Below are 144,179 nucleotides of genomic sequence, written 5' to 3'. Positions count from 1 at the left end.
GAAGGCGGACCAATGTTAGTTTGAAGTTCCCCTTTCCAACTGGAGGAGAGGAGCATTTTATTTTACTTTTCTCCCCGTCCTTTAGGCAAGTAGATTTTTTTTTTTTTTTTTTTTTTTTACTGTGCCCGTAAAGGCGCAGCTATGACTAATATCTAGTAAAGATGAAATTGTGTGCTTCTAACCGGATTTAATGAAGAATTTAGAGCCACCTCCCTTCCCTTTTTTTTTTTTTTTTTTAAGAGATTCCAACTCCCTCTGGCAACTTGAAAACTCTGGAAGATCTTGCAAGAAAGTTGACATGGCCTAGTAACTCAAGTCTGCAGTGTTTTCGCTCTGTCCTGCTTTTTTTTTTGGGGGGGGGGTGCAAGCTCTCTTCTGGCCTCTTCCTGTTCTTTAGGGGACGGCGTGGCTGTGGTTGCTCTAGGCTTCCCAAGCCTCGCTGCATCTCGGGAATGCTTCTTCCCACTCAGGTAGGGTGGGATGCAGAGTGGAGAGGGCGTTCCCTCCGAAAGCAGAGGACAGCCTCCTCTCCCTCTGTGCTTTTGACAGCACAGAGCTTCCTTCCGGTGCCCTCTGTGGAAAGCTAGCCAGGAGGCAGGCCATGCTCACCAGGAAGGGCCAGGGGAACACTGAGAGGGTTTGTGTACACAGGAGGTTTCAGTCGGAGCCAGAGCTAACTGTGAGCTACATCGTGGGAGTGACAGGGGCTTGAAGGGGGCACTGGGGTGAGCTTCTTGGACGTGCGGGCCAAGTGCTAGGACTCCGCACAGATGACAAAGTTATGCTGGGTCGCCATAGCCCACACACCATCTAAAATGCGTGATATGAATCGAATGTAACGGTGGAAAGCTGCATCGCTGGGGAAGGACGTGCTCACGGGGTGGCTGATCCTTTCCAGGATCCTGCCTTTATTGACAGAGTCTTTCAGTGGTTCCCGCAGGAACCCTGCATATTTTCCAATGAGTCAAAATATATGAACTGGAGGATGAAAGTTTTTTCATTAGTCATCAATCCTTCAAAATATGAGGAAACGTTCAGTTTCTATTGGATCTTCTCCGTCACGGATGTCAAATCTGTAGCATGTCCGGATTAGAAATACTGATGTAATTAGTTTTTCAGCATAGGTCCTGGGTGGCTATTAGTGTGTGCTTTTAGAGTTGCATCCAGGAAAGACGGTGTGGGCTTCCACAGTAGGTACAGCACTGGCCTAGGGCTTGGGACCCATGATGGACATGCATTTAGTAACGAAGCATGGACTTAGAACAGACAACGCGAGCACGGAGTCCCCCCTGAAGAGTAACACAGTTCGAGGTGGTCACAGGTGGGAGGGCCTCCGTAATGAGCAGCTAGAAGCCTGTTGGTGAGGTGTTACCTCAGAATATCAGGGTTTTGAGCAGCTAGAAGCCTGTTGGTGGGGTGTTACCTCAGAATATCAGGGTTTTTCCCCACCCCAAAGAAAAGCCAACTATCACACTATGCCTTGTTACATAGAATAACATTTTGCCAGAAAAGAGTCTGAGGGGAACATTGCAAGAAGAGAGCTGTCTGGGAGGGAGCAGGAAGAGGCCCCAGAACCCCGCAGTGGGGATGGATGGAGAGGCTGGCATTCATGAGCAGCGATGAAGGAAATGATGGAAACACCCACCCCGTGTTGAGTTACCAAGGTGAGAGCGAGATACCCTGGTCCTACAGCCACTTCGTAGAGGAGGGACAGCAGGCTGCAGCTAGCTGTCCCCCAGGGCCTCGGAGCCTGGGACGCTTGGACTTCAGTGGCTGCTCCTGCCCGTTAGGTGAGCTGAGGAGTGAAGGGAACGGCTGGGCAGGACCTGGGGAGGGTGACAGCTAACACACGGGAGAAAATGGTGCGGGGTGGGGGTTGCTGGTCTGGATTCGCCCTTGTGCACACACCGATCTGAAAAGGGGCTGTTGATGCTCCGAGAAAGACGGGTGCTTGAGAGTAGCCCTTCCTTAAACATGAGCCCTCTGAGGAGGGCTTTCTGCTTGTTTTCTCCGGTAATAGCGTCCGGGCCTAGGTTTCGCTTTCTTTGCTAGAAGTCTTCCAAGTTGCAGACCTGTAAGTGCAGTTGTTCATCCTCAGAAAGTTAGGAGAGTTGGCGTATCCCCTACTGCAGACCCAGTGTCAACGCTTCCCGCTAGGCCCTCATTCACCTACTGCGACAAGAGAATCTTACTTTTGTTATTTTTAAATTATGTGTGAAGGTGTCTGTCCGTGTCAGTGTGTACATGCGATTGCAAATGCTCTCAGAGGCCAGAGAGGGCATAGGAACCCCCGAAGCTGGGCTTCCAGGCACTTGTGAGCCACCTGCGGTGGGTGCTGGGCCACACTGCGGTCTTCTGCAAGGCAGCGGCAGCTCTGACCTGCTTCGCCCTCCCTGTGTTGGCTCCTCACATTTCTAGTACTTGGTGAACCCATGTGAGGTGCTGTAAGCTTTTGCAGTCACAGTTTGCACTAGTGTTCCTTGTTGATCTGGTCAGATGTATGATGCCTTGTATCACAGTACCAAATGTATGATGCCTTGTGTCATAGCATTAAATGTATAATGCCTTGTGTCATAGCATCAAATGGGATAGTCCCACTGGCTTAACCCCCTCCCCCATGCACTAGAGTTTTTAAATGCTTCCATGGATCTGCCTTTCCCAGAATCCCATGCAGTTGCTACAATACAGGGTGCAAGTCTTCTTTTCAGGCTGGCTCACTGTACCTAGCCATCTGCATTTAAGTAATTTCCATCCATCTCTTTTCACAGCTCAACAGCCAATTTCTTTTTAGCAGCAATAATATTCTATTGTCCGGACAAGAAAGTGTTTTAAATGAAATCGCAGTAAATAATGTTTGCAGTAATAAAACGTGACATTTATCTAATACCATGTGCCAGGTATCCCTGTGACTTCACTTCATCTTCTGGAGGCCCTGTAAAAAAAAAAAAAAAAAAAAAAAAAAAAGAAAAGAAAAGAAAGAAAGAAAGAAATTTATGGTTTCCAGCAGCCGGAGGTTTCTGACTCACGGGGGTTCAAGGTGCTCACAGCTGCTTGGCAGAAGACAGTGCGAGAGAAAAGCTTCAGCTTGACGGCAATGTGTATCTAAGCTTCTCCCACCCAGCCCACCTGCCAGCTGATGCGTGGAGACATTCGTCTCCCTCTGGCGTGAAGGCTCGCTGGTTGACTCAGGGGCATGGAGCGCCGCCACGTGACCACAGACTTCTCTTCCGCCTTCTGCGCCATTTGCATTGGGCATGGATGTCTTCATCACATTCATTTCCTTTAGGCTTGTCTTAAAATGTCTAGTTGTGTGTGTGCGCATGTGCAGTGTGTCTTTGCGTGTACAGGCCATATGTGTGCAGGTGCCTGTGGCAGCCAGAAGAGGGCGCCAGCTGGCATTACAGGCATTTGTGAGTGGCCTTATGTGGAACTGGGACCTGAACGCTAGTCTCCTGGATTAACAAGCACTTTTAACTACTGAGCCATCCAGCCAGAGCCAAACCAATATGTCTTGGGTTTGGTTTTGGTTTGACACAGGGCCTCACTCTGTAGCCCTCCTGGCTGGCCTGAGCCTTGCTGGATAGACCAGGCTCACCTTGAATTCACAGAGATCCAGCTGTCTGTGTGCCTGACTTCTGTCTTCTATATTCCGCTTCTAAAGCAGCTACATTCCAAGCGCCTGAAGCAGGGCTATAGGACAGAGGACTGGGGTTTCTGAAAGAGCAACCACCTGATCCAGCTGATAGTTTTTTGAAAGAAAGTCCATGGCATGTTTGAAATAAATACGGGAATGCTGGCAGCTCAGCAGGGCACTGTTTGGTTTGGCAATAGCCTGGAAGAGAGGGTAGGTTTGCAAATACAAGAAGTCTTCAAGCCAACCCAGGTCTTGGGCTGGGAACGGATACAAGCTCCTCTCTGTAGGGTCCCTGAGTGCAGCTCAGGCTCTCTTCTCTTTCTTCCAAAATAAGGGACCAAAATAGGCCAGTCCAAGGAAGATACTCGGATCATGCTGCTGGCTAACGTACTGGCCAGGGATGCATACTTTCTCACTGGCAAGACAGAAACTGAGTGCCCCAGTGGGCCTTTAATCCCTCCCACCCACAGTGTAAACTAGCTGCCATTGTCGTGGACCTGTGGAATGTGGGCAGGGCATTCGGTGAGTGTGAGAAGAAGAAGGAAAGAAAGTGTTTGTGCCCAGGGTGCCCAGGGTCCCTGAGAGGCAGGTGGCGAGAGTGTGGGTGTGCTGAGAGGGAGCCAGAAGGATGGGAGGTGGTGTTAGTGCCCGTAATTAGCTGGGAGGATTGCGGAAGACTCCAAACTCAATCAAGCACAACCGATGGAGGAGAAATCACCCCAGCTCCGGGAGGGTTCTGCTCTTGGCCGGCATTGGTGGAGGCCAGGCAAACTGTCACACACTAACACGGGGCTTCTCTACCACACCTGGAACACCCTTCAGGAACAGCTGTGCTGTCTCTCAAGCTGTCACTGTCTTAGCTGTTCCTGCCCCATGTTCCATTTACCTCAAGCGTAAGGTGATGCTGATGGTTTTCCACACAGGTGCTTGGAAGAGGAGTAAGTGAGTGTATTCTAGTAGGGTTTGCAAGCCTGCCTCATTTTCAGATCCACTGACTTCGGCGCAACGCTGTGTGAACAGTTAAGTTACTGCAGAACCCCCCGTGCACTTGGTTCAGGAAGAACACCTAGGGATAGGAAATTCATTACACATAGTTCACTTGAAGTGGAAGGCTAATTATAGAAAAATGTTCTCCAAGGAGCTATTTATAGCTGCCCCTCCCCCCAGCAGGCAGCAGACAATGTATTTCCTGTGTGGGCATGCATTATTTGGTCAGCATGCTTTGCTGTCCTGTGTGGGCATGCATTATTTGTTTAGCATGTTTTGTTGAAGATTTTGTTGAAGCTTTTCTCCATGGCTCCAGTGGAGCACCTGTGTTGACAGTGAACTTGAGCCTGTGACGTCGCTGGCTGTTTTGCACTATGCACAGCGCCTTCGATTTCTTCCTGTCGGGATCCATGGTGGCTTCACAGATGCTTCAAGCAACAAGTCTCCACTTTCCTTTTTACCTGGGTGCAGCATCCCGGGGTTGGGACTGTTTGCTGGGACTTTATTTAAACACTTAGCCCTTAGAAACATGATGTCAGCAGGCAGCACTCGGTGTCTTGACCAGAAGTATAGTTCTGCCTTGAACTATCCAAAGCACTGACTGGAAATTTGTTAGAAATATAAATTTACAAGCCTGGAGGTCCCTGAAGGTCCCTGACGGCCCCCACCCCACCCCACCCCAGGGCCTGGACACAGTGTGTCAATCAGCCTCCCAATGCATGCGAAGGCTGAGATTCATCACTTTATGTAGTCGGCTATTCTGCTCTTAGGCTTTGAGCTGACTGGATTTCTTGTGTAAGGCCATAGGTTCACAGAGCCACATACCTTTGTCTAATTAATTTTTACAACTGCTTTCTGAAGGCAGTTTTGGTTTTGGTTTAGACAGAGTCTCACCATGTACCCTGGCTGGCCTGGAGCTCACTATGTATACCAGGCTGGCCTCAACCCGAAGATCCTCCTATCTCTGCTTTCTGGGTGCCGGAATCACAGGCCACACCACTACACCTATTTCTCCCTTTAAAAAATGTTTCTACAGGATAGGTATTAGAGTGGAGGTTCAGAGAGGTTCAGTTCCTTACACTCTGAGAACCCTGGCTTAGGGACACATAGTCAGGAGATTGATGAGAATTTTAACCTGCCACCTTGTCCAGTCTTCTCTCCCAAGCTCCCCATTCTGTTGGTTTCCCCCTACTCTTCATATGTGGTACCCATGTCTTTATTGCTGTCACTCACACCCCTACCCATGGAAATGAATTGTTCTAGCACATTATCCCATCTCTTATTTCTCTAGCACTCCATCCTGTCATTAGGCCAAGCATACATCACTGGACACAAGGCTTGGCATCTTCAGGCTGTAGTTTTTCTATGGCCTTAGGATGAGAAAAAAACTGGCAGAGAGGGACCTCATACAAAGACAGGGATGTAGCTCGGTGTCACTATAGAGGAGTTTTAATTCAGAACATGTCTGCTCTGGCAAGATGTTGCATCCAAAGACCTTCAAGGCTTTGGATATAGCCTTGGAATAGAGACATGCCTTTAATCCAGGAGGTAGGGGCAAGCAGTTCTCTGAGCTCAAGGCCAGCCTGGTATAAAGTTTCAGGTAAAGAAAAGCTTAGGTCCAATGGTGATACATGCCTTTAAGCCCAGCACTCAGCAAACAGAGGCATGGAGACCTAAGTGCTAGCCAGTGTTGTCCAGGCAGTTCGGTTGAGTGAGGGAGTTGAGAAGCAGTACAGTGGAGCTGGGTTTGCAGCAGTTCCATGTGTAAAACTCAGAGGCAGGTCTTACCAAGAGAGTTTTACAGACAGAGGTTGAATGAGAGAACAGGCTTGACACAGGTGAAGATAGAATAAGCCAGAAGATTACAACAGATTACTACAGTTAGTTTTAGGCTAAGCAGAACAGTTCAGTGAGAAGCTGAGAGAAGACAGTTTGAATCAGTCAGCTAGGAGAGGCGTTTGAACCAGAACAGCTGAGTTGAACCCTCCAGCCAGAGTTCAGAAAGAACTGGAAAGGGTGAACCTATTAAGTAGTAAGTCTCAACGGTGGGAAAACATTCTAGACAGGTTGTATGGAGGCTAGAAGCTTCCAGGACTAGGCCTAGGATAGCAGATGGAGGCAGCAAACTTCCAAGAGCACAATTACAGCTGGAGAATAAAAGATACTTTTACATATCAGCGCTTGCCTAGTTTGGCTCCGCCTTGGCTTTGATTGCCATAACCATGAAACAGTGTTAAGGGGGCAATCAGCCACAGCAATGGCAACAACCACCCAAGGCACATACAGTGTGTCCTGTCTGGGAGATCACCTTGGCTATCAAGTCAGGAAAGAGACGTCTGTATCTAAATTAACGCAACAAGATTAGCACACTGTATCAGTGTGTGACAGGTGTAAGGCACCAAGCAAATATAACGAGAGCCCAGAGATAAATGCTCACAGTTATAGTCAATTGAGTTTTGACCCTGGCATTTCAACAAGAAAATTATTATTGTTATTTCTTTTTAACAAAATGCTGGGGAAACTGTACATGAACACACAAAAGGATGAAGAGAAGCCCTACCCCACACCATTTAAACAAACCCAAAATTCTGGATGACAGAATCCATTCATGTAGGTGATAAAACTCTGAAAAGTGCAAACAAACAAACAAAAAATCATACAGTAAATGTATCACCAAAACCTTGCACTTGGCAAAGGATTTTTAGATATGAGATCCCCACGGGGTGGGGGGGAAGAGGACTAGACCTTTTCAGATATGAAGCCTGTGAATATGCTATCGCAAAATATTGAAAGGCAAACACAGACTGGGAAAGAACATTTTCAGCCAATCGAGACCAATCACCCTTAGTTACAGAGAAACCACCTGATCCCCCGCAGGGTGCCTGGAACCCTGAAGGCATCACACCTTACCTATGTACTTACAATAAAGTTTACGGGTTATATTAAGTTTTGATTTGTATTTCCCTGATGACTAAGGATGTTGAGCATTTCTCTAAGTGCTTCTCTGCCATTCGATATTCCCCTGTTGAGAATTCCCTGTTTAGCTCTGTATCCCACCTTTTAATTGGATTATTTGGTTTGTTGGTGTCTAATTTTTGGAGTTCTTTATATATTTTGGATATTAGCCCTTTGTCGGATGGGTGGATGAAGATCTTTTCTCAATCTGTAGGCTACTGTTTTGTTCTATTGACAGTGTCCTTTACCTTACAGAAGCTTTTCAGTTTCATGAGGTCCCATTTATTTATTATTAATTGTTGATCCTAGAGCCTGAGCTGTTGGTGTTATGTTCAGGAAATTGTCTCCTATACTAATTCATTCAAGGCTCTTCCCCATTTTTCTTCTATTAGATTAAGTGCATCCAATTTTATGTTGAGGCTTTGATCCACTTCAGTTTTGTGTAGGGTGATAAATATGAATCTATTTGCACTCTTCTATATGTAGATATCCAGTTAGACCAGCACCATTTGTCGAAGATGCTTTCTTTTTTTCATTGTCTGGTTTTGGCTTCTTTGTCAAAAATCAAGTTTCTGTAGGTGTATGGATTTATTTCTGGGTCTTTGATTCTATTCCATTTTATCAACCATCTGTTTTTATGTCAAAACCAAAGTCATTGGGCAAATGCAAATCAAAACAACTCTGAGATTCCATATTATATCCACAGAATGACTAAGATCAAAAACTCAAGTGACAGCACATGCTGGTGAGGATGTGGAGAAAGGGGAACCCTCCTCCATTGCTGGTGGGAGTGCAAACTTGTCTAACCACTTTGAAAATCAATTTGGTGGTCTTTTATAACATTGGGAATAGCTCTACCTCAAGACCCAGCTATAGCACTCCTGGGAATATACCCAAAAGATGCTCCACAATATCACAAGGACACTTGCTCAGTTACGTTCAGAGTGGCTTTATTTGTAATAGCCAGAAACAACCTAAATGCCCCTCAACTGAAGAATGAGTAAAGAAAATGTGGTACATTTTTCAGTACACAACGGAATACTGCTCAGCTATTAAAAACAAGAACATCGTGCAATTAGCAGTCAAATGGGTGGAATCAGAAAACATCAGCCTAAGTGAGGTAACCCATACTCAGAAAACACTCTTGGTATGGACTCATGTATAAGCGGATTTTAGCCATAACGTACAGGATGACCATGCTACAATCACAGACCCAAAGAAGCTAAGTAGCAAGAAGGCCCCAAGGGAGCATGCTTGAATCTCACTCAGAAGGGGAAAGAGAATAGACATCTGTCGTGAAGGGAGAGTGGGAGGAGAGAGTGGGTTGGAGAGGAGGTGGGGAGAGGAACAGTGTGGTGAGGATGGAGGGAGAGAGGACTAACTGGAAAAGAGAATGGAACTCGGTGGGGACATCTCTGGAAGAGCCTGGGGTGGGGGAGTGGGAGATATGGAGCCTGACTCGACCCTCTCTTGTAGCCATGTGGAACTTCCCAGTGGAGGAAGGAGGACAAAACCTCCAACCCCAAATAGGTCTTGCCTACAAAGGAATGGCCTGCTAGTCACAAGCCCAACCTGAGATCCAGCCCACCGGGAAGAGCCAGCTCCCAACACTGTTAGCCACACCCTGCTGTGCTTGCAACCAGCGTAAGGCCCGCCTGCCGGTCTGGGAGGTTTCATCCGGGAGCTGACAGAAACAGATGCAGAGACCCGCAGGCAGGCGATAGGCAGAGCGCGAGGAGTTTTGTGGAAGAGTGGGAAGAAGGATTGAGGGAGCCTGAGGGATCAAGGACACCACAAGAAGACCTGCAGCAACTAACCTGGGCCCGTGGGGCTCACATGACGGCCAAGCTGCACACAGGCTATTTCCACTTGGACAACTCCACCTCAGCCTTTCTGACGTTGACCTGATTCGTCTTTTTCTCCTTTCTGCCCCATCTCACTCTTCCAACGTCCACAGCCCTGTCAGTGGTGCTTAAAAAAAAAATCCTAGTAATACAAGCTTGAAAAATGCACTGTGCCTTTGAATATTGTCTCTTCTCTCACCCCCATCATAGCCTAACACTCAGTTCAGTAATTGTGTCCTGGAGGGTCTTGTTCACTCATTTCACTATACCGTATGTGTGCTGGGAACCAAACTGGGATCCTCTGACAGCATTAAGCAGACTTGGTGACAGCATTAAGCAGACTTGGTGCTGAGCCATCTCTCTAGCCCTTCAGTTATTTTTGTTTTTGTAGAAAGAAACTAAATCTGCTCCCAGGACACGGCCTTAAGCAAGCTCCAGCTACTTTATCTGGCTAGTCCATACAGCTACAACTGTAGTTCTGTATAATGGGTCAGGGGCTACCTCTAGCCCTACAGAGTCCATGGTCTGAGTGTGGAAGGAGACTTCCCGCGGCCTGACCTGGGCAGGTGGAGCGTGCTATGTACCCCAGGGTCAATGATCTGAGCCTGCTAATCCCTACACCAACTGCCGTCACTTGCAAGAGCCCTCGTGAGCTGTAAGCTGTGAGGTCTGTCTAGTGCTCGCAGAAAGCTCTTGAGGTTGGCGTTTTCCAGGTCGGCTGCTGAGGCCATCCCATACCTGGCGTGGGCCCAGGATGGACATGAACCATAGGTGATTTACGGCGTACGCAGCCCTTCCCAGTTCCTGTTTGGTTCCTGTGGAGATAACTTCCCGTGTCCTGTTCCCACGGCCGCCTTTTCTTTCTCTTTCCTGAGGCCCCGAATGCGGAGTCCTTGGTTGACTCAGCCCAGCGGCTCCTCCTGGCCTGTGGTGCCACCCGCAGCCCCTGCCCCCTCGCTGTTGGTGAGCCAGCCCAGCCTTCGTGTGGTCAGCTCAGACTTGGTCTTGCTGGGATTTTGACAGAGGTAAGCTTTGACTTTTAGAGACTCTGTAGATGGCAAATACATGAACTGAGAAATTCCTGAAGAAGTGCTCAAACCCCGCTTTTATTACTGAGAGAAAGAAAGGTGACGTGGAGCAGGGAAGGGGCAAAGCAGGTCAAGAGGTCATTCAGGGACTGCCACGTGGGATCTAAAGCCTGGTACCTATGCTAGATGGCTGATGCCCACAGTGACGTCACTCATTTCAGCCCTCCATCACACCTCCTGCTGACTCTTGTCTCCAGGCTCGCCTGCCTGATGTCCTCCCTTTCCCCCAGAGCAGAATGTGTGGTGAAAAGTTACCTGTGGTCAAGGAATCCTATCGCCCTCTTGATAAGCCACTGTGCTATCTTCAGTAACTAAAAGCAGTGACTGGGGCTCCGGACTGGCCTGCGGGAATGAGACAGATGACTGCTGATCCAGCAAAAGTCATTCAGAAGCCCCTTGAAGATGAAGGGTGTGGAGAAGGGTGGTGTGGCATTGCAGGGTGACCTAACAGAGGGCGCTCCATTTTATTTGAGGCGAGCATAGCTGAAGATCTTCTCTGTTTGCACAACCCTCCTCCACAGGCTTTCTTATGCCCTTGTTACCCAGAAGTCCCAAACCGCTTTTCCTCATAGCTGCATGTGTAGCCCTGAGAAGACCAGGGACAGTTTGCCCACCTTATTTGAGGAGAAATGGCACGTGGCTCAGTAGCATTTTTTCGCTAGCTATGAGGGAGCTAAGAGCGTGGGTAGGAGCTATCTGCAGCGTGCTAGGACTGTAGAGCGGAAACGAGGACAGGGCAATTTTTTAAAATAAACTTTGGGCTCAGGTGATAGCTCAGCATGTAAGAATGCTTGCTGCAAGCCAGGGGTGGTGGTGCAGGCCTTCAATCTCAGCACTCAGGCAGACAGAGGCAGGAGGATCACTGTGACTTCGAGGAGGCCAGCCTGGTCCACAAAGTGAGTCCAGGGCAGCCATAGCTATGCAGAAGGGAAAACAGAATAGACACCGGAAGCAGTTGAAGAGAGGGAACAGGATGGGAGCCTACCACAGATGTCCTCTGAAAGACTCCACTCAGTAGAGGCTGGATGCTGAGACTCACAGCCAAACTTTGGGCAGAGCGCAGGGAGTCTTATGGAAGAAAGGGGTGGATAGAAGGACACAAAGCAGACAGGACCTCCATGAGAAGACCAACAGAGCCAATAAATCTGGGCCCAGGGGGCCTGCAGAGACTGATGCATTAACCAAGAACCATGCACGAAGAGGACCTAGACCCCCTGCTCAAATGAGCCAGTAGACAGCTCAGTAGCCATGTAGGTTCCCTTGTAAGGGGAGCAGGGGCTGTCTCTGACATGGACTCTGTTGTCTGTTTTTTGATCACTTCCCCCTGGTGTTTGGAGGGGAGGACTTGGCAGGCCACAGAGGAAGAGGATGCAGGCAGTCCTGAGGAGACTTGATAGGCTGGGGTGAGATGGTAGGAGAGGAGGGCTCCCCATTTCTGAGGACGAGGGGAAGAAGAAGGGAGGGAGGGTGGAACCAGGAGGAGATGAGGGAGGTGGCTACAATCAGGATGTAAAGTGAATCAATTATAAGGTGATAATAACAGTAATAATGCTTACTGCACAGGCATGAGGACATAGTAGGAACCCCAGCTCCCATGTGAGCAGTTGGCCTGGCTGGGCACATGCCTGGAACCCTGGCGCTGTGCAGGCCGAGAGAGCAGGAGCACTGGGCCTTCCTGGCTGCCTCCCAGCTCCCTGAGAGAGGCTGTGTCAGGCATCGAGGAGGAGACCGATGAGAACACCGGACAGCCTCCTTTTACTTCTATGCGCCCGCGTGCGGTACACTCGCCAGTGGGGATGCATTTGTGTGTGTGAGTGTACACTCGCGAACACACACAGTCACACACATACACACGCACACGCCAAAACAAAACCCAGCTCTGTCTCGAAGCCCGGCTCACACACTCAGGGCTGCCCGTGCCTCCTCCTCCTCCTGAGCAGTCTATTCCAGGAGGTTTAGGCAGCCCTCGGGGAAGTAGTAGCTACCACGCTCAGTGGCAGGGCGTGACTCCTGCCAGCTTCAGAGAAAAGGAGCTGTTGCTGTTTCTCCCCGAGCAGGGGCCCCTGTGAGCCACCGGAGATGTGCGAGCCAGCCTGGGCCCTCGGCCTGATTCACATCTTTGTCAGCCACCAGCCTTCAGGCTTTCTGAATGTATGAATGTCTCCCTTCTTCATTAATGGGAGGGCTGTCCTCACCCCTGTGGGGGGAAAATCGCCCAGAAATGTGTGTCATGTTTTTTTTTTTGTTTTTTTTTTTGGATACTTGAAACCATTGCAATGATTTTCTGCTTCCCAAACAGACTTTCCATATGGTAGTTTTCTGTGGTGATTGTTAGGGGCTTGGCAATTTTTAATATTGAATTCTTAGCGGTAAGCAGAATCCACATCCAGTTTTAAATGCCGAAGACCAGTCCAGCCTTCACAGACACTATTTATTCGCATTGTAAAAGTATTTGCCGCCACGTGGCTAGAGTTTGTCTCTCCTGAAACACTTAATTTTTTTTTTTTTTTTAAATAAGATGTAATGGCCAAAGCTGGGTGTGGGGAGTATGTGGGAGGCAGAAGCAGGAGAATCACGGCTTTAAGACCAGCCACAGAAGACACTGTCTCCCGAAAGCCAAACCCGAAGTAAAAGATGTGCAAAGCTACACGTATGACTCCTGCACCGCGTGGATGTGAGTGTACCTTCAGGCCAGGCCTTTCGGGGTGGTTTGGTCTGGGGTGCGGCGCCTGTGTGAGGCCTCAGAGCAACAGGACCTAAGTGTGACGGAGGGAAGCCTTGTCCTTCCCACCATGAACCCGTACACGGAAGGGGCTGCGTGTGGACGTGGGTGAGGGTCCGCACTGGGAACCTCGCCGGCACCCTCCTCCTGGACGCTTGGCCTCGTCCCTCTCCAGGAACTTTCCGTTGTGAACAAGCCAGCCCCTGGCTTTCTGTTATAGCAGCAGGAAGAAGGCCCCGAAGGCCCCGAAGGCCCCGAGCTGCTGCCGTCTGTCTTCGCCCACGAGGCCTGAAGCCCATAGGAGACCTGGGGGGTGTACTCAGGGTCGCCCCAACAGGCATCCTGCTTGTGGTTCAGAGCCTCGGGCTGCACATTTCCCCAAGTTGCCTCTTCCAAATCCAATAACATTCTGTGCGTCAGCGTTGCCAGGGCAGATGCAGCCAGGCCCAGGATAGAAACCTTTCCTCCGCGCAGAAATGACTCTCAGGCAAGCAGGCCCGACAACAGGCTGTCTCACACAACTGAACATTTCAAAATGCCTTTTCCTAAAAATACCAAAGGCGCTTGCGAAACCGGCTCCGTATCGCTTCCCTCTGCCCCGGTGGGTGGTATTTGCGGTAGCAGAGCTCACATTTATGCACGAAGCAGGAATGGAGGCGACGATCCCAGGAACGGCGTGAGTCCTGGAGACGGCCCAAGTGCGCGAGCGAGATGTCTGCCGCTTGGCTGGCGGCAGCCAGAGCTCCAGGACGTCCCTGCGGAAGCCGTGGCTGCTTCTCATCGGGAACTTACCAAGGTCAAACCCGCACCACCCCAGCGCCCCTGCGAAGCTGAATGAGAAGCAGCCTTGGGCTGCAGGGCTCCCACAGGCCTCCTCCTCGGTGGCCTTCTCTCTCCGCTTGCCTCTGAAGGAACTGATCCTTTCCAATGCAGGGAGGTCGTATGAGCTCCAGGCTGTCGCTTCTGTGGCCAAACGTCTGACAGGGCAGTTGAAGGCAGAACTTGCTTCTCTGGGGCATGGCTTTAGAGGACTCGGCCCGTCTTTTGGGGGTGGGGTGTCTTGTGGAGCAGCTCCGCTCATAGCAGTGAGGAAGAGGGAGAGTGTCACAGCTCAGCTGGGGGTCCCCTTTCTCCCTTTTTATTCTGTCTAGGCCCCCAGCCTGTTGGGGACGATGCCACCACATTCAGATGGCCGCTCCTTGAAGCACTGGTTCTGTTTCTTTGCACTGGGTATCAGGCATGCCATAATCTACCTACCCGCAGATGCTGAGTCATGCTTTGTGGAGACGCACTCCACAGGAACCTTCCTAGACTGGTTCTCTGGAAAAAGGGGCGCTTTTACCTCCTGGCTGTGCCCCATGCCGACTGTGCAGCGGGCTGGGTGTTCGGCTGCGCAGCACCGAATCCGCCATCACTGCAGAGGCAGAGATCTGTGAGGGATGGGCCGCACCTCAGCATTACCGGGAATGGTGAGAAAGGACACTGCTAAGCGCACAGGAGCAGCGTCTGAAGCCGTCCGCTGGTCGCCTGGCGAAGGAAGCTGCTGCCGTGCTTCTGGTGTGGGACCGTGCTGCCTTTGACAACATAGACGGCGCAACGCCTGGGGTGTGTGCCCTCTCGCCACGTCAGAATCCTGGTCACCTGTGATTGTGTGTGACCTGTCTTCTCTAGTCTTGGCCCGAACCCTCGTTGCCAAGAACCCGCAAAGTTCAAGCTTGGGTTTCCCAGCTCATCCTCCATTCAAGGAGGCACTTTAGGACAAGATGGAAGTGGAGCTCAAAAAGTCAACCCCCAGCAGGTACCACATACGGAACAGACCCAGGTCGGCACCAGGCACGGGGGCGAGTGGAAAGGACTGAGGACAACATGCTCTGGGGACATGGAAGGCCATCTTTCGTGCGAGTTTGGAAGTCCAGAGGCGGCCCCTGAAGTCCAGTGCGAGGCAGCTGGCGCCAGGGTGGGGACTGGGCTTCTGGACCCAGCAGGAGGGGTCTAACCAGCACACCTCCTCGCTGGCTACCGGGAAGCCTTCCATGCCTGCCACAGCCAACGCTCCCGGACAGACAGGGATGCCACCTGGTAAAGACACCGTCAGGGTCTTTACCGCTCGCTCCGTCAGCACTTCCTCCCAAACTGCTCTTCCTCCTCCTCATGCTGGGTGCTTCCCTGGGCAACCCCGGCTCTGAGACCCGGGGAGGTGCTTCCATTCCCAGTCGGAGAGCTGCCCACAGCTCTCGTCTACAACAGTCATCTTGTAGGTCTGGCTCTTCTTTGCCTGTTTTCTTTGTCTCCTTAGCTGGCTTTTGAAGAGATCACCAGGTTCTGAAAGCACATGGAAGCATTATAAGGAGGTAAGCGATAACCGAGAGGCGGCTCTGCTCTCTGCTTGACTGCCTGTGTATCGTCATCCTGGAGGCCAAGTGTAATTATTCTCGCTGCGTAGGGAAAAAAACGTGGTGGTTTGAATGAAAATGGCCCCTATAGGCTCACACACTTGAATGTTTAGTTCCCAGTTAGTGGAACTGTTTGGGAAGGATTAGGATGTGCGGTCCTGTTGGAGAAGGTGTGTCGCTTTGAGGTTTCAAAAGCCCATGCTGCGTCCAGTCTCACTCTCTGCCCACTGTGCGTGGAGCAGGATGCAAAGCCATTGCTCCAGCGCCATGCCCGTCCACTATCATGGACCAACTCTGAAACTGTAAGCAAGCCCCAGTTAATCGTGCTCGAGAGAAGGGGCTCTTTGGTCACGGTGTCTCTTGGCAGCAATAGACCAGTAAGAGAGAAATATGTACATGGAGAGGAAGCCAGGGACTTAAACGGCGTCTGTGGAAATGCACAGCAGCTCCAGAGCCCAGCCCTGGTCTATGACCTTAACACAGGAAATTCTCTCTCATACCTCATTCTGCTGGCACAACAGGGTCTCGAGAGGTGGCTCAGCAGGGAACAGCGGGGAAGAGCCCTTGCTCCATCCTGAGGCCCCCAGTTTAGACCCAGCACTCATGTCCAGGGACTCACAAATGCCAATAATTGTAGCCCCAAGGTATCTGCCTCCTGGTCTCCAAGATTACCAGCACACACACATATATACTCACACAGACACACATACATATAGCTATTTTTTAAAATTAAAGATATAGACAACAATAGAAGCAGCTGAGGGGTTTGGTACTGGGTGATGGACTTGTCTGTGGGTGTGAAGGAGTGAAGGGTCCATGCAGATTTAGTTCATTTTAGATTATGTACATACGTATACATATATGGTGCTTTAAATGCAGTACATGGCAAGGGGATGCTACATTTTATCTTTTAAAACTTTGCTATTGTTATTACTATTGAGTGTACGTGGTGTGTGTGCATGCGTATGTGCCGTGGTGTGAGCGTGGCGGTCAGATGAGAACTTTGTAAAGCTGGTTCTTTCTTTCCATCGTTATTGTAGGTTCTGGGAGTCGGCTTTCCAGGCTTGTTTGGCAAGTTCCTCTACCCACTGAGCCATCTCATGGCCCTAGATCCTGCATTTTTAGTTGAGGATCTACAAACTGGCAACTTACCGTATCACCATCCTGTTGTTTACCGTAAGCAAGCAGGGGCAGTGGGAGTGCACACTCTTTTTGCACGCCACGCATGCCATGTGGGATCAAATTGGCAAGATGTCTATAGTGGGAGGATGCTTCAGGGACCAGCACACGACATCAGATAATATGAGGTGAACGCTACCTGGATTTGCCAGATACCCCTCACCCTAGACTGTCGTTTCCATTTGTCACTGCTATGACCAACAGAAAGAGCAGTCAGGCGGCCTGAGGTCCCTTAGGAAGTTCTCCGGGATCCAGCGGCTGTGTCCAGAGCCTCCAGTCAGGGGAGGAGGATCCAGGAGAGGAGTTGAGAGATGGAAGGGATGTGTGAGCAGGCCTGGGGAGAGCCTGCGGATGTGGGGGAGCAGACATGGAGGGGTTCAGCCTTCCCATTCATGCAGCAGCCTGAAAGTGTACTTTACAAACAGCTCCCGCCACAGTTGGGGGCTTTTCCTAACTGACATGGATGTGAACCATCATTACCTAACGTCCTGCCACTTAAGAGCATCTTTCAACTTCTGCACATGCTGCCAGCATCTGCAGGCAGACGCAGGGGGGCTGGTTCCCATCAATTTCAAGCTCAGAGAGAGGGCACGGAAACCTTCCGCTCCACATTGCATGCCTGCTTAGTTATGTGACAGAGATGGATTCAAACTAGATCACGTTAGTGAGAGGGAGAGAAAATCAGTGCAAACGGTGAGCTGCATGTGCTCTTGCCCAGCACCCACCCACTACCATTAACCAAGAACCCATCCCCTCTTAAGTCTCCAGCCCGATGGCCCTCTCAAATCTCCGTAACCAGAGGTGGGCTTCCCTGTGTCGCCATCCTCTCCACCTGCCGGTGTGGATTCCTCACCGGCTTTGCTCTCCGTGTGTGGCCTTGTGAGACCAGGAAGTGAGCAGTACCGGCACCAGGATTTGCCAGCTCCTTCAGTGCAGTTGGGACAGTGGGCAGGAAGGGAGGTCACAATCAAGCCCTGAGCTCTGTGTGAAATGTTTCCAGGCCTCTAGGCACTGACCTTCCCCCAAACCTCCCCACTTCAAGGCTGAGACCACCATTCTTTTCTGGGCTTCAGGAAGCTTCGGGATCATCGCAGGCTTGTTACTCACAGAGGCTCCTGGGTATGAGGCGAGACAGAAGTGTTGTCGGAGAAACAGTGGGCGTTGCGGGGAGGGTCAGGTCCTCTGGAGGTGCCAGGCGGGGTCACATGAGGCGTTGAAAACACTGCCTATTCTGTGGCAGACTCTGACCACACCTCCTGAGTTGGCCTTCCAGGGCTGGAGGGACAATGACCACAAATGGGCTGGCCTGCAGCCATGACAGTCCAGTCCCTTGCGGTTCTGGGAGCTGGCAGTCCCAAGTCCAGGTGTCAGAGAGAGGTCGCTCAGGAGACGCTAGCAGACTTGGGCACTGGGCCTGAATGAGGGCTGGAAGCTTGAGAGCTGGAAATGCAGGGCTCTACGCCCTGCTTGGAGGATGTGAACCATGTGTGGCCCTGGTGTGACGTCCTGGAAGGTCATGGATTGATGACTCTCTGTACATGGCTTCAGGAGCTTCAGTTCCTACAAGATTAACACAAAACAGGAGGCTTTCCGATAAAGATCAAACAAACATATGCTGCCTCCTCCTGTAAAGACTGATCCAAAAGAGGCCTGTCAATCACTTGAACAGGAGAGGTCCCTCAGGAAAAGCTGCTTACAACTGAGAACTTAGAAATAGCATGAAATCTGCCTAAAATACAGACCAGCACAGTGATGCCCACAGACATTGCTCTCTCTCTCTCTTCTTTACCCTGTCTTGTGCATCTCATCTGATTCTTTTGATGAACACAAGACCAGAAAGCTAACCAGGAGCTAGAAAGCAATTCCAGTGACACCAGAATTCACTCTGCCTCTTAGTACTTGGAAACTATTGTCCTGGAAATCTGTGGTGTTCTTTCGGTTTGTAGATACAACCTCCAGTCTCTTTTTCTGTGGTCATTGGCCCTTATCTCTGTGAGTGACTCCATGCCATCTTTCTCTCCTTTCTCTCGAAAGGAAGCCAGTCCTGGTACTGGAGAAACAGCTCAGCAGCGAAGAGCACAGGCCATTCTTGCAGAGGACCCAGGTTTGGGTCCTAGCACCCGCATAGTAGCTCACAACCACCTGTAACTTCACTGCCAGAGGATCCAATGCTTCCTTGTGGCCTCCATGGCCACCAGGAATGCACACACATGCACGCAGGACAAATAATCAAACACATAAAATCAAAGAAACAGACTTTAAAAACAAAGGACAGCACGCCCTGAGAACCCCAACTCAGAAGGGGCTCAGGCAATCTGAGTGCATCTGCAAAGATGCTGTTTCCAAACAAAGTCATCTTCAGTGGTCCCGGGCCCAGGACTGAAGCATATTTTTCTAGGGAGAAACACCCACGCCAGAAACAGTGAAAACCCTTTATTACTGTGAAGACACTAATAGTAGAAGGAAATAATGGTGGAGTTTTTGAGTGAGTAAAAGAAAACCAAAAGCTATACAGTGAATCCATGTGAAGTTTTGGTTGTGAAAGGGGAGATGGTTGGAGAAATTGGAAAACTGGTACATTTTGCTTTGTGACCTGTATGCAAAGCTCACCTCTGGAAGCACGACCTCCACAGCACCAGGCTTGTTCACGCAGGGAAGCAAATAGGTCTTGTGAAAAGGAGCTTGCTAGCAAAACAGTCCTTCTGACCTGACCTTGAATAGAAAAACAAAACAGCAGCAAGAAATCTGCCACTGACATTGGTGACCCTCAGGTCTTACACCTAAAATTGATTGCTGTGCTGAAGGATGCCTCCCCTCCCGTTCCTGGGTTGCCTGTTCAGCTTCCTCAAGAGTTGGATGAATAAGCTGTAAAGCATGTCAGACTCACACATAAACCATTCGGTTTAAGGGATTTATGTCATGATTTCTCCTTAGGGAACTAATTTCTAATTTCATTCTTTGATGGAAATTTGTATCTCTGATTTCATATCTTTTGTATGAGAGGGAGTAAAATTTTAAGTGTGTGTACGTGCATGCGCTCTTGTGTGTATGTGTGAATAGGGTGCCCTCAGAGGCCAGAAGCGGACACCAGATCCTCTGGAGCTGGAATTACGAGACAAGAAAAAAGGGTGCTGGGAAACGAGCTTGGAGCCCCTAGAATAGCAGCATGTGCTCTTCTCTGCTAAGCGCTCTCCTAAGACAGCATTCTTTGTCCACTTTAAAAGGGGGCCATCAAAACCTACACGATATATGCTGAAACCCAGCGGCTAGACCCAATAGTATCTGCCACAAGCTGGCAACAGCAAACAAGAGAGGGGGTGGAAATGAGCCAGGCTTTGGGTTCATGGAAAGTGGGTGTTTCATAGACGCTAGACGGATGAGTAAACAGTAATGAGGACACCAACAGGAGTGGTGTCCTGTTGGAAAACAGAGGAAAGAGAGCACTTGCGGCTCTCACACAGGGCAGAGCTCAGTTCCCAGAACCCACTCTGGCTCACAATCCCCTGTAACTACAGCTCTGGGAGATAGGATGACTCTTCTTGCCTCCGCTGGCTACCTACACACACAGGCACATACACACAAGAATAAAAAAATTTAAAATTCTTTTCTTTTTGAGATTATAATATAATTAGACCAGCTTTGCCTTCCCTTTCCTCCTTTTTGCTCATTTGTCCTCTTCCCCTGCCCTCTATCAAAGCCATGGTCTCAGACAATGAAGGAATACTGAAGGTAAGAGAAACAGTCTTCCCCAGGGAAGAGCACACCAGTTGGCTACCCGATATCACATGAGCAGCCCTGAAAACACATGTACAGGTAGTACTATACAGACAGCTTGCTCTATCTGCGCCTCTCAGCATACTTACGTCAGAGACAGCTAGCATCAGCCTATGGTGCTCCACGCCTACAATCCCAGCGCCCACGAGGTCTGGAACCACCTAGGCTTCATAGGAAGACCTTATCCCTAAAGAGAGAAAAAGAAAGGGAGAAAGAAAAGAAGACCAAAAGAAAAGGTTAAGATGGTAAATTCCACGTTGGATGTATTTTACTATGATTTCAAGAAAAACGGAAACATACAAAACTATTTTTTAAGTTAGAGTGTGCGTGTTCCTCCCCAGCCCTGGATTTCTATAACAAACGAAGGCATTTTTTTTTAAAGACATTTTTGAGCATTGCAAACAGCCCAAGAACTCCATCTCCAGTGGAGATTGGGGAAATGGTAGACCAGTCGTGTCTGGTACAGAAGAGGAAGGCACGCTACGAATCCACCGGACGAAGGCTGCGAGAGTGAGTTAATAGCAGCCAGCATCTCTTTAGTCAGTTCCCAGTTTCCACAGTGTTGGAAGTTGCTAAGTTCACAGCTGCTGTGACATGTGCAGTTTTCATATTACTGCATGGCCCGGGTATAGTCTCAAGTGGTGGTGTTGGCTTGAGCAGCTCATGGGGTCTCTTTGGGGGCTGGATGAGCTTGGATACGAGAGCACTCCCTTGGGAAGGTTTGGGTCTTATCTCACAGTCAGTCCCTCAAGGGTCTTGACAAAACTGTCTGTGAGGGTAGAAACTGTCTCCAGTCTTACTCCTCAGTATGGTAGCAAGTGAGACCAAATAATTTAATTTGGAATTTAACTTAAAGTTCAGCTGGAACAGCCACATGACTAATGGCTACCGTTGTGGACAGAGCCTAGGCCCAGAGAGGGTGTGCCAGTATGGTTCCTGCCTTCTGGTTAGGCCTAGAAATCTCCACATGCCTGTCATTTGCTTCTTCTCTTGCAGGGAGTCCTGGCTTCCGTTTAGATACAATGCATGGTTGTCAATGAGGGGTAGAGGCTGGACAGGGACAGCAGACTGGGACAGTCCCTAGAAAGCAGGTTCCCCAAGAGGACCGAGCCCTGCAGAACACAAAAGGAGAGAGTTCTCAGTCGACACCCCCACCTCAGCGGGGATGCCCTGCCTGTGAGGGGACTGGTTCATCATGGTCTTTGGACGTCTCCAGACCCCAGAGGCAGCACTTCTCCTGGAACTGAGCTTGGGAAGGCAATGACCTAAAGCGTTAACTCCAGCTTCTCTTCCTTCCAAGGGCATTTCTCTCATGCCTGTGAAAATACAGAAGATACCAGACTTGGAGTGCCAAGTCCACTAACAGGGACCTCACCTGCCTTAGCCTCCCTTCTTCCCCCCACCTCCTGCCCCCCACACGCTGCTTCTAGAACATGAGGAGGGATCTGATTTCCTGGCCAGCCATCCCAGGTCTCATATGAATTGCTTAGCACAAACATAGCCCTTAAAGAGCTTACAAGTATAGACAGAGACACAGCATGCAGGCCTCGCTTGGCACAGGAATCCGATCCTTAGAATGCACGTATAAATCATCTTGTGTCCTCAGGAATCCATGGCTTATATTTTAAATAGAACACAGAAGAGGATACGGGTTTAAAAAGAAGCCTGTGTATGTGTACATATGTTGCATGTACATATATACATATTTTGACTTACATATTTTATAAAGCACACATGTGTGAGCCAGACAATATAGAAATAGAAATTCAATATAGCCAAGTGAAAGATTCAAGACTTTGCCATTTTTCCTCTACATAAAGTAACTTCATGTTGTGTTTTCTTGGTTCCGTTTGTAAAACTGTAACCCCAGCTATTTGAGAGGTAGGGCAGGTAGGTAACAGATCCTAGGCCTGTCTGGGCTACAGAGTGAGTGCCGGGCCAATCTGGACAATTCAGTGAGGGTTTGTCTAAGGATGAAAAGTGAAATGAGGGCTGGGAATAGCTCAGGTGTTTTCTTATCATGTGGAAGGTTCTAGGTTTAATTTCCACGGGGAGGGGGATAAAAAGAGAAAAAACAATTAAAAGAAAAAAGAAACACTTATCTAAATTGAACGGTTTGTTGACATGTATCATTTACAGTGATAAAAACACACGGGCAGTAAGACCGGCTTTTTCAGGAAGTGTGCTTGGAGATTTTTACCTTCAGCACGTGCAAACAGGCCTGCTCTCCGTCCTAAATTCATTGTAGTCATCCCGAGAAGTGGCGCGCTGGGGTGTGTCCCCTTTAAACATGGCATGGCTCTACTACCTCAGACTCTATTTGGAGGTGACTTATTGACACAGTTAAGTGAAGCCAGGGTGAAGGACCTTTATCCCAAAAGATGGCCTCATATGAAACAGAGTTTGGGTGGCGTGAGAGACACGCCAGGGAGGAAGCTAAGAGCCTGGGGCAGAAGAGAAGCATCTACAGGCCAAGGGGAGCCGTCAAAAGAAACCAGTCTCCATGGTACCCTGAGCTTGATCTTCCAGACTTCGTAACTGTGACACAATGGGTCTCTTGCTTCTCCCACTCAGCCCAAAGCCCTTTGTTCTGACAGCCGGAGCAGACCACGGCAGACGGCACACTGTAATTTACTTTACCAGTCCCTTTGAGTTCAGAGTATTGTGGTGCATTAAAATAACTCAGCTAAAATAACTCCTTCTACTGAGTTGTTTTCCGGACGGTTAAGGTTTTCTACATAGTTTCCAGACCAGATTATCTCTGTTTTGTCACCTCAGGCTTCTGAAGTGACCCATCTGTAAGCAAGGTGGCTGGCGGGCAGATAGCAAGGATCACCTACATTTCCCTCAGAGTGAGACGGGGTGTCAAGACGGTCAGCTCGAATCATTGGTAATCTTCTGATTGCTAGTTGGCTTGACGCAAACTAGCTTCACAGAGAGGTGTCACAGGGTTTGAATAGAGGGGTGATCCCAGAGCACCTGGACAAGGGACCCAGGCACCACTGGGCAGCTCTGCCTCCGATCCAGGCCTGCCCCTCCAGGAATATTTGATCAGTTCTTCTCTTTCAGAGGCCAGCTTCCTCTCACGATAGAAGGCCCCTGACTAGCGCAGTCTGGGTTCTGTGCTCACATCAGGACCTACTGTATCACACTCTGATTGCTGCCTCTTGGCAGCTTTGAGAATCATTTGGATGGTGGAAATGGGCTAGTGTTGAGATTCAGGAGGGGGCCTGTCATTGTAAGAAGTGGTGGCCGGCAGATGGTCTACCCGAGGCTCCTGACTGCTCATGATGAGAATGTCCTGGGAGAGGTGGAAAATGAGTGCTGGGTCACTTGAAACTAAGGTTTCCTGATGCTCACAGCTCATGCATTTTCTCTGGACCTCAGAGAAGACCGAATGCCCAAGCAGAGATGCTTTCAACAGGAGAAGGCCACCAACAGAAGGCTGCAGCCAGGAACAGCGAGAGCACTGTCAAAGCAAGGCTGGCTTCCATCTGCTTGAAAGGTGGTGCAGCAGCAGCAGGAGCAGCAGCAACAAGGAGTTTGCCAAGAGACACACCAGTTAGGAGACGTTGCTGGCACATAACTTAGGAAACAACCCAACCAGCACTTAAGGTTATTGAGAAAAATCCCTTTGGTCACGTGCATTCCGGGATGTTATGTACTTGAAATTAATCATCCTTGCCCAGCCCAGAGCCTGTTTAATTATGGTCTCCTCCCATGTTGCTTCTTAGACTTGACCTCTTTTTTTTTTTTTTAATTAAAATGCAGCAATATATGAACTTGGTTTTATTATTTGGAGGAAATCTTTCTAGAGATGAACAGTTTGGGCAGGAACAAGGAGCTTATGTGGAGAGGCCTCAGAATACCTTTGAAGCCTGGAGAAATGCCCTTCCTCTGCGAGGCTAGTAAGGTCATCCGTCCCAACTGCTGTGCTCAGGTGAGATCATGACAGCCAAGGACCCAAGATGCATGTGTCTGGAGCTAAGTGTTGGTGTTGATATTTGGTTCTGAGGTCCTAGCAGGGAGGTGCCTGGAGCACACTTTGGTTTTCCTGAGCCTTAGTGTCCTTGCTGGCCTGATATTGTATCAGGAAAGTCAACAGTAGTGGGAGATACAGCCTTTGGGGAACTACATTCAGGTGAAACTTGAATCTTCACTTGAGCCATGGAAATGGATTTCAGAATGAGCCAATATGAAGTAAAATTATGTTTATTAGGAGAGACATAATATGTGCATGCTTTCAAATTAAGTGTAGGCATTGACACATATGCCTACATGTCAGAGAGAGAGAGAGAGAGAGAGAGAGAGAGAGAAGACACACACATACACATACACAGAGACAGAGACACAGAGAGGACAGAAACAGATATACAGAAAGAGAGGACAGAAACAGACAGACAGACAGACACACACAGAGATCTTTTAGTGTCCCCAGATCTTTTAGTGTCCTATGTGTCACAGCATTCAAAGGTCATAAATTATAATCAGGTTTAAATATTAAGCAAAGTTTAAAAGTTAAGTAAAACATTAGAAAAATTTAAACAGAACTGATTTACTTATTCTCTGAAGGCATTTTCTTCAGTGAATGAAATTGTAATGTGGTTTATTGTGAGGTGAATCCTTTAGACTTAGGATGAGGTAGGAGGGCAGGAAGGGTTGAACGCAGGGTTTGCTTAGGTCTTTACAGTTCTTGATTGCTTTTGCTTGTGTGTCACATGCCTGAGGCCAGAGAGGAACATTGCATGTCCTCTATTGCTTTCTGCCTTCTGTTTTTTGAGAACGTTTTCACACTGGACATGGAGCTTGCTGATTTGGCTACAGTGGAGGGCCAGGGAACCCTGGTCTACTTCTGTCTCTCCTCCCCAGAGCTGGGCTTGCAGCTTCTCACTGTGTGTCCAGCTTTCTCACATTGGCTCCGGGAAATTGAACTCAGATCTTCATGCTTGCCTGGCCATTCCCCAGACCCCTATTTTTTTTTTTTAAGCAGGAGAAATAGATAGTCCAGGGGCAATTTGGCCGAAATCTGTAAATTCTATCACTTCAGTGGGCAGGGCAGGGGATCAGGGGAGCAAGACAATGGAGAACTGAAGGCTATCCTGGGCTACAGAGCAGAGACTCTGTCTCAAAACCAAAACCCCAAACCACAGTGAAGGTACATGTGCTTGCATGGGGGCTGTTTTCAAGAGTAGGACCTAAATTTGTCTTCGTTAGGGATTTGAAATAATCCCAATGGGGCAACTCACTGAACCACAAGTCAGCTCAACAAGTCAGAGAAACACCAGCCTCTGCTCTGCTGAAAGTAATCTTCAGAGCCATGGCCATGGTTGAGAAACCACAAGTCACACAGACCTTGGGGCCGCCCCCAACTCCCTTTCAGTTCTTCCTTCCTCTCCCCTCCTTGATGCGGGTCACTCTCTTCTATTTCCACCTTTCAGGCCGTTTACAGTGTTGGCTTTCTCTACTTCCAAGATCCTTTAATTATGCCATTTATAGTATACAAGTGACTGTTGTAAAGAAAAAAAAATCCCAAATGTTCAGTGTTACCAATAAAGACTCAGGAGCCAGATGCAGGGTGAAAGCCTGCTACCTCAGAGAGGCAGAGGAAGCTCCCAGCTGACCTTCCTACTCAGCGGAAGTCCCAGAAAAAAAAGGGTGCCCTTTCTCCTTCTCTAGGCTGTCTTAAACCCCTCGAACTCAATGTCTCTCCTCTCTGTTTACTTATGTCCAGTCCCTTTAACTGGTTGCTTGTTCTGCCTCTTGACCTATGGTTGACTTTATTTAGCTCTTGGATTAAAGGTGTGTGCTTGGACAGAGCCGCACCACAACGAGAGGCAGATTTTTTTTTCAGTTCACAATCTCAGGGCTCACAATGGGATCAAAGATTCTGCAGCAAGTGACTGAACATTTTACTGACATTGGACGGAGAAGAGAACGCCTTTGTGGTAGGGAGATGAGGAAAGGTCACTTTGCAGACAGACCAAGAGCTGTAACAGGACAGTCACAGGAAGATGGGGGTCAGGGGCACCAGGAAGGGGACAAAAGGATGATGGTGGGAAACAGCAGCGAGGTCAAAGTAAGCGAGGTTGGTGAGAGCTAGCTCAGAGAGTAGGCAAGGCTATCACTATAGGCTCTGCAGTTCTTGGCTTTACTCATGTATTTTATTCCAAAATATGATGAATGGACTTTGCAGGGTTTTTAAATTGTGATAACATATGTGTATCAAATATTTTAATGGCCTAACCAATTTCAGATGCATAGTTTAGTGGCATTAAGCACATCTACATTGACACTTAGCCATCACCATGGTCTCACTCTACAATAATTTTGCTCTTTCCAAACCAAAACTTTGTCCCCATTAAACCCCGGCTTCCTGTTCTCTCTTCCCTCAGTCCCTGGAACCACCTTTCTGCTTACTGTCTCTGCAAAGTAGATTATTCTAGATAGTGCATTTAAGTATCGTACATCTTTTTGAGATTGGCTTCTTTCACTTAACCCCACGTCTTCCAGGCTCATCCATGCTGTAAAGTGTGTTTGAATATCCTTCTATACCTATGCTGTTTCCTATGCTGTAATGTGTGTTTGCCATTCACCCATGGGTGACTCATACAACCGTGCACAGATGCCAAATTGGCTGCTGCTGTTGTTTTTGAGACAGGATCACACCACACACCTCGAGCTAGCCTGAAACTTGCTATGTAGCCTAAGACGGTATCAAACTCTCTTCTTCCTGGAGATTCTAGGCCTGTGGCACCTTGCCCAGACCATTCCTTCACCTACAGATGGACTGTTGGCTTGTCCCTTCCTTTGAGCTGTGGTTACCATGATGTTTATAAATGTTTGAGACCTTGATTTTTTTGGGGGGGGTATTTTAGAAATGTAACTGCTAGATCTTATAACCAGTCTAGTTTTAGGTGTTTGAGAAAACGCCAAACTGTTCCCATAGTGACTTGTCACCATCTATTTATACAGCTGTGCACAGGGATCCAGATTCCCTGTGTCCTCCAAATATCGGATGCTTTATTTTTTGTAAAGACTTATTTATTTTTTATTTATGTGTCTGCAAATGTGACTGCGCTCCTCCATGGCTTCTGTTTCAGTTCCTGCTTTTAGGTTCCTGCCTTTAGTTCCTGTCTTGTTTCCCTCAATGGACTGTGACCTGGGGTATGTAAGCTAAGTGATCCCGTTCCTTCCCAGGTTGCTTTTGGTCGTGGTGTCTTATCAGAGCACTAGAAAGCTTACGAGTTTCTGTGCACCACATGCGTGAGATGTCCTTGGACGTCAGAAGAAGGCATCCCTGGAACTGTAGATACAGGAAGTCCTGCGGGGCTAGATGTCAGTGCAGGAAGTCAACCCAAACCCCAGCCATCTCTCCGGCCCCTGGTTCTCTTCTTTCTTTCTCTTCTGTGATACTAGCCATCCTGGAGGATCCTTTTTGGAGAATAACTAGCTCTCTCTGTTGTATCCTTTGGAAAATTTCCTCCAGCTGCAGTACGGAGAATGACATGCAGGGTAGGATGCTCAGCGTCCACACTCCAGCCCGGAAACACTGGCCTTAGAACCATGCATTCTGCAGGACACAGCTGCCTGCATAAAGATGAGCAATAAGAGCCACAGTGGAGGGTCCGGGGCTGGCTCAGCTCTCACAGTGGGAGGCCTGGGGAGGCAGATGGAACCAACAGACTGGCGGTAGAAGCGGGTGTGCAGGACACAGAAGAGTCAGGAGGGAGGGCAGAAATCCCTGTGAGCCCAGCTGCATCCGCACAGCCCTCAGGAGGGAGGCTGGGTAGGGGGCAGAACTGTCACCTCCATGGAGAACAGGAGAGCATTCTGTTATCTACTGCTGCTTCCAGACAAGGAGAAAGAGGTGGTGTCAGAAAGCCCAAGCTTGCAGCATGTTGCGTTGAGGCTGGGATGGGCGAGGCCTGGCTTGGGTATTTTATAGCGCCCTTGGTCCTCCTCTTTCCCCTATTTTTCCTATTGGATCCCACTCCAGTGCCTTCGCCACCTTCTCACAATGTCTTCCACAAACAAGATGTAGTTACTTCATGGAGCCTGCTTTTACTTCCTTTGTCTACCTGTGTTCCTCTAACTCCCCTTCAGCATACAGTAATCCAATTACCCATTCGTTTTGTGCAGGTTTCTGATGTTTTATTGAACAACAAATAATAGAAAGAAAAGGAAAATAGGGGAGGGGGAGAAATTTATTGACTGTTTGAAATTTATGAAAATCGTGTGTGTGTGTGTGTGTGTGTGTGTGTGTGTTTGTGTGTGTGTCCATCCCTTATGTAGGCCAGGCTAGTATGGAATTTCTTTTCTCCTGCCTCAGCTTCCAGAGAGGTAGGACTGGCCAGTGCCACCATACCCCCACAGTAAGTACGCCTTACTACTTCTTAAGAATAAAATGTTTTGGCCTCACATTTAAAGCGGAAGTTCTCGGTGTGTCCTGATGTAGATGTTTGGGACTCACACAGAGGAAGACCCCTTCACTGAATAAGCCTTAGCGTTGTTTCCTTGCCTTCCCTGCTGGACCTTAAGCTGCCTTACTTCGAAATCTCGTCTGGAGAAAGGCTTACTGCTGGACCATTTCTTTCTTTCCATCTACTCACTTACGAATTCTTCTACTTAGGACAATGCCATTGACACTTGAGAAACATGAAGCTCCCAAGATATGTCTTGGCTAGAGGGTGGGGACCCATAGGTCCTCTGATGATCTATTAGTACCCCGTGATCCTCGTCTTGAAGGAAGCATGTCGTTGATGACTTTCGTAAGTACACCTGGTCACAGAACTGCTGCTGGGTGCGCTAAAGCATGCTCTAAACTTTACCCCACAGGTAGAGCCTATAAACACTTCTTCCTTCATTGATTGGGTTATGAACACCCCTAGTTCTTATCAGTGGCTTTAATATTGTACAACCAAAAGGGAAAAAACCCAAGGCATTTAAACCTTCACACTCATTTTCCTCTCCTGGCTCTGTGGACAAGGGCCAGCTTATATCAAGAGGGGCCTAGAGAGGGGCATGGGACCCTTTGCCTGGGGATCCATCTGGACACTGGAGGCCTGTGTGGAGACTAAGCAATGACTGTGCCAGGTGTGCAAGTTTTGTGACACACAGATATTCACAAGAGGTGGCAGCATAAGATGGGAGAAAGGAGGTACCCAGAGGAGGAGAGGAAGGCAGCAAGCCAGGCTGAATCAACCTGAGAGCAGCTGACCCAGGGTGAGAACCTAAGTGGAAAGCCAGAAGACAAGACCAGGGCAGGGATAAGGGGTAAAGAAGGATGGGAAGATGGAGGGGGGTGGTCACAGGAGAGAGTCTAGGGCATCTCACGTCACCCTGGGTGGAATATGGACTCTGTTCCCAAGTAAGCAGGTGCCAGTCTTCTGAGTTTCAGACATTGTTTATTGATCAGTTGGTTGTCTCTCCCCTCAAAGTTCATGTTTTGGAGACAGTGTAATGAGTTTGTCTGAGGAGGTCACTCAGTGGGCAAAGGGGAGCTAGATGCCCAGAATAAACGCCCAAGGCCAGGTCTGACAGCAGGTGCCTCTAACCCCAGTGCCAGGAGGTAGAGTGAGAGAAGGCCCCTAGGAGACTCGCCCAGCCAGCAGCCTAGACAAACTGGCAAACTCCAGGTTCAATGAGATGCTGTGTCTCCAAAAATAAGGTGGAGTGTGCCTGTGAAAGAGAGTTAACTTCAACATTTGGGCTTCGTACACATGCACAGGCATGCTCACTTGTACACACTCGCATGCACAACAGAGGTGAGAGAGCAAGGGTGAGAGAGAGCATGAGTGGCTTGGGCCATGATGTAAGACCCCTTCCCTGCTCTGGAAATGAGTTGGTTTTAAAAGTCACTGAAACCCCATTTGAGCTCCCATTCTCTCCCTTGTCCTTCTGCCATGCAAGAAGATCCTTGCCAGATCACACGGGGCCCTCAACCTTAGACTTCCTAGCACCTGGAACGGTAAGAAAGAAGGATTTGTCTGGCCCGCCTGGCTCACAAGGCTGCAGCCACCATGCAGAACTGTACACAGGTCTTGCGCTGTCCTTGGCCTTGCGCTTTCTCTGTTCAGAGCAGGCTCCTCCTGCCCTGTGCCCCATTGCGAGCACTTCCTGTCTGCTGTCCAGAGCCCCTGAGGGACTCCTGTGTCACTTGTGCTTTTCCCTCATGCTGTGCATCATGGCATATGGGTCTGTTCCCCAAACCACGCCCACATTTGGAGTCCTGCTAGAAGGACTCACAGAACTTGGTGTATAGTTGTAGTCAAAGCTGAGATTCATGGTAGAGACACAGGGAAGAAACGAAGACACAGCTGCAGGCATGATTCTTCTCCCCAAAAGCCCGTTAGAGACTCAGTGTTCAACACTTTTATTATGGATTGGCGGCATTAACCTCACTGTCTGCATGCAGTGTGGACACCCAGAACTGTTGATTGAGTCCCTACATGCCGAAGGGGCAGACAAACAGCAGGCCTGCCTGGCTGAACCCTGGGCTACTCCTGTTGAGCTGTGTTATTTGGACAAACTCCATTACCTTTATCGGCCTCATTTTTATATCTCTAATAAGCGGGTTCATGATGTTGACTTGAAAGGATCCAGGATCTCCTAGGAAACATGAGGGATTATCTAGATTGGATTAATCGGGGCGAAACAGCCACCTCAGCTGTGTGGCACTGCTCCATTTCGTAGGTCAGGCTAGATAACAAGAAACTAAGCACTGTGCCAGCACCCGTCTCTCTGCTTTCCAGATGTGGATGTCATAGGTCCAGCCAAATCCATTCTCCTACCATGACTTCCCTTGTCATGATGGCTAGCACCCTTGAGCTATAAGCCAAAATAAATCCTTCCTTCCCTAACTTGCTTTATCAGGGGGTTTTGTCACATCAATAGACAAGCCGTTAATACAGTGTGCTAACAAAGGGTCATTGTACTTTGCTGTATGTGTTATTTGTTCAGTTAATGCAACCTGGGATAATTACCTGGGCCCAGATTAGTGGATAGCTAAAGAGGGATGCCAACTCTAGAGCCATTGGTTATGGAGAATGGAAAAACAGAGTGATTATTCTTAGTGCATGAGGAAAGAAAAGAAGGACAACATTGGAAGTCTTTGGTCTGAGTGGCTGGGAGCAAAGGCACTCTTGGAAACACAGACTGCTGGGTCCCAGAAAACAGTGCCATTGGTGAAGGTGGACCAGTCTTCCACAGGTCTTGTTGATGACCCTTGGCCATCTAGCCATCCCGTCAACCATGAGATTCTTGAAAAGAGTCTTGAAAAGAGTGTGGGAGCAGGCACATCCTACCTCCCTCAAGTGTGTGCAAGAGACCTTGATTTTTGCCTGCTCTGTGGACCCACCTGCCACCTTCCAGTCTACCCAACCCAGGCCTTGCTACTCAAGAGACTCTGCTCAGCTCCGTGATCCCCAACCTTGCCTTTGCTGGTGGGATTGTATCAGTTAACTCCAGAGCAGGTTAGTATTAGACAGAGGACTCTGGGTGGAAGAGATGAGCTAGACTTTGAAGATAATTTTCATAGACATTTAATATTAGGTCCTGTATACTTTATCATAGGTAATTAAAGCATGTTATCTGAGGCTGTGACATTTGTAAAGAAAAGGGTTCTCTCAGTTCACTGCTCTGCAGGGTTGGGAATATGATGCTGGCAGTAAGTTGGCGATGGTGAGGACCCATGAAAATGGCCTCACAATGACAGGAGTGCATTTAAAAGAGGTCACATGGTGAGTGGGAAAGAAGTGATCAAGGAGAGGCTATCTTTCTCTTTTTATAGCAATTACCTCCCACCAAGAACAAGTGCACATTAAGAGACCAGCATTCATCCCTTATGAGGATTCACCCGATGGCCTACTTTCTTTCTATTAGCCCCATTTGTTAGGGGTTCTACCATCTCTCCCACAGTGGGATGAAAGCCTCCAACAATGAACCTGGGGGGACAAGGCAGATCTTAGCAGGCTGTGGAATTAGGGGTATGTAAGCTGAATGACTCCAACCAGGAATGCTGGGTGTCCGTGAGGGTGGTGGGCATTACCTGCAGACAGAAGGAAGCTTTTGGAAGTCACAGTTATCAGAGACAAGAAATTCTGGTACGCAGGATGGGAAGGGCACAGAGGGCTGCAAAGGCCAAGGAGCAGCATGCATTCCACAGTTGAGGGGTATCCAATCCAGTCATTTCGTTTGGGCTCAGATCGCCAGCCCTTGGACTCCTCACACTAGCTTTGTGGGGATGTCACGCTAAGTTCCTTAGCCTCCGTGGAGTTGAGTTTTTCTCTGTTGTCTGATAGGAGGCAGCAGTGGTTTGAGTGAGAAATGTCCCCACGGGCTCTGGTATTTGAACACTCGGTCTCCAGTTGGTGGTGCTGTTCGGAGGTTGTGGACCCTTTAGGAAGCAAAAAGCCTTGCTGGAGGAAGTGCATCACGGGGGCGAGCTTTGAGTGATCATTGTCTCGTCCCGTTTCCTGTTTTCCCCTCTGCTTCTAGCTTGAGGTTGAAGATACAGTCTCTCAGCTGCCTGATCCCGCTGCTCTGCCTGTCCGCTGCCACACACCAGAGTGGTTCACCTCTCTGGAGTATAAGTTAATTCTCTCCCACGAGCTGCTTTTATTAATGGTGTTTTCTTGCAACATTGGGAACATAATTAACACAAGAACTAATATTGCCAACCTCTGCCGGGTTTTGTGGGAAAGATCTGAATGCAACCCGGGCTTGGGCAGTTCATGATGCGTGTACATGCCTGAGAATGTTGGCTAGTGTTGAATATCCTCGGAACTATTTACTGTGTCATCCAGATGGTTCTCCTCTGACCACATAAATCAAAGAGCCCCATGGCAGACAATTTTCGCTCAAGAAGGATTCTTCCAGGAAGATTACAGTTGCCAGCCCCAGATTTCAGAGTTCTGCAGAACAAGGCAGCCATGCAGCTATATTTTCCTGCTATCTGATATCCTCTCTTTGAAAGCATTCAGAATTGTTTCCATGCTTACCCTGCAGCAATGTGGTGAGGACAGAAGTCTTAATTTTCACAAAGCTCTTTAAATGTGTGTGACAAGTGTCCATCATGTATCTGGCCCTTCCCTTAGAGAAATAAAAGCATTAAGGAACAAATGTACTCACCAAGAAAAGCTCAGGCCCAATTCTTCTCAAACACTGGGCCTGCAAAAGCTCCCACCCTCACCCTGCTGTCCCCTGCTGAGAGAGACATACCAAGCCATCTCTATCCATCTGTGTCCCTGTCTCCTGTCTCTGAGATGAATCTCTCCATTATGGAGATGATGAAAGTGACATTTCTTCCTATCAGAGTTTGAGCTTATTTTAACAATAGAACTTACAAATGTATCCAGGGAAATAAGACTTGAGGGATTTGGAGAAGTTTGCTTTCCCTGGGCTTATTATATTCTCAGTACAGTTTCCACTCGAAGGCTTTTATCAGAAGAGAACTGAACACCAACTTTTCACAGGCAGAAACACTGTCTTCAAGCTGTAGGCGAATGCCAGTGTTCAGAGATTGGTCCTCCTGCACTGCTTTCTGGCTAGAAAACACCATCTGCCCTGAATTTTCTTTGATGCTGCATCTGCTTCCTCCGAGTCTAGCTTAGCTTCTTCTTACCTGGCCGCTACACTTTAACATCTTCTCTGACACTAAGAGCTTTCACAAGCTGGACTTATGGGGAGAGTGGGAGAAATAGTTTTCTCCAGGTGAGAGCACCGATTGGCTATCCAGTTCCAAGTGGTCAGCCCTGAAAACACGCATATTAATTACAAGGAACCCTATATAGCCTAAAGAGGTTACATTTAGAAATATGTGTGCATATGTATATATATGTAACAACAATTAGTGAAAAAAGAAGACATGAATTTGAAAGAGAGAGGAGGGTGTATGGGAGGGTTTGGAGGGAGGAAACTGAAGTGAGAAATGATGTAATTGCATTATAATCTCAAAAACAAGAGAAAATGAGGGGGGGTTGGGGTTGGAGATGCTGCTGCAGTGTTTGCCTGGCATGTGAGGAACCCTAGGCTTGATCCACAGAACCATGTAAAACTGGGTGTGGTAGCATACGCCTGTAATCTTGGCACTCCAGAGGTGGGAGACAGGATCAGTAGTTCAAAGCCATTTTCAGCTACACGACCATCTGAGGGCAACTCGGGATACACAAAATCGTATCTGAACAAACAGAGCAAACAAACAGACAAAAGCTAGATCTGATGTTTCCGTGGGGAGCTATTGCTGGCTCCGCCTGTGGTAGCATGGCTTAGTTTGAGGCCTTTGGGAGCCCCTACCTCCTTGACACCCTTCCTGCTCATAGCCATGTACCCACCCTTTCGGCCTCTCTCACCTCAACCCTCTTTTCTCCCAGCTGCTGCCATTCTTCACGTAAAGTCTTGAACACAGTTTGTTCCAGATGTAATGGTGTAGAAGGCTGGGAGGGGAGCCCTCTAAGAGGGGCTGGGGTCTGGAGGGATGACCCTCATGAATGGATTCATGGGGTTTTTTTTCATAGAATGGTTAGTTCTCATAGAAGCTCTTTCATACCAACCTTAGACCTTTACATACTTAATAAGACCTAAAAGCCTCTTTGCAACACACCTACTTCCAAGTGAGAATTAAGGTAGCAGGAAAGTGACACATTCAGAATCGCACAGTCTAGTTTAGAGCCAAAGGTTCATGCCCTTTAGCTTAGACCTCTTCCCTAATTTCCCTTAACGCAGGAAATGTGCGAGGGCCCAATATGTGACTTTTCAGTTCCAGGACAAAGCCAACGATAGAGGGGAACAAGGCTCTAGGCTCGGGGCTGGAAGATAAACATTTAAGTTAGAGTCTCCCAACAGTTATGATGTGATTTGTTCAAATAATATCACTTTGCCAGCTTCAGGTAGTTTAAATCTGAAGACTCTGGAGAGGGAATAAATGCCAGGGCGGAGAGAGAGGAGAAGAAGGCTGCTGGTGCTTCCCCACTGCTGCTCCTGGTTGCTGCTGATGCAGATGGTTGAGAAGTTAGAGACCTCCTGAAATGAAGATTGGATTTGCCCCAAGGAGAAAGAAAATTTTTCCTGCCCTTTTCTTCTGTTGACCTGGCTAGTATTATGTCAACTTGACACAAGAGTTATCTGAAAGGAGGGAACCTCAATTGAGAAAATGCCTTCATAAGATTCAGCTATAAGCCATTTTCTTAATTAGTGATTGATGGGAGTGGGACCAGCCATATTGTGGGTGGAGCCAGCCCTGGGCTGGTGGTCCTGGGTGCTGTAAGAAAGCAGGCCAGGCAAGCCGTGGGGAGCAAGCCAGTAAGCAGCAGTTGTCCATGGCCTCTGTGTCAGCTCCTGCCTCCAGGTTCCTGCCCTGTTTGAGTTCCTGTCCTGACTTCCTTCAGTGGTGAACAGTGATGTGGAAGTGTAAGCCAAACAAACCCTTTCCTTCCCAAGCTTCTTTGGTCATGGTGTTTCATCACAACAGTAGTAACCCTAACTAAGACATCTATTAAGCCCTCAAAGGCTTTGATGATGCCTACATGTGAGAGCAGATATGCTTTGCTTATCAAGTCAGATACTATTTTCTTTTGGAAACCCTCACGGATGCACCAGAAATAATCAATTATCTGAGCATCAATTAACTTGGCACAAGAAATCTGTCATCACAGTATCAAAGTGCTGCAAGCTCTAAAAATAAGATTTGATTGCTCGAGTCTTATTGCACCCAAGCCCATGTGGCTCTCTGAAGCACGCATCTGGTTCTCTGCTCATCTCTCAAGGAAAACCTGGGTCTTTGTGCAGCAGGTTTCTGGCCACCACACTAAACCCTGCGGTGTGAGGCAGGATCTGAAGCAAGGTGCTAAGCTGGAAAAACTGCACGTTGTAAGACTGAGGGAAAGAGTGAAGACTGCACAACTTCCATCTAGTGTGATTCTCATACAAGAACAAAAGTTATAAATCCTGTGTATGGAAAAAAGACTTGAAAGAAGCGCATTGCACTATTTTTGTTAGTTGGTTTGGAAGCTTTGTGCTGCTTTTCTTTGTCTTCTATATTGTCTTCTCTGGGTTTCCCACATTTTCTGTAGCATCTATATTTACTAGAAAATCAGCAAGCTGTGATTTTTTTTTTTAAATAAAGATCTCAGAATTGACTTCTTTCTGGAATGCGTGCCTGTTCTGCCTCTGCTTCAGAGCCTTTTCTCATTGGAAAAATGGGAGCCTGAGACACCGTCATTATTCACACCGGGGTGATGGTTCTTCAGACTCTATGGAGAGAAACACTTTATAAAGCACATTTGTCCCAATCCAGTTCAATTAATAGTCTATTGTTAAAAAATAAATAAAATTGGATGGAATGCGAAAATGTGGTCCATTATACACAATGGGATTTTATTTGTCTGGAGAGAAAAATGAAGGTATATGATTTGCAGGAAAATATTTTACCTAGTGAGGCAACACAGGCTCAGAAAGACAAGTGTGCCAATGCTTCTCTCATGTGTGGCTCCCTTCTTCAACCTGTTGGATTTGTGTGTTCAAGTTGGAGTAGATGTCTGTAGAGTCCCAGAACCAAAAAGGGACCATGTTGAGCGGAGATGTTAAGGGAAGAGCAGGAGTAGAATATAGGGTGCAACATGGACAGAGGTGGAAGACATGCTGTGGATGGAAAAGGTTAACTGGGGCTGGGAATCAGGATGGGAGAAAAGGGTGGAGGGAAGGGCTAACCAAAATTATGAATGCACGAGAAAACAAACAAACATGGAAACCTACCACTTTGTAGTTCGATTATGAAGATGTAATTAAAAGAGAGCAGAAGCTCACTGCTGCCCCCAGAAGCCAGAGCTTATTAAAAAACTCACTGTAAGGTGTGAGACACCTCCTTATGAGGCCCTGAGACCTTCCAGAACAATACAGGACATCACCTTTGCCCTTGGGTGCTCTGATGGTTCAGTGTTGTCAACCTGACAATCACGAGTCACCCAGGAGATAGGCCTGGAGGCACCTGAGGTATTACTTAGATTAAGTTAGCTCTTGGTATGCCTGGGAGAGTATCTTGATTAAGCTAATCAATGTGGAGAGACCGACCCTAAAGGAAGGTGGCATCATTCCCTTGCCTTGATTCTTGGGCCGGGTAAGGAAGCTCGCTGAGCCGTGCATGTGTTCACCGGTCTCCGCTTCTTGACTGTAGCCATAGTGTAACCAACTCCTGACACCGGAGAGCGCCCTCCCATGACAGACTGTAGCTTCAAACTGTGAACAGAAATAAACCTTCTCCTTTAGGTTGTTTTCGTCAGTTTTTTTTTTTTTTAAATCAGCAACAGAAAAAGTAATTAAAACAGTTACCTATAAGAACCAGATAGTTAAGACCTTGTTCATGGGAATACCACATGCTTCCGTTGTGGGACATAGAGAAATTAAGTTGGAGGCGATCTGACAGCTTCTTCTCTGCTGGCCAGCTCTCCTAGGGCCTGGCAGTGCTGTGTAGGCTCCTCAGTGAGGAAAATCACCAACAGTCTTACCTAGCCATGGACCCGTGTGCGGCACTACTGAGCTCCCAGGCAAGATGCGCCCACGGGTGCAGCAGCGGCAGGATGGCTATGGGGGAAACAGTTACTTCCTGACCGCATTGGAGGCAGAAAATCGTGCCCGGAACTGTAAACCCAGCCAAAAGCTCCTGGTGAGGGAGCACATAGGCCCCAGGGTGAACTTACCACTGACATATTGCTGACTGTGGACATTGATAATGGACATGTGATCAAACTGTCTTCTGAATATTTATCTCTACAGGACAGCGCGGCTACCAGCTTTGATCAGAAAAGCTTCTTTTGCCGTGGGTGGCAGTGAACCCAGAGACTCCTTACAGGTCCAAGTGTTTAGAATATGACTTGAATCCTCAGTTCTAAGTGGAATGTGGAATCCATATCGCTGCCTTCGGGGCTCAGGGAGGAGAATGAATGCTACCATGCGGGAAATGTGAGAGTTGGATATTGGGGACGATACTGTGAAATGTTGTCCTTCGCACAGGACATGGTTGTTGCATCCACGGACTTGGTGCTGGTTGCTGGCACAGCACCCGAACAGGCCCAGGCCCATCTAAGTTCAAGGTGAAAGAGGTGCTTATGGACTCCCTGAAGAACTGGAGGCAGTTGCTGGCTGCCAGAGGAGGAGAGGGTTACACTTCATAATAGTGCAGCCACTGGTAAGTTGTTCTCGCCCAGGGAAATAATCCCTCATGCATGCTCATGAAAGCAGCCCTAATTAACCGGAAGGATCGCACGGAAGCTATGAAAGTGCAGGAGGGACTTGTTTGAATGATGAAAATGGAATGAAAATGAAAAGAAAGAATAAAATAAAAATTGTTCCCAAAGGCAGTAACCTTTTTTTTTTGCTCATGGCGGTTGTGTTCCAAGACTGACCTCCCTCCTCCCAGTGTGTCCTAATGGATTCTAGAACTCACCAGAACCTAAATGTGCTATGTTTTGTGGGGTTTTCCTCCTGTGTACCAGACCTTTGGTAAAGTGTTGTGCAAATGAGACACTGTGCGCTGACAGCAGTAACTCCCAAGGAAGTAGAACGATTATGGCGATAGACTATAGTAAAAGTTTTGATTGTAGTCTTCACCGCTCAGCACCGCTTAACAAAGCTTCCTCATCGTGTATGTTCACCGTATGTGGCACTGGGCCATGAAGTCTTTCTCGTGCAAGTGTGTAACGCACATTCAACATATTCTACCTCATACCCCATCTCTCCTTTCTTGCCCATCCCATCCCTGTTAGGTCCTTGTGTCCCCCACGTAGTTTCAGTTCCACTTTTGTGTCATATACACATTCCTGATTTTATGTATCCATAGACAATCTAGGAACCAAAAAAATGAGAGAATGCACACACTGCTTCTCTTTCCAAGACACCTTCAACTAACCATCCCAGTTGCTTCAATTTTTCGCAGCCAACAACTTTGTTCTTCGTAACTGACAAAATTCCATTGTGCATATGTACCATATTTCCTTTTCTTCTTTCCTTCTTTGCTCGCTCTGTCTCTGTCTCACTCTTGATAGGGATAGAATGTAGGCCTCGCACAGACCCTACTACTATATCCTCAGCCCTATATACCACACCTTGTTTACCATCTGCTGCTGACGCGGTTGGTCTTATAGATCTGCTATTGTGAACAACACCGCGTCAGACAGCGACGTTCGAGTGACCCTGTATTGTCTCTATTTAGAGTCCTTCAGGCAAGTGCCCAAGAGTGCTGTATCTGGGTCATGATGTAGCTTGTTTTTAGTCTGTCAAGGGACTGTTTTCTAGAGTGTCTAGACTAGTCATTTGCCGATCCTCAGCTCTGTATAAGAGTTCCTTTTTATCCACATTCTTGTTAGCATTTGCTGTTTTGTTTTCTTGATGACTGCCATTCTGACTGGGTGAGACAGATTCTCAATGTAGTTTTAAGATTTGTTTATTATATTTTTTAAAAGATTTATTTATTTTGTAGGTGAGTGCTCTACCTGCATGTACTCCTGCATGCCAGAAGAGGGCATCAGATTACAGTATAGATGGCTGTGAGCCACCATGTGGTTGCTGGGAATTGAACTAAGGACCTCTGGAAGAGCAGTCAGTGCTCTTAACCACTGAGCCATCTCTCCAGCCCCAGATTTGCTTATTCTTATTTTCTTAATTATGTGCATTTGAGTATGCCATTTGTGCTTCAGTTTTCTTACCATTTCTGTGAGCCCAATAGTTAAAAACTACCTAATTGGATTGTTCTGAAAAGTAAATGCTTTATAATTTATATGTGTGTGTGCGTGTGTGTGTGTGTGTGTGTGTGTGTGTGTGTCAATGTCCAAACAGGCTGGAAATATCAGATTCCCTGGGGAACTAGAGTTGCAGGCACTTGTTCAGCAGACACGGATTCTGGGATCCGAACTGAGGTCCTCTGGGGTACCTGCACATGGTCTGACCTGATGAGCCACCTTAGCATCCTCCTTAACAGGTTTCATTTGCATTTTGCTAAAGTCTTCTGAGGTTGAACATTTTTTGCTATATTAATTGGCCATTTGTAGACATTTCATCTTTTGAAATGTCTCTTCATTTAGCTGATTGTATTACATGGTTTCCTGTTTGGATTTTGAATTTTTTGTATTATCTAGATATTAATTCTCCAGCAGATTTATAGCTAACAAATATTTCTCTCCCATCCAGTAAGCTCTTTCTTCAATCAATTAACTATCTCTTTAGCTATCTATATGAATTGTCTTTTTACATTCACAAAATCCCATTTGTGAATTGTCTGCATTATTTCCCATCTCTCACTGTCTTATATGTTCTACATTCACCTTTCTTGTGGTTTGCTGGGAAGACAATGTCTACATGATAAAATGAAGCAGGTAATAGATTGAAATGGAGTATTAAGCTACTTCACAAGGTTTACTGGAACACAAAGTTTACTGATACTCTTAACAGTTGATCTGATGATTAGTCTCTGATCTCTGCTCTGTAGCTAATGGGAAGGCAGAGTGTACACACTGGTCAAAGGGTCACTGTGCCAAGTGAGATGGAATACGATTTCATCATGCTACTCAAGCTGGTGTGCAATTTAAAACTTATAAATTGTTTGTGTCTGGGGCTTCCCACTGAATATTTTTAGACTATGATTGACCATAGGTAACTGAAAGCATGGAAATGAAAACCATGAATAAAGCAGGCAGCTGTGTGTACTCACTCTACTGGCTGTCTTGATCGTTTTTTGTTTTTTGTTTTTGTTTTTCAACATAGGGTTTCTTTGTGTAGCTCTGGCTATCCTGAAACTTGCTCTGTAGAGCAGGCTGGCATCAAACCCACAGAGATCCACCTGCCTCTGCCTCCTGAGTGCTGCGACTAAAGGTATGCACCACCTGGCTATGTCTTGGTCATTTAAAAATTACTGTTACGACACTATGAACAAGGCAGGTTACAAAACAAAGAGTTTATTGGGGGCCTTCTGTTTCAGAAGGTGAGTCCATGACCATCCTGGTGAGGAGCATGGCAGCAGGATGTAGGAATGACACTGGAGCTGTAGTTGAGAGCTCACAGCAGATCCACAGAGAGAGAGGGAGAGGAGAGAGAATAAGAGGGAGAGACAGAGAGAGAAGAGAGAGAGAGAGCTCACCAGAAATGGCATAGGCTTTTGAACCTCATGCCTCCTCCAACAAGGTCACCTTCTAATCCTTCCCAAACAGTTCTGCCAGCTGGAGACCAAGAAGTCAAACGGATGAGCCTATGGGGGCCATTCTCATTCAAACCACAATACAGATACTGTTCCATAAAGTACAGCTCCTCCTATATTAAGTCAAGTTTTTCCAACAACAGTTCATGGAGAAGATCAAGTTCTTTTTCTGTGGAGGAAACCGAGGAGCAGTGAGGTTGACCAGGAATTTGAGCCCTGCCAGTCTGGCTTCTGAGATTCCACATTCCACAGTGCGGGAGCCTAGAACTAGCTGCTCAGCGTTCTTATGAAATGGAGTGCCAGTGGGGCTTGGGGCTGATCCAGCCGGGACACGTCTTTCTCCTCCTCTCAGGCATTAGTGATCTTTGCACTCTGCCTGACGGAGGTGTGGCAGGGTGAAATGATGGCTGATGGCTTATAGCCAAAGACTGCAAAGACTTAGCATCAGTGGTGTGATGTGCTGCATCTTAATTTCTCGTTTGTTGGGATTTCCAGAGCTCTGGGGGGATTCTGTTAAGAAACCTTGATCAATTAAAGTGAACTCTGATTCATACATGCCTCTCGTTCCTCTTCATTTCCTGACAGCTTCCTTAGCTTACAGATGCCCAATTTAACAGAGAATAAATTAGTGGCCCCGAATAAATCTTAGCAAAGTGCAGAGAAAACACTCCCTTGCTACATTTGCTAAATCGAATGTACAAATGAGCCCAAGTTCTTAGAAGAAACCCAGTTCTTAGAGATTGTCCCAATCACGCATCTGTGAGGACAATTGCCAATTAATTAATTTAAGTGAATTGGAGAACATAAACACAAGAGAACATTTTCTCAAGATGGCTTTGTTGGTGTTTTAAACAGAAACCGTGGATGGAGATCTATTTAAGCGGCCAGTCCATTGAGCAGGCATCTTATTTGTATGCATGGGAAGCCCGAGCAACTCATCCCTGATGCCGGCCAGGGTGCTGCTGATGGAAGATGCTCATCACTGTCCCCCTGCTTCCCCCCCGCCCCCCGCTTAGCAGAAGACAAAGATAAGACCAGTGGCTACTTACAGAGAAGCTGGTTGCTGTGCAGAGGCCCTGGTGATGTTAGTCTGGAAGGCTGGCATACAGCTGACTCCTCCCTCCAGTCTTAGGTGGTCATGTCTGGGGCAGGATGGATAGGGCATCAAGGTTGCCCCTGAACCTGATAATAAGTGGTTTCATAGAGCTGACATTCTTCATGTGCTCTACACCAAGCTTGGGTTTTGTGCAACAGATAATGAAGATAAACCAGGTTGTGTGTGTGGGAGGAAAGAATTATAGTCTGTCTTTTGTGATATCATGGATGCTGCTCCAAGGAAAGTAGAGGAGGGATTATGGGAGGGCCTAGAGCTGATGGCACAGAAGTCTATTAGGATAAGGTTTTCATTGTCTAGGTGAGAAATAGTGAAGATGGAAGAAGCCAGAATTTTAAGGGTCTATCATGTACCAGTCTGAGCACTGTGCTGAGGCCCTCGATGTGGTGATCTGAATAAGAATAATCTGAATAAGAATGATCTGAATAAGAATGCCCTACCCCTTGAGCCTCAGATATTTGAAAGCTTAGGGAGTAGCATTAGGAGGTATGACCTTGTTAGAGCAGGTGTGGCCTGGTTGGAGGAAGTGTGTAGTGAGAATTCTGGAATTTTGGGTTCTTTAAAAAACACAGAAATACTATAAAAAGGTGTTTTCATTTTAACCCCAGGTGTGGGACATGGGGCTGCTTCAAAGCAGCTGGCTGTGATTTGCCTCATGCTCTGGCAAGGGCATGGTTTTGCTAGGTACAGCTTGTTTCTGCAACTCTGTGACATTCACAATTCTGGGAACTTCTCAGAGGGTATGTAAATACTAGGGCCTCTATAGGCGATTGTGGGTCATGGGGGGTGTTGTGGTTTGTTAGTAGTAATGCTCAAAGAAGAAGAAAGAAATTAGATCCAAGGATCGATATTTCTCTCTTCCCTTTATCTTTTTTTCTTTCCTATCTAGTGATAGGGGTAAAACTGGGGGATAAAGGGTGGGAACAAAAAGAACCCAAAAGTAGCAAAGACAAGCTACAGAAGTATGTCACTGGGGTGGGCTTTTGGGTTCTAAATGTTCAAGGCAGGCCCAGTGGCTTTTTCTCTTGCTGCTTTGTGCAGATCTGGATGTAGAACTCTCAGCTACCTCTCCAGAACCTCATGTTTGTTTGCATGCCGCCATGCTTCCTGCCATGATGACAATGGACTGAACCTCTGAACTGTACGTTTTCCTTTATAAGAGTTGCCCTGGCCATGGTGTCTCTTCATAGCAATAGAAACCCAAACTAAGACCCTTGACTTAAATTTCCATTAAGTCCCATGAAATTCCTGTGAAATCCTTCATTGTTGCCACTCTACCTGTGAGGACTGAGAGCTATCACTGGGGAATAAATCTGCTACAAGGAATGATCACCCTGCCTCTGAGCAGGCCACTGGCTGGATCCTGTGGGCAGAGGCATGATGAGGGCTGGCTGTGTGACATACTGGAGGATGGAAGCAAGGTGATTAAGTGAGGGGACCAAGCTTGATGCATGGTGGGGCATAGCCAGGAAAAGGGACATGGGGTCATTTAATATGTTTCAAGTCCAACCAGCAAGAGCTTGTGTTTGTCAACCCTTGTTATTAACAGGAGGCTCAGCACACCAGGATCGGTGGGATGGGCACAGAGGGGACACTCCTGGAATTGGCAGCTAACACATCCTGCGACTTTTGGGGGTTCAGATGAAAAGGAGGGGCGGATGTTCAACCCTGTAAAAGCCTGCTGTTAACACAGCGCTGGGTGCTGAAGCCTGCCTGCAAGCTGGCCGAGGGCCGAGGAAGAAGCCAAGGAGAGACCTTTTTTTTTTTTTTTCTTCAGATTAGCTGAGATGAGTGAGTCCGGACATCTGACGGATGGAGGCCAATGTACTTGAAGACTTTCTAAAACAGCAGTGAGAGGAACCCCTGAGGGTGGTAGCTCCTGAGGGGAAGCAATCAAGGCTCTGTGGCAGGTTGCATGCTGGGTGCCTCACTTGGCCTCATTAAGCACCATTGCAAGAGCAGAAAGTAGATATTTGCATCAGCCCCTGCTACAGGAGACCCGATAGGCATTCCTCTCCTCTTCCTACTTGCTACTCAGTTTTGCTCAGGGAAGCCATGGGTCCAGCTGCAATAGCCACCTTGTCATAGACCTGAGCTCCCAAAGGTGCCACACGCCCTACCTGTAGCCAGTATGTCCCATACTGACCTCCATAGGGTGGACTGAGCTAGTTTATCCCACTCTAAAACCCAAACGGCCCACAACCCTACTTTTATAAAAGCTGGCGTCAGCTGCCACTTGCCTTCCATCCATGGCTCCTCCAGGCTTGAAGAGGACAAAGCACAGTCTTTGGTGGCGGCCCTGGGGGCACATATCTCTTTTCAGGAGGTGGGAGAGCAGGAAGAGTCAGGGAACTTGGCCGCCTGAGGAGCCACAGCAGCCTTGGTCTCTCCTCAACGGAGAAAGAACACACTGCACAGGGCCTTCAGCCACAGAGCTCAGCGCAAACTCGATTTCTCATTCCGAAATATCCTAGTTAGCCCCCGTGGAGAGAATGGCTCAATTTAAACAGCTTCACCAGGATCACAGACAACTTGGGACTCCCCCACCATACCAGGGTCATGCATAGGCCAGCTGTGTCAGCAGGAGCTTGCTGCGCCTTCCCCTTGAGCCCCTCCGCATCTCTGCTGCACTAGCCTCTGACTGATGCACACAGAAAAGTCTGAGAAGGCCAGTCTGCATGACAAACCGTTCTCTGTGTGTGAGCACAAGTTCCACACTCTTGATCTGAATCAAAAAGGAACAAGGCAACCATACCTTTGCTGTGTGGGTATGGATGCCATGTCAGTCAAGTCTCTGGTACCGAAACAAGTACCTAGGGCAAACAGCTACTCTACAGCGCTATCCTCCAACCAACACAAATGCAGCTGTATCTCCCTACACAGGACACCACAGCTGGGCCTTTATACTGTTGACATTCCTCATTGCAAGATGGAGCTTGGAGGGTCTTTGGACCATCGCCTGAGTATCGGGCCCCTCTGCCCAGGCACCTATATGCTCTTTTGCCCTACTTGCCTGTGGCCTCGGGGTCTCAGGAGGGAGAGCATACAGGCTGCGGAGGACTGAGGGAGCAGTCTCCATCCACACAGCTGTGGTGAAGCCACCACCCAGTACTGGATCCTGGCTTTCCAGTGCAGGTCCTTTGAGGTCCCCCAAGTTCCTGACAGTCACCCCCACCCATGCTCCAGGATTTACCCCTGCAGAGGGACCTTCGGTGATGGCAACTTGGCTTTGTCACTGGAACCTTAGAAGTGGGGGGGGGTCTGCTCCCCCGCCCAACTTGCTTGTTTTAGCTCACAGTTTGGGGGTGTCAGACCCTGATCAGCTGGGCCTGTTGCTTTCAGACCTGGAATTAGGCAGCATATCATGGCAGGGGATGTGCCATGGAGCAAAGCCGTTCACCTCAAGGCAAAAGAAGAGAAGTGAAAGAAAAGAAGACAGGGGTCTCCATAGCCCCTCAGGAGCATTCTCCCAGAGACCGGAAGACCTCCACCAGGCCCCATCCAGATTTCTCTCACCTCCTGTTAGAGCTTTCAAGTCACAGGCCTTGGGGAATAGTCTAGATCCAAATTCCAGCAGGCTCCTTCTAAGGTCTAAGGGACAGAGGCCAAGGAGTCTGCGACAGAGGCTCTGACTTGGAGGAAGGGGTTCTGGAGCATTCATTCACCAAGCAGAAAACCATTCATCTTGGCTGACAAAATGGCTTCCCTACACTGACAGGCTGCATCTCTTCTTGATCAAAATAATCCTTTATATTCTTAAGGTGCTCTTGTCACAGAAACAAGAAAAAAGTAGCAAATATGCTACTCACTCACCCAACGTTCTCATTATGTCCTCACAATACGCTGTGCGTGGCTTATTATCTAGCAGAGAAAATAGGTGTCATATTTGTAATTAATTCTAATTTGGGTGACTTTGATCTCAGTGTTTGCATAGCCCTGGTTTATCTCTGCAAGCTGGTAGATTTATAGAGATCATTTTTCATTCTTAAATATCTGGTTTGAAATAGAAGGCTGCAGTGGTCTGAATATTGCTCTTTCCAAACGCATCTGTTCAAACTGGATCACCAGTGGGATAGCATTGATTGGTGGGTAGTACTGATTGGTGGTAGTATTGATTGGTGGATAGCATTGATTGGTATGAGTATTGATTGGTGGGAGTGCTAACTGGTGGGAGTATTGATTTTTATGGGTATTGATTGGTGGGAGTGCTGACTGGTGGGAGTGCTGATTGGTGGTGGAAGGACTGATTGGTGGAACCTTGAGGGATGGCTAGGACTTAAGGACTCTGGTCTTAGATGTTGGATTCGTGGCTGTGGTGGTTATGTTGGCTATCAGTCTGACAGGATCTAGAATCAGCCAGAAAAACAGGCAGGCCTGTGAGCAGTTATCTACTTTAGTCTAGAAGGTTAGCCCCTGGCATGCCTGTGGGGAGCTGGTTACGGAAGACTCATACTCATTGATTTCAGATCCATTCTGTGTGCTGGGGACCTGAACTTAATACAGGGGAGAAAACAAGCTGAGAACCAGCATCCATTGCTCTCAGCTTCCCAGCCGCAGGTGCTGTGTGGCCCGCTGCCTCCAGCGCCTGCCGCCACGGCTGCTCTCAGCTCCCAGCCGCAGGTGCTGTGTGGCCCGCTGCCTCCAGCGCCTGCCACCACGGCTTCTTTGTCAAAACCCTTCCTTCCTCAACTTGGTGTTTTGGGGGGTATTTTTACCACAACAGTGAAAAAAAAATTAACTAACACAGAGCCCTTGTAAACGAGGAGAAAGGAAGCTACTGCCCTCTCCCATCGTCCATCGTGCAAGGACACAGAGAATGGGCCATCTACAAGCACAGGCCTTCCCCAGACACCGAATTTGCTTTCATATTGGCCTCTAAACAGTGAGAGGTAAGTTTCCATTGCTTATAAATTAACTTAATTACGATATTTTGCCATCACATCAGGAATGGGCTAAGATAATGGTCTCTGCTGCTTCAACATCATCAAAGTGTTACCTCATTAGTGAAGTCTGACAAGTCCTTGGTTATCTCTGAAACACACATTTCGGTGCTCGCTCGTAGCCCATTCATTTCTTCGTGCGCACTCTGAGCGAACACTGTATTTATTGCACACTGGGTGATCCAGGCTACTTGGGAAGGTGGTTCTGGATAAAGGCTGAGAATACTGATGAGGAAGTAACCATACAAAGTCGAAGAGGCAGCTGGGAAGAAGAAATCAGTAAGCGGAACGGCTCTGATACTCAAGGGAGCAGGGACAGGGTCAGTAATGTGGAAGATGGTGATTGGGGTTTGGGAAAAAGCAGCTAAAGAAGAAACCAGAGCAGAACGGCCAAGGCCCATCTAACCATCTAACAAGGTTTGGAGGTTACTGTAGAGCTTCACAAGGCTCTCCTGCTACTGTGTGGGAAAACGGTCACAGAAGCCTGAGAGGAGCTGAGGGGGAGCTGTGGGGGAGCTGTAGGGGGCTGTGGGGGGGCTGAGGGGGAGCTGTGGGGAGCTGTGGGGGGAGCTGTGGGGAAGCTGAGGGGGAGGGCCCTGTGACTATGCCAGAGGCAGGTGATCACAGTGACGTTGCTTCCCCTCTGTTGAAACAGTAGCTCCCCAGCTCCCAAACTCACCTTTTGCTTCTCAGACACTTCGCCAAGAGCTCCACTTTCTGCTGTCACACGGAGTCTACCTCACTGAGGTGTGGCAGGAAAGTCCAACAGATGCCACTGGTTAGGATGCTGTAGGGCTAAGACATCAAAGCTTCCCTACCCCACCAAAGTGCAAGACTCTTGTTTCTGTGCCAGAAACTTTTTTTTTAAATGACCTAATCTCGATTTAGTGATTAAGAATAGAAATGTGCTCCAACCTTTAGATAAGACTGGGTAGATTATTTGAATTCTCGGGCTTATTTTCGTGTGTATAAACTGAGAACATTAGCTTTTGGTAAGACTGCTGTGGAGAATAAATGAGGTGAGTGTGTATCAGTCCATTCTGAATATCCACGTCTACCCATCCCTCCTCCGCGCTTTAGCACTGATGAGCTGCACGTGCTCAGGACCATCCCCAGGCTGTTATCTAGGCCTACTCCTGTGTTGATGGTGGGTTCAGGCCTGGGGTGAACTGTGAAAGATGCAATAGGAGAAACTACTCGCTTTGGGGTGTGCGTGAAGAGGTCTATTCACAGACGAGACACAGACATTCCATTAAACACTGCTGTCTAAAAAATGATGGCAGCCATATTGTGACTGAGAGTAGTGCCCAGAAGGAGCAAGGACGGAGGGTTTGATGGTGCCTGAGTGGCTGGGTTAGACAACTAGGCATCACCCTACTTTGGCACTGCTATGGGAGTAGTGAGCCTTACCTATTGCTTGTGCTGTCCTGAGTTTTCCGTTGGACTGGAGAGGTGGCTGAGTCATTAAGAGTTTCCTGTCAGCCCTACTGAAAGCATGACCATTGCTGCCATGTGCTGCACAGAGCAGGAGTCAAAGGTTGTCTTCCCAGTTAATTCAAACTCTTCCAGAACCACTTCACATTTGTACCAGGGGTTATAAACATCTTTGTTCTTAATTAAGTCAGGTGTTCAACAGAGACAGAATACAAGGTAGTTGGGAAGGGCCTTTGATGTCTCAGCCCCACAGCTTTTATGCGAGTGGTAGCCATCCCTGCTCTGTGAGGCAGAAAACAGAGCTTCCAGGCAAAGCAAAATAACCAGGATATGATATAATGCTATCTCCAAGGCTCAGGCTAGTAGAGAGAATTCACTGCTAGGATAGAACAGCCAAGCTAAGTAATTTACAGTAAAAATATTAACATTTCATAGTTCTGTGTGTTGGAAAGTCCTATGTCAAGTGTCCAGCAGCTAAAGAGGCCAACCAGATGGCCATGGCAGAAGGTGGGAAGGCTAGCTAGAAGAGAGAGCATTGAGTTGTGTTCCATTGGTCTTCTCATACAATCCCTGGAGGTGGCAGGGTGATGCTTAATGAAAATAAAACAACCTTGAATAAAATAGCTGTTGCAACCCAAACAGTTCTTTCTGTTTTTTTTTCTTAATAAATCACCTCCATGAGTTTTTAAAAGATTCATTTTCACATGTGTCTGTCTGTGTCTGTATGAATATATGGCACAGGGGGTGTTGAGGTCAGAAAGGGGTGTTGCATTGCCTGGAGCTGGAGTTGCAGGTCATGAGCTACCTGAGGTGGATGTAGGAACTGAACTCAGGTCCTATGCAAAGAGCATCTAAGCCTTCCAGCTCTGAACCTTGATGATTATCAAATAAAAAAAATCATCAAAGGACAGAAGAGGTGATAAACACAGCCATATGGTTCTTGAAAACGTCTTAGAAGTATTGAGAAAAAAATAAAAAATAACCATGGAGTTCATCTTTACACCAGTGTTATCTACCAGAATGATTTCTTGTTAAAACTGCAACATGTCCTATTTGTATAAGGCATGGTGAAAATAGAAAAGTTATAAAACGGAACAGAAAATAAATGAAGGCTGCTCTTGAGAGTAAAGCCAGTAGATTACTGAATGTTAACTCTCTCTCTATCTCTCTCTCAGTCTTTCTTTCTCTGTGTGTGTTCTGTTTTGTTTGTGGTAAAATCAACAGACAGCCTTGAGTAAATAAAGCTGTCAAAAAACTTCTGAACAAATCTCTAGGGTCAGCAGAAAAGACGTTGTCCTTGGTGTGAACAAGGAGCTTAACCTGTGCAGGGGTCAATCTGAAGGGACTTGTCCTGTGCGAACACTACTCCAAGGTCTTTGAGGCTGGCTTTCGATTGCATGAGGCTCTGAAATTTGCTTCCATGCCAGACATAAGTGGTCCTCTTCAGGACAAACTCCTTCTGTGTCAGCCTTAACTATGAGTCTTCCAGCTGCTGTTTTTTGGGTCATTTAAGACTTGCACATTAAAACTCACTCATCTGTCCCTTGAAAAATAGAACTCCATGGGCCACATGGCTGCCAGCTCTGGGGAAATGGTTACCCAGTTTTGATTCTTTGGCTAAACATTAGCAAGTAAAGTAGTGGGCAAGAAAACTTAAGAGGCCCAGGGCAGCCAACTTCATTTTAAGCAAGCTTTGGCTGAAGCCGGAGAGCTGTGTGGGGAGCAGAGGAAATCCACACTGGCTGGACCTGAGGCAGCTGCTGAAATGGCCTCGGACAAGATTTCATTGGCTGCAAAATAAGAACCAACCCTGCCCTGGGAGGCTCACTGCATGCACTCTGCTCCTTGAAGTTGCCTGGGAGTACGTGAAAAATGGATTGATCTTTTGGGCTCTCAATTTTAGTTTCCTGGAGGCCTGAGTTCCTCTCTGCACTCTTCGGCTGAAGGTTGCTTCTGCTGCAAGTAAGTCACTTCACACAGTCCACGAGCCAATGACTCAGAGCTCACCAGCAACCTGACTTCCAGTTCTCACTTTCGCTTCCAGAATGTGTCCAAGTGTCTTTCTGTGAGACCAGTAAGGGGTGATGACCTTCCCACGACCCTCTCTGGATGCTGAGATGAGCTTACCATTATTTCCCTTGGAATTGCAGTGTTCAGGGAAGATGTATGATGCTCAGAGCTTGGCAGAAGACAAACCTTTTTGTGTTGCTTTCCTGTAGGAATACAACATGCTGTGATAACGGTCACCTGACCTTTCCCATCTCTTATCCACCCTTGTATGCCCTTCCAACTTCCAGGTCTTTGTTTTGGGGAGGTAGTCATGGCTGTGACGTGTTTATGGTTACAATGGTTGGGCGTAGGCAGAAGACAGCATTTCTTGGCTCTCCTCCCCATCCTCTAGAGTTTACAGTCTTTCTGCCCTCTGTTCTGTGGCATCCCTTCAGCTTTGGAAGGAGTCATATAGATTTGCTGTTAAGAGCTGCGTTCTAAACAACCACCTTTTCTCAGCACTTTGACTAGTTATGTGTCTCTGCATTGAATAGTTCTGCAAATGAAGCTTCTCTGATCAGGTCTGAGAGCTGCTCTAATCCACTAATACATACACACACACACACACACATATATATATTTTTATTTATAAATATATATTTAAATACATTTCTAAATACACAAATGTGATACACACACACACACATATTAAGAAAGCAGTTTGATAACACAACCATTTGGCAAAACACCAGTCACAAATATCCCTATGCTATCGATAAACTTTTGGCAAGGCTTAGAGCCTAGGAACTAATCATAGTATAGTTGGTTGCCCCTAAACAGCTGTGCCACTATTGCCTCAGTGGACCCATTTTGCCTGACACGTGAGTATGGTGCCATGCAGGGTCCACAGCTGGGTACAACTACTGACGGATTTTCTCCTCTAGCAGATGGCATAGTACCCTCTAACACGGTGAGCGCACAGCAGCAGGGAAGAGTCTTCTGGGTCGGCTTCCAGCTTGATTTTTCCGTGTCCTGTACCCAAAGTGTACGGTGTCTTCAGCAGTGGGGTCTCAGCAAGCGTCGATGTCCTGTCTGCTCTCGCTCTCCTCACTCCTGGCTGACACGACTGGATCTGGGGTTGAATATGGCGGCCCCTGGTACTTCTCAGAGGACTGGGTGCTGCTGAGCTCCACTGTGACAGCATGGCTGCCTGTAGCTAGTGTGAGGGAGGAGTGTTCTGATGAGCCCTTCTGAAACCCACAGAAAACCCTCTATGCTCTAGCCATGGCTCCTCATGTCCATGTCACTCACCTTGTGGTTTGGATGTGGTTTGTGGCGTTGTAGAGTTGTGGGACCTTTAAAAGGCAGAACCTAGGAGAGAGCAGTTAGGTCATGGGAAGTGCTACCTGCAAAAGAATGAACAGAGCTTCTGCAGGATCCTGACTAGTTGAGACAAGAGAGCATCGCCATACAAAAATCATACCTTGGGCATGTTCAGAACATGTTCTGTGAATGAGCTAAAAACCTAGCCTCTACTTTATTCTTTAAAGCCTCTTCTTGATGAGATTATAGTTTATGCATTGCCAAAGAGTCTAATTGTGGTGGCATACTTGGTGGCTTGGTGTACTCTGAAATTCTTGCCAGATAATTCCAACATCTGATACATCTCATGTTAGCATCTGCTGATTGTCTTTACTCCGTCAGGATGAGCTTTTTCTGGCATGCAGCATGATGAGTAATATTTAGAGTCCAGGACATTTTGTCTATTATGTTAGGAGACTCAGGTTCCTATTTAAATCATCACCCTGTTTTGATTTGGTTTGTAGGTTCTGGCTACTTCCAAAGATGGGGCTTCCAACAATAGTTGAGAGTTCTGAGCATCTGTGGTAAGATTTTGGCTGTTTGGGTTGACTGGTATTGATGGAGCTTGTGTGGGTCCTGCTGGGGCCCTGAAGGGTGGAGTGTCTCTATGTGGATGTCTTAGTTATGTGTTTGTTGCTTCAGTCCTAGAAGAGAGGGTTTATTTTGGATCATGTCTGGAGGGTACAGTCATCACAGTGGGAAAATTAAGGCAGCCGGAACTCAAGGCTTCAGCTGGTCGGTCACATTGTGTAGCCAACTAAGACGTGCATGGTGAATGCTTGCACTAAGCTTGCTTTCTTCTTCTGTATACGGTCCAGAATTGTGCCCCTCAAAGGGGACAGGTCTTCCTGCTTCAACCTAACCCAGAGCATCCCCCATAGACATGCTGCAGGCTTTGTCCCCCAGGTATTCTAGGCTGAGTTACATTGACAACTAAAGCTGCGCATCACAGCAAGAGGAGAGTGTCTTCGAAAAGGCCTCTTAGACTATGTGCTTCCTGTGGGGTTCGACCTTTGGACCCCCTTTGGCTGCATGCTTTGTCATGATGAAGATTAAAGGACTCAGGGTGACTTGAATGAGATACGTTTTCCATCAGCTCATGCCATTTGAACAGTTGGCCTCCTAGGTCTCCAACTGGCAACACTGTTTGAGAAGGTTATGGAGCTTGTAGGAGGTAGGAGTTGGCTGGAGGAAGCCTATCACTAAGGATAGGCTTTGAGGGTTTACAGCTTTGCCCACTTCCTGTCCTGTTCCTGCTTCCTGTGTGGATAAAAGTATGATTACCCAGCTCCATGCTCCTGCCCCACGTTTTTCCTGATTGTCATACCTTCCTAACCATGATGGATAGGCTTCTGTTTCTCTTGAACTGTAAGCTAAAACAAACCCTTTCTTCCTCAAGTTGATTTTGGTCATGGTATTTTATCACCCTAACAGAAAATAATTAACTCAGAAATCCACAGGAAAGAAAATTCTGTGATATGCACATTTTGACCCTACAAACTGAGCCCCAATCCTACCCTCCTGTGTCCAGGTCTCCTTCAACGGTGAAGAGAACATACAGACTGGGAGATGGTCAGCATTCATGAAGCATGCTTGGGGGAGTTGATTACATGAGGTGGGTCTGCTTGCATGTGCTGAGTCTGTCCCTTGCATGATTCAAGAACAGAAGGGTCCTTTAGCAAGATGAAGGAGGCGTTTGCCCATAGGTGTCCCTCAGACTTCACATCCTTACCTACAAAGCAGCTTCTTTCCTGGTAGAGCGTTTCTGATGGAAAGATGAACAATTTTGCATGGGCAAATACAGAAAAGCCAGGATGTCCAGGCAGAGTTGGGCTCAGGAGTCCTGACACTGGGAAGATGGCACTCTGAGCTAGATATTGAAAACAGAAGGGGCTGATATGGAGGAAAGTGTGAATTCCCACTGTCCTGGTTAGATTTCTGTCAACTTGACACAAGCTAGAGTTATCAGAGAGGAGTGAACCTCAACTGAGGAAATGCTCCTGTAAGATCAGGTTGTGGGCCAGCCTGTGGGGCATTTCCTTAATTAATGGTTTCTGTGGGAGGACTTACCTCTACTCAACCCCCTGAGCTGGTGGTCCTGGGTTCTATAAGAAGGCAGGTTGAACAAGCCATGATGAGCAAGCCGGTAAACAGCACCCTCCATGGCCTTGGCGTCAGCTGTCCTGACTTCTTTTGATGATGAAAAGTGATACGGAAGTGTAAGACAAGCCTTTTCTTGGTTGGAGTATGAGTCTCTGGGAAGTTCCCTGTGTTCAAATTTTCTTGTTCTGTTGCTCTTCTTGTGGAGTTTCTGTCCTCTCCAGCTCTTACTATTTCCCACTTCTTACATAAAATTCCATTCACTCTGCCCATCAGTTGGCCATCAAGCTCAGCATCTGCTTAGAACCCTGACAATGCAGCCACTTCTGATGAGAACTGATAGACTAAGATCAGAAAGGAGGAGAGGAGGACTTCCCTAATCAGTGGACATGGGGAGGGGCATGCATGCAGAAAGGAGGGGGGAGGATGGGACCGGGAGGGGAGGAGGGAGGGGATTAGGGGGGGCTACAAAATGAATAAAGTGTAATTAATAAAAGTTAAATAAAAAAGATAATAAACATATATAAGATAAAACAAAACTAACATGTTGGAATTGAACAACAGCAACAACATCAAACAAAACAAAACAAAAACAAAAAAAAAAGACAAGCCTTTTCCTCCATAATTTGCACTGGTCATGGCGTTTCATCATAGCAATGTCATGGCGTTTTATCATAGCAGCAGTAACCCTAACCAAGACATCCAAAAAGAAAGCACACGATTACCGATTCGTGCTTCTGTGTCCACCTCTGCTATTAGATCTCTGGATGAATAGATTTTCAGGCTCCCACAGCTGGTCCTGGGGGTCAGGCCCACCTGGAGAGAGCGGGTCATGGAGCTGACCATCTGCTTGGCCAGCGTCAAGTGTGAGCAGCAAGGCTGTTCGATTCTCTTTATTTTGACACACTCGCTTTGCCAAGAAAGCACAGGCTGGCAGAAAAATGTGAACAAGTGTATTTTATATATCTTTTAAACAAACCTGCCTATAATGGCTTGTCATTCAAATGTGTTCCAATCAAGACATCTTAAGTGGGACAGAGGGTGTTGGGAATCTCCCCAGTCTCTTTCAGCTCCTGTTTGGGTGCTGATTGGTGGCATGGTTAGATGGCATCTCGGAAAAAGATTCACTTCCCAGACTCCTCCACAGCTTGTCCTGGCCATGTGATTAGGTTACGGCCAATAGGGCATGAGCAGAGGTGAAAGGACATTTTTCAGGAAGGAAACCCCTACACACACACACACACACACACGCACTACCTTTCCCAGGGCTTAATTGGTGCTTAGTTGTCTGGGGGAGTTCCAGACATGGCAGACATGGGAAGATCGAAGCTGGGTCCTTAGCAGAGCTCAGCTAAGCATCACTAAGCTGACTTAAGCCACAGGCATATGTAGTCACTGCCTCATGCATTGATTGTGATTGCAAGTCCCCAGAATGCAAAGCTGTGAGGAAGAAAGGAACGGTTGTGCCCCTGTGTTTTATCCTGTGCATCCTGCATGCTTGAAAGCTCTGCCTAGGCAGGAGCCCTCTGAGCTGGTCATTAGTGATGTTTCAATAGTTTATGACAGTTCTAAGCAGTAGGGCAAGGACACCAGCCGGGATTACAGGACAATGACTTCATGCAAATCAGGCCTGAAGAAGAGGACTCCTCCTACACATAACAGTGCTTCTGAGATTAAAAAAAAAAAAAAAAGGAGGTCAGTGGAGGCTGAGTGACCCCTGCCTGGAGGGAAGACCTTCCCACCCAGTCCTGTGTCCTGTCAGCTGGCATGCATTCTAGGACTGTGTATGAGGCAGACATCATTTGAGGCTAAGGAGACACTGGTGAAAGAGGGAAATTCAGTGCCATAAATTTTCCTCCCATGGGTATGAAAGGGCAGAGAGATGGTCACACATATTCACAGGCTAGACCTCACCATGGGCTTCTTACACAGCAGGGAAGCCCTTCTCTCAAGGAGCTGCTGAAAGGGTTAGACTAACTTTGTAACCTGTATGTCTTCTAAAGCCTATAGCTTTGAGTTTTAGGTTCAGGTTAAGCTAAAGCCTCTCAGTACCTTTCCAGAGAATGGAGGAATGTGACCCTATCTGTGAGGACAGATATAAAAAAAGGCAAGCAAGCAATGACCTTCACTCAGCAAAAAAAAAAAAAAAAAAAAGGACCAGACCCTTGTCTTTGAGATAGCATTTCTTAGCAACGAACCCAGACTTCTTCTGAATAGCTTTTGACCTGCAGCCAAAAGTCCGCAGCCCCTAATCTTCAAGGATGAGCTAACCACCCCCACCTTAAATTGCAGCTGCATCCACACTTGGCAGGACTGGCCAAGCTTGAGCACCTAAGACTAACCAATTATCTTACTTTATAGCTTCCTCATCCAATCCTAAATCGCCAAGACTGCAACTTCAAATCTCCCGCAATTTTTCTTTTAAAAACCTAAAGGCCTTTGTCTCCCGGTGCCACTCTTTGCTGACCAGCAGGGGTGACCCCATTGTGCAATGGTTAATAAACCTCTTGCTTTTGCAACGAGTCTTGGTCTGGGGGAGTTTCTGGGAAGGGTGCAATCTTGAACTCCTGAGCTGTGAGACCCCAAGTCTTACACTGCGTAAGCCTGGTACTGAAGGACAAAGAAGCAGCAGCCAGGTGAAGGTCTGAGAAAAGGCTGTGAGATCTGGAGTACAAGTCCTTGAAGCTCTGGCAAGGACAGAGTGTGGGATCCGGAGGCAGCAGGAGTTGTGTGGATGGGGGTGGGGAGAATAGAATGGGTGGGGCTGAAAGTGTGGGGAAGGAGGGTCGCTGTGTCCTCAGGCTGACAGGAGGGCGCTACCTGTGAGAGTGAGACACTGATGTCTCCAGCAAGCGTCTCTCTCCTCTTCTGCCAACCCCAGATCGCTTTATCTCAATACTACACATTTCAGTTCACCAAACACTCCCAGGGCTCCGACGGAAGCCTCAGTAACTACATCCACCTGAAAACCTGCAATTCTTAGGTCAGGGGGAGAAAAAAGCTTCAGATGGCATTAAGGAATAATTCCCGAGTACCTGCTCTTTTTTATTTTTATATTTTTTATTTTTTTTTTTTACAAAACCAAAGGAACAATGGTTAAAACAAATTGGTGGCTCAACTTCCTATAACATTAAAGAAGTTTGTATTTGACCTGTCCAGGAGTATTATGGGACTCTTAATCAGTTATCAGAAATCAGGCTTCCTCCCATACTTAATCTACCACCTCTAGTGTTTGGTCCTTATCTTCTTGGTCCAAGAAGGCTGCTGAAACTCACACATCTTTGTTCCAGGTGGCAGATGAGCTAGGCGTTAGGACAACAGGAAAGAAGAAGGAGAAAAGAAAACTGTGTGCCTTAGGTAAACTTAAGAACTGACATTTTGTTGTTGTTGCTTTTATTTCATTGCCAAAATTTAACCATAGGGGTATGTCTGGTTGTGGGGGGCCTTGAAAGAACTAATTTTGGAGGCGGACCACAACATGCTGTCGTAAATTCAGGCTTCACTATTGAAGAAGGAAGGGATGTTTTCCAGAGAGCAGCCAGCAGTCTCTGCCACGAGTCACTCCTTGCCTTTCTTAAAAGTCACTCATTTTATACAGTTGTAAGTCCACCTTGGACCGACCAGGGAAAACTCTTGAGCCCTCCAAAGGCGGGAAGGCGGCAGGCCTGACCTGCAGTAACGCAGTCCCCAATGGGGAAGACTGCAAAGGAGCATGGTTGGGTCTGACTAACCCCAGGTAACAGCAGCAAAACTAGGTAGAACTCCGCCCATTCATGACAGAGCTCCGCTCGTCTGCTGCAGGTCTACTGGAGAGACATGGACAGCATCCGGGTTGGCCACAGTTCCTGTGCGAAGAGCCTTTGAGTTATGACAGGAGATTCCCAGCTGAGGTACACGTTGTGAGCAGCGCTGTTGGAAGAGAGAGTCCTGGTTAGAGAGTTGCATGGCTCAGCCACACATAGCCTGCCGAGGCACAGCAAAAGAGAGACATCTCGGGAAAACAGCCCTTTGTGTGATCGTTTATAAAATAATGATGATGGTGACGATGATGATGGTGACAATGATGATGGTGATGACCGTTTGTAACTTCTGCCCCAGATACCTGATGCCCCTTCTGGGCTCCTTGGACACCATCTGTACAAGGTGTGCAAGCACGCAGACAAAACACTGACACATATAAAGTAAGAATAAATAGATAAACAACATCCTTTTTAAACTTGTATGAAGGGGCCGGGAATGCCTCCATCAGTAAAGTGCTCGCTCTGTCAGCATGAGGAACTGAGTTCAGACTCCCAGAACTCACGTGAAAATCAGTGGCCCCGTCTATAATCTTAGCGCTGGACGACATGGGGGCGAGCAGCTCCTGCAGGCTCTCCGAGCATGAATACATTCCAAGCACACAAGTCACCACTAATAGCAACTCATGACATGTTCTCTCGCACGCACCCGCTTAGCTAAAAGGCCATGCTCAGCGAGTGATTCCTCTGCACTCCCACCCCCATCCCTCGTGGCCGGCATTCTGTGTATTATGTATGTCCCAGGGCATAGATAAACCTCCTGTAGGTGCAGCCTGTAAGGATTCCTGTGGCTGGCTTTTTCTTTTTTATAAGTCAGCACAAACTCCTTGCTGCTCAGCGTGGCTCAGCACCTCCTTCCCTTTCTTGGCTGAGTAAGATTCCCTAGTGTGTATGTAGCTTGTTTTCTTTCTTTATTGGTCTGCTGATGGGCATTTGAGCAGTTTCTACATCTTGGTCATTGGGAATCTTGCTCCTTGGAGTATGTGTGTAGGAACCTCTTGAAGATCTTGAACATCATTTTCTAAGGGTCTCTCAGTGAGGTGTGCATGTGTGTCTGTGTGTGGAAGGGTGCACATGCACATAGCTATGGCTGTGGGGGCTTAAGGTTGAGTCTGCGAATCTTCCTCCCTCGCTCTTCTCCTTTATTCGCTGAGGCAATGGTTTACATGGGAATCTCCAGCACAGGCTCCCACAGTCGAATACTTGGTCTGAAGTTAGTGGAACCGCTTGGGAAGGATGAGGCGGTGTGGCCTTGTTAGAGGAGGTGTGTCACTGGGAGTGGGGGGTGGGCTCTGAGGTTTCAAGAGCCCATGGCATTACCCATTCTCTCTCTCCCCAACCCCTGCCACCTCATGACTGTTGTCCCGAATGTAAGCTCTAAGCTCCTGCTGCAATGCCATGCTTGTCTGCCTGCTGCCAGGCTCCCTGCCATGACGAACTCTGATCGCCTGGAATCCTTAGTCCTAAATTAAATGCTTTCTTTTATAAGTTGCTTTGGTCATGGTGCTTTGTCACGGCAATTGAAAGGTAGTTAAGACAGGCAGGGTCTCTCACTCCAACCCAGAACTAGCTGATAGGGTTAGACTCCATAGCAAACTTGCCCTGGATCCCCTGTCTCAGCCTTCCAAGGATGGAATACAGGTGGGTATCCCATCCTACCTGGAGATTTTATAGGTCCTGAGATTCCAAACTCTGGCCCCTAGGCTTACACAGCATTAACTTCCAAGCCATGTCCTCAGTCCCAGATACTCTTGGCTAAATATATAGAGTTCACTTTAATTTCATGATTTAATTCCAAATTTCAGTTTTTTGGAGGGCTTTGTTTACTTTTATATTATGTGTGTGAATGTTTTTCTTTCGTACATGTCTGTGCACCACATGTATTCCTGGTGCCTTCGGAGGCCAGAGGAGGGTATCAGATCCCCTGGAACTGGAGTTACAGACAATTGCTGGCCTCCATGTGGGTGCTGGGAATTGAACCGGGTCCTCTGCGGCAACTTTCCAGTCCCAGCTCTTTTTCATAGTGGCTGCCCCATCTCACTTTACCGCGGATAGTGAATAGGTCACACCCTTACATGCACACACACGCATGCATGCACAGATGTGCTCATACACACACACGCACACACACACATGCACACGCACGCACACACACATGCACACGCGCCACATTAAACCAGCCACCCTTATCGACGTGACGTAATGCTCCACTGTGGCTTCAATTTCCGCTCCCCTGGCAATCAGTGCAGTTGGCACCTTCATATATTCCTGCTGGGTTGTGCCTATGTCTCCCAGGGAGAAAGGTCAAGTTCTTCGCCCTTCTTTGTTGTTCTGCTGTATGGACTCCTTACGTATTTCGGACGGCTTCTTCTCACACAAGCGGGTATAACTATTTCCATCTATTCCACAGCACACGTCTTTCCTCCGCTCCTTTGCAGCGCAGAGGCTTTTCTGTTTAAGCTTGTGCCTTTGGTGGCACAGATTGTGCTTTCAGTCACTGATCCATCAATTCAGCCCCCAGAAGTGCCTTTGTATTAAAAAAAAAAAAAGTCGTTTTAAGACTCTTCTAGTCCTGTTTGAGACTTCTCTTTAGCTTCATCCCATGATTTTCCTGTTGTCCTTTCCTTATTTTTCACCTTGCTAATACAGTAAGTTTCACTGATGAGTCTGCAGCATCGAGCAGGCTGTTTTTCCAGGGCGGAAGCCGCTTGGCTATGGCGTGTTATTATTTTCATAAGCAATGGGACTGACTTTCAGGCTCCTGAAGGTACTTTGAATCATGTTCACAAGAGAGGTGGGTTTGTAATTTCCTTTACTTGTGATGTCTTCATTGGGGTTCAGTATCAGAATAATAATGCTGGTTGAATGGAACATGCCAAGAAGATATTGTTCCTTCCTTTACGTTTTTAGAACATTTGAGTAGGATTGTTGTTGCTTCATCCTTTTATGTTTCTGAAAAAAAAAAAGTTATTAGGATGTCACCTGCAGTTGTGAACTTAATTTCTTGCATACATAGAATACTTCAGTTGCCTGTGGCTTCTTGAGATAATTTTGGTGTTTGTGTTTTTCCCTTGAAAAACGCACAAAAGTATTCATTTTATTTGTGTTGTTGAATTTTCTGGCATGAAGGTGCACAATATTTTTCATGCTTCTAAAGGCATCTTTTAAATATAATTAACGTTCAGTAAGTGATGGACATTGATGTCTCCAGAGAGTTCTGACGCATGTGAAGCCGTGCTGTGGCTACCCTCTGTTCAGAGCGTAAGCGCCCAACGTTCAGTCTTCTCTCAGACAGGCTGTTTCCGCCTCCTTGCATGAGCCGCAGGTCGTGCCAGGCTAGGTCCCTGGATCACGTGGGGAGCTCTTTCCACAGCCTCACACTTTGCAGATCAGTAGGTGACAGGCGCCCAGAGCCGCTGCTGCTCTCCGCTCAGTGCTCTTCCCTGGCAGTCTGCCTCCTCAGCCCTAGGCATTTCGTCTCCCAGGACCACCAGCTCCATCTCCATGCTCAGGACCCCACCAGGTTGGCATCATGTCTAGGCCTCGTGCCTTTTTTCAGAGCGTTGGAGGGTCAATTACAGGATTCACCTCACGGCTTCCTGCCTCTCAGAAAGCACTGACCTGCACTGCATGAAGCCCAGCACACGAAAGACGTATTTCCATGTATTTCTTCCAGCCTTTCGTGTTGTTTCACGCAGGTGGATAAATGCAGTCACTGCTCCATGGGTTTCAAAGCTGTTGCTTAGCGCAAAACATTTCCCCAGAGTTACACCTTTTGAATGGCGTTACTGTTTTTTGACACATTCCTCTTTATCTTTTTTATTTACTGTGTTCACAGACCTGAGTGCGAATAGTCCCACTGGAGCGTTCTCACAAAAAGAACGTTTTCCATGCTTTAGCTTTTGCCCTGTCTGTTCTCTGTTTGAGCATACTGCTTTCGGGTGTGTATGGGTATGCACAGTCCCTGTTTCATTGTTATTTACAGAACAGCTCTTTTCAGCTGAAAATTTAGACTAGCCTCTCTTAGCAGATCTTTCCGTGACAATAAAAATGCTAAGAATGTTCTAACACAATCGCCTTTAAGCACCTGAAATACGCCTTGAGTCAGAGAGGCACTGAATTGATTTTGTTCAGATTTTATGTCATTGTAAATTGCCCTGTGTGGTTCATGCATTTTAGCCAGCACTGGTTGACTATGGACTGCGTACATTTAATATAATATTTAATAAGGTTAGGCATAAGCTTGTCATCTTGTTTTGGGGGTTTTATGTCTTTCAAGGGCCAGGCTCTATAGCCCAGTGGTAGCATGCACGCTGTGAGTGTGAATGGCCTGGGGCTCCAAAGCCAGCACCCCCACACAAAGAAAATGCAGGTTCCATTTCTTCTGTGTTCATGTGTCTTATTTCTCCTTTAGATTTTTATTTGTATCTCTGTGCATGTGCTGGATAGTTTTATGTCGACTTGCCATAAGTTAAAGTCGTCTGAGAGGAGGGAACCTCAATTAAGAAAATAACTTCATAATACTGGGCTGTAGGCAAGCCTGTAGAGCATTTTCTTAATTAGTGGGGGAGGGCCCAGCCCATTGCAGCTGGTGCCATCCCTGGGCAGGTGCCCCTGGGTTCTGTAAGAGAGCAGGCTGAGCAAGACATGAGAAGCAAGCCAGTAAGCAGCACCCACCATGGCCTCTGCATCAGCTCCTGCCTTCAGGCTCCTGCCTCCAGCTTCCTGCCTGCTTGAGTTCCTGCCCTGACTTCCTTTGATGGTGAACAGTAATGTGGAACTGTGAGCTGAATAAACACTTTCCTTCCCAACTTGCATTCTTGTCATAGTATTTTCATCTCAGCAATACAAACCTTAACTAAGACACCACATCTCTCTCTCTTTCGTGTGTGTGTGTGTGTGTGTGTGTGTGTGTGTGTGTGTGTATACCATATGAGTGCCTGGTGTTTGTGAGGGTCAGAAGAAGGTGTCAAAACCTCCAGAACCAGACTTGAGAAGGTTGAGTCACCATATAAATACTAGAAATTGAACCCCATCTTCTGCAAGAACAGCAAGTTCTCATAACTACAGAGCCATCTCTCTAGGCCATGGGCTCATACTTCTTATAAGATATGGCAGGTGAATATATTTAATCCATTTTTCTCCTCCTCTTCCTTTTTGGGACTGCATTTGCATGTCAGTTTCTCAGAAGTCACTGTTCCTAGAAATCTTTTCTCTCTTTCTGGTATTTGAGACAGGTTGCTCTGTCTTCATTGGTGTCACAAATAGTTTCTTCTTCAGTGTTTGATCTGCTGTGGGCTCATCTACCTGCTGACAGAAGAAGAAATTATGCAAAGTTACCGAGGTGGACACAGACAAGGATGGTTTTGGGGGTCCACTAATTGGGAAGAACCACATTCTGAGCTGCTCTGTGGAGCCTTGTGGAAAATGGTGTGGCAATGTGGCACTGCCCCACCTGTGAACTCTCCCCAGAGAACAAATGTTGTCCCAATCCCCTCCCCATTTTTTGGAGATAGGTTCTCACCAGATTGGCCTTGAACTTGGCTCCCTGCTCCATCAGTCTTCAAAGATCTAAGGTTACAGCCAGCACCAGCACACCCAACTGTCCTCTTTGAAGTACAAAGGGAATGGTCACCTTGCCGTCTCTCCCAAGGCCTCCTCTCACTCTCCGTGGTTGGAGATATCTCTCCGTCCACCTGATGTGGCTGTTGGCAGCCCACCAGCTCCCTCTGCACCTCAGAGCTGTAGAGCTTGCCCAACCTGAAAGATGAGGAAATCTGAACTATCTGAGGGGAAAATAGGAAATTGTTTCTTGCCAGGTCTGTTGCGCCAGGCCCCTGGGATTTGAATGGGATTAACAATTGCCTAATGAGCCAAGTTCTGATCAATTCTAGTACAACAGGCCCCTAGAAATTAGCACAACTGACACCATGTTAGAGGCATCCTTCTGACCTTAAACCAAGCACACAGGTCTTAGCACCTGCCAAAACAGGATAAAGTCAGACCTAGTCTGTAGTTATCCCTAATGCACTCGCCTTGCTTTTTGGCTGCTGTAGTTCTGCTTCTTGATAACTAAAGTGTGAAAATCAGGATGATGTGGTTTTTGTGCATAAACAACTTGGGGCTGTAAGGCTCAGGGCTGCATGATTTGAGCAAGCTCCCTGTACAACGAAGACTTTATTTTCAGCTTTAGGCATGTCTTCGTGGGCTCTGGTGGGCTCACCTGGAAACACTGTCAGTGCAGGTGACGGATCTAAGTTTGTCCCAGCTGATAAGGCATCATCGGTGTTTTATTCAATGTGAAAATCACTGGAAAGCCTCTTTCATGCCTCATTTGTAATTTTCTTACAAGAAAATGCTAAAGCGATAGGGCTGATGACATTCCAGAGAAAGTTCCTTGCTGTTGTCCTGACCCTTTTCAGCACCAATAGTCAGAGAAAGCCATGCCTGTGCTTATATAAAGAAAAATTCAGCTCTGTCCATGAAGGGCAGGGTTAGAAATACGACAACACACAAACCCTCTTTATCCCTGCAGTGAGTCAATCAGGACAAACCAATTCAGCTTGGTTGTTGTTATCTTTTTAAATCACTTAGAAGTACAGCCAAAAAAGTGTGTCTTCCTTTGGTAGGAAATGACATTGGTATTTCCAAGGAAATGACTTGTGAAAAACATTTTTCCCTCCAACATCTTTTTAATTGGTATGAGGTGGATAAAACGCATATTGAATAAGTTCGTTTGAATGAGTCATCCCATAAACAAACTATTTTAACAGAATGGCCAAGTAGAAAACTAAATTGTAATTTTTATCATCGTTTGGGAAGAATAAATTAATAAATTGATGCCTATGAATACTAATCTTGGCTGTTAACTTGACCACTTCTAGAATCGGCTAAAACCCAAGCAGCACACCTGGGAGGAATTTTCGTGATTGGATAATTTGAAATGGGGAGACCACTCCAGATCCACACCTTCTGGAGGCAGCCTACACCAAAGGACATAAAGAGGGAAGCTTTTTTCTTTTTGCCTGCTTCCCTCGTCCTCACCGGCAAGTTCATCTACCCCATCACTAAGGCATTCCCTTTCTGGTGCTGGAACCTACTTCAGGAGTCCAGCGCACACTGCAGACCAGCAGCTCCTGGGATTCCCCTGGGACTCCAGAGCCAGATCTGGATTGCTGAGACAGTCTCAGTTAGACTAAACAACTACCAGATTCTTGGCCTTTCCATCATGAGACTGCCACTTTTGGGATACCCAGGCCACATCTGTAAACAGCACTAATAAACCATCTTTATATATTTCATATTATGCACATATTGATACCATCAGTTGTGTCCCTTCAGAGAGCCCTGACTTATACAATACCTACCAGAAATGAAGTGGCTACTTGGCAAGACCCAGCCTAACAGAATCTGTCAGGTAGGGCAGAAATGAAGAAGAAGGAGATCCAGGCCCCGCACCTGCCAGCTATGGACTAAAGGGCTCCACAACGTTTAACATTCTAGTCATGGATTCTGCTTTTTTACATAATTATAGTATTATTTACCTCATGAGTAAAGTGAGTATCAAATGTCCAGAAATGCACAATGGTACTTTATAACTTGCAAACCTCTATTTTAGTTGAAAACCAGGTTTTCAAGAAAGGAAGGCTCTTGAGGCCTGGCACTGTGGGAGACAATCCAGGCAGAGTGTAAATTCAACGACAGCGCATCCAGACTTTGACATTGCCATATGATGCTATTATTTACAAAATTCACCCCGATTACCATACAGTTGGGGTACAAAGGAAATTTCAGGAAACAGAAACGCATAGTGTTTTAAGTAAGTTTATGATTTGGGGTTGGGCTACAAGTGTCCCACAGGCCACAGGTTGGACACCCTGAGAGGTGAGTTGGGTCTGGCATGAGGGCGCATGCCTGTAACCCTAAGGCAGGAGAATAACTGCGAGTGAAGACTAGCCTGAACGACATAGCGAAACCCTGTGTGGTAAAACAACCCAAAGCAACAAACCCAACAAAATACACAAAAACAGGCAAAATATCAGATGTACCTGGGAGAGATGCCTGGAGGAGGAAGTTCGCTTTCTGGAAGCCAGGGGCCAGTGTGGCCTAGGAGAACTGTCCACACGGAGGTAGCCACCACCCACGGGCATGCCTCCAGCCTCCATCAGGACCACCGTCTTCAAAGTCTGGTGAGGAAGGTGAAGAACTGAATTAAAATGAGCATAGTATCTAGGCCATTGCTACTGGGGCCTGTGGAATGTCCTTTGATTAGTTCAGGGACAAAATACGAGTCTGTGAGCCATGGTCCCACCACTGAGCGTCTGTTTACACCACCTTGAAACACTATGTATGCCTCACAGAAAGTTTCCCACCTGATAAAGCTGAAATCACCAGCTTTCTTTTTTATCAGTTGTGAGTCTTGCTTTCATTTTCTAAGAACTTCACTTTCAAGTTGGGAAAATTGTGTTGTTTTAGAGCATTGTGTTTTGTAGATAGTTCTTTTGTTAAATTCTTTCTTGTTCAAGGTACAGTGTAAAATGGAGGCTTTTCATCTTCTATGTATCTTCTTTTTTTTTTTTTGGCACTGTAGTAGAAATGGTTCCTATTTGTGTTTATGTCTCTGCTCTGTTCTGTTCTTTTCTGTTGATCCTTGCTTCTTTATTTACCAGCACCACGCCATCCCAGCTGTTGTAGTTTCAGGCTTAAGACTGGATTTAAAAGTCAGCTTGTCAAATAGAGACACAGAAGTCTGTTAGAACACCAACTGAAGTTCCACCAAAACTGAATATAGATTTAGGGAGAATTTTCCTCTTTCTTTCTTGAGTTTGCATATCTATGGACATAGTATATCGTGTTTTTATGTCTGTTTTATTTTCTTCCATCAGAATCCGTGTGTTTTGTTTGAAGTATACCTACTTATTTGCTTCTGTGGGGAGATCTTTTGCACAATATTTTTGTTTGTCTTTAGTATTTCTTATTAGTATTCAGAAATATTATTAATTTTGTGCTTTGATATTACATCTTGAAACATGACTAAATTCAATTTTATGTATCACATCAAACTTTATATAGTGAAGCCCTGCTAAAACTCTGTTTGAAAATATGGATGTTAAGGAGGTAACGCAGCTGAAACGAGGTTGTTATGGTAGATGCGAATCCAGTAGGCATCCTAACTAGAAGATGAGACGACCCCAGCAGTGCACACCTAGCAAGGAGAGGTTATGTGGGAATGCAGTAGAAGGTGGTCGTTTGTGAGCCCGAGGGAGAGATCTCACCCCAAACCAGCTTTCCCAGCACCTTGCTCCTGGACTGGAAATCTCCAGATTGTGACAAAATACATTCCTGTTGTCTAAGACACCTACTCTGTGGTACTTTGCTGTGGTAACCCCACTTAGAAACAGGTAGTGTGGCTCCCATATGCTTTCTATGCAGACAACCATGCCTTCCCTCCCGAGTGCCACGGTTTTCCCCTTCCCTGCCTTGTTGAAGGTGCTGGGACTCTGAGTACTGCGGTGAGGGAGGATGTCTATTGTACTAGATACTATTCCTGACCTTGAAGACACCACATCAGAATTTATCCTTCGAGTACGATGTCGGCTATAGGTCTTTTTTGTTGGTGTTCTCCCAGAGACTAACATGATCCTTTTGATGCCTAACTTGCTGGAAACTTTCATCATGAATCAGTATTAGACTTTATCAAAGCTGTCTTTCATGATAATAATGTATATATTGTATATTGTATAATGTATAATGTATATATGTGTATATAGAATATATACATATACATATGTTATACAATATAAGTAATGTATAATATATATAATATATACACACATTATACTATTTCTTTTTAGCTTACTAATACAGTGAAAAACTTTGAACAGATTATTGAATGATTAACAAAGTTTGTGTTTTGTAGAGTCTGTCCCATTGGTCACGGCGTGTAATTCGTTTCACACTTCTCTGGATTAAATTTGCTAATATTTTGTTGTGTATACACACACCTAAATAAATTCATGAGAGATAATAGTCTGTAGGTTAAATTTTTGGTATAATTTTTATCTTTTCTTGTTAGAAGACAAAAGAGAACTTAGAAATTTAGCCGAGACGCGGCTCTCCCTGTCTATTTTTTGGAAGAGATCCTGCATACTTAGTTTTAGTTCCTATGTGTGTGGCAGAATTTGTAAGTAAAACTGTCTTGCACTGGAGATTTCTTTGTAGTAGGTTTTAAACTCTAAATCCAATTTCTTTATGATTATAGGACTGTGTCACCTGTCGCTGTCATTGTGAGTGAGTTCTAATGGTTTTTAGAAAGTAATGATTTCATCTAAGCTGAACTTTAGTTTGTAGATTTGTTCACAGTTTTTTATTTTTTATTTTTTCACTCCTTCAAGAGGACAATACCTGCGGTGGGTTATTTTTAAAATACTTCCCACAGGTGGTACACTATATTGTTTGTTTTTTTTGTTTTTGTTTCTGTTTTTGTTCTTGTTTTTGTTTTAATGATCTCTCAGCTTGCTAATAACATCCTATCCTGTGGTGGTCACATTCTGTATCTTTCCAGGAACTGTAAACAATTTTCCATGAAGAGCAAGACCAGTACCTTTTTGCCTGTTGCACCTGGTTCCTGGTGCAGCTGTGGGGGAACAAACATGGGCCTTTGGAGACGAGGGAGACTGGGGTCACTAGCTGCCAGGTCACAACTCCAGGCCTATATAATGAGATTTAATTCTAAAGCAAGCACTCTGATGTATTAAGTCCTCAGGCGAGTTCCAAGCACATGATTGGAACACAGTGGATAATGGGTGTAGTGGCTTAGACCTGCCTGTAACCTAGCACCACTGTCCCAGGCTGTTCCCTGTGGCTGGGATAATCACAATGACTAAAAACAGTTTTGAGAGGAGATGGGACATGTCGTCTTACAATTCTAGCCCGTCCTGTAGGGAAATGAACATAAGATCGTGCAGCAGAAACCACGGGAAGACATTGCTCACCAGATTGCTCCCAGAGTCAAGTTCAGCCACCATCCTTACATAACCCAGGCCCACCTGCCTGGGAAGGTACCGCCCACAAGGCAGCACATCCTGCTACATCCCTCACCAGCCAACAGACTTCTCGCAGACACGTCCGTGGTGTAAGCCAATTGAGGCAACTTTTCAACTTGTGGTTTCTTCCTCCCACGCGTGTCAGGTTGACATCCAAGATTAGCCATCAAACTAGGGCAGCAGAGACAGGAGCGATCTTCAGCAGGTCTGAGGCCACCCTGGGCTATGTAGTGAGTTTGAGAGCCACAGAGGGTAACTCTCTCTCTCTCTCTCTCTCTCTCTCTCTCTCTCACACACACACACACACACACACACATGCACACACACACACACACACACACACACACACACACACACATAGTTCTGAATCTGTGGTTCTCTGGGGAAGGCTGGACACCAGCCAGAAGGTCTGAGCACCGTCAGTCTCTGGGCAGAAAAAAGATGAAGCTCGGGTCTGAGCGATCGCAGAACCAGGTCACACCACAAGATCTTCAGTCCAGCTGGCGGGGGGGTAGATTTTCTCCATAAGTGTCACTGCTCTTCATATGTTGGCCGTGCTGCAGTGGATAGCTCAGGGCTCAGAAAGGGATCCAGGCAGCAACAAGGGCTGGGCCTGACTCAGGCAAGTTGGACAGCTAGCTCCAGCTGCTGGAACAGTCCATGGTGAACAGCAGGCAACCTCGAGCAGGGACAGCGGTGGTCCTGCAGCGCCTGCCTGGCCAGCAGCCAAGTCTGGGGCTCCATCCATGACTTCTTCCCGGAGAACGGAGGCCCTTCTTTCCCCAGTGCTCAGAATAAACAGTCTCAACGGCCTTACATGAAGTAGTTGGTGCTCGCCACTTTATTCCATGTGAAACAGGGACTGCCAAACCTTGGGCAGTGGGGAGGAGCTTTGAGGATGAAGACCTATCTTTGGCTGGGACTTAGGTGGCTGGCAATGCTCTGTTTGCATGAGGAAAGATAGCAGGTGACAAGCTCTTGTATCTAACGACCTGTACCCACCCAAGGGCTGTGTCATGCTCCCGAGAGTGGGGCATGGAAACAGGAGAGAGCTTAGTCCCACACCTTCCGTTCTCAGGATGAGATCTGATATCTCAAGTTTGAGATTTCCAGGGTTTGAATGAGCTCCATCCCAGCAGTTCTGTGCCAGTTCCCCTGGAAGCATGGTCCACGAGCCCTCCACCCCCAAAAAACCGCACTATGAACCTTAGACGTCATTACCACCAGGCAGGACTGATGTGAAGGTTCAGTAGAACAACAGATGGGTTAATCCTGCACACAGTTAGTCTTGAAGATGAGATGGGATACTCAACAGGAGGTCATCAGTCTTTAGAGAGTGTCTTTGAGTACAGAGCTCTGGGGAAGACCAGAAAGGCATCTGTGAGACTAGCTGCCCACTTGTATTTTTACCTCGGCCCAATTTTGGTCTCCAGAATTCCCCCTTCAGACATTTACATATATCTCTTTATCCAACCAGGTTTTACTTAAAGTAAGAGTTACTCAGCTGAGTTATTTAGATATGCAGATGGTGACCTCCAGACTGCTGGGACAGAGGATCCAGCAGCTGCCCCAACATGACCGTATCTATCTTCCTTGCTACCTTCTTTTCTTAGAACCCAGAGGTGGGATTCTCTGCGGCTGTGAACTCTCTCCTTTCTTCTCTCTTCTGGCGCTTGCTCTTCCTTTCTCCTTACCTGTCCCCTCTCACTCTAACTGCAGAGAGAGTGAAAACAGTTTTACCAGGACAGTAATAGAGAAACAGGTTGCAGAGAGAGAACTCAGGTAAGGACAGAAAGAGCCAGAGAATGAGAAGGAGCCAGGAGATTTAAAAAAGATTGCTGGAGTTAGTTGGAGGCCAAGCAGAGCATTTCAGGGGCCAAGAGAGTGAGAGAGAAGAATTGAATAAGTCAGATTGAATAAGTCAGCTGGAAGAGGAAGTTTGAGCCAGAACCAGCCAGCCCAGAGCTCAGTAAGAACAAGAAAGGGTAAGCTTATTCAGCAATAAGTCTCAGAGGCTGAAAACATTCTAGGCCTAGGTTAGATTGCACGGTGGCTAAAAGCTTCCAGGACTAGGCCTAGGTTAGAAGACAGAGCTCCTCCCTGCTGAGGGCTAAGGCAGATGCCCATGGTGAAATTCAAGGGTCTTTCTGTCTACCGAAACGATAAATGAGACTTTAAGGTCAAAGAACAAGAAAAACAAACCAGAACAAACACATGGCAAGATCCACTCTGGTCAGAGCCTGTGGAAAATTTTAGACATCTGGCCCTTGGCAACAAGTTCATTCTAAAAGTTCCCAGATCTGCACCACCCAGGATGGTGTCTGTCTGCCAACATCCCTAGACCAAACTCGATGCGGTGACTCTCCTGGTTGACCTGAAGACTTGGGGGCGTCCCCCAAGCACTGCCACTGGTCCCTAAGTCTCTGCACAGCTGCCTGCTGGCCAGCATCTATGGCTGTGCTGGAAAGAAAATGAACTCCATGCGATCAGGTTTTCACATTCAATTACGGTTGAAATTAGGAGCAGGAAGGAAGTTAGATATATTGAGCATCAACAAGGATCCAGGCACTATTCTAGGTTTTAAGAATATGGAACCTAAATTTGAATTTAAAACTGGATGAAAAGTTACATAAAAATAGGCCAGTGCAGATAACTGGTATAGGATTCCAGATGTTTCTGAGGGCTGCAGGCTGCCCTGGGGCCTGGAGCAGATGTGGCGGCGAGGCCACCCTTTCTGTGCTTGTTGCTTTATCACTCCGGCACCAGAAGGGCTATTGTCCAGAAGAGTCCTGGCAAGGGCCTCTCGACTGTTTTTAGTGCAGGAGGACATTTGCTAAGCTGCTCTGAGAAACGTCCCCTGCTGTGGAAACAGGGGCTGCTAGGAGTTTCTGAGGAGGGATTATTGTATTATTCTCTTTGCTTGTCCTACTCAGTGAGACGTTCGGGTTTCATTTTAAGACGCATGTAGGATCATTCTTGTTTCGAGCTATGCATATGTATCTGTTTAATTTTAACTCCAGCTCGCCACCAAAAGGCAAGTTCGTTTACTCAGAGCCTAGACAGAAGGCTTTCCCAGTCCTGACACCTTGCTTATTTGCTGCTTAAAGTCTTTTGAAAGAAAAGAACAGATTTTTGCATTTTGTTCCCTTTCTTACTTCTGGGGGAAAAATTAAATCCTAATTTTTAAATCCAACTGTCCTAATTGGAAGAGGTTCTTGATCTATTTTATCGCAGCCTGTTTATTGCTGGTAATTGCCCGGCATCTTGGCCTCTACCCCAGTAATGTTCCGAGTCTGTTCCAGAGAGCCTGGGAGGAAACACAGTGGCCCAGGAATCTCCAGGGAGCTCCAGGCAGCACGGCAGGACCCTGGCCCTTCTGCCATAATGACATACTTCACACCGCTTATGTCTGTCTACACGGAGCTGCCCGGCTCCTCCTTGCTGTTTCCATCACGGTTATAAGAACAGGAATGTGTGGCTGTGACATCTAACTCAGCCAGCAACTAGGTAGGACATGAGCCCCAGAACGCACTGGACTGAGGACTTACAAGATGAGGAGCTACCAATGTTGTTTACTTTTGTGACACTGCAGCTTTCTGACAGAAACAACTTCAGGGTGGAAGGATATGTTTTGATTGATGGTTTCAGGTGGGTTTAGGGGTGGTCATCATTACCCCTTAGGGAAGGGATAGCTGTGTAACTCAGTTCATGGCAGTGGAAATGTGTGTGGGAGGCTGTTTATATGAAGGTGGACCAGGAAGCAGGAAGTGGGCAGGGATAACAGACGCCAAGGACTCTTTTCCTATGACTAGGTGGGTCCCAGCTCCGGTAGCATCTAAATTCTCTGAAAACAGCTGGAGACAAAGCGAGGGAGAAAGGACATTTCAAGTCCAACCAGGACCGGGTCTGCTAAAAGCAGAGAGAACAGTCTAGAGATGGCTAGAAGCTTGAGCTGGAGAGCACAGTTAAAACCCAGCGCGGTAGTGCAGTCGATGCAACCATCAAGGACAGCTTTAGCAACTGGAGAGGTAGAGAAGCCACGTGACGCCCAGAAGCTAGAAGGCGCTAAAGGAAAAACTTCAGACGAGACATGTTGGATGGAATCCATTTAAGCAAGAGGAACAGTAGCGTCTGCAGCATTCCAAACCAGAAGTTCCAGGCCAGTGGGCCGACAAGGTGATGAGCAGAGAGATTAAACAGACTTGAGTGGGGAATCGCAGCGAGAGGCTGGTGGATAGTTTTTGATTAATAAGCTCCCAGGGGCCTTCTGTCGTTCATGTTGGACGCTGTTGTCATTTTCATGCAGCCGGGGGAAGTGTTTGGATTCTTAATCTAAGAAAAGAAGAACTCTAGGGATGATCAAGAACAGAGGTGGCACTACTGGCCCCCGGGTGTGCTCCAGTTGGGTTTCCAGGGTGGAAGACATGCGTAGGTGCGTTCCTGTGTGCGCACGCACACATGTGATTCTCTTTAGCTGATAGTCAGCATCTCTAGATGACACACGAGTTCTTTGCTCTAGCTTCCACTTCTACTCTTTGTCCTCTCTGACCTCTTGCTTGTTGCGGGTGACCTTATGACTTGTGAAACAGTGAGGAGGGACAGCCAGGAGGGGGAGGGTCTTATCTCCCTCAAGCTTTGACTATACCTCACCAAAGCCCTGAGAAGAGCCAAGCTGAGCTGCCCGAGATCATCCGACTTGGACATGAGCATGGAAGTGGACCTCCCTTCTCGGAAAGCCACTCAGGGAGCATAATTTGCATGAAAGCGCAGAGGTGGCTGTCAGTTGCAGGCACGTGCTAGAGGGGACAGAAAGTTTACAGGAAGAGATGCAGGGGCTGGGGGACCCAGCTGCAGCAGACCTTAATGTGGATGGAAGTGCTCTTTCTGAAGACAGGGTGCTCTCCGTCCCTCATGAAGGTTGTGGGCCTGGGGGATTTTGCTCACATGCCTGGTTTGATTCAGGGATGTTGCTAAGACAGGGCTCTGTGGAGAACACACAGTTTTTGGAGGAATCCATTCGTTCCCTTGGAAACAGAACGAGGTATTTGGGGATTATAAATTCTCATGGGATGTCCTTGTCTGGATAGACCGGGTTTGATCCACATGTCCCACAAGTAATTTGAAAGACCGGGTAGCCTCAAGCCCAGCAGAAGAACACACGGCAGAAAAGCATGCCCTGTCGCACCTCGGACAAAACATCCCAACACATTAACTTGCTCTGTGTGGGACACAGTACAGCAGAATATGGGGCCAGAAATGAGGGAGAACGGGGTAAGGGGAGGTGAGGAGAGAGAGCTGGCAGACTCGGCAAGGAAGCAGCACACGACGGAGCCAGGGTCAGTGCACAAGGCAATGGAAGGGAAGGAGAGGGTGAGAACAGGATGGAGATTGTTGATGAGGGAGAAACTCAGGGAGGCCAAGGAAGCTAGCCATGGGACACCCGTCTCCGGGAAGCCAAACAGTAGACTGTGACACAGGTGCTAGAACAGAATTCAGAAACATTTCCTGAAATTAAGCAAGACTCTGTTTATGAGATATTTATGTGCCGTTAGCCGGGAAGCTTTGTCTTAGCACTGCTTCCACATGAGCCGCAGTCTGTAGCGGTGCTGGGCCTATGCGACGCATCATTTGGACAGAAGCTCCACACATGAGATCATGTACGAGGAGAACAAAACTCAGGATGAACTCAGATTTCCTCAAAACAGCATTCACTTTGAGAAGAGGACAGAGAAACATTTAGAAGATATTTAAGGAAAGTGCAAAGCAAGAATTTTCTATCATCCAAGCTGTTCCACAATTATAACAGCTATGGAAAAACACTGTGAACATATATGCTCTCCCAGGGAGAGCTCAGGAAGCGTGGTTCTGAACCCCCAGAGGGAGCAGGCAGAAAATGAACTTTGACCAACTGAGAACTGACTTGAGGAAACAAGCCAAGAGTCTGACTACTTAAAAAAATTAACTAGATTTAGGCCCAGAACTAATGTAATTCGGTGGGTAGAATTCATGATAGATTATTAATTTTCTGTGTCCTGACGAGTTAGAAATGTAATTACTAATGTAATTCGGTGGGTAGAATTCATGATAGATTATTAATCTTCTGTGTCCTGACGAGGTGAAATGACATGACAAAGATTGGGACGAAAGAGGTAAAGTTGGCAGGCGCTATGTTAATCAATGCAGTGATAATATCAAGGACAGGGCAATCATTTAAAGCTGAAGAACCAAATGTCAGATATATATGGGTCCATTTCTTTACTATAACAAGATACCTGAAGCTGATGAAACTCTAGAGGGTCAAGGACATTGTGTCTTAATCAGCTTGGCTCTGAGGAAGAGCTCATGGTGGGTCGCACATGTGACTATGTGTGTGACAAGGAGTCACATCAGGACTTGCCCGGCCTTGTGACCGCCCACTGGGAAGCTCATCAGGTAGAGATCCTGCAGGAATCATAGCACCATGCTGGACACCGAGCTTCTGAGACCCGAGCCACTGGGAAACAGGCCAGATCCAAGCCATGGCAGCGTGCTAAGTGTTGAAGGTAACATAAAGATAATCACGACAGTATTAACCGGAGCAGAGGTAGAAGGACGAGCAGAGGTAGAAGGACAAGCAGAGACATTACTCTTATGCTAAGTATCAGAGCTTAATTCTCTTCTTTTGAGGTCTGTCTTCCCACCCTTTCTTCTCCCACTTGATCTGGTGTGATATGTTGAAAGACTGTAAATGACTGTCCAAAGAGCACAATCATGTGACAGGTCCTGGATGCACTCATCCACCATAGCAAGGAGTCTAAGCTGGTGACACATGAGGACAAATGTCTTTCATGCTGTGTCATACAGTGACATTTGACTTAAATGGTTTAACAGAGGCACAACTAAAGTGAACCGTAAAGGTCGAACTTGAAAGAACAGTCACAGAGCGAGAGAGTGTTGTCAGTCAACCTGAGAAATTAAAAAAAAAAATTTTCAGGGCAAAATATACGCTAGAAAGGGGATTGCTGCAGTGCTAACGGACACACTGCGGAACAACGCTGTCAGGAAATATATGTAGGCAAAGTCACAGAACAGCAACACTCCTAGCTAAAAGTTACAGAGGCTGCAGAGGGACATGGGAGCCACGGGAGCAGGAAACCTTCCAAATTTTTGTCAGATTGAGCACAAAAACTCAGCAGAAAGCTAATGTTTGATACATGCGAAGCTCTCTGTGTCCTGAAAATGGAATCCTCTTTCCAAGGGTCCGTGGAACAGCAGTGAGCGCTTATAACTGAAAAATTCCAACCAATTTATGAAAGTGGAAATAGTTAAGGGAAAACCCTCTGATCATAGTATGAATCAAGAGACCAAAAAGAAAATGTTCCTTCTAACTAAAGCTTTTTAACTAAAATTGTCTCTTAGACAATTGTTATGTCGAAAAAAGATGTTGTAGGAAAACGTAGGGAACAAGGGCTTGAGACATCTGTGTAGCGGGGCCTGGAGAGCTGGTTCATGGGTTAGGGCGCTTTGCTCTCCCAGAGGACTTGAGCTTAGTTCCCAGCTCCCACACAGGGCAGCTCACACAGGCCTGCAACTCTACTTCCGGGAGACCGGCAGCCACTTCTGGATTCTGCAGGTACCTCTGTCCATTCACGCAGACACACACATCTGTGTCAAGAAAAAGAACAGTAGATCGATCGTATTTAAAGGGCTGCAGGAGGCCCTGAAAGTCTGTCCTCCGGCAATGGTGGGCGTCCTCACACCCGAAGGGTTTGCAGCGACACAATCCGAGGGACATTAGGAAGCATTTCAAACATTAACCTCAGTTTCTAAAGGCGTGCATATTTTTAAACGGTATCATCATCAACCTAAACAAGTCAGCTAAAACACTCCTCACTGAGGCACAACTGACATACGTCAACATTCTGCTCCGTTGAGCTGCAGCAAAGGTACCACAGGACCAAGATAACGAACACGCTAGTCATGTCCCGTACAGCTTCCTTGGCGTACTTTTATAATCCCCCTGTCTCTTGCCTCCCCCAGGCCTGTCCCCAGCCCCTGACCTACATCCTGTCAATGGAGTTTGCAGTTACAGGATTCTAAACACAGAGAATCACTTAAGTGTGTGATTTGGGCCTGGCTCCTTTCACTCACTATCATTATTCACAGATTCATTGAAAGTATTTACAGATGTGATGCTGTGGTGTTGGGGATGTACCTTAAAATTACCTAGATGTATGTGTGGGTAGAACTGAAGATCAGCTGTGACCACGTAGCTCTGCTTGCACACACACAACTATGACTGATTGTAAACTGAGGTACTGGAGATGAATTATGGGCACAAGATCAATTGAACTATTCTGACAGATTATACAAATGTTTAGTTTTTCTATAAAAGGTGGGTTATTTATATTTGTTATTATCATTATTACTTGTTGTTATTATTGTATGTGTGTGTTTGAGTGTGCACGAGTGTACACATAGGATATGTGTTGAGGTCAGAGATCAGCCTTAGGTATCATTGCTGGGGGCTACGCACCCTCTGATTTTGAGACGGGGCTGTCACAGACCTGGAATTCACACATAGGTTAGGCTGTCCCAGCAAGCACCAGGGATCCCCTGTCCCCAGAGCCTGGATAACAGTATCTGCCATTATGCCTGGCTTTTTTTTTTAAACGTGGTTTCTAGATATTAAATCCAGGTCCTCATGCCTGCTTGCCAAGTACTTCACCAACTGAGCCACCTTCTTAGGCATAAGAAGAAGGTTTAAAGAATAACTTACGCTCACCTCGCTTTTCTTATGCTGTTTTACATAATACTCATACACAGCTTATCTTGAATTCTTAATTCTTAATTTTAAAAATAAGATTTTTTTTCTTGGAAGATTTCAGTTCTGTTGAAAAGCAGAGGAAAGCCTTCATTCGATTGAAGTTTTTAGATGGTTACTTTATAGCATATCGCAAGCACAACAGATTCTTGTGGCCAATGGAGGGATGTGAGCTACCTGGATGTCTAAAAAATAAAAATAAAAATAAAACAAAGCTTGTGGGACTAGCACCTGAGGAGGACCCATGTTTCCTGGTAACTGAGGGACTAAACTTGGCGGTCTCGTTTCCCAGAGTAGAAAGCATGGAGGAAAATGTGGGCCGGAGGGGGCGAAAATGAGTGCTGTCCGTGAGATCTGCTGATTTAAACACAGTAAACACTAACCTGGATGTGTGCATACATGATCTTCCCAGTAAAATGCTACGTCTCCAACAGAACTACTCCAAACGCTTCTGATAAAATATTATTTAAGGATCACTAAAAGCAAATAAAACAGAGCAAAAATGTGCTCACACTTCCTTTGGTGTTAACGAGAAATTTCCTGTCCCAGAGAGCTGGTCAGATCTTCTTTCTCACAAGTAGATCTCTGTCTGCCCTAGTTTCCTCCCTGAGAAAAGGGAACACCAAAATTTGCTTCTCTAGTTAACGTGCACCAGACTTGGCTGCCCTGCGTGGAGTTCTGCAGTGACGCTGGCAGCAGACTTCTGCGCTTAAACACGCTCAGGAAGCTTGCCTTCCAGTGTTTTCCAGCGTGTCCTTGGCTCGTGTAAAGCACAAAAGGATGGCGGTGGGAGAAGGTAAGCAGAGACACAGGAGAGCTTGCCCTCTAAGAATGCTTGCTCCTGTGTTGGCCAGTGACCCCTGGGCACGGGGCATGCCCTGGAGTGTGGTTGGTATACCCAGGGACATTCCATTGGAGAAAACCGATTTCCCCTCCCCAGCAGGCACTGGCTGCAGGTAGCTTCTGGGGTGAGTCACCCATCGACAGCAAGGCCATATGAGAGACCGTGTGAGCTGAGCGGGAAGGCCACCCACCCTAGCCTCCTGACCACCCCGTCTGTCTGTCCTGTGAACAAAGCTGTCCAGCACATCCCGGCAACCTGACCCTAGGGCCATGGGACACCCCAGGCAAGAAACTTCTGAGGCCGCCTCAGCTCCCTGGCTCATGAGAGATGATAAACGTAAGGTTCCCAGTGGCTCTTGCAGAGGCTTCCGTAAGCCTCTGTACACAAGTCGGTACACACGTCCTTGTGTCCATCTCTGTCTTTGGAAGTCAGTGAGCAGCTTCACAGGTAAAGCACTGAGTGGGAGCAGACAAGGCTTCTATATAGCTCTTTGCTTTCGGTGCCAGGCTGGATGCTTAAAAATCTCTCTTGCTCATGAATTTCCCTGTGTAGGAGCAGCTGCCCAACAGATGGTATAAGCAAAGATGCCCAAAAAAGGGGATGCTGAAAAGGCCTTCGGAGAGTGGATGTCCATCTGGGTTGACGTGGCTGACCAAGGCTTCCCAGGATGATGGGACTCCACTACAGAGTCAGCCCTGCCCGACTGGGTCCATCTCCGCAGGCCCCCCTGGGATCTAGAACGGCAGTGCAGAGGGGAGAAGCCAGGCCTAGGCTAGATGGCTGCGGGTGGATTTTTGGTCCTGCAGGGAGCCCACTGTGGGCCTAGGACATGCTGGCCTTCAGATGCACGGGGAGGGGGGCTCAGCTCTAGTAGGGGCTGGGGATGCCTCACCATGCGGGCCTGGGCAGCAGCATATGTATAAGCACAGCAGGGCCGCAGCCACAGAAGGGAAATCCAGAGAGATTGGAATGATTCCACGGATGCCCTGCCCCTCTGTGTTCTGCAGTCACTTCCTCTGTATCTATTCTCCCTAGTGAGCGAACTTGTTCTAGCTCACTGCAGTGGGTGAAAGAGACCCCACCCACCGTTTCCTGGGTGTGGGTGCTGTGGGCAGATGCCAGAGGGATTTTTAAAAGAAGCCGCGCTATTTAGGGCCTTGGGATCCGATAGCATGCCAAGGCAGCAATATGTCTGCCCAGGAGAGCTTCCCACCATCCAGCACAGGAATGCCATTTCCAGGGCTCACATTGAGTCAATACGTCTTTCTGGCACACTCCTTCTGCGAAGTCATTCTGCCACCTCCCTTCTAGTGGATTCCCATCTCGGGGCTGGAGCACACGTCTCATCCTCAGACGTGACTGTCAGACCCCAGCCAGGTTCCTCCCTAAATGTCTCTACAGTCAGGCTAACGCCGGAAGTGGGCAGGGCGGGGATGTCCTCACATCTGCAAGTGAGACGTTTCCCAGGAAAGCTCTAGATCGGCTTCAGATCTAGAACTGGATCATGAGCTGAGAGAGAAAAGCCAGGAAGTAGGGCTTGGTTGATAGAGCAGGCCAGCAAAGACCTCTTTGGTCATTTGGAGAAGAATATGGAAGGCTATTTTAAGAAAAGGAAAGGCAAAATGGATGTTAGCAGACAAGCTAGAATAGACCTTCAATCAGATATCTTCAAGAACTCAGAGGCAAAGCCCTAATTTTAGAGACTATTGTATGGGGCCAGGATAGGAAAGAGTGGAGCGCAGTGTCCTTCTGAGAATGATTACATGCTGAATAGGGAGAGAAGGTAATAAGGGTGAAACTATTCACTGTTTTCTGCCCTCCAAAGTCAGGGCGTTCAAAACAGAGACTTCCAAAATACTACCTAGTCAAAGGGCCAGTTCTGCCTTTCATCTGAGGACTCCTGCCAGATTCCCTGTGCCGGGGATGATTCGGCAGCATGGCAGCCCCATTTTCCTCTCCTTGCTCAGGGCCTGCCATTTGGCTGAAAGGCTCCAGATGTCCGTGTGCAGGAGGACACTGCGGAGGGTTGGTTCTGCCGGGCTGGGACTAACTATCTAGATTTGGCTACTCTCCCCACCCCTCACCCCTGCCTCGTCAACTATTTCCAAAGGGTTGTGTTGCCTTTTGGCCCTGTAGTCTGTTCTCACAGGTTGAAGGGATTGAGACACAAGAGGCAGGGGCGTAGGCTGGGGTGAGGCTGCGAGGTAGAACCCCAGAGTCCAACTCTTTGGCTGAGAGACTGGCCTGAGCGCTGTGGCCACTCTCAGCATTAGAACGGTGCATGGGTCAGAGAACACACCGCCTCTCTCTCACCTACCTCCCTCTCAACCATGACCCAGAGGGCTTCCTAGCTGTCTCCCTCAGGCATGACACCCTAGCTTCTTGTCCTGTGCTGTGCTAAGACACCCTAACAAAAGGGCATTAGGGTGGAAAGGGTTTGTTTTGACTCACGGTCCAAGGCTACAGTCCTCATAAGTGTGTAGGAGCTGCGCACACTTACCTGGTATCTGGTGCACACTTAGGGATGTGCTGCTAGCCTGGCTGAGCTGGTGCCATCTCTTGGCCAAGCAAAGCAGAAATAGTCACGTGGAAGGAAGGAGAGGCAGAGGCCAGTGAATGAGGAAGATCATGCCCACAGCCAATTTGGCCAGCTTCCTTCCTGGAACTTTGCACACGTGTGTGCCTCAGGCACTTTCAAATGAACGCCGAGAGAACGCTTTTTAAAATACCACCAACATCCTACAAGCTATGTCCTTGTCACCCTTCCTCCCCTGGGGAGTGGGGTAGAACATCCTGGCATGGTATATACCTGCGCAGACTCAACAGCTACTCTATAGAGCGGGAGCTGGTTAGAGGAGTCTGAGGAGGGAATCACACAGGAACCAGAAGAGCTCCAGCTTGTGAGACTGCCTCGGACACACAAGGCATCCCTGCTCTCCCCACTCAGCCTCAGCTTATTATTTGGACCTGAAAGACACCCCTTCCCCTTTTGGAGGCACCCAGAAGGATAGTTATTACACCAGAAACACTTTTTAGCAGTTTCTGAATGAGACACACAAGTTCCCACTGGACACTGGACTGTTTGCTGGCCCCTCTTGGGCAGATCCCCCAGGCTCGCAGGCCATGAGGACGATGTTGGACTTTCTCTCAGGCTTGAAGGCCATGCCAGCAGCTAGGCTAGATACTACAGAATAATCCACAGAGAGAAGTTGTTTTGTGTAGAGAGTTCTCGAGGCCTCAATTCTTCTTTGTCCCTCTAAGAGTTAAATTTCTCTGGGGCTAGGGAGATGGCTCAGTGGGTGAGCCCTTGACATGTAAGCATGATGTCTGATGTCACATAAATGGTGGCAGTAAAGGCATCAGTCTTGAAATTCCATCACTCGGGAGATGGAGATCGGGTGCCCCCCGGAGCAAGCTGGTGAGCTCTTGGTTCAATACAGAGACCTGACCGCAGATTTTAAAGTAGAGAGCAAGTGAGAAAATAACCTCACTTCTACCACACACCCAAGCATGTGCCCCCACACAAGCATTGCACAAACACACACATTTTCACAAACAGGTAAACTTGCCCCCGAGAGGGGTTGGGAGGGGAGTTAAACCCCTCTGAAAGACTTAAGGTCCAAGGTGACTATATCCTAACCACTCAGGAAAGTATACCCTGAGGGGGTAGTATATTTTTGCTCTTGTTGCTATAAAAAAAATACCAGAAGTTGAGAGTTTTAGGAGGAGGTTCCTTTGGCTCACAGTTTTGGAGCCTGAAAGTTCAAGGCAGGACAACCAAAGCTACAGATGTTGACCTACCACGTCAAAGGTATGTACAAGAGGGTCAGGTCACATGATGAGAACAGAAGCCCGAGAACCCAGAGAACCCAGAGGTTAAATTCTTTTTGCAGCAACTGGTTCTTGAGGACACTAACTCTGCAGGAGCCACATTGCTTCCTTCCCAAAGCAAGTGCTAGAAACTGACCTGTGACCTCACTCACATCCTTTGGGCCTCCTGCCTGAGAGTCCACCCTCAGCACTGTCACCCCGAGAGCAAGCTTCCAATGCAGGTGTCCTGGGGAGACCACCATACCATCTCCAAACCATGGCAGAGTGGTGCCTGGGTTGGCACCTTGGGTGGTGATTTCACCTGCCCCTGCAGTGCGCTCCCCCCCTCCCCGTCCCACCCTCTGGCCTTGCATCCACCATAAGCTCCCCCCCACCAACCATCTGTTATCTCTAAGTGCACTCTTCCCCTTCCTGATTTTGCCTTTCTGCTCTGCTATCGAGACTTTTAGCAGGACTGCAAACACCACCTTTAAATCCTTTTGCAAGCTTTCACTTTTTAGCACTCGTGTGTACCTTTGCCACCTTGTGGGTGCTTCCATACCACCCTTTATCCCCCCAGTTTCAATCCTAACACCAGGCAGAAGGGGAGAGAGAGATTAAGAAAATTCCCAAGTCTAATTTCTTTCCGTTAGTTTCCTCTTTGACCCTGGCTACTAACAAACCACAACCAGCCTCCCTAAAGGACCAGCAACCACTGACTCCTCTCAGGGCCCTCGAATTTATGCACCCTCTGAAAAGTTCCCAGGATTCCAGACATTATACAATCCCAGAAATTATCTGCAGCTGAAAAAGCCCACATCCCTGCTAGAGCACAAGGCAAATCATAGTCAGCTGCAGCCAGAGGCAGCCCGAAGCAGTACCATGTGGCCAGACCTGGGATTAAAACAAAAAACATCCTTATATTTTGGGTGGTTTTTTGTTTGTTTTGTGTTTTTTGTTGTTGTTGTTTTTTAGAAACAAAATTCCAAATTTGTCGCTATATGAATAAACAAATCACACTCAGCAGGAGAGGATGACCTTCTTTTGTTATGTGGGTAGTTCTTGCTGGAGGCACTGTGACTTGAAACATGAACACATTTCCACTTTCCTTCTGAAATCTGAAGCACACCCATCACCGCCCAGGCGCAGAATGGAAACCCGCCCCTGAACAAGCTTTCCTGCTAGCTGTCTGCGGGGCATGGGGTCCACCGTCTGCCAGGTGACTGACAGGTGCTGTGGGGTTCGGCCCGTAACTGTGACACAGAGAAGCAGTGCACAGAGGACTTCGGTGGGGAGCTGCTGTGGAAGAGAGAAGGGCCCTGACCACAAGGTGGCTGGCAGGCGGCAAAGACGGCACCCTTCCTTATGTTTCCATCAGTATAGGGATGACATTTCATAGCAATATAACAGCCATCTACCTTAAAGAGAAGCACAGTATGGCTTGAAAAATTTTTTAATTCATGATAATTTTTCTCAGAAAATTAGAATATTCTAATTATCTAGAAATCTCATTCCTGGTTAACAAACCATATTGCTGACACCAGCACAAAATGCTCCTATAGCTCCAAACTGCCTGCTCATTTAGGAATTGGGGAGAGGAAGTGTGTGTGTGTGTGTGTGTGTGTGTGTGTGTGTGTTCCTGCCCGTGTGTATGGATGTGTGTCCCTGCAGGAGTGCGCACATGTGTGTGCGGATGCATGATGGGGCGTGTGCACCGTGGAAGCCAGAAGTCCTTCCTCTGTCTCATCTGCTGAATGACTGGACAGCACCGTCTCCTAACAGTGTAAGACAAGAGGACGCTGTGTGGACAGGAGGCAGCGAAGGAGGACAGGGCTTCTCTGTGCCCTTGACTGTGGCTGTGACGTCACTAGTGGCCTGAGTTCTGCCCTCACGGCCGTACCCTGAAACTGTGCGCCAGATGAGGCCTCCCCAGCTCCACATCACTGTTGGTTGGCGCAGTTTTATCACAGAGACAGAAAGGGAACGAGGGCAACTCCTTTCTGAAACCTGGATTGAGATGAAGTATCGGAAGGCCCGGGCCCAGGAGGAAATATCTGGTGGGCATTCGGAGTCTGGTTTCCAGGTCTCAGATAGGAGATTAGATGTTTGGCTCAGCCTTCTAGCTGCAAGAGAGAAGAGGGGGTTTCTGGGGGAGAGCATCCACGTCACCAGGCAGACTGGGGGATCCCGGGAGGGCAGTCCCGTTTGCAGTCTTCTGGAGGGAAAGCTCGGGAGAAAGAGCAGGGGGTGGGGAGCTGACTGAGGGGTAAGGGGCCTGGAGCTGGCAGAGGTCTCCTGTCGTCTTCCCCACAAGTGCTTTCCCTTCAGTAACTTAATCATGGAGACCCCACCCCAAATGCCGAAGCTGCACTGTCTCGCCCGCCTCTGAAGAGGAAACAAGGCTTCCTCAGTACTGAGGGACATGGCAAGGGTTGGCCCAAGGTTGCATGAGAAGCAAGTCTATCAGAGCTAAGATGAGGAGGCTGTGAAATCCCCTGAAGGGAGCCCAGAGATGGGATGGAGGAGATGAGACCAAGGGACCGAGGTCTGGTCTGTGGGACACATTTGTACACAGGCCGATTAGATGGGTGTACAGGACTGAGCTTGGTCGACATCAGGAGGAGGGGAGAGCCTGAGGGAGTAACCAAAACTTCAGTGACAAGAACGACCAAGAGCTGGAGAGATGGCTTAGCCGTTAAAGCACCGCTGCTCTTCCGGCGGACCCAGGTTCAAGCGGCAGCACCCACATGGCAGCTCACGACTATCAGTTGCGATCCGGCGCCCTTACAGAAACATACATGCAGGCAAAGCACCAATGTACATACAATAAAAATAAAATCCTAATTAAAAAATGACTTAGAGGAAAAAAAGACCGATGTAGATTCGAACCAACAAACACCAACGACAAACAATAAACCCAAATGTGCGGACGTTTCTAAGAGAGAACGTATCCAAGATGGAGATCAGGGTCCAGGGGGAATTCTAACGCAGTGGTGGCAGAGAAGCCATGCCTTAGAGGGAAGTGTGTCCCAAGTATTCTTGAAATGTTGTATTTATTTTTTATTGGTGAGTGTGAGTGTGTGAGAGAGAGAGGAGGCATGCATTCTGTGACACTCAAGTACAGGTCAGAGGACAACCGCTTCTTCCTTCCACTTTCACGTGGGGCCCAGGGATTGAACTCAGGTGGTCAGGCTTGTGCAGTTGGCATCATTAACCTCTGCGCCATCTTGCTCTCTGTTACGTAATGTGGGTTTTGACATCAACTTGCCACCAGTTCGAATCTCCTGAGTAGGAAGCCTGGGTGGGAGGGCCGTCCTGGCTCCCTGGGCTGACTCGGGCAGACCCACATAGCTTGCGGCAGTGTCTGCTGGTAGGGGGGAACAGCCCGGTGGGAGGGTTATCTGCCGTGCCGCTCTCTCACTTGGCCTTTCCCTTAGTGCTGGCCCCCCGTCTCTGCCGCTGATACCAGAACCACGTTTCTGAGTTTTCATTGTGACGAAGTGCCAGCTGTGTTCTAGGAAGCTTCTTGTTAGCAGAGTGGAACCGCCCGGACACAAAGCCTTGAGGAATGAGCAGCTGCTGGGCTGTCCCCACCCACTGAGAGAGAGCTGTGGTGGGGCTGCTCCAGCCCTGGATCCAGCCTCCAGGACCAAACAGCTGCCTGCTTCTTGGCCTCTTTGGTGTGGTGCGCCTAGTCTGTCTGTGCCTCCAAGCAGTGGTTCTCAACCTGTGGATCGTGACCCCTCTGGCAAACCTCTGTCTCCACGAGCAAGATTACAGTTATAAAGTAGCAACAAGATAATGTTATGGATGGAGCCACCACGGCATGAGGGACTGTGCTACAGGATTGCAGCCTTAGGAAGGCTGAGAGCCGCTGCTCTAGAGAATCTGAGATGCTCACTCTGGTCCAGGTGTTAAAGCGGACCTCAGAAGAGAGCTCTCTTCAAGGAGCTGCTGTAGAGCATGAGGACCAGTAAAGTGTATAGTGTGTGTGTGTGTGTGTGTGTGTGTGTGTGTGTGTGTGTGTGTGTGTTGTAAATTCTGTGCATGTGGAGAGGCAGAGGGCTACAAGGTCGTGGGAAGCCAGGAAATAGCAGAGCAGAGTGGTTCCTGGTGAGGGGAGGCAGGTCCGGGGCTGAGCAAGCTGGTGTAGCTGAACTGAGGGAAGCCTGTCAGGGACAGAGGCCAGCCTGGGAAGGCGGAAGTGCAGAGGGGCCTGTGAGTGGACAGCTGTGTGTGGTGTGGAGACAGACCCTTGAGATCAGGGGCCCCTTCCCCAGGGAATGTGAGGCAGAGGCTTGGGCACTGTCAAATGGAGGGAGACTGAGGAAGGACCTGGTGCCAGAGAAGCGTTGAAGCGGAAAGGTGCCAGGGAAAGGGCTGAAAACAATGACCAAGTGTCTGGTAGTTTGTCTAATCACTCCACACCGACACTTCCGAAGTCTACAGCGTGGACAGGAATCCAGCTGAAAGGCCACCTTCTGGCCAAAGAACTGCCCTGATGGCCTGATTGGTGTGGAGAGCCTGCCTGAAGGACAGGTTCTGCCAAGGCCCTGCCTAGGCTGCCAGGCCTCAGCCCAAAGGGAAACAGCTCTGTGGAAACCATGACTTTCAGGGCACATGGGTACTGAATACTCTGAGGTGAATGACAGCTATCTGGGGCAAGTTGTAAAAATACCAGAGCTACCTACAACAGCCAGGCCCCCAGGCACCCAGGCCCCAGGCCCCAGGCCCGGTTGTTGACGCACTGTTCCACCGCTCTCAGGCTGAGAGCGAACTCCGGTTGGGGTGAGCTGTGACGGGGTGGCTTTCAGCCGAGGGTGCTTATCCGTATCTTGTATTGCTGTTCTCTTTGTGGCGACACTTTCTTGTCCTAATCTCCTTTGATGGTTTAGATGTGTTTGCATTACCCATCAGAACGTATTTGTACTAGCTGATTTGAAATCATTGCCTAGCGATGGCCAGGCAGGTAAGAACGTGTAGGCGCTTCCAGATGACCCAAGATTGGTTCCCAGCACCCAAGGCTGGTGCCTCACAATTGCCTCTAACTCCGGCTCCAAGGGATCAGACAACGTCTTCTTGACTTCATGGGTACCCATACTCACACATGTACATACCCACATGTAGACATACAGACAGGCAGACAGACAGACACATGCACACACACAGAGCAACTTTTGAAATCTTAATAAATAAAATAAATTTTTTGTCTATACTTTTATGACTGTTTTTATTCCTTAATATGGATCATGCCATCCTTTTAACAAACAAACGTTTATTTACCTCAGTTTGTTACAGGGTCTCTTATTTTATGAGTGTGAGTGTTTGCCTGTGTGTGTATGTACGCAGCACATGAGTTAAGCCCCTGTGTGGGTGCTGTGAAGCAAACCCAGGTTTTCTACAAGAGCAGCAAGTGCTCCTTACAGACCCCATGTGGCCTTGTTTCATGCTGCCGAAAATGCGCTGTTTTAGGTAATCTGTTAGAACGGCTGAACACTGACTCTGTGCCCTGTCTTTAAAAGCTGATACTGTCTTGGCTGCTCGTCTCTTCCATCATTTGTCTAGCAACTGAGCTGAACCAGCTCTGCGCTATATCTTTCCCATGCACTGTTACGCCTCTGTGCTGTCTTCTTCATGTCAGCTCGACATGAAGAAGGCTGGAGTCCTTCTGGAAGAAGAGCTCTCGGCGGAGGAGATGCCCACCCCAGACTGGTCTGTGGCAAAGCCTGCGGAGCATTTGCATTTTCTCACTGCCATTGACAAGGACGGAAGCACTTGAGTCGCAGTCTTCACCTCTCCCATAACCTCTTCTTCACAGTGTCTTGGAAACGGTTGACTGCAAGAGCTTTATTGAGGACAGCAGCACCAAGAAGAGGGCCCCCTCTCTTCTGGCGCTCCACTCTAGGGCGGGGCAGCCGGCTAAATCTCACCCTGCTTTTCTGTAAAGGATCCTTGTGAGCACAGAGGCTTGAAGTCAAGCAATTCCTCTTCCAGGGCCAGGCAGTCCCACCCTGGGGCTGGCAGCGTCATTGACTCGGTCTGATCTCTTAAAACTCACTGCATTGAGAAGAAGGGCAAGTGTGGCTCAGGTTTCTGTTGGCTTCCGAATCCTCATCATAAGCAAGTGGCTAAGAGCAATGGTTCTGATAGGTTGGATGGGATCCAACCCTGATTCTACCATTGGTTAGCTTTGAGTCCTTAAGCAAGCCCCTTAGCCTTTGGTCTTCCACATCCTTGTGATGGGCAGGGGTGGAGACAGATGCAGTGGTCATTGCCTGCTTCCTCAGTGGAACAGAGGCTGAAATGTCAGCTTCTCAGCCTGGAGCAGAGTCAGCAGATGGGGTACCATTCTGACCAGAACCCCCTGAAGATTGCCCTGTGGCCCTCAGAGGACCTGTACAGAGGACAGGATCCTAGAGAGTTAAGCGTCTGGCCTGGGGCTGCAAGAGCTGCTGGTGGTGGTGACGACAGGCTAGGGCCAGGTCCTGTGACACCCTGTGTGGTACTCTCTGTTGAGAGGACTTCATCCCTGAGGGGATGAGTCTGTGAAGGTTGTCAGAGTGTGGGGCCTCCCTCAGGGAGCAGCATGGAGTTGAGCTGAGGATTCTGGGGAGGCTGAGCAGCAGGAAGTTAGCAGCCAGGAAGCCCTCGACACTGTCTAGGGTCATGTACCAGTGCTTGGCCTCTGGCGTCAGACTAATTGAGCTTGGAATCTAAACTAATTCTCAACCTGTGCGGTTCAAGCCCAAATGAACCTTTGAGAGGGGTCACCTAAGACCAAGAAAACACTGAGATTTACATTATGATTCATAACAGTAGCAAAATTACAGTATGAGGTAGCAATACATTTTCTGGTTGGGGTCAGCACAGCATGACCTGTGTTAAAGGGTCATGGCATTAGGAAGGTTGAGAACCCCTGGCTTAGATCTCCTGGCTCTCCTCCCCTTTGAAAATGTGTGCTTTCACGTAAATTGCTTGAATGCCACACACAACTTCCTGTGAAATGGAGACATACAAAGGGCTTACTATTAATCTTGGCCTATCCTAGTATTTTCCCTGTAATTTTTATTTGTGCCCTTTTAGATGCCCAGGGTCAATGGGCATTAGCATGGCTCATTGAGCCTTGCTGTGACATCTGTCTTTCTAGTCTCTGGATCATTTACCCCGCTTTACCTCATCACTTATACCTACCATCTTACCCTCACAGAAAGCCATTTGAATACAGGAAAATACGATGTTCTGAGAGTCCATATTCATTGCATATATACACACTTGTATGTATGTATATATATATACATAATATACTCTATAATTGTTCTAATTATCTTCTTTAAGCGTTAGTCCTGCCAGTCTCTTACTGCACAGGGTTGGTAGCCGCCATGGTTTCAGGCATTGCCAGGAGGCTTCAGGCTATGTCCTGACGTGTAAGTCTTACAGACCACACCTCAGCTGTGTCCAATGTGAGTCAGCCATTCTGAATCACACATGTGCTGGATAGAGCCCACGCCAGGCACAGAGACTCCCCAGAGAGGAGGTTGGAGAGGTGGCTCAGTGGGTAAGAGCTTTCGCTCTTCAAGCATGAGGGCCTGACGGGGAATCTGCAGCATCTCTGTGAGGAAAAGCAAACAAGCAAAGCAGGCCCGGCTGCAGGTGCCTATTCCCTGGTGGATGGAGACAGGTGGACAGCTCTCATTAGCCAGTCAGACTAGCCAAAAGGCAGAATCTCTGGTTCAGGAAGAGACTGTTTAAAGGCCTTAAGGTAGAGTGTAAAAGAGAAAAACGGCCAATGTCCTGCTTTGGCCTTTATATGTGTGCATATACTGGTTCAAGGACCTGAGTGTACTTGCATGTACAAACACACAGGGAGGGAGGGGGGAAGGAGGGAGGAAGAGGGAGATAACTTAATGGATAGGACAGACATGGCCACTGTGTTCATGGAAAGTGGAGAGACTAGGAAGAAATTAAGTGAGTGTGGTAAAAAGCATGTGCTATGGATTTTATGGTCCACAGGGAAGAGTATACACTGTGGATTTTATGGTCTGAGACCTTCTTCCCAGTCTAGGGCATGACTCCCTAGAACAAGGATGTGAGTGGCGATATTTGAGGGATGCATTGTACTTGATGCATGGAGGGACTCTGGCTTAGGAAGCTCACAACCGGAGCCTGTGGGGCTACGTTCAGTAGGGGCCATGGAGGGCAGGGGTCTCCAGCAGCAGCCCGGGGCCCAGAAAGAGTTTCTATTCTCAGAGAAGTACAGACGCAGCCTGGTCTTCCAACAGCCCAACAGCCCCCTGAGTGAAATGCCTGCTCTACGCTTGCAAAGCTGTTTGTGCGTTTTCTGTCATTGCTCACAAAGAAAAGGATCTTTTTGTTTACTGAGAATAAACAGCCATTCGGAGTGATGAAACAGGCCCGATTGGCACTGCCCTGAGTGGGGTATGTAGGTCAGGACGTTCCTTGTTTGTGTGTTTCTTGGAGGCAGGTTGACGTTTCTCCTTGTTTTGAAAAGACTCTCCAGAGAGCTTATTATCTAGGGGAGAGGTTGGTGGACACCCTGCCAGGAAGTCCAGAGGGGGCAGGCCAGGGGCTTGTGGGGGGGGGCATACAGGAGTAGGGGGGCAGGGTGGGGAGTGGAAGCAGAGATGGAAAAGGAGACCAGAGCCAATGTAGCAGCCCCAGCCCACCACTTTGGACACTTTGGACTTTAATCACCAGAGAACGTGAGGCCAAAAGGCAAATGGCTCTTTAACTGGTACTTGTAGCTAAAATGATAGAAGCACTTGGATCGGGCTGGGGCACAATTTTGCAGTTATTTAACAAATTATCACAGTGGATTCAGCTCACTGTCTCCCAGGGCTGGCTCTGAGATCATGTAATGGCTCAGTGGAGTGAGCGGAAAACGAAGAAACCACCAAAGATCCAGGCTTTAGGGGGATGGGTGACCTAATGAGATGTCACTTCAATAAACTCATTAATTCTTGAATACACAGATATGAGATAACTAATAACAGAGGACACTTAGGACTCCCCTCTATTGCTCAGTTTCTGTCACTGCAACAAAACACACCCAAAAAAACAACTTTAGAAAGAGGGTTTATTTTAGCTTCTGGTTCCGGGATAACGTCTGGCATGATGGGAAAGGCGGGGCATGTGCAGGAACCAGAAGCTGGCTGGTGACAGTTTTCATCCACACACAGGAAGCAGAGAAAGAGAACAGGAAATAGGGTGGTGCTACTTCCTTCCGCAAGGCTGAACCTCCTAAAGGCTCCGTGACCTCCCCACTCAGCACCACCAACCGGCAACCAAGTGTTCAAATACGTGAGCCTGTGAGGGAATTCTCATTCAGACCACGGCAGCGTGGAGAGTGTCAGAGTGCCAAGCAGACGGTAAGCCCCGTCGACGCCATCATTCTTGTGTAGCTGTTGCTCTTCACTCTGTTGCCTGTCTGGAGCTGTTACTGCCACTGTATCTCCTCCCCACTGCTTGCCAACCTCAACGTGAAACTGAGGGCCACAGCGGGTGACACCCTTTCAGTCTTCAGTGTCCCTCAAAAGCTCACATTTTCAAGGCTTCTGCCCCAGTGCAGTAGTGATCAGAGATGCAGAAGTGGGGACCATGGTGCTCTGACGTCATGATACGTTGGTGGGTTTGCAGATTAGCTGTTCTTGGAGAAGGGGTTTGTCTCCTCTTTGCTTCTTGGCCACCACAAAACAGCTTCACTCGACCAAGCACTCCCTGCCTTACCGCAAACCCACATGATGACACCTAGCAAGCACAGACTAGACTATGAAACAGTGAGCCAGAAGAACTCTTTTACATCGTTTCCCTCAAGCATTTTGTCACAGTGGCGGAAGCTGAGCAGCAGGGCAGATGGTCAGCGGACTTTATCTAAGTAGGACAACCCCCAAAAGGGTAACTGAGATCAGAGAGATTCAGCCTTCTCTGGGCCCACGGTGGCCACGCCTTGCTCAAGCACCAGAAGAAAAGCAAAGACTTTGCACTCGCAAAAATGCGCTCCTGGCTCAGAGCCTAGAACCCCTGCTGGGTGTGGGTGGGGATGTGTTACGGGCAGTGATGACCATCCATAAAGCAACAGAGAGTGAGGCTGCAGGCTGGGAACCATGGGCAGAGGCGCTGCTCTTGGAGGAAACAGGAGCGAGCTGAATTCCTGCCTGAGTTTCTAATTCCCAACAGAAAAATTTGTTTTGATTTACACACTACAGCTTTTAACATCGGCCTCAGTTCTCCTGCCTGACCCAGAACATTTTGATTTTACAAATTGGAAAATAAATGGGTTTGCACATCCTGGGACTGTCTTACAAACCACTCCAATAAATTCTTCATCAGCAGCTCTCAGCTCTTAGCCACTTCCTCTCCATTTGGGCTGCTCTGTGAATTATGGGTGAATAAATCATGTTTTAGCAAGCTCCACCAGCTGCAGCTACATTCTGCTCATTTGTCTCTCTTGGAAATAAGGCCTTGGGTGTTTTGTTAAATTTAGGCAAGAATCGTGTGGCCTGTTTGGCAGGTCAGGCTTTCTTACTGGAATCCTCTCTGCCCTCACAATGCTGAACCTTTCTTACACACCCATCTCTCACCCCTATCTCTCTGCCCTCTGTGCTTTTACAGGCCTCTTCCGTCCTCTCTATTTCTGTGGTTGATGACACTCTCTTCTGCCCCAGCAGGTGCCCACTTTGCAATATTCCTGGGGGAGTGAATTCTGCTCTGAGGGTTTGTTCCTTCCCCTGTGTGCTCAGTGGCCGCCTGAGTATAGTCAGGATGTTTTCCCATGTCTAACTTCTGAGACCCAAGCTTTTTGGTGGTTAGGGAAGCATCAAAGACTTTTGGAAGGCAGAAAGACATGCTTAACAACTGCCAGCGTCTCATCAGTAGCCTAGCACTGCTGATTCGTCATCAGTAAGCAGATGAGCCTCTGGGCTCTATGTAGAAAAGCAGAATCACTGGCCACACTGGACTGTATGGTGCATTGGTTATGTCTGTGCAGCTATGACCAAGCTGTTGGAGTATTTAAAAAATAAAGCAAAACAAAACAAAACAAAAAAACCCCAGCTCTTATTTACATTTATCTTTTTCTTCCTACTCCACCCCAATCCCTTTTAACATCCCAACACCAGGTAGGAGAAAGAAAGGGTTAGTGCGAGAGGGGACGCAGTTCTTTCTTAGCTGCTTCCTGCTGGTCAGGGTCATCGAGTTCCTTGGAGCTAGTCCGATCCTCCTTTCAGGAGATCTCCAGGTTCTTGTGTTACAACAGCAACCAGGAGCAGCAAAGGCGAAGCAGCGGCAGCCTTGTTCTTTCTCGGAGCCTCATACTCTCTGGGCTCTGGCATTTATTCTCTCTCCAGAGTCCTCAGATTTAAACTATCTTCAGCTGGCAAAGAGCTCTTCTTAGAACCTGTTTGAGGCAAATAGTCTGTCGCTGTGGACCATCTGAATCAGTCCCACATCTCACACCTGGGACCAAAACCAAACAAACAAAATCTGGACAAAAAGTGGGGCTTTTTGATGAAGGCTAAAGATGATTCTGTCGGGTTCTACCCTGAAGCAGTGCCCGCCTCTGTTTATGTAAGTAGAATTTGGAAATAGATCACTGGAAATAGAGGAATATTCAAGGAATGCATGTCCCAAATATTTGAACCTTAAGATCTATCCGTCCTCACTGAAAACCATGGACATTGATATGTTTGGATCACCGATTCTGCTATGCACTCAGCATAATATAAGATGGAAACACAGCAGCGATGGCGATATAGTTCCTTTTTATCAAGCAAGAGGGAGATGGAAAGTTGGATACCATAACACGTTCACTCTAAGAGGTTGGACCAACAAAGGCAGCTTCTGCACACAGGAGAGCTAAAAGCAAGCTGTTTCAGAGCCATGGTTTGAGGGCAGAGAGTAGCATAGTGTTAGCGCTCTAGTTTATTCTGTCTTTAAAATTCCAAAAATGTCAAACGGTTTTCCCTACAATTGCTGTGAGACACCTGAGCTATGGTATCATAGAAGCCACAGTGCACTGTAAGACACCTCGGCTATGCTGTAGACGCCACAGTGCACTCTGGCTGTCACTGACAGTCAGAGGTTGGATTTGCTTGTTCCACAGCTTCCTGTAAACAAAACCACACAGGACATGCTCTTTCGCTCCTGGCTTCTTTCTCTTCACTGCTGTACCACTTTCCTGAGACTCACGCACGTGGTCAAGTGCACTGGGGGTGTTCCTTTAGTTATCAACAGTCGTTGTTTGGATAGTCCAGAATTTCTTCAGCCATTTAAAGGGCATTTCGGTTGTTTCTGTTTTGAAATCATGATAAAGGTTAAGGTTCAGGCATTTGTATGTGTCTACATGTGTTTTGTTTTTTGTTTTTTTTTTATCTTGATATATCCAGGAATGAAATGTTCTAGGGCAAAATGGAGATATTTGCTTAATTTTTATAAGAAGCCACTAAAGAATTTTCCAAGGAAATCTCCTTATTTTACACTCCCCTCTTGTGTGGTCATAGAGTTTTGAGGTGAAGTTATTAGCTACAAGGTCCGCTTTCTTTAGGAAATAAAGGAGATAGAGATTTTTAATTTCTTCTTAGTTCAATGTAATGATTATGTCTTTGAAGGAGTCTGTTTTCTGTGTGATATTGAAAACGTTGGCACAGAGTTTCTATCCTGCTCACTTACTGTCCTTTGGTGCTGGCTCCTCTTAGATTTCTAAGACTGGCATCTTCTCTTCCCTGACTCTCTCTTTCAGTTAGCCTGGCTATAGAGTTATCCATGGATCATCTCTTACTATCATTGATTTCCTCTGTTGTTTTCCTTTTTATTATTTTATTTCATTATGTATTTATATTTGTTAAATTTAATCTGATCCGATCAGTTCCCCCACTCCTTCAAGCAGAGTATCACAAGGTTTTAATTTTTTCTCATATAATTAATTCCTGCTATATACTTCTCTCTAAGCTACATGCCACAAATAGTACTCCGTTATTTTTATTAATTTGAAATCCTTTTGTTGTTGTTGTAATGTCGTATATGTAAATGTGTTCACATATGTGTGTAGGCACACTCATGCATGTATATTCTGAGGCCAGAGGTCAACACCGGATGCTGTATTCCACCTCACCCTTAATTAACTTCATTGTATTATTATTATTGTTTGCATGTGTGCTTGTGCGCTCACCTGTGTGTGTGCGTGTGTGTGCGCGTGTGTGTGCGCGTGTGTGTGTGTGCGTGTGTGTGTGTGATTTGTATAGGGTCTGTGCACTCCAGGCCATGCATGTGGAGGTCAGAGGACGACTTTGCTTCTCTCCTTCCACCTTTGCATGATTTCTGGGCACTGAGCTCAGGTCATCGGGCCTGAGGGGCAGTGCCTTCGCCCGCTGACCCGCATCTCTGGCCATGGTTAACTTGGGGGATGGTCTCGGTGAATCTGGAGCTGCAGCCGCAGCTGACGTGGCCGGCCAGTGAGCCCTGGGCTCCACCTGTCCCTGCCCACGAGGGCCATGCCCAGCCCTGACGTTGGTGCCTGGGATCTGGACATGGGTACTCCAGCTTCTGCAGCACACCTGCCGGCTCCGTCATCTCTTCAGCCCCACTTTAACTTCTAATCGCCTTTCTCCTTTCACACACAGGTCATTGCCTCGCTTCCAAATATTTGTCTGGACATTTTTGGATACTTTATTATTAATCACTCTTTCAGTTCTGCTGATGTCAGAAAGGATGATTTTACTATTCTGACACTTTAAGCCCCTACTGAGACCTTTTAAAGTGGCTCAGTATCTCTTCATCCGTGTGTTCCGCTTCCCTCCCTGTCCTTTGTCCCTCCCTCCCTCTTCCCTGCCCTCCATGGCCTCATGTTCTGCTTGTCCACATCCTGAGAACAGCGAGACGTGAAGCCAGACCGCAGCTGTGAGCCGAGCTCTCCTTCATTTTCCCAGACTGCTTCGTCACAGTGACAAAGTGCTCACACCACCAATGTACAGACAGGACTTTTAGACTCTCAACCCTTTTAGCATCACAAACTGCTCCTCTTTGTCTCTGAAAGCATTTCTTGTCGTTTACCTTGACAAATTAATATGAGCACTCAATTTTTCCTGTAATTAGTGACGGCAGGATTTATCTTTTCCCCTTCATTGGCTTTTAACTCCTCTGTGCCTTTATGTTTGAAGTGCATGTCTGGTAAGTAATGAATCTTTCCCTGTATCTAGCCCGACAAGCTACTGTTAACTGAAATGTTTAGCCAATATCATGATTTGTTTTCTATTTATTCATTTTATACCATCTGTTTGGTATTCCTTCTCTCCTTTCTTTCTTCTTTTGAATTGGTTGAACAATGTTTATTTAGTATTCAATTCTGTCTCCTCTACTAACCTTGGAGTTTTAATGTGAAGGTTAATATATGTATGGCCAGAAAGACAGCTCAAAGGTTAAGGAGAAGCCATGCAAGTGTGTGTGTGTGTGTGTGTGTGTGTGTGTGTGTGTGTGTGTGTGTATGTGTGTGCATGCTCGCACATATATATGTATATATACACATATCACAGTGTATGGTTAATAGTTTACTTCATGTAAGCATGTAAACATCTCTCATATTCTTCCATATTTGTGCTTTTTTTATACTTTAACTTCAAATTTATACAGTCTATATAATATTTTCTTAATGTTTTCATTTTAAACAGTAAGTTGTACTGAAAGAGAGAAACAAGTGTTATGCCACTGTTCCACTTTTCTTCATTCATTTCACGTACATTTGAGTTCCCGTCTGGTTTAACTTCCCTCTGGCCAGATGAGCTTCCTTTAATTCTCTTAATCATAAAGTATATTGACAATTTTCTGTGGCTTCTGAATAGTTTGAAGATAGCTTATATTTAACTTTACCTCTTAAGGATGTGTTTCAGGTGTTCAGAAACTGTACGATGCCATCCTGAGACACAGCGCCTCCACGTGTGGCACTCGGGGTTTTCGGGGATTATTAGGGTTGTGCTTCCTCAACCTTGCAAAGTTTTTCTCATTGTATTTTCAGCATTTTTACTGAAATATTTGCTGTATCTTCTTCTGAAACTGTAATTACCACATATTCAATTTTTACATCTGTCTCTTTCTCTGTGGAGAATCACATTTATTCACTTCTTATACCTAAACTTTTGTTAGAACTCCTGCAAAGATACAAAGTAGCTTTCGGAGGTTGTTTGTCTGAGTCCGTCTGTGTGTCAGCTCTGCACCGCTGAGGACCACTTTCCTCTTTATCGGGTGACACTTCCTGCTCCTCACTTGCTGGGTGAGGCTGAGCGCTGTGCACTGGAAGGCAGTCTTGCGGAGACTGTACTCCTCCCGCAGGAGTGTTGAGCATTACTTTGGCAGGCGGGTGATTTCCCTACAGCACAGGTTGGCTCTGGGCTTCAGTGGCAGACTGGACTGGCTTTCACCCACAGCTTTTCCGAGCTCCCCAAAGAAGGCCTGGGACCACACCCTCCCACCTCGACAGTGTATGGAATCTCTGGAACACCTTTCACTTCCCGGCACCTGCTGCTTGGTCTCAGCTGGGCCTGTTGAACTTTTCTTGTGGGTGTAGAGCTGAGTTCACAGTCACTGTCCACAATACGGGTAAGGGCCTCAGGGCTCCTTAGCACACACTGTCAGGGTGTTTGCCCCTGTGATTCCTTCTTTGAAACCTTCCCCTCTCAAATTCCAGCTATCTAATTGCAACAAACTAGTTTTTCTTGTGCTGAGAACACTAGTCTTAAGGTAGACACGGGGAGCTTACCCATCTTTGCGGCACTGGGCAGGTGCCAGTATGGTCAAAGCACAGTTTAAATCTACTGAAATCATGAGTGTTATGAATAAGTTCTTTACTTGTTTCAAGCACTGTCGAGCATTTCCCCATAAATAGGCAAAGATGGCAGGAGACAGGGCAGTTCGGCTCCATATTGGCCACTGTTGGATGCTCCCTTGTTGTCTTGGTTACCTCATACAAAAGGCCATCAGTCAAGCAGCCAGGTGGACTACCCTTATGCCAGTAACAGCTGTTCCGAACCCTCTTCAGACACCTTGAGAAAACTACATAATAATCGCTGCTGATTGCCCCATGTCCTGAAGGCACAGCCTCATCCAGGGCTTTTCAAACACTTCGTACCAGACTTTTCCCTGTCACAAGCCTCCATGAACTCTACATGACCCTAAAACTATTTCCAAGTAGGCTAGAACAGGAGCATTTGCCTGGTGGCCTAACAAAGCAACCGCTGTGATTGGTGCAAATACAAACCTCCATTAACATGTGGTGCGGGGCTGTAACTGGTTCAGACACCCACAGCTCTGACTACAGGAGCGTGGCACACGTTAAGGCCCTTAGGATCTCAGCGGCAGACAACCTGCTGCGCTGCCTCCCCTGGCACTGCAACATTAGGCCCAATAAAAAGCTTCTGTGGTAAAGTAAAGGCCTTTACTTGCCTCCTCTCAGTAGTGTAGAACAGGAAGAGCTGGAGGCGCGAAGGACGCAGCAAGGAAGCAATATCGAGGCAGCAGAACTGGAGCCGCAGTCTCCCGGGCAGGTTGTCAGGCTGGGCCGCAAGAATGGCAAGGTAGCTGGCTGCTGCCAGCTGGCGATGATGAAGCCAGATGAAAGTGAGGAGCCTGGGCACCAGAAGTAGAGACGGAGAGAGGGCAGAAAACAGGAGCCAGGGAAGAGAGACCGTGGCCCAGGCTGCTGGCAGGATTCTAGGTAGCTGTCAGGTCTTTAGGACCAAAGGTCTTAGACACCCTATGCCAGGAGCTGTAACGCTGGTCTCTGCTAGGGCTGAGGCATTCTGTCCCACAAATACTGCTTCAGCCAAGGGCAGAGGAATCCTGATTTTCCATGCTGACACAAGAGCATAACATTCTAGAAACTAAGTGTCCCGTACCCATGGCCTACAGGAAAGCTGCTCACCAGAGGGTGTGGCCTGCTGCTGCTTCTGTCTGCCTGCCGCCACCGCCCTTGCTGTGAAATCCAGTGATGCCAAAAGCTGCCAAAGGCCAGCACTTGAAGAATCTCTCCTTGCTCTGCCTGGGTAGAGCAAGGACCCCATCAGTTGGTTGGAAAGTTTCCTATTCAACTCAGCTTTCCTGCCCTGTCTAGACTGTGTTCTTGGGCAGAACCTTGGCACACCAGTGAGGTCATCACACACCCCCTCTGGGGCTGTGGTTGTGCTACAGCTACTAAGACTTGGTTCGCTTCCCTTCCCTCCTGTGAGTACTCTGCTTGCCTCTGACGCCCATCGTGGACTGACCTGGAAACCGCAGGAAGTGCCTGTTTGTTTGTCAGTGAATGTGTGGAACTCCCAGAGAATTTGTACACCTCTGACCATTCGGGACCAAGCCATGAGGATATCTGTGTCCAGTCCCTTCCTGTTCTCTCTCTCTCCAGAGAGGCCAGAGAATTTCCCATCTATCACTCCCATCTCCAGCCCTCTTCCACTGCTGGCAATTTCTTTCCCCAGGCAAAGTTTGCTGGAGTCTGGCAACTTCCTGGGGTAATCACATTCCACTTTGCATTTGAGTTTCAAAATAGTACACACTGCTTGCTGATTTCTAACAGGCTCTGAGTTTTCTCATTTTTTACTGACCAAATTTTCTATGCCAATTAATATTCTGTTTACTGAACCAACGGTCACTGCTCTTAGCTTGAGATTTTCTCCTAGTTCTTGCTATATGCTGGGTCTCCTAGGTGAGAAGTTTAGCTTATCTGGAGCCTGTGAGAGAGAGCTGACTCTTACCTTGACCCACCATTTGCCAACACTTGACAGAAGAGCCGCCGTTAACTCCTTCAGCAGCTATACGAGGCGGGCGGTATTTCCCTTGTTTTATAGATATGAAACCTACGGCTCCCCGAGGCTGCAGAATCAGTGTGGAGTGACACTGGGCTTGATGTGCCTGTTAGAACCCTCTCAGTTCTGCTCAGAACCAGGACCAGTGCTGGGGAGATGCCTGAGAAAGACGCCTGCTGTTAACCTGAAGCCTCCACAAGCACATATGTACCCGGGCATATGCTCCTGCATGCACACATGCACAGACACACACAGACACACACACACACACACGCACACACACACACACACACACACACAGCTAAGGTGGCTTATCGGGATACTGGTCCCCACAGCTGGGAGATGTAGGCAGCTCTGAGGCAAAGGAGTTCCCCTTAGGCTTCCCCCTTGCTCTCTCCAGCCTCCACTCAGCCCTTGCCTTGTGGAGTCAAGATGGCTGACAGTGTTCCAACTTAACGTCTCATGTTCTCAGCTAGTTCAGCAAAAAGAACACTTGTTTCATAAAGATTGCTCTATCAGACGTTCAGAACTGAATCTCAGTGGTCTACAGCCACAGGGAAAAGATGGCTGCCTGCAAACCAGAAACTTAACCTAACTGCACCTTGGGCTGGATTTCTAGCCTCTTGGTCTGTGAGGCATAAATTTCTGTTATTTATCAGCTACCTAGTCTGTGCGGTCCTCTGTCATAGCAGCCTAAATAGACGAAGACGCTATGCTCAGGGCTAAGACACCCATGTGGCTGCATAGTGTGTTTAAATTGCTCATAACCCAAATCAGGTCACAGGTAGGACACACGCCTGAGCCAGACGGTGCAAGTGGGCAAAAGACGAACATTTCCAACAGAAGCGAGGATGGATGCTGGGAAAGCGGAGCATGGGCTGCTTGGACCATTGTCAACGCCTGTGCTCTAGAGTCTTACCCTAAAGGCAGTAGGTGGGACAGTCCAGGCAGTCATTTCATTCAAATGCCAAAAGAACCCATTCTAACCACGCTGCCCTTCTTTGTCTCTGCGTGTTTTATGAATATTTGATATGGAAGGTGGAGGTCTGACCATTTCCCCTCTGAGGAGGTCTCATGGCCTACGGGGATGCATGCTCCTCTCACAAACCAGGAAGTGCGCAACCCGATGGGTGCCTAGCCTGTCTCTACTCCAGCGGCAGAGATGCCCCTGCAGACCGTCTCCCCTTTCTGCCCTCCCCCTTCACAGTGACTAGAGACTCTGACCCAAGTCGTGCTTCTCCTCAGATGAAATGAATCACCAGTAGGTGCCAGTCAATCTCACATCGGCCGGGCATCTACCCTCCTAGGCCTTTCTACACAGATTAACTGAGGAGTTAGAAGCAAGGCTATGGCTCCTTAAGCCTGGTTATGCGGGCGAGCGTCCCTCCCAACATCTTTCTCAGTCCCTCACCTCAGGCAGATTACCTCCCCGTGTTTCTTCTTGCCTTCGCTATAAATAAATGGATGCAGTTAAAGTGCTCAGCACAGACCTGGAGCGTCCCGAAAGCAAAGGAAGCGCCAGCTATTACCTCATCTAGGACCATGACAGTTAAATGAGCTAATACCTGTGCAGTACTCAGAACAGCTACTGCCACAGTCAATGCTCAGTGCTCCAGTGTTTTCACTGTTGCCACCAAGGATGCTTGCTTGCTGGCCAGTATCACAAGTATGGCTGCTGCTAAGTCAACCTGAAGGATTAGCAGTCAAGTGTGGCAGTACTGGGGTTTCCCTAGCACAGTGGGTATGGACTCGGTGGACCCACCCAGGGAGTGTTAGTGGTCCAGGGGACCTGGGTCAGTGCCCATAGGATGGACAGAAATGTAATATTGTTCTGTAAATGAAAGGGGATGTTTCAAAGCCTTTCCAGTGGTTCCAGTGGGTAGGCAGGATGAGGATCTGTCATGAGGAGATTAGTTGGGGGACAGCTGATACACCAGGGATATCACAGATGAGGGAGGACGTAAGTGCCTAGGGGCTGTGGGTTTAGCGGAGAGGCTCACACAACTTCGAGAGCACAGACATAGTCTCCTCACAGACACCCCAGTGGGCATCAGACCAAGGGCAGTCAATGGCGATCACAGACCAAACCAAGGGCTCTGTCTCCCTCGAGGAAGCAGAGCTTTTGCCAGTTAGCTTGTGCAGAGATGGGTCTTTCAAAGCTGGGTGAAGAAGGCACAATTCCAATCAGCTAATTGGCTGAGATCAGGACTCCAAAAACAACACACCTGGCTCTGGCAAGATAAAAAATCTCAAGGTATGATTTCTTATGGGCAAGTGTGGTATATTACCCATTGATTTGTAGCTGTAGAAAATACTGAGTTCTTACAGCTTGGCAAGTGTTTGCCAGATGAAGAAAATTAATGCATCTCCTGCTTTATGGGCCTAATTAGCTAGAGCAAGGAGAGTCCAAATAAGAAGGCGCCGTATGGACACCTGTGCATGAGCTTCGGGAGCTGTTGGCTGGGACGGTATGCTGGGTAGAGCATGTGGTCAGAGGACACAGGTTCTAAATAACTGGCAGTGATTGCTTAGTGACTCTTCCATGTGTTTGAATCTCCCTGGAGAACATTCAGAATGACTGACTTCCGCTCCCCACCCCTGGACATTCTGCATTGCCTAGGCAGGATCTGAGGATGAACATGGAACCTCCCTGCCCCAGCTTCCAGACCAGCAGCTGCTCTGACTCCTAGGGAAGTGCTCCGTGTGGACAAGAGAATGGGGCAGTGGGGCTGGCCCCCCAGCTCCTCTAACATCCTCTGTGCCTTCCTGAGTGTCCTGGCCTGGCGATGGGTCAAGGCAAAGAGACAGGAGATTTGAGACTAGGGCAGCAGAAAGGCTCCGAGTATCTGAATTTGCCCATTTTGAGCAAACTTGCCAGGCAGGACATGGTTTGAATTATTATACACCAAAGAACAGGAAGAACTGGAATCATGCGGCGTCCTTCCACATAAGCTCTTCAAGGCCGGGCCTGCTAGCCTGGTTTGCACCTGGTGCCTTGGCTCCCCTGTAACCTACAGCAGGCCCTGAAAGCACCCTGAGTTTGAGCAGCAGGAGATGGGTCTCCAGAGCAGCCAGTAATGCTGCAGGAAGAGTGGGCAGATCAGGTCTGTCCTCCAGGCAGTGAGGGCTGGGGTGGTGTCTGCCAGATGCAGCCAGATGCGGTCTTTTTCCCTGAAGCACCTCTCCAAAGACACAAACTGTTCCCATGGCAATTTGAGCCAAACAGAGGGAGAAGTGGCTCCGAGATGCACGGTCACTTAGACATAAGTGTGATTTTTTACATAATTCCCTTTGACTGCATATGTTACCACAAGATCGCGCCCACCTCCGGAGTGCACAGTTCTATTTTCTAAAGTGGAGATTGCGGGAAAGGGCACCTTTATCAAAATATCAAATTGCCCCCTCTTTCTCTCCTCTCTCTGCTTGGAAGCCATCAGATTGATTCAGCTCAAGGCTAAATATAGGGATGACTAACAATGATTTCCACAAGAGCCTTAGAAATTGCTTGTAAGCGAGCAAACGGAAAATAGATTATCCAGCAACTACATCAACTAGCATTTGAGACAACAGCCTAAATCCAGCCACTGAGGGGAAACAAAAAGTAAGATACGTTCCTCAGCCTGGCGTCAGCTTGGCATCAAAGCCTGATCGCTTCAGTCGCTGGGCACAACAAAGGCCATCATTCCTGTTTGGAGGGGTCTGTTGGGAAGGCTGTAGGGAGAAGACAATTCCACGGTGGATCCTGAAGGGAGTTTTCTAAAAATTGGGTAGATGATGAGTCAATTGGAGGATTCACCCGGAGGTGATGGCCAGAGTTTCTGCCTCAGCTCCTAGACTTGTGGGGATGCAATCACCAACACGGCCCTCTTCTCATATAGTTCATGAGCTAAGAGGGATTTTCTGTTTTTCGGTTATAGTGGAAACTGAAAGGAAGGATGATATGTGACGGCTCTGCAGTATTTGGGTTTGGCCCATGGTAGGCTCTGTGGAAACAGAGCCACACAATTGTGTCCTCATGGCCTTTAGCCTCCTGTCACCCCATAGTATCAGGCTTTCACAGTCACAAGAGAGACTGCTCTCTCAGTCCTGTAGAGTATTTGGTGATGGGTTGTACACAGAGGAGAGGTTTGCTTAGTTCTTTCTGTCATTGGAGGCTGAAAGACCAATCGTGCTATCTGTGTGCCCTCTGAGGACAGCCTTCTGGCTGTGTCAGAACATGATGGTGCAAACACACATGAAAAGTCGGCATGATGGGGATAAGGTAAGAGAGGCTGCTGCAAGCATTAATTAAGATCTGTTCAGAGGCCTAAACCTGGCCCTCTCTGGCCACCATATTCCAGGACAGAGCTCTAAGGACCCCAATAACTTGATGTCAGCATTTGGTCTTTTGGTTTGTAATGAGAAGGAGGCAGACATTTGTTGTTGAATATGAACTATCTCTTACAAGCCTCATGTGTTTGTACACTTGCTACTGCTTTGGGAGGTCATGAACCCTCTGGGACAGGGGGCCTTTCTGGTGGAAGTAAGTCAGTATGGGTGCTCCCTCAAGGCCATACCTACCCCTGGTTCTAGTCTAGCATTCTTTGATTCCCATCTACACTATGATGTGAGCAGCCTTATGTTCTCTACGCTATGAACTCTACTCTGACTTCCTCATCATGACAGGTAACACTCTCTCAAACCATGAACTAAAATGAATACTTCCTCCTTTAAATTGCTCCCATCAGATACTTTGTCACAGTTATGAGAAGAGTAACTAACTCATTGGGCTGTTTTGTTTTTTTTTTTTTCCAAAGATTTGTTTTGATTCTTAATTATGTGTCGCATGTGGGTATGTGCACATGAGTGCAGTGACTGTGGAGGCCATTAGAGGGCAGCAGACCCCCTGAAGCTGGCGCTACAGGCTTTTGGGGCAGCCTAATGTGGGCGTAGGACAGAACTTGGGTCTTCTGCAACAGCAGCGAGAATTCTGAATCTCTAAGGCAAGTCTCCAGCCCCAGAGGGCTGCTTTCCAATGCCATGGTCAGTTGGCTTTATCTTTTAAACACTTAGGAGAATTACATGAGGATGTTCATTTGTCTTCATGAACTGGAGTTCAACATACATGCAGCGTGGGATAGGGTGGGGTCTAGAACACCCCAACAGCTGTGTTCTTCACCAGAGTGAAAGGAACTTTTCACAAATGTGCTGCGGCCAGGAGGTAACTGCCATCACATTTACACACTTACATCTCATGCCCGTAAATTAATGAAGCAAGGATGTGCAAATAAAAGCCTTTGTTGTGGGAAAGGCCCAAGAGAGACACTTCAACAGTCATAACAACAACAAAAGGCTACTTCTCTGTGTTAGAGCAAGAGGTGTCTATCGAATGCAGAAAGTTTCTGAATTTATAAAGTAAATAATTCTAGCTTCATGTGTGTCCATAAACCTTCACTCTACTTTTTGAGTCATAGCCATGGTCTACAGCCTAATCAGCAAACACATGATTTTTTTGTGTTTGTGGGGCACAGGGGAGATGAAGTTCCTGTCCAAAGAACAAGACACCAGGCCACAGCCTTGACGCTGCAGCACAGGTCAGGCAAGTCAGTATGCATTGGGACATTTCACAAGAAACAGGATCATCGCGGTCAACACTGCTTGTGATTCTTGCCTCTTGATGGACACCCCAATTAACAATTTGCTTAGGAAGGGCAGTGGGAGAGGGGCCGTCTGTTTCCTTCATGGTGGCCGCAGTTCCGCCTCATCAGGAACGCTGCGCTGAGAGGCTCCGTGTGAACGGTCCTTGTGAAGAATGCCTGACAGAAGCAGCTGGCTTTGGAGTATTCTGGAGGCATCCTTCCTTGGTTTCATCCTTCATGGAGGGGTTCATGGTGGTGGGAGCACACAGTGGGGGCATCTGATATCTTGGTGGAACAGGAAGCAGAGAGAGCAAGAGATGGTATTGCTTCCAGGCCAGGTCCCAGTAAAGCACTTCTGCTAGCTAGTCCCAAGTTCCAGAGGTCCTGCTAGGTCACCAAACAGCACCTCCAGCTGGGGCCTGGCTCGAATACACGAACCCATGATAAACACCAGATCAAAGTCACACTCGTGACTCAGTTATGTTACTGTAAACATGTTGTTGTTTTAATCCCAGGTAGGATATGGGATTCAGAGTATCGATAGCAGCAGACTCTTGTCTCATGTGGGCTCTGAGAGCAGCTCTTTGCCAGCTGCAGATAATTTAATTCTGAGGAGTCTGAGAAGGAATAAATGCCAGAGCCCAGAGAGGCTGAAAGGGCTCCAAGAAAGCAGGCTGCTGATGCTCCCTTCAGCTGCTGCTGGTTGCTGTTGGTGCTGTTTGATGAGAAGTTGGAGATATCCTGAAATGAAGATTGCACTTGCCCCAAGGAACCAGACAACCCTAACCAGCAGGAAATAGCTAAAGAGAACTCTGCCCCCTCTGCCCCCTAACCTTCTTTCTCTCCTACCTGGTGTTGGGGTGTTGGAGAAGAGAGAAGGAGGCATAAAAAACGTACATTAAAAAAAAGAGTTAAAAAAGTAACACCAGCACACTCTACGGTAACCTTCAAGCACTATTTCATCTATTGTTCACACACCCAGTTGGATAGATATTCCCATAACTCTCCATCAGAAGGGGGTACGCCATTTGCCTAAGTTCACACAGCTAGGAACTAAACAGAAACCTGAATTCAAGTCCTCCTGATTAAAACACTGCAGGCTCAACTTCAGTGCCCTCCACGTGTCAGGTTTCCCTGGGAGGTACAGAACAGATGAGATTACAAGCGAAAAGCCACAGCAGTTCCTACAGCTGGGGACTTTTCTCGTTGGGAGTCTGTGACGGCCAGCATGCAGTGTGTTGTGCTAAAATTCAAACTTCATCTCCTGATAAACAATAGAAAACTTTTCAAAGGTTGAAGTGGACTTGTCTACATCATGGATTGAGAGCCGAGTCATTGTATGAGTTCTAAATATAAAGCAGAGCGCTGCAAAGAGCTGGCGGTTCTGGGCTGCTCTGTCCTACATCGCCTCACCCTGTGGAGCTGACTTGCTGGGCAGTCTTTGGTGGGAATTTTGGGAAACAGTCCCTGCAGAGTGCTCTGGAGAGCCACACGGGGTCAAGCAGAAGAAAGGCCCGGTGGAGAGTTTTTGAGTTTTTGTTGGGGTTTATTTTGACATGAGCAGGAGGGTTTACAGGGCAGAGTACTGAAACGCACTGTTGCCTCCAGACTGGAAATCCTAACTACTTCAGAAGCTGAGGCAAAAGGATTGGACATTCAAGGTCTCACTGGGTTACATTAAGGCCAGCCCTGCCAAATTAGTGAGAACCGACCTCAAAATAAAATGTAAAGAGGGCTCAGGAAGGAACTCAGGGGTGCAATGTTTGCCTAACATGGGCAAGACTGTGGTTAAAAAACAGAACAAGGGGCTGGAGAGATGGCTCAGCAGTTAAGAGCACTGATGCTCTTCCAGAGGACCCGAGTTCAATTCCCAGCAACCACATGGCAGCTCACAACCGTCTGTAGCTCCAGTTCTAGGGGATCCAACACTCTCACACAGACATACATGTAGGCAAAACACCAATGCACATAAAATTTAAAAAACTAATAAATTAAAACAAAGAAAACCAAAAACCAAAATGTTCTTGCCAACAGGGTACATAGCATAAGGTGGGAGAGAAAGAATCAGAGGGAGAAGCTTGTAGCTGTACCAGGGATTCGGTGCCCGAAATGGCCAGAGCCGGGGCACGGGGAGCTGGGGAGAGGAGAAGGCAGCTGAAGTGTGGTCTGTGGTGGCGGCTGTGTCATGCCTGCGCTGAGCAAGCCGTCCTGTCCCGGCAGAGGCTCCGCCACACCTCCAGCTTCAAAAGACATGGTCCCAGGAGGATGCTTTGCAGCTAGGCACACATGATACAAATCCCGAACTTCCAAAGCCGAGCAGCAGGTCCAGAGAGCTGGGCAACTTTATCTCAGCCCTGGCAAGGGGCCTGCGTGCCTCTGCTTCTCTACAAACCCCCTCGATGGTTAGCGGACTGGTGCACACAGCTCTCAGACTAAACGCTGTTCCTGGAGTATTTGGGGGTGAAACTGGCATCCTCGCAGTGTGGATGAGCTTCATCTACGATCTTGAGGGCCTGAATGGACAAGAAGGCAGAGTGGAAGAATCTGAACTTGTGCCCTTCCTCCCTCACAGCTGGAACTAGACATCTTGCTTTGTCCTCTGCTGTGATTTCTGCCGTCTGGGATCTCAGGCCTTCACCCGCTGGACTGACTGGGGAACCCTAGCTATAGAAGCCCCATCTGAGCCTGGACAACAGCAAAGCATTAAAAGGACTGTGGACCTTGAAAATGTGCCTGTCCATGCTGTGTTCCCGGGGAACAGGAGAGGAACCATGGAGTTAAAGAATGCTGGGAATAGAAAGGTCCAGCTAGGGACCTGGGTTACAGTCATTTGTTGGTGATGTTCTGACTTTGATGGGACCTACACTGACCCTGCTGGGCCTGGACCAACCTTTCCAGAGAGTTCTGTTACCTGCATATAGCATCAGCTTCATCTTCTCTCGCTGTCAGAAGCTACGACCCCCACTGGCTGGACTGAGGCAGAGGGGCATTTGATACATGGAGTTTGTTCCTTTGTTAAAGGGAAGGCCAGGATTAGTAACACAGCATTTCAACACACAGCAAGTTTGACACAGAAAATTTTCCTTGATACTGAGTTCTAGTTTTAGTCTATAGAGATTTCTGCATTTATTATGACTTGTTTCCAGGCCTACGCTATGATCTGTTTTAGGGAACGTCTCAGGGGCTGCGGAACGGGACGTGCCCTCCCAGCTGCCAGATGAGGCGCTCTGTAACTGACCTCCATAGCTCTGTCAGCGCAGCTCCGTCAGTGGGCTCTAGCTCTGGAGTTCCTTTGATGAGCCTGGTTTTGTTTCTGCATGGATGACCTTAGCTATTGATTAGAATGAGCTGTGGCATCACCCACCATTATTATATCCAGAAATACCTGTCACTGTTTGTCAGCACTGTTTGTTTTACGAAATTGGGAACCTGTTGTTTGGAGACTATATAGTCTCAACTATTACACTTTTGGGATGCATTGTTCCCACTATTATGATTATGCATAGGTATACATATGTTATCCCTATTCTATACTGTTATAGTAATGCTATTATTATAGCGCTACAATTATTATGTTATGTAATATATTATAATATCCACTAATATTATTATAATTTCCATTATTATGCTACTGTTACTATATTTTTACCTCATTGACCACAACTTACACTGTGTCATATCAGGTATCATATGCATTTGGAGCCTCCATTTGCTTGATCAATTAATTCTCGTGTGTGTGTGTGTGTGTGTGTGTGTGTGTGTGGGTGTGTGGTGGTGGCGGTGGTGGCAGTGGTGGTTTGGCTCCACAGTCTCATAGATTTTGAATGTTTGGTCACCAGGGAGTGGCACTGTTAGTGTGGCCTTGTTGGGAGTGGGTGTGGCCTTGTTGGGATAGGTGTGGTCTTGTTGGGGTGGGTGTGGCCTTGTCGGAGTAGGTGTGGTCTTGTTGGGGTAGGTGTGGCCTTGTTGGAGTAGGTGTGGCCTTGCTGGAGGATGTCTGTCCCTTTGGACAGGCTTTAAGATCTCAGATGCTCCAGCCAGGCCCAGTGTCTCTCTCCTCCTGCTGCCTCCTGATCCAGATGTGGAACTCTCAGCACTATGTCTGCCTGCATGCCACATTTCCTGTAGATACCAACATCTTGATGGTGGTTGTCTGCTCTCAGGGTCTGCAGTGTACTGCTTTCCTGGGTTTTAGGACTTCTGCTGAGAAGTCTGATGGGTTTACCTTTGTGAGGTGGCAGCTTTCAGAATTATTTCTGTTTCATAGTCTTAACATTTTGGTTACATTGTGTCATGGCGAAGTTCTTCTCTTCTTAAATTTGGTCTCTTAATCACGTTCAAGAGCGCCTAAAGCGGTGGCCACTTTGTCTGTTTTGCTTAGTTTTATTGATGTCTGAATGCAGGAACAGGGAGCTGCCCTGGAACAGGAGTGCTGTCAAGGAGTGTCCAAACCCTGAAGACGAGCAGAAGGGCTCCTCCCTCCCTCGTGGGCCTGAATGTCCCCGCACACGTAGTCCTGTGCACCCCACCCTTGCCCACAGCAGAGGAGGCCACATAGTCAGGGCCAGGATAAACATCCCCTCTCCTTACCAGGTCAAGTCCAGCAAGCACCTGGAATTCCCCTCCATGCAAATACGGCGTTCCCAGAACCTCAGCCCCAGCCAGTGATGTACACTCCTCCTGAAAGCCTCTACCCACTCCCCAAAGGTTTAAACAGCCTCTGTGTTCTCCAATTAAACAGCTCAATGAAGCCTGCCTCCTGAGAGAGTCTTCTCATCTCCTCACCTCACAGATGTCTGAGGTCACATCACCCCCCACCCCCCACCACACACACACACACACACACACACACACACACACACAAAGCCTTTCCTGCCTCACTTTACTTTTCCTCTCAGGCCACCAGTTGGTCAGATCTCGCAGGTGATCAATGCATTTGGGAATGACATCTGAACATACTATTACCTCAGCTTGCGTGTGAAATTATTTAGTGCAAATGACAAAGCTGTAGAGTTTGGGTGAAAAAAAAAAAAAAAGAAAATTCAGGAAGATAGATGTCCTGCTTAAAGGCACAATCCTCAGTCACAGCCACCCATTAGCTGGGTGACCACAAACACATTTCTGCTTGTCTCTGAGAATCAGGCTCCTGAACAATAGAATGATAAGAACTGCATTGTTACAGACACCAGAGATATAATGGAAATCTTGGATGTGAAGAATGTACATTGCTCACAGATAACTATCATCTATTATTATATTACTAATAATTAAGCTATTATTATGCTACCAATAATTACTTTATTAAAAGCTCCTGTCAGAGATAGATGGTGGGAGGATGAGAAGGTAAAATTAGTTACAGTCCCACACTAACTATGGAAGTAGATTGAGTCACAGAAAGTGAAAAGCAGCAATTCCACCAGGGGCTTCCTCCTGTGCCTTACCCAGCACGCACTGAGTGATTTATCCCTCTCAACAATCCCTGCTACGGTCTGGATGAGGCCCCTAGAATGCCTGGGGTGGAAACCTACTCCCCAGAGCCTCAGTGTTGGGGACATGCGGCCCTGGTGAGGGCGGTTAGCACTGATAAAGGGATCGGTGTCCTTGTCTTGGGAGTGGGATGTTACACTCTGCTCTATTCCATCTCCATCCCACATGGCCGTTGCCTTCTGCTATGTACGACACAGCACCAAAGGCAGGACATCAGACCGTGCGCTAGGACTGCCACCAAATAAACCCTGTTCTTTATAAATTCTTGGTTGTCCACTGTGTCTGGAATCAATATCAACGAGGAAACTTGGCCCTGTGTGGTTGGGAGGGTGTTTCCAAGCAGGATTAGCTGAGAAGGGGAGTCTGTGTCAAGAATGAGCAGCATCTTCCTCGGCAATGGCCCGGGACGCTGTGTGTGGGGGGGACAGCATCTTCCTCGGCAATGGCCCAGGACGCTGAGGGGGGGGGGCAGCACCTTCCTCGGCAATGGCCCGGGACGCTGGGGGAGGGGGGGAACAGCACCTTCCTTGGCAATGGCCCGGGACGCTGCGGGGGGTGGGGGGAGCAGTACCTTCCTTGGCAATGGCCCGGGACGCTGGGGGGGGGGGGGCTGCCGCCTTCTCATCTGCCCTTGCCCCTGGCTGGTGAGGTCATCCACCCTGTCGCCACCTCTTCCGTCCTTCGCTCCGTCCTACAGCCTAGCTGCTCCGGCTTTACAGCATAGACCTGAAGACCAGTATCTCTCCAGGGAATCCTCTTGGCCTTTGGTGCCAGATTGGGTTTGGCTGAGGCATCCATCCCCAGAAACTGAGTGACTTTCATGTTTCCATTGTCTGCAGAACACAGAGGCCGTGGCTGGACCACCAGCCTGTACCATGTAAGCCAAACTCATGAGCCCCTTTCTCAGATACATTCACTCTAGCTGGGTCTTTGATGTGCCAGGGGTAGAAGCCATGTCACTTTCAGCCTCCCTTCCCCTCCTAGCCTCAGTAAGAACCACCTCCGAGGTATGTTGCCTTGCTGAAGGCACTGTAAGAAAGGCCATTACTCAGAGGCTCACTGAGGAGCACATGACCTCGATTCAGAACTGAATAAACAGTGACACTCTTCCAGGGGCTGCAGAAGTGGTTTGTGAGCAGAGACTTAGGCCTGGGAGACTCAGGGGTGTTTCTGCAGAAACAGCAGCCTGCCAGCCTGGGAGTACTCTTACCATCTACTGCTACCCTGAACTGTGACCTAGCCCTAGCTGTGGCTCCTTAACCAGCCACCTGACCACATCCTCCTGCTGTGCGCTCATGACCTCATGTACCATTCAAACTCACGGCACCCTGAGAGCTGCCCTGCCCATTTCCCGCCATCCCCAAGCACACCTGTTCAGAGCTTTTCTGGGATATCCCAAGCATGTTCCTCGCTAGAGGCTTTGCTTTGGCTGTTCCCTCTGCCCCTTCAGAGCTTCCCTGGGAGGTCTGATGCCATTCTGCTGAGTAGGTAGCAACTCTGCAGAAGCTCTTCCCCGGCCTCACGGTTTTCTTTATAATCTGAGGCCAGTCACCATGACCTTAGCCTGTCTATATAAGCCAGTGTGGGTCTCCTCTTCCCTAGGGGCTGTTGGCCTTTGGCCCACGAGGTCAGGAGAAGCAGAGGAGGGGTGGAGGGTTGGAGAGACTGGCATTCTGCAGGAAACAGAGCTCAGGGTCATTGTCCAAATAAGGACAGGCAGAGAGTAGGAAGCCCCGCTGGGGGAAAGAAGTCCTCCATCTTGCAGAGAGCAACAGGAGTCGTCCAGTCATGGAGGCTGCAACCTTCCGCAGGAGGGCCCTCCAACAAGCCAGGAAGTATTAAAGTCATCACCTGTGACTGTTGGAGCGGTGTTCTTGTGCACTGTGTGAAGACTGTCCTTTTATTATTCAAATGCTGATTTCTGTACTCAGAAAGTTGAATACAGGCTGGACTTTGGTGGTGTTGGGCTTCACCTGTCTCGATGTTTGGTAAACATTGTCCTCCATCACCTTCTGATTGGTTCAAGAGCCTAAGGGCCTATAGCAGGCAGGAGAGGATGGGGGGACATCGGGGCAGAGATGGGAACTCTGGGAAACAGTCAGGTGCAGAAGTATTTGCCTACAAGACATGGGGGAAATAGGACAAACGAAACCGAGAGAGGTAAAGAACCACACAGCAGAACACAAATAAAACACAGGTTCTAAGAGTTGGGGGGGGGGGCAGTAAGCTAACGCCTAAAGCTGTAATAAATAACTGTCTCAGTGTCGTCATTCAGAGCTGGACACAGAAAGTCACTAACTACAGTTTAATGAAATGACTTATTATTTTCTATTTCCTCTGTTCAAGGCTAATTTTCAAAGGTTGGGGGACCACCTTGTGCTCCAGTTAGAGCAGCACCTGCCCCTGGGGACAGGGAGCCACGGGGGTTTTTGTTGAGGTCCGACTAGGGAGGCGCACCTCGCTGATGGAGCTCAGGATCCTGGAGCACCGGGGCTTGCAGAAGCCGGCGTCACACTGCTCCTTAGGGCTGCTGCCAGGTAGAACTATCCAGGTATGTAAAAAGTGGACCAAGGCAGTATTTATCCTTCCATCACTGGTGTACTCAGCACAGAGTCCTCAAAGTGCATCCATGTTGGGGCACAGAGCAGGATAAAATGTGAAGAGAGATTTTCTGTGGGTAAGATCTTGGCCTGGTATGGCTGCAGTTACATGCTATTTTCAAACTAGCATCTTCAGGTTTCATTCCTGTCATCCCTGTCCATCCATCCTGCTTTACTTTAAGTTGCAGCTCCTAAAGTCAGGATAAATTACGGGCCTACACCACTCTGCAAATCAACAGGGTGTCATTAAGAGCCTGGAAATTTCTGGACAGAGGCCGTTGGCAGTGCGCCGTTAGCATCTTTAAGGAATTCAGAAAGCAAGGAGAAACAAATAACCATAGCCTTACTCCATTTTTTAAAATATGACTTGAGAATTGTACATAGCTACATAATGACAATAGAGTAGAAAAAAAATTTTAAATGCAAAACAATTTAAATGCAAGAAAATTAAGTACTAAATACCTCTAATGAAGCATGTACATTCCTACACTGAAAATTGTAAGCTGCTGATGGGAAAACTCCCGTAAGACCCAAGTTCTTGAGGAGAAACACTGTGTGTAGTTAGAGTGTTCTAAGTAAGAAACAGTTGAAGTTTCCTGAGTTGACCCAAAGGCTTACCATTTCTATCAAAATCTCAGCCGGTTTCCTCTAATATACACAAGCTTGTTGTTATCTGTCCATAGGAAGGGTTTAGAACAGCCTTCATGATACACAGTGGGAGGAGTCATTAACCTCATCATAGCTGTAACAGTCAGTACATGATGGCATTGGTGGTGGACAAAGCGCAACGGAGCAGAACAGAGGAGCCAGAGATAGATCATACAAGTAGGCCCCATTAATTGTCAGCCAGAGAAATAGCCAACACAGTCTTGACCTCTTCAATAAATTTGCTGAAGCAATTTGACACTGGCAAATAAATAAATAAGTACATACATACATACATACATAAATGCACCTTGACCTAAACCTAAATATACATATATATATAAACCTAAATATACATACATACATATATATATATACACACATACTAGGAATGGATCATAGACTTACATACAAAACAATAAAGCTTTTAGGGAAGAAAAACCACAGAAAACAGAAAATAAAACATCAATACATTGACCTTCATCAGAATTTAAAACTTCAGTTCTGTGAAAACTCATATTAAGACAATAAGAAAATATATAGATTGGGAGGAAATAGTTGCATATCTCGTTTGATGACATTTACCTAGAATGGATAGCAAGGCTCACAGTTCAACAATCCAGCAGAAACTGAGCCAGAGGCACACACATTAAAGAGGATACACAGAGAGTAAATGAACACAAGAAAAGATAATTGACATGATTGGCCATTTTAACGACTCAAATTTGAACTCAATTGCAGTGTTGTGGTGTGTGGCTTTAACTCCAGCACTTGGGAGGCTAAAGTGTTAAAGTTGTTTTTATAAAATTGTGATTGTTTCTCAGTTTTTCTCTTAAGCCAGCTATTAACCAAATAATTGAGACTTTATTATATTATTATTTTATCAAGCTTCACAGCACAATCCTGAGCAGTTTTAACTCTATTCTTAACTCTCTAGGCGAGTCTGGCTTCCTCCCAGCATAAATTACAGAGACACTTCCACTTTGTGGTTTTTCTGCTCCAGCTCCTCTCTCATGATCTCTCCTGGACCTCTGGCTGAATCTCCTATTTCGTCCTCTAACTCCTCCTCCTCTGCCTGGCAGGAAGTCCATCCCTATTCCCTCTCCTGCTCAGTGATTAGCCATAAGCTGCTTTATTGGCATATCAGGGGACAATTAGGGAGCACCGTTTACACAACATTGAGACAGGAGAGTCCAGAACAAGGACTGCAAGCAGATTTGGGGGCACAGAAATCAGCATTTGAATTCCACGATGACCTTGTGCCTGCACTGAAATAGGCAGTCCTCCATCAGTTTGAGGCTAGACTGTCTACATTTCTAGTTCACTGCAACCAAGAGTTCATAGTGAGACCGTTTCTCAAACAAGACAATACAAAATCTACAATTACATAGAATGTTGTAGTTGCTTACCAGAAAGACTGAAATAAAAATAGTGAGCGAATGGGAAGGGGTGTCCCAGCAAATACGGAGGCCATCAGAGTAATGAGCCACATGAGGTAGGAAGGAAATCCAGTTCAACACAACTGAGTCAGCCAGTATTAGTTCTGCCTTCTAGAATCTGACCCCGAGCAGTTGATTTTTGACATGTTTAAACACAATACAACTTTGGGGAAAAGTTTCCTTGTGGCAATTGTCAAGATACAACTTGAGGCTTGACTACACCGAATCTCGTACCCATCCTGCAAAGCATCTGCGACCTCTCCCATAAGAATGGGTTCCACTGACTGAGGAACAGAAAGCTCAGGATAAAGGGATAGGAAGGGAGGGTCTGGGATAAACACAATAGTTTACTGTTTTTGCAAAGTGCATGGGACCTCTTTCATACTAATGGGTTCTACTGACTGAGAAAGAGAGCTCAGGAGTCTAGGAAATGTCTGGGATAAACACAAATACCTGGGAGACGAGGGTGAGGCCTGGCCTACAAAGAACAAAGGTCACCAGGTCACTAACCATCCCAGCTTTCTGGGGGCAGGGGTGGGCATAAGTCTTCTCCACTGAAGAGAACAGACTGTTTAGCATTCCTGTTTTCCCTGGGGTTATATGTGAGCATAAGGACCGCACACGTACTACAAGTGAGAGCATCAAATGATGCCAGGAACGCAGAGAGGTCGGGGCGCTTACACGATGTGGTAGGTTACCATTTCCTCCTACAATAAAAATGGATGTGCCCGTTATGCCTTTGGGCATTAGTCCCGGGAAAATGACCCTAAAAGACATACATAATGTTCACAGTAACTTTATTATTACGTCCTCTTCCCATCAAATCTCTCCCACGTGACCTCTAACTGTGCTTTTCCGTGTCATAGAACACCGCTCAGCAATGACGGAAGGAATGACTGATATGTGCAGTAGTCGCATTTTGAGCTAATAGCCGATCTCAAAGGGTCTTGTGTCATATTATTCCACTCACAGAAGACTTTTGAAGTGATAAAAGTATAAAGATGGAGACTCTCCATAGAGCTGGTCAGCAGGTGGTTAGAAAGGCTAGAGCGAGGGATCTTTGGGGAAATATATGCCCACATTATATAAACCTAACTGTGCATGTCTAAGTGAGCTCTGAGTGGAGCCAGTGTATTGCACAAACGTGGACTTCCCGATTATGCCATGTTACTACAGCTGCTAAGATTTTAGCGTTAAGGGAAACCAGGACAGGCTCCAGGGGCCCGCTCTGTATCGCTTCTTTTGGAGCTATGTGAGTCTACTATTATCTTCAAAGAGGTTACTATTTTTAAATGTTTATTTTGTTTCACGTATATGGGCATTTTGCCCGCACGGAGGACTGTGACGGTGTGCATGCCGTGCCCGAGGAAGGCCAGAAAGGACATCAGATCCCTTGGAACTGGAGTTACAGATGGTTGTGAGGATGCTGGAACTGAACCCATGTCCCCTGGAAGAGCAACCAGTGTGCCTCTAAGAGACGAACCATCTTTCCAGCCCATCTTTAAAGATTATTTTTAAAATGCACACAGCTCTGGAACAAAAGTATTCCCATATAAGTGTACAGACTGTTTTCCCCGCTTCTATTATCTCGGGTGCTCCCACATCACGGGAGAAGCAGGCTTGTTTGCCCACTGTATGGGAGGAGATGAGGGCAACGGTGGTACATGGGCGGAAAAGTAGCCTACCCTTGATTGCAAGACTGGCTGACTTCAAAGCCAGCCAAGGGTGTACTGAAGACGAGGCCTTACTGTGCCCACGCTACCTGGAGAGACTGAGCTTCAGAAATATACCTTACGCAACTTGATATACTGAGAATGTGAACTACAGCTGTTGGGATGTAAATCATAAGTGATGAACACAGCTGCATTAAAGGAAAAGTGTCATTGGTTCAAGTAACTGAAAGTCTTTGAGGTAGAGCTGAGCTTAGCCTAGTCATGGAAGCCTTGTAACAAGGAGCCCTTGCTCTTAATTTTTACTGTGGCTTTCTCTGCATTGGTTTTATTCGAGAGCTGGCTATTCCCAAAGAACTACAAATGTAGGTTTCAGCTAAGTCGTAAGAAGTCTTTCTTCTCTTATCTCAGGAACTGACTCTTCCATCTTGAATGCCATACCTAGAAACATGGTCAAGTCTAATTGTCCTAGTCTAGGTCATATACAAAGTCAGCTTTGTATTATTATGACAAATAATAAACCAATCAGCTTATAAGAAGAAATGGTTTATTTGTGGTCACAGTTTTTAAGGTTTTAATCCATGGCGGGCTGGCCCAGTCATTCTGGGGCCTGTGATGAGTCAGCACATCACAGAGGGAGCTCATGGGAACACAGCCATGAAAGCAACGAAGAGAAAGGGACCAGCAGCCCAGAGCCGCTTCATGGGAACATCTGCAGTCGTCTGTGACCTCCCATTAGTCCCCACCTTCTCCCAGGAGCACCACGGGCAGATCCTTCACTGTGTGGGTGTTTGGGAGACCAGACACAGCACCCGTGACCCTGACCTGATCTTCTAGCCTGAGAGTTGGGGGCTGGCCACGCAAAGCTTTCCTGGCATTGTGCCCTGCTTCGTGTGACTCCACATTGTCAGACACTGACCAGCTACGGAGTTCACACAGCTGCGGGCACTGAGGATGGCAACTCCCTTCCGTTCTCTCAGTAGCACCGACAGCTCCTCTTGTGATCTAGGTTGTCCTGTGAAAAGGTGGAGGTGCCCGGGCCCTGCTAAGGGTGGTTAAGAGAGATCCGCTTCCTGCTGGTCACAAGACCCAGGTTCCTCCTCAGGCTCCTGGTAAGCACCTGGCAAACTGCCCAAAGCTTCCCTACTATCGCCTCCTCCTTCCAAGAGTTAATCTAGATGAACTTGCCAGTCATCTGGCTGGGAGTCCGTGCCTCCTTCTGCCCCCAGAAATCTAACTCCCCAGCAAGAGGAGGGTTAATCACCCCCTTAGTGAGACGCCGCGCCGCATTTGTCCTAAGAAGTCCCTCCTTCAGGACAGGCATTGGCAGAGCTCCGATCCTATAGCACCTGCCCATGCTTCACCATGTGACTTTCCATCTTCCTCTCCTTCCATCTCTTTTTCTCTACAATGCCAGCCAATCTGAGTATGTTTTCCCTCGCACTCTGGGCTTCTCATTTCACTGAAGTTTCGCCCCGAACCTCCAGCCAAGCCACTGCTTGCTAGGCCTGCCAGCAATTTTTGAACTCTGACTCAAAAGGCAAACGGTCTCTGGTAAACTCTGCATCTCCCTCATCCTGACAGCTGCTGAGATTTTCAGCTTGTCTGCCCTGCTGGTTTTCTCAAAAATGCTAATAAAACTCTCTCTGAGCTTCCTCCTGACTCTGTTTCTAAATTATTATACTACCTAAGACTAAGAACCCCAAAGAGGGACCCTGGGTTCCCCTGGTAAACCTGTGGCTAGAATTCTAGGCCATTCAGGGAACTGGGGAGCATCATCTTCACAGGCTGTGAAAAGGAGGGAGGAGACAAATGAGGTAATAACCACAAGAGCTTTGCAGCTTGCCTGTGGGTCGAGCATCAGCACCGCTAGCGCTAGCACTGCCAAAGCCGCTAGCCCATCCTCACTCTCCACACCCCTCCCCCGGTTATCTAAGCCCCCTCCCAAGACATTCAGACTCATCCAGCAACCCCCTAACCATTGTGTAGTGTTCTCAGTTGGGACCCCGCTGCCAAATATCCCATTGGGTCTGGCCCTGCTGGGTCCCCAGTACTTCCTTCCCTGCAGAGCTGGTAGGACTTCACCAGGGGGCTCCCCAGCCCAGTTCCCAGGACACTGCCCCTAGGCTGTTCTCACTTTAACCACCTTTTCCAGCAGACACACTTAAAATTCATGAGAAATTTGTTCTCATCCAACTAACTATTTAGGGCAGCAGGCCCATTTTCCCCTTCTCAGATGAATCCTGTAGGTAAAATAATAAAAAAAACAAACAACAACAAAAAAAAAAAAAAACCATATCTCTCTCTCCCACCCTGGCCCCACTTTTCATGTTGTTTCATTTCTGAGCAGAACCAATATAAAAGCCAGACATTTTAGTGCTCAGTAATTAGCCCAAACTATCCCAAGCAGAAGCAGTTTGCTGAGGAGAAGAAACACAAGGGCAGTCTGCAGGGGTGGGCAGCAGCTAGGTGTGTATGTATGTATGTATGTATGTATGTATGTATGTATGTATGTGCTCGCACACGTGTGTGTGTGTGTGTGTGTGTGTGTGTGTGTGTGTGTGTGTGTGTGTGCTCAAGCACAGGGGCTTATGGGTATTGAGATTTTGAATAAACAACTTCCTGTGCTAGGTTTCTTTGAGCAAAAGGGGCGGGGAGACTGGGTAGATGTGGGCTAACCACAAAAAGATTTCTGCTCCGTCTCACAGTGCGATGGACTGAGTGTTGTGCCTCTGTAATATAGGAATCCCAAGTTCATATGTGGAAACCCTAGCCTCCAATGTGAGGGCATCAGGAGGGGCCTTTGAAAGGCAATTAAGTTATAAGGGTGAGCGCACCAGAACCCTACCACATAGACTGTGGGCTCAGAATTCCAGCCTCCAAAACAGAGAAAAACAAAAATAATGGTTACAAGCCACCCCCTCCACAGTAGTCTGCTGAAGCACCCCAAACTTAGGTCCTCTAGATGGGCAATCAGTGCCCTTAAACAGAGTCATCTCTGTGTCAGCTCCATCTCTAATTCTGAAAACGCACCAGCGCCCCATTTACCTGCCCAGGGCAGACTGAGAGCCGCGCACAGCCTTCCTATCCCTAAAATGAAGTAAATGCTCAGCTGGTTAAGACTTCTAGAGAGGTTGTGTGAACACTCGGGAACAGATTCCCTCCGTTTACTAAAGAGAGTTAGGATGCTCACTTGCATATGAATTTCAGACACACAAAGAAGCCCTGAGTTTGAGATAAATAAGAAAACATTTTAGTGTATCTCATTTAGCATTTGGAATGCATTTACACTAAAAAAAAAAAAAAAAAAAAAAAAACCCACTACTGCTTGTTTTTCTGAAATCTAATTTAACTAGTAATTTGGCAGCCTTGTTCCAAGAGGTAAGCGCTGTTGTTGGATCTCCAGTGTGCGCTTGTCACAACTGGTGGCCTCACATGGGAGAACAGAGAGGTGGTGACTGTCACCAGAACTGACCCAGGGAGACAGCTGAGAATCTGGAGGGAAAGCCACTTTGCTCATGGAAGGAATCAGGGAAGTCCACAGATCAAAATGAGCCAGTTGAATAGAAACAAAAAACAGAAAGCAATCACACCTGGATAAATCACCCTGGCGTCCAAGCTCACATCCAGGAGGCTTTGGTCCTGTCTTTCAAACAAGGCTCTTTGGAGATAGTGCTTGAGGGCAACACAATGGCACGGCCCAAGCATGGGCTGAGTCTACTCGTCGCAGAGATGCCTGAGCTTGTCCTGGTGGATCTGCAGTCTTCTCTGACCTTCAGGCAGAACATACCACTGGAGACTGCTGGCAGGGTATGAAGGTGAGGAGGAGGGGAAGGAAGGCTGGGCAAACCAAAGATAGCTACGAAAGGATAACCCAAAGGGGGTATTTCTCCAGTAACATGTACACTAGGGAAATGTGGTTTAAAAAAAAATCACCCAGTTTAGCAATCACTGAGGGAAAGGTACTTGTGAAGTGATTGACATTCGGGAAGTGATGATTGGGAGACTGAAGATAAAAACTGTGTTGAGTGCCAGGTCCGGATCCAAGAACTTTCCTTCCATTAGCTGTGCATTCCATGAGACCCCCTATAGACACAGTGTGCTTTACAAATGAGAAAACCGAGGCAAGTGATGATTCATTAGCATGCCCAAAGTCACATAGCTGTCAAACAGCATAGCTGGGATTCACGTCGACGTTAGTGCAAACTCTAAATGGTCTCAAGTGACCCCCAACAGACATAGAACTGAATGGAAATAGAACATGACCTTTTATAAGTGTGGGGAAAAGCTGGTATTATCTAACGGATGGTATACCTAAATGGCTCTAAGTCCATTTAGAGGTAGGCTCATATGAGCACATCATACCTTTTGTGGAAGGTTACCTATCTAGATGTGGGAGAGAGGGTGAGAGCACAAGTCCAGTCCAAACCTGGTTTCTGCTGCACAGAAGCAACGTCCTGTCCTAGTTAGGGTTATTCCTGCCGTGATGAAAGCTTGGGGAGGAAAGGGTTATTGTGTGTCCACATCTTTATTCATCACTGGAGGAAGTTAGGGCAGGAACTACAGCCAGACAGACAGCTGGGGAGGCAGGAGCTGATGTGGAAAGCATGGAGGGGTGCTGCTTACTGGCTTGCTCCTCATGGCTGCACAGCCTTCCTTCGTATAGAACCCAGGAGCACCAGCCCAGAGATGACACCACCCACAATGCGCTGGGCCCTTCCCCATCAATCACTGATTTAGAAAACGCCTTTCAGGCTTGCCCACAGGCCCATCTTATGCAGACGATTTCTTCACTGAGGTTCCACTCTTGGAGGATGCTAGCTTGTGTCAAGTTGACATACAGCCAGCCAGCACAACCTTTCCAAGGTTCATTTGCACTTTCATGAGCTATTTGTTGATAGAGGAAATTCTGAAAACACTTTGGTGTGAATGAGGTGGTATCTACCTCATTCTTTGCTGCCTAGCTCTGCTGGACAATGCAAGCCTGATCCCTGCTGCTCTCTTTCTGTCTTCTCTCAGGCAAATCCTAAAGTAGGAAGGAAAAGTTTGCTGTCAGGAGGACTCGGTGTAGAACTTACCAGCATTTTTTAGGGAGGGACAAGACACGTCCTTATGAAATCTTGTTGGTGCAAGCTTTGATCTTGCAGGAGTCTGGAAGTAAAATCCACCCTCTCTGTCTTTGTGGGAGAAATTTTTGCTTTGGTTTTTAAATTAGCCCTTCGGTCCAAAGCCCAGCTCCAGGCAGAATGATTAGCTTTGCAATTCAAGAGGCCAGCTCCGGATCCTGTGGCCCAGCTTCCGGCGAAATCAAATGCAGGCTGCTGTCTGTTCTTTTCACGGGGACAGAACCAAGGGAAATGTGCCTCTACCCCTCAAAAACATTTTCTCTCCCCAGTGTCTGCCTGTTCTTTATTTACAGATCCCTCCCACCCTCTCCCTGCGCCATGTAATTTGGTTTGTGGTTGAGTAACTTACACAAAATAATAACACTATTTTTCTTATATACAGCTGTATCATAGGTTGATTGAAAACACACAGGAGAGAGAGGAGAGAAGGAGAAGGAAAGAGAGGGGGGAGAAGGGAAAAGGAGAGGACAGAGAGAGGGAGAGGTAAACCACCCGTTGTTACAAGCCCAATTCATGGAGCCAGCTCGGTGCGTGCTTGCGAGCAACCTTGTGATGCCTGGTAATGAAAGCACTGAGGGAGAATGAAGACGAAGGTGGCCATCTACAACAAGCTAAGGAAAGACAAGAAACTGGCCTGCTGAGACTCTGGCGTTGGAATTCCAGCAGCTTCGTAAGCATGAGAACACAGTTACGGGGCCAGTTATGTTGCCATGGCAACCCTTATACACTAACAGTGCTGCCCTATCTATGTCTTGGCTCAGAGACGGCTTGCTCCAGGGCAGCTGACCCAGGAACCTCTTTAAGTGTGTGCTTTCCTTGCTCCCTAAAGTCAGCCTTCCCCGTGCTTTGCTTCTTCGGTGACAGTAATCAGAGCAAGAGGCCAGCAGAGACCCCAGAACCCCGGAGCTCAACCTTGCTGCATCCCTGCATCCCGGGTGGCCAGGAGGTGTGTAGGGAGGCAACTGGAGCCAGAAGCTGCAGGCCTATCGCAGAGCTCTGTGTGGTCCTGGCGGGCAGAGTCTGTTCTGGCAAGGTGGGACTGCTGAGCTTCGTGGGGCTTCTGTTAGGTAAAGCTGAGACCTGGGTGCTTTCCTTGAAGCAGGGAGATGAGCTAAAGTCCACACATCTCTCACCACTCTGGAGGCCCAGAACCACCCTGGGAAAGCAGCTCCCTCCACCAGGAAGGGAAGCTGTGTGTCCCAGGGCCTTGTGGGGATGTGTGAAGCTCTACTTCCTTGCATGAAAACCTGTTAAATCCAACGCCAGAGACCCAAGATCCACTTTCGGTCCTTATCTACCGCCATTCTCTCAGGGCTGCCCTGGTGTAGAAGAAACGCACAGCAATAAAATCGATGTTATGAAGGATTCGCTAATAGACTAGCTTGGGAGACTCTAAGTCACACAAGCGGAAATTGAGGTGAGGGAGCACTGCCTCCGAAATACCCCTGGGGTAAGCAGCCTGCTAGCCAGACCTGTTAGAGATAAGGGAAATTTATGATGTTGGCATGGAAATGTTTGTTCTCCAGGATTGGCCAGCCTCATCCCCATATCAAAGAAGCTACCTCAAGGGGACAGCGCAGGATCACAACCAATGTTAAGGCCTGGCCTGCCATAAACCCCCTAGGTCTCTTCTTGGGAAAAGCATAACTCTGCCAGGTGGGCAAGATGATCCCAGGAAACCGCTGTTCAAATGTACTTCAATAATTCTGCCATTATCTTTGCTGCGTTACCCTCCCGCCTGCCCAAGTGGCCAGGCCTGCGATCTCCTGCCTCTGTTCCAATTGTTCAAAGCATAACCTGAGCCTGGGGCCTAAAGGAGATTTAAGGAGTCAGTGTATGTGAAGCGCATAAGCCGAAGATCTACAAAAGTTAGTAAAGTCCATTTGAGGCTGGCTCTTCTTGGGCATTATCAATAGCCAGCCCTGTGCCTTCTGGTAAATAACCTTCTCTTCATTAAGCTCTAGGCGTTTCCGAGTGAGTTCTCACTGGGAAGGCATGTTGTTTCTACAGCAGCACAAGAAGCAGGCCTCTCGTGAAGAACCAGGAGGTGGGGGTGAGGTAGAAGCCTTGGAGTCTCCTTGGAGTGGTCAGAGTCCCAGTGTTCTAGCCCACATGGGGCCAGGGTCCCTCACTGAGACAGGACTCTTGTGGTATGAGACAAAGCTCCCGAGGGCCTCAGAGTTTGTCCTGCCTTCAGGGAAACCTCTATCCATTCATTCTCATGGAAACACACTAATTCTTAAGCTCTTCCACTTTTGAGAAGTTGAGTCCAGGAAAACAAATCCAGGAAGGCAAGCTAAGGCCACTCAGCCGACCTCCAGTTGGAGGTTGAGGCGCAAGAGAAATTGGGAACAAAATACAAAGATATACACTCTCGGCCACACCTTTTACCTCAGCGCTGCCCCCTGGTCCTAACCCTGGGCCCCGAAGCCTCCAAATCCAGCTCAAACTCCATCACTCTTGGAGTTGCCTCAAGGACACTGGATGGCATCTCCCTGAGTGAACACATGGGGCCTGGCTCACTGTCAGAGCAGCCACTTATCTGGCTACATGCCCTGGTGGTTCATCAGTTATCTTTAACTGTCCAGGCTGTGAAGGCGCAGGTAGGTGCCCGTTGCCATTGTTTACCAGATGAAGAGGCTGAGAGGTAGGAAGGGGCGTCTAAGACTTCACAGTGGGTGGGAAATGGGATGGACACCGGCTGGATTGTGTGTTTCTGTAGGCATCCTGTTAGTGTCCCATTCCTATGGGCAGGTATCTTGAAAATGCAGCTTTGTGTGGTTCCCCTGAGGCTGCAGAGGAGACCGGCGATGAAGAAAGTGATGAAGACAGTGACAGAGGCTTAGAGAGGGGTTTATCATGTGATTTCCAAGAATCCTGACTGATTCATACATGCTGTGGAACTAAATACAACTGAGCGACAATTCCTGAAGAACAGAGGCTTGTTTGCCTCCAAGTCCATGAGTATCAGGCCAGCACCGACTGTATATGCCCGAGGACCCTGGTGCCACATCGGGAGGAGGCGGCAGGAGGTGGCAGACGGCGGCAGGCAGTACACAGCCGGACCAAGCTCGTGTGCTTGAGTCTCTCATGTAGCCATTTTCTCACCCTGAGGAATCCACTATATGATTTCATTTAACCCCAGTTACTGCTCAAGTCTCTTTCCACAAATCCCAACCACACAAGAACTGGGGGTTTAGGTTCCAATGTGGGGCTGGAGGGGGACAAGCAAGCCCAGGTTTGTGTTTGGAAGGGCTCGCCTCCCAGTGTCTTATTCACAAGGATGATGTGCCAAGAACACATACACTGGCTGTACACAGCCCCTAGTTCTGGCTGACTATCCTTGCTAATTGAGGTGTAGCAAGCCAGGATGTGGGTTTTGTTCTTAAAAGCCCACCCTGAGAAAGGCTTCACTAAGATCCTGAACACCCAGTGTAGTCGCCAGGCCCTTGATAAAGACTGCCTATTGACTTAAACCCATGGAGTCATCTGTAGTGGATACCCCAAACAGAGAAGAGGGGCTCTTCCCTGGGGCCAGACCTTCTGAGGGCCAGGCTACAAAACCCATGATGATCTCCCTCTCCCTCTTCCTCTCCCTCCTCCTCTCTCCTCTCCTTCTCCCTCCATCTCCCTCCCTCTCCCCACCCCTCCCTTTCCCTCTCCCACTGCCTCTCCCTTTTCCTCCCTTTCCTCCTCCTCTCCCCTCTCCTTTTCTTCCCTCTCTCTCCCTTTTTCTTTTCTCCTTCTCTCTCCCTCTCATCTCTTCCTCTTTCTCTCTCTCCCTCTCTCTCTCTCTCTCCTCTCCTCTCCTCTCTGCCTCTTCCTGTGACAATCCCATGATTGGCAGAGTCTGTTTTGAAAACACATCTCCAGACCCGAGCTCGGTAGGAATAGGGCAGGTTTGTGAATGGGTGCACATATGTGCAGCAGCTCTGCGTGGATTCCCCTTCAGCCTCTCTGTAACACTGATTCACAGGAGCAATTTTCAGCCACAGGGGTCCCTTGTAAGCCGGGGCTTCGGATGACCCTCCTTAATTCTACCCTTGGATCTGAGTGCTTCCCAATCCGTCCCTTCAGGCATCCCCTCAGCTTTGTCTCCTCTGCAGCAGCTTCTCTGAAATCCTTCTAGTCACTGGGTATATTGCCCAGACAGGAAAAGTAGGTCAAGGATTAAAACAGAAGAAAGGGTTTCCACAAGTATTGTAGGTATTGCTCAAAGCTATTTTGAACTTGAGATTTCGAAATGGGAGAATGTTTTGTGGGGACGGCAGCTTTCGCTGATGACTTAGGAACAAACCTTAGCTAATGCCTGGCATCCCATCCATTGAACACGTGCTCTCACAACGGCACTCTGAAATGATAAGCCTTGCCCTGTGCAAGAATAGCCTTGAAATCCAAACTCTGTATCCGCTCGGGCACCTTGAGCACCCACAGGCGAATAAAGACTAGGGATCCTGAGAACTGTGAGTGCACAGAATGAGAGTGATGGGTTTGGCCAGCCAAGGTGTCTGAGGACTCCATGCCGCCCAGGGTGAAAGTGCAGCTGCTGAGCAATATGCCCAAGGCTATCTCAGAAAGGCTGAGCGGCAGGAGGACGCATTCTTGCTCACCCCTCCCTGGCCCAGTTCTGCACCGTGCTGAGATGGATTCTTTGCTGCTGAGATGAGTATAGTTAGGGGGGCTGGAGTGTGAAGTAGGATCAAGGTGACTGGGCTGGAGGTAGGCAGGCCAAATTCAAGGCTCCCCACAAAAAGAGGCCTTGAGCTAGGAGCTAGCAGGAGGAAGATGGTGGGAAGTTTGATGTGCACACAGGAGACTGGGTATGAGGATGAGTCAGGAGCAGGGATCCCAGGGAGCCAACAAGAAAAGGTGATTCCTGAGGCAGGTGGCCATGGGCCCTGGTCTTCTGAAGAAACCACACTGGACTTTTAATGCCAGGCTCTGACAGTGGTGCCAGGCCCTGCTGGTGTGGGGGCATTATCTCAAGTGGTCCTGTTTTTTTGTCCTTCACAGGAGGAAACGGGGAGAGGAGGAAACAAGGCTAGCATGTAACTCCTGTGAGGCTTCCTGGAAAGCAGCTCCTTGGCTCCCATTCTAAAACTACCAGGTGCTCTCATTGGAAGGAAGCTGCAGTGGGCCATCACAGTGCCTGGCCGATAAGGTGTTCCTCCTTTCCTGAAAACTCCTGTGTAACACAGTTCCCCCAAGGAAAGCCCCTAACACGCAGGGGCTGCGACTCTGATCTCGTAATTACATAACAGGCTTCACAGCTATAAATATGGCTGACAATTACATCAAGTATATACAAAGAACTACAAAAAGAAAAAAGAAAAAAAAAACCTAAAGGCCAAGAAAATAAATGACCCAATTAAAAATGGACCATAGAACCAAGCAGTTCTTCAAAGAAGAAACACAAACGGCTACATGTTCAACATCCTTCGCCACCACTGTGAGATTTCATCTTACCCCAGTCACAAGGGGTAACATCAAGAAAACAAATGACAGCAAAGGCTGGCAAGGAGGTGGGATGGGAGCACGTGTTCAGTGTTGGTGGATGTGCAGATGGGTGCAGCCACTACACAAATCAATGCGGAGGTTTGTCAGCGACTACAAATCAATCTATAGCCTCCTGGGCGTATGCCGAGAGCACTCTACACCCTACGGCAGAGGTACTTGTTCAGTGTCTGTTGCTGTTCTGTTTACGACAGCTAGGAAATGTTGGACGTGTACCAGCAGATAAAAGGATAAAGAAACTGGTACAGAGGTATAAAGCAATTTTATCCAGCTATAAAAAAAATAAAATAAAATTATGAAATCTGAAGGTAGAAGGATAGACCTGGAAAAATAATCATTCTGAGGGAAGTGACCTGGGTCAGGACAGACATGATGCATGTTCTCTTTCAGATGTGGGTGCTGTCTTTGAATCTCTAGGTCTGAGTGTTTAACTTGGAGCGCCTGTGGAAGCCAGGAAAGTAACAAGGGGCCACTGAAGGGATTTTAATGGAAGGGCACTGCAGAGTATAGGTGGTAGGAATGGGGAAGGGGGACTAATGGGGCAGGAAGTTCTAAGTGGGGAGGAAAATAGGTGGAGGACACAGCAGAGGAGTGAGTATAGGAAGGGATGGCTAAAACTAAGGATTTTTAAAATACATATATGGAAACTTACTATTGCCGAGATTCACACACACACACGTGTGTATAAAGTTTAAATGGAGTTACCCGGTGTGGAGGAATAATAATGATACCAGGTGTAGGCTGCTTGTCGTTGAGTCGTTAGCTAAGTGGGGGTGGCCCCCATGGATCACCCCAAACAATACAAGATATTGCTATTTCTCTTGATTACACACCAGAACTTAATGGAAAGACCCTGTTGTTGAAGACAGCAGACACTTGAGTCACATGCTGTGAAAAAATAAAGCTGGTACTGACCTGGAAGCTTCCTCCATATTGGCTCGGTTTCACTGCTGGGGAGAGAGAGAGAGAGAGAAATCAACAGTTGTACCCAGCTGTGAACCTTGTGAATCACAATAGTGACTTCTGGCCTGACAAGACAGGCCTACTATTGCAATAGTGGCATCACTGCTGTGAGAGTCACCAACCACTTCCTACTAAACTTAATGCCTACTCCCCAAGATAGAACTCACGCCTGCTACTGTAAACCGGGCTAAGAACTCCCCAAGATAGAACTCACGCCTGCTACTGTAAAACATAGTATCACACTGCCTCTAAATACTTATCCTTATGTCCATAGATTAGTGCAGCCTTCATCAAGGAAGCTGCTTATCGTACTAGACGGCCATTAACGCAGACCCACGACCTGTCAGCACGGAGAGAATAAGAGACTGGAGAGCTCTCAGCCCTAGATGGGAGTCTGTGCCACGCCCTGTCCTCCTGAGGCTCGGTGTAATCACAGAAGACAGAACAGAAAGACTGTGATGCCAGGTGTTAAAGGGGACTTCTTCAAAACAGAGTTTTCCAGCCATGACAGGGCCATTGCACACAGGAGCTCACATCGGCGGTGGCTATATGTGACCAAACAGGAAAAATTTCAGCATAAATCAGGGAAGGACCCACACCGTTCCACCCATAGCTGCTGGCAGTTGGTGGTCACCAGAGAGGGAAGAGTCAGATTTTCTCAGGGATGCCACTCCCAAAGGGCTGCCTATGACCCAGTGGATGGCCACGTGCCCCCCCCCCCATGAGCAGCAGGAAACAGAACAGTTGTGAGCAGCCCCAGCTGGCTGTAACTGCTGAGCACCTCTCCAGGCCCTGCACTGTATCTGCTGACTTTACTCTGCTGGCGGCTTCCACTGATGTGCAGATATTTTAGCCGATTGACATAGTCTCTGTCAGTTTCTGTTTGTTTTTCACCTGTGTCACTCAAGACAAACAAGATCGAATATTTTGAAGCTTTCCCTCACATTTTCCTTGAGGAGTTTTATAGATTTAAGTCTTATAGTTGGGTCACGAAGCCATTTTCAATTAATTTTCTAGGTGTTGTAATGTAAGGGTCAAACTTCATGGCTTTTTCTGTGTACATCCAGATCTTCCAGGATCGTAGGCTGAAGAAACTGTCCCTTTCTTCTTGTGTGGTCTACGCACCACTTTTGGAGACAATTAAATCATGCAAGCAACAATTTGCTTCTGCATCTTTATTAACTTTTTAAAAATAGTACCTTTAGCTTATGCTTTGGAAATTTCACACATGTAGACAATGTGTCTTGATCATATCCATCCTCTATTTTCCCCTCCAAAACCCTCCACAATTCCTCTGTTACATCTTTGCCTCAATATCAAGTCCTACATTTCTTTTATTTTTATTTTTAACCCTCTGACTCCAGTTAATATTGTTTGTGGGATGAGTTGGGAAAACAGGGGTAAATGTGAACGAAAGGCATTGCAGGAAATTCTCAAAAAAAAAAAAAAAAAAGTGAATGTACTTTTAAAAGAAAGTCCATAATGTTGGGAAGAAGAAACGGTGAGGGGTAGGGGATGGGCTGGAGAGGGCAGGGTCTGAGCCGAACATACTGTGTACATGTACTACAGTCTCCAGCAACAAAAACAGGAAGAAGGAAGGTAAGCTTCAGTGAAGGGATAGCGTGGTAAGCGTGAAGGATTAACCCTCCGTCCTTCATCCTTCTGCACTGCTGAAGCGTGTGGAAGCTTATGAACTACCGAAACAGAAGGCTCCTGCCTGTGACCCCAGAACAGAGGCAGAGGCACCACAGCATGACCTTGAGTACCAGCACCGCTGGGGCTACACAGTGAGCCTGGGCCAGCTTCAGCTACAGAAAAAGACCTTGTCTTGGGGAGAAGGGAGGAAGTGCTTTGAGCTGGTAGAACCCAACTTCAAGGGGGAATGAAGAAAAAGATACAGACAATTATGGAAAAATGTTAATATCAATCCACCATTCTCCCTTGAAGTAACCTAAATACCCACTTCATCCCCTCTGAAGGAGACTTTGAGACTTTGGCTATAAAGTCATGACATAGAATGCTACTCCGTCTGGATTGACCCAGCTAAATCGAATGGACTTGCCATAAAACCCATCAAATAAACTTGTAACAACACTTATTATTTTTTCCTTCTTAGCATTTGCTTAGTAGGCTTTAGGGAGATGCTTTGGATAGCCAACATTTCTTAAAATTGCTGTCCAGGGGAAGCTGAATTGGTAATTTCTCTCTCTGAACAAATGTTCCTATAACAGGCAGTGACCTTTAAAATCATTTCAGAGACGAAGCCTTTCTAAAAGCAGCTGCCGCACTCTTTAGGCATTTGCATTGAACTGACTGGAGAGACGAGAAGCTTGACAGTTCAGTGGGGGAGACTGGCAGAGCCTCGAGTCCTCTGTGGTGATGAAGTGGCAGATCTATGCAGAGGAAGAGGCTGCCGACGGGACCGCCACCAGGACTTCAGACTCAGAGCTCACGGCTGTGGCTGCCCCGAGGATGGGAGGACACGTGGGTTGGTGGCCAGGGTGCTTCCCTCCTTGGTTTGCATGCTAGAGATCCCTGCATTGCTCCTGTGGTAGCCTTAGATGGAACATCTAGGTCTTCCAGCCGCTTCAGTGACCCACCCACTGCCACAGCCTCTCCGTGGGCTAGCCCAGTGGCGTGTTCATGGCATGTGCCTGCTCAACAGCCTTTGGCATGGCAGGCCACGCTCTCCTTGGAACATTTTTTTTCTTGTTCCTGTGGCCCTGACTCACACCACTTCCGCATTCTGCCCTTCTCTCAACACACTACCGTGCAGTATTGACACACTAGGTCCTTGGGAATTTAGCTTGCTCATCTTCTCTTGCTCCCTGGACCGGCTGTCTTAGGTAGAAGTTCCAAGGCAGTGGGGAGATCAGGAAAGCCTGCAGCAGTTGTGACCAATGGCGTCCCCAGCAGCCCAAGAGAAATACAGCAGACCAAACACTCTAAAAGAGCCTAGGAAAGCCACGTGCTAACCCTAAACACAGTGGCCTGGTCTTCTATTGTTGCTGTGATAAAACACTGACCGGATAAACTTGGGAGGAAGTGTTTATTGTGGCTTACAGGTTTACAGCCCATCATTCAGGGAAGCTGGGCACGAGCTCAAGGCACGGACCTGGAGACAGGAAGCTACGCAGAGAGCAGAGAGGAACTCTGCTTTTATCGGCTTGCTTACAGAGTCAGCTACCTTTCTAATATAGACCAGGCCCATCTACCTAGGGGCAGCACTGCCCACAGTTGGCTGGGCACTCATATCAACTGGTGTGCTGGATATTTTTATGTCAACTTGACACAAGCTTGAGAGGCAGGAACTCAATTGAGAACACTCCTCCATAAGATGGGGCTGTAGACAAGCCTGCAGGGCATTTTCTTAATTAGTGATTGATGAGAGAGGGCTCAACCATGGTGGGTAAAGCCACCCCTGGGCTGGTGGTCCTGGGTTCTGAAAGAAGACAGGCTGAGCATGCCATGATGAGCAAGCCACTAAGCAGCACCCTCCATGGCCTCTGCATCAGCTCCTGCCTCCAGGTTCCTGCCCTGTTTGAGTTCCTATCCTGACTTCCCTCAGTGATGGACTGTGATGTGGAAGTGAAATCCGAATAAACTGTTTCCTTCCTAGTTTGCTTTTGTTCATGGTGTTTCATCATAGCAATAGTAACCCAAACTAAGACAATTAGCAAGGAACAAAATTTCCCCACCGACATGTCAACATGTTAATCTGATGGAGGCAATTCTTGAATTGAGGTTCCCAGTATATCCTGATGGCAGCTGAGTTGACTGATAATAGGAGAGATGTGTGTCAGAACCAGAGTCCCCTAACATCACAGGTAAAATGTAAAATGTCCTCATACATTTTTTAAAGGCCCACCAAAACCAATAAATCTCAACTGAGGTGAGCAGATAAGCCACTGTCACCAGCATCGTGGTCAATCAATACCAGGATTATTAAGGACTTTAGTCACCATTAAAGTGCTTCAATAATCAATTACGTAGTCTTTTGAAATGACTAAATAAAAATCTGAAGAATGGAAAAAATTATATTATATATGAAAGCAGGCAGGCCTTGCTACACAAGCCTGCTTGGGAGGCTAAGGCAGTGAGATCTCAACCTCAAGTTTCCTGGGGAACTTGACAAGAACTTTTCTGAGAATAAAAGAATATTTTAAAGGTTTGGGAGTACAACTCTTGAGTAAAGTGCTTGCTTAATATGCATGGGTTCAATTCCTAGTCCCCCCCACACACACTCTTTCAAATTAAAAGAAATGGACCACATGAAAACATGAACTTTAGATCTGAAAATATAACAGCAGAATGTTCAAGAAAACTTACTCTGTGGGCTCAGGATGGTCGCAATGACATACTAGCATACTGGAAGTAACATTTATGAGAACTATAAAGAGACAGACTCAGAAGACTAGATAAGTCAATATGGAATTCTAAAATTGCTCCCCACTTTAGAGTTCCAGCTGGGGAGGAGGACGGGGGTAGGGCTGAAGGAGCCTGTGAAGATACAATGACTGAAAATGTTTAAATTTGGCTAACGGCACAAACCCTCAAATCGAAGAAGCTGTAAAAGTGCCAAACAGTATAAACCTGAATCACCCCACACCAAGTGCATTATAATTTTAACTCCTGAAAATAAAGTCAAATAAAAACATCTTGATGTCAGTGAAAGAAAAATAACACCATACAGGGAGACAGATGAGAGTGGGCTTCTCATAGATGAAATCGAGGAGTCTGAGGGTGAGTTTCTCACAGACGAAATTAGAGAGGCCAGAAAGAAGTCACACAAGAGCAAGAAGAAGCACAAATTCTGTATCCAGCACAGCTACACATCAAGAGTGAAAGGAAAAATTTTAAATGCGTTTTCTCAGACAAAGGAAAATTGAACCTTTTGCTAACAACCTACATCACGGGGAACTGAAAGATTGGCTAAGGGAAGGTCTTCAGACAGCAGATAAGGAAAGAGGGGATGTTATAGTATGTGGGAGGAATAAAGAAGAGAGGGAAATGTGGAGATCTGTGCCCACATGCTGGTGTCTTCTTGCTCAGGACCTCAACAGGCAGAACTTGTGATGGAGACAACTGACAAGGACACCACAATGATGCTTGAAGGTGAGAGGGGAAGAGGAACCTACGCGAAACACAGGTTTCCAAGTTCCAGTCAAAATCAAAACACTAGCTCAGAGGTGATGGCACTCACCTTTAGCACTCAGCACTCAGGCAGGTAGATTTCTGAGTTAGAGGCCAGCCTGGTCTACAGAGTGAGTTCCAGGACATCCAAAGCTACACAGAGAAACCCTGTGTCTCAAAAAAAAAAAAAAAAAAAAAAAACAACAACAACAAAAAACAAAAAAAACAAAGAAAAGGAAAAAAAAGGCAAAACACTAATAATAACAGTGTAACAGTGTAACAGTCACTCCTGTACTTAAAGTAACCACTATAAACCCTGTATAAAAATGTAGATTCAGAAAGACTCAAATAAAAGTCAAGACAGAACTCTAAACTCGCTCAACTTTAAACATCTAAACAAAAGTCAAAGCAGAACTCTAAACCACCAAGCAGTCCAGAAGGCAATAGATGTGAAACAGTAAATAACAGTAGAAGAAATAGAGACTGAACTATAAAATGACTTAAGTGCCCGCACACTGGTAACCACAGGAATTGTAAGTGGTGATGCTGGAACTAGTGAAAGACTAAATTTTAAAAAATAACCCAACAATATGCTAAACACACGCACACACTAAAAGAATAAAGGAACGAAAAGCCACCCCAACGTCTATGACATAGCTAAGTTGGAAATAAAAAATTATGCAAAGGTAAGCCATGCAGTGCACGCATTCATATAAACTATCTTATGAGCACACTGCCTGACAGAGCAGTTTCGAAACAAAGGAAAGTGCTGCTGGTAAATAGAAAAATGGCGGAACTCACCAAGTGAACTAGCAATACTAAATGTCAACGGACCAAAGAATCCCATTTCAAAATATTTGCAGCAAAAACTCAAGGGCCAATGACTTAAACAGAAAATTGCATAGCTGTGGTGAAGATTTTAATGACAGAATCAAGGGAAAGGAAATTAGCAAGGATATGGAAACTGGCATGGTCATAGCTGGTGTTCCAGAACATTCCGCCAAACAACAGACGGAAACATACTTTTTCCAGGTCCCATGGAATATGTATCAAGACAGACCACTCATTTTTATGAGCCATAAAATAAATTTTTAAAAGGTTTTAAAGAATTGTAACTGCAGACTGGAATCTGTAGCTATAACAGAATCAAACAAGGAACCAACAACATAAAAGAACTGAAAAATTACATTCTGCAGTTTATTTTCTGAAGCCAGCAGGAAAAGAAAGTGCAAGAAAACTACAGACCAGCAACACTCAGGGAGCCAGATGCTAAAGCCTCAACAAGATTGTCATAAAATCCATCCCATGATATAAAAGAATAATTACGGAGCAAGCAAGTGGCTTTTCCTCCAGACATGCAAGGCTGGTTCAACATTCAAAACCGTCACTCAGTAAGCTAACATAGAAACCTCACATACTTGCTTGATGCTAAAAAGATTTTGGCAAAATCCTACACCATCCGTAATAAAAATACTGACACATCACGAAGAGAGAGAACTAACTCTTTACTTGAGAAAAGACTGCTTATGAAAGTAAAAATCACAATTCAAGTCTCATTTAATAGAGAAATAGTGAATGCTTCAGCTCTAAAGCCAGGACCAATGTCCATTCTTGCCACCATTATTCGCCATAGTGAATAGTACTGGGAGGCATCCCTACATAAATAGGAAGATGGAAAACAAAGGGCATATACATTAAAAGTGAAGAAATTAAGCTATATTTATAATTGGTAGGCTTGTCTCCACAGAAGTTTCCAGCATCTTTGACAAAACTTCTAGAACTGAGAAGGAATTTAGCAATGGCATGGGTCACAATAAACAGAAATGAATTTTGTTTCTATATACTAGCCATGGGATAAAATATAAAACCATTCCTGGGCACTCTGAAGAAAATGGAGTACCTTGATGTACATACACTTAACAGGACACACAGGGCATCTACGCTGAAAAGTATAAAATGTTGATGAAAGACAATGTATAATGTTCTTAGATTTACTTTATGTGCATGAGTGCTTTGCCCCACGTGCGTGTATGTGCCCCCGTGTGTGCCTGGTGCCTGTGGAGGTCAGAAGAGGGTGTTTGACCCTCTCTAACTAAAATTAAGGGCAGTTGGAAGCTACCATGTTGGTGCCGGGAGCTGAACCCGGGTCCTCTAGGAAGTAGCAAGAGAAATGCCCTTAACCACAAAGCCATCTCTCTAGCCCTAAGAGGAACTGTCTGAAAGCCCTCTGTAAGCGCGGGCTCATGTTCAAGCTGGGCTTACTGGCTGGAAAATGAGACATAATAAACACACTAGCTCTCCCAACCTAACAAGTAAATTCAAAAGCAATTACTGCCTAAATCCCATCACGGCTCTTTTATAGGCATAGACAACTTTAGTTCAAAATGTATTCTGTAAAGTGTGGGTCCTAGAATGACAAGGATAAAGGGGGAGGGCCCGCTCTACCCATTCCAAAGACCTGCAGATAACGGGGTGCTTGGGATGGTATTGTTCTGCCAGAAGGCCAGGCCACAGATCATGAAACAAGAATCAACTCAGGAAAAGACCCACGAGAACATGCCCACCCACCTGTCTGACAGAGCATAAAGAGAAGTTGGTAGAGGGGGGATGGCCTTCTCCACAACCAATGCTGCAGCAGCTGAGCCTCTCAGAGGTCAGAAAAAAGAAAGAGCTACAAAGCATAACCCACACTTCACACTTTACCCCCCGGCTTAAAACGGGTCATGGGCTTAGATGTAAAATGCAAGGTTATAAAACTTGTTGTACAAAAATAAAATGTAGAATAAAATACTCAGTAGAAAGACTATAATAAAGCACCTGAGACAGACAACTTGCCAGAAGGAAAGGCTTGTCTGGAGCCGTGGTTTCAGAGGGCCAGGGCTGGTTGGTTCTGTTGCTCTGAGGCCTGGGGGGCATGGCAGGGAGCTCGTGGCAAAGCAAAGCTGTCCACCTCATGGCACCTTAAGAGAGAGAGGGAGGCCCAAAGGGACACAGGCAGAGGGAAGGAGAGAAATGAGGGAAAAGAAGAGAGAATTAGGCTTCATTACCAACTTGACTGGCTTTGTAAAGATGTCCCCAGAAAACCTGAACGGAGGAAGGAATACCCACCTGAGTGTGCGCGGCACCAGCTCCGTGCTGCGGTGCGGGGCTGAGCAAAACAGGAAGGCGAGCGGGGTACCTCAGTCCTCAGGCTCCGCTTCCGGGCTGCAGATTCGTGCTTCCGCTCGCCGCACCTTCCCTGCTACAACAGACTCCACACCCGGAGGCCTCGGAAACTGTCACCGCAATGACGAGACCAGAGAGAGAGAGAAAGAGAGAGAGATCCACTATCCCTTTGTCTCCCGAGACGGCCAACAACCACCTCACTTCCTTCTGCCGGGCCACCTTCCAGAAGGTTCCACCGCCCCCCACTGTTGTCACAGACTCGAGACCAGGTCTTTATCACATGAGCCTTTGAAAGATGTTTTAGATACAAACCGTAAAGAGGCTTGATACCAAAAGCACTGTCTACAGTAGAAAAAAAAATTAACAAGTCATATTTTATCTGAAGTATAAATTTTACTGTGTAAAAGCTGATCGTAAGAGGATTTTTTAAAACGCAACTGACTAGGAGAAAATATTTTCAGATTACATGTTCAACAAAGGATTAGTATCTAGAACACACACACACAAAATCTACTGCAACGACAACAGAAAGGATGAGAAAAAGACAGAGATATACAGACGGTCAATGAGGCAGAGGAAGATGTTCGTCTCAAAAGCCGCTGCTGACATCTGAATGAAAACTTCCGACAGTGATTTAAGCCCACAGGTTTGACAGTGCCAGAAGCTGGCCAGGGCAAGGGGGGAGTGGCTCACGAGTGGGGGACGGAGCAGCCGCGGGGAGAACTGCAGGGTAATCTGGGTAATCTGCCATGAAGCCAAGTGTGCAGCTACCATGACTGCAGTGACCCGCTCACCTCAGCCTGGAAAGGCAAACAGTTAAGTTTACACTGAAACGAACATAGTTAGAGTAGTTTTGTTCGCCACAGCCCCAGGCAGGATGTCCTTTAAAGTGTTTTTTGTTTTGTTTTGTTTTGTTTTGTTTTGTTTTGTTTTGTTTTTTAAAGCTGTTGTGTGCATTCTGCACCATGGAATGCTCTTTATATGGGGGCACACTACCTAAACACAGGACTTAGCTAAAATCTCATGATGCTCCGCGTGAAGGAGAGCAGCTTCGGGTGGTTACAGAGTCCTCGAAATGACACAGTGATAGACATGGGGAACAAATAGGTAGATTTAGGATGATGTTCAAAGCAGGAGGGAGGCAGGGATGGCTGTGAAAGGACGGGATGAGAACGAAGAGAACCTGTCAGAGCAATTCAGAGTCCTGACTGTGGTGGGTGTGGCCCAGCGGGAGGGAGAGAGGGGACGCGTGCCCGAGGAGAGCAGAAGTTGGAGACCGTCTGTGGGCTGTCTCGATGCTACTATCCCAGATATAATAGTTTGTGGGAAGTACATATTTAGACGGACCTCTGGGCCATGGCTGAGTGCCCTGACAGACCAGAGGTGAGTCTTGACCTATCTTGGGCCAGTTTCTGTCACCGTAATAGAATACCAGAGCTCGGGCACTGTTTGGCCTTGGCTACCGCTAGGAAAGCTGGGGAGGATTTATGGGGATCAGCGCTCTCCCCAGGACTAACGCTTCCCTCAAGGTGAAGACAGGACGTCTTCCCACTTCTCAGAGCACACCTAGCACCTCCCTTTCCTATCAGTGAGGCTAAGCTGGAGCGTTGCCCAACGCAGCCGCTAAAATAAACCCAAACGATTACCAGGGTTTTTGCGAGATTCCTGGGAGAATTGTGCTTCTTTCCCAAGGGTGATTTTCCGTGTGACTACATTGGAATAGTCTCTCTGCTCATGCTACACACACACACACACACACACACACACACACACACACACACACACGAACACACGCACCTGCAGCACTGCTGTTCACCACACGTCTCAACTGATAGTTGCATGGCAACCATCAGAGCCACTTCTCACGCGTACCTGTAAATAGCTGGGCGTGACTCATGCTCGGATGCAACTCCTGCCACAAGGCCCTTCTTTCTTGTGTTTTTCTTTCAGCCTATTAGCAAACATGGTGTGGTTACAGTTTGACAAGTGATCAGTGTTATTTTGTCTGAAAAGCCCCTCCCGACTCGGGGTCCATCTATGACTGGATGAGAAAGAAATACATTCAATTCAATTCAACAGCCAGGGAACATTTTCTATATACATACAAGGTTTTAAATCAGTTTCTAGAGGAACAGCGATGACTAACTCACGGGTCCTGCTCTCAGGCAGACGACACTGTCATTTGGAGTCTGTGCCAACGCTATAGCAAAAGCTGGCCTCAGTATGCCTCATCACCAGTACTGAGATGGTGCTTTACAAGCGTGGGGCAGGCTTTCTGGCCAGAACACACCCAGTAGAGACACAGAGGTTTATTGAAAGAGCTCTGAGAAGAACTGCTGAGAGCCTGCTGGGCATGCCAGCACACCCAGTCTAAATCCACCGTCACCATTTGCCAGCGGGTGATACGGGGCCAGCTTCCTCACCTTAAGGATCAGGAAAATATCAGCCACCAAGTGACCTACTTTGCACAAAGCCTGGCACAGAGAACTTTGTGAATGTTGTGTGACTTTTATTTGAGCTGGCATAAATTTTTTAAAAAGATAGTAAACTATAAGGTCGCTTAGTGGGCTGTCCTCGGTGTCACAGATGTTAGGGTCCCTATTTAGATGGACCTTTGGGCAGTGGATGAGTGCCTTAACAGACCAGAAGTAAAGCTGGACCTGTCCTGGACCAGTTTCTGTTGCTACAATAAAATACCAGAAATCAGACACTTTATAACGCAAAAGGCTTATTTAGTTCACTGTTCTGAAGGAGCGAGAGCTTCACGATGACACTGGTAGTGTGGCTGAAGTGAGGACGTCACAGTGATGGGAACTCCTGAGGGAGTAATGAGCAGTCATGTGCAGAATGTCAGAAGTTCAGGCTCCCTTCCGGTCACGAATAACTAATCAAGCGCCAGATACCCTCCTTAATCTCCTCTGAGGTTGTTTCTCTGTGGCCTTCCACTCTGCCCTACTTCCCGGGGGCCCCACAACCTCAACACTACTCTTCTGAAGACTGAGTAACCAACACATGAGCCTCTGAGGACAACCATGCCCTAGTAACCTTATACAAGAGACTACAGGAAACCACCACAAGTACCTCGAGGCTATCACAGATTCCATTTACGCCAGGGCTAGCCAAGTACACGAGCGATGTGTGCTGAGCATGCTAACAGCCTCAGCTGATTGCGTCATGTTCTCTGTCTCAGGTAACTAGCCCACTGTCACAGGCTAGAGAGAAGCCCTTGTACAGGACAGTACTAGCCGTGTCTCCCATGCACTTCACCCCACCCCCGGCCTGGAAAAAGACCTGCGAGAGCCCCTTCACTCGCACACATTCTCTGGTTACTGCTGCTCACTTGGGATTTCTTATCCCCTACAGCTTCCCCATTTCCTGTAAGGTTCCTGTGGGGTTCTGGGAGGCACAGAGGGTGCATCTCATACCCTACAGCATCTTTTTTCCTGTTTGATTGACCTGAGTCCGCTTTGTGAGGTGCTGTTGATGCAGAAGGGCATCTCGAACACGCAGAGGGCCTTCTGGGGTCCTGGGGTCCAGACGACTTCTTAGATACAAGCCAGCTTCGTGCCCACTGGCCCTCGGTTTGAGCCTAGAGTGTGGCAGAAGGTGGTGTTTGACCCTGGTGTCCATTACTTGTTCTTTACACAGAGAACCTATAGGTAGGAAGTAAATCATAGCTTAATGTGGTGGGGAACTTTTAGACTTGTCAGTTTGAAATCCTGGGAAGTTCTTTGAACATAGGAACAATGAGATGTTTTATTTCTCATAAGGAATAATGAAGTGGGCGTGGGGTGCTGTTGATACTCTCTGGACTAAAGCCACCTTCCAGCAAGCCTGGCTAACAGTGGGGCGTGGGGTCTGCGGCCTCTGTCATTCCTGGCGGTGGATAGTAGAGCAATTGCCACTGTGAGTTAATCAGTTTCATTTTTGCAGCCTGAAACCGAGGAAGAGGGGAGAGTCATGTAAATAGTAAATAGCAAGGGAGGGGTGATTAACCAGACAGACCTATAAGAAACCTGCCAGGCTGTGAAGGTCCAAGAGGAAGGAGTGAACCAGGGGCCAGAACTGTCCAGAGTGGGGGCTGGGGCTGTGCACAGGGTGGGGCAGTTCTGTGGCTCCCAGAAGGCTACAGTATGCTTATGTCCTTAGGGTCAGACAAGTGACAACCAAGTCAGTTGTGATATTTGCCATCTCCTTTCTGAGCCAGTATCCAGCCTGTCTCCCCCTCTACCTGTATCTTCACCTATAGTTTGCTTACTCCCCTTTTGAGGGGCCCTCTTGCTCCCCAGAACGCAGGTTCTTCATATCTAGCTCCTCTTCCAGGAACTCTAGCAGCACTGCCCTGGTTCCGGAAGGGCTGGCCCTTGCTGCATCAGACCAACGCCCTTTGCCCACAAGTTGGCAAGGGTGACCCAGTGACCTACTTTTCAGTGCTGCCTGACATAACTCAGCATCTTTGCAAGGGAGGTGCCCCTCCTCCTTCTCAGATCTGTGATCTTAGATTATGTGACAGGAAACATGAGGGTGACGGCCCCACAATGAGAGCATAAGACATGAGGGTTCTAACAGCCGTCAGACTGGCCGTTTAGTTGCTCTGGTATCATTCACTGTGAGAGGTATGATGGAGTTGTTTCTCTTTTTTCTCCCAGCTTACAGCTCTTTCTTTCTTCGCACACGCCTATGAGGTTCAGCTGCCCTCATCTTGTCTTTGTATTTAAAGAAAAACAAACTGGTTCATTGACCCAGAGACTTCCAACTTGTCAGAGACTGAAAGTGTGTGTGTGTGTGTGTGTGTGTGTGTGTTACTTGTTTTTCATTCACAGAGCTGGGAATATCTGGATTGAATGGATCATTCAAAATGAATGAAATTTCCAGAATGTCTTGAATCATCTGCACAAAACAGAGCCTGAAATTGCCCAGGAGGGAAAAATGCCGGCTGACAAACACAACAATGCAGACAAAAGCAGGTCTATGCGGCAGGCCTGCTGCAAAGTCACGCAGAGCGCAGAGCGTGCTCTTTATCCTGTCACAGAGGGCTGCGGCTGTGGAATTGCTTTCCCCCGCTGTGTGAATGGGTCTGGAGGAAGGAGACCACACACCAGGAACCAAGGTGACAGTGAGCTAACAGAGCTGTGCTGAGGGACTGGAACACACACGGTCAGGGAGGAGGGAGGGGAGGATGACTCCTATTGAGAGAAGGCAGACAGAGAGCAAGGCAAGGCTCTGGAGTCCTCTCTCGCACTAGTTACTTTTCTGTTGTGACAGCATGCTCAGACAGAAGCAACTGAGAGGAGAAAGCGGTCATTTTGGCTTTCAGTTCCAGAGGGAGAGATAGAGGCCACCATGCTAGAAGCTGTTCCTCTGGATACATGAAGCAAAGAGCAAGAACAGGAAGTCAGGCAGGACAGAACACCCTCAAAGTCCCACTAATGTACTTCCTCCAGGAAGCCTCCCCTTCCAAAGGTTCCGCAAGTGTCCCAAACAGTGCTACCAAGCGGGGATCAAGTGTCCAAATATATGAGCCTACTTAGAGACATTTCTCATTCAAACTGACATGTCTCTGCAGGGGGGAGGGAAAGGCCAAAGCATAAACAGGGAGAAAGCCTTTCTCTACTGGAAACACGGCCGAAAAAAAAAAATAAACAAAAAAACATGAACCAACATCTATTAACCCAAACAGGACATTAACACTAAAGAAATCATTCTGTTCAGGTCCAGCTTCGTGAACTGAGTTTATCAGGGCTGCTCAGAGGAATACACTTGACTAGTTACTTCCTAGGGCATGGGTCATGCAAAGACAACCGAACCCAAAGGTCCACTGCAACATGGGTGGCAGCTCAGGAAACCTGCACCCCGAGCTCCCTGCACAAGGCCCAGGTGTCCCCAAGGGTAGGTTTCTCGCCCAGAAACCATCACTCATTTTATAATGTCAGCGAGAGGCCTTGTTGATGCTGTAAATTTCTTGAGATTCCTTGGCCTTCTGAGTTGTGTAAGCCCCACTTCTTCCCTCCAGGAAGAAGAAATAT

The sequence above is a fragment of the Psammomys obesus genome, unplaced genomic scaffold (assembly GCF_907164565.1).
Source record: "Psammomys obesus unplaced genomic scaffold, mPsaObe1.curated_primary_1811, whole genome shotgun sequence".
Classification (NCBI taxonomy): Eukaryota; Metazoa; Chordata; class Mammalia; order Rodentia; family Muridae; genus Psammomys; species Psammomys obesus.
The sequence above is the reverse complement of the archived record's forward strand: the minus strand, read 5'-3'. Positions refer to the sequence as shown.